Genomic DNA, 144,179 nt, shown 5'->3' with positions numbered 1-144,179 from the left:
GAGCAGTAGAGTTCTCGTCAGCATACAATCAACTGGGGGGTTTTAGGGGTGGTTGTCTGTCCTCCCGAAAAGAGGGCTGTTTAGAAAGTACAGGCATTGTCTGTGTTGAACCTGTTAGTGGAGCCAGATTTCCAGAAAGATGTAGACTCCCTCTCATAGAATAGAAAGATGAGCAATGGCTTGATAGGCATTTAGAACCAGAGTGTGTGTCTGATTTTCTGCATACTTCAACTGTCACTTTGGTTACTGAGTGTGGGAAGAAAGGATGATTGACTGCTTGGTCTCCAGAATCTATTACCAGTTGTACCTCTCAGTAATAAGGTATGATCTTGGGCTAAGCCAGATATTCTTGGTATATACTACATGTCTTTGGAATGTTAGATTTTTTTTTTTTTTTTTTTTTTTAAGATTGTGCGAACTATTGCCTGGAAGAAAATAAGATTATCAGCTTTCCCCACTTTCTTCGTAGGTTTATCTTGCATGCCCTTAGCTTCTATAATCACAGTGAAGTTCATCTAGATCAGTGGTTCTCAATTGGAGGCAATTCCCACCTCTTCCTGCCTCCCAGGGATGTTTGGCAATGTCAGGAGACATATTTAGTTATCATGATTGGGGCTGGGGAAGATATCCTATTGGCAAATAGTGGATAGAGACCAGGGATAGTACTAAACAGCCTACAGTGCACAGGACAACCCTCCACAACAGAGAATTATCTGGTCCAAAATGTCAGTCGTGCTAAAGTTGAGAAACACTGCTTTAGATTGTGTAATTAGAAAGAGAACATATGCTGTGCTTTCATCAGATGCTGCCTTAGGCTCTGTTTCTTTGTGTTTCAGTCTTTGTAACCAAGAAGTTTGGTAACCTTGAGTTTTCTACACTTCTATTTTCAGTATTTGTGTTGAGTTCATGTCATCATCTATAGTCATCTAGATGAACAGATTTTGGCATTTGGGTAAGGATTGGGACCTAGAACTTGCACATTCTTATGTATCTCTTCTAGCAGTTCTTCCAGGCCAGCATTCCATGATGTCCAAGGTGAGAGACATCTAATTTGTGAGAGAGCTTTTTTGCTCTTTTAGACATTAACCCCAAAAGGTTAAGGCAGGAATAGTCAGCAAACTTATTACTTAGAAACAGATTTAATTCCTAAGTCAGCATTAAATCAGCCAAAAGATGTGGATTTAGATTCTAGCTCCACCACTTGGGACAGGTGTCCTAACCTACCTCTCTCAACCCATGACATCTATCCCAGAGGACAATTATCCTCTCCCATCATCCTCAGGGAGTGATTTTAAAGATAATACAAAAGAGAGGGTTTTTTCTTGTGATTGATTTTATTATTTCTCTTCCTCCTAAGTTATAGCCAGCAATTAAAAGCCATCTTGCCATAAACACAAATTGTGTAATTTATCTTTATATTTGCTAGTACCCAAGCTTGTTGGCCATTTATCTACCCTCCAAGAGTCATTTCAGATCTTTCTAAAATTTCTAATGCATTAGATTCATTTATTTTACTTTCTCGCTATCTGGAATCATAGAGACTTTGATGTATTTTTCATTTAGCTCTAGTAACTATATTGAAAAAGTAGAAAAAGATATTATAAAAGTGGGAGGAAAATAAGAGTGTGAAAGATCTTTGTAAATTTTATACCATCACAAAAAGGTTAAGTGAAATTATCATTAGCACCTAAACTACTTTTTGAAGCTGTAACTTTTCACTATTTACTACCTTTGTAGGTAAGACGCTTCATGAATCCTAGACACTACTCTAAAACAACTCTTTTTTTTCTAGAGTTGTGACCAAACTCTGGTATTCTGGAGTTCTCTGAAATATTTTAGGATTATGTGAGCCAAAGCCATTACATTTTTGAAGCTGCTGCTTGCCATATTAAAATAGCGATATGTGTCTATTTCTTTAGGTAGAAGGAAGTTTTATATTAAATTTTTATAAGTATATGATCAGTGACTTAACTTGGATTTTATCTGTCTTACCAAACACTAATCCGTCCACGTGTGTCCCAGGCCCCACACTTTCCTAATTTTCAGGGACTTGCTCCATCAATGAACTCCCATTTCCCAGACTCTTTGGATTCACCCTCTTTGAAGCCTTTTCCATGTTCACAAATATTCTACTATCTCCCAAACTAAAAAAAAAAAAAAAAAAAAAAATCTCTTTTAATCAAATCTGCCTGATTGAATTGTTACAAGGAAATGAGAGGTCACTTTTTTTAAATGTTCCTTTTGCCACATCTTCCAGTTAGCTCGTTCTATAGTCCTAACTCCCCTTGCACTCCCCATAACAAAGCTTCTAGAGATATTTTCACTCCTTACCTCTATTTTGTCACCTCCTATACACTCCTCAGCATACTTCAGTCTGGTCTCTCTTCCATGTCCATGAGTAAGGCCACTCAATGATCACCATATTGCTAAGCCCACCGATTCCAGTATATATTGTTTGTGCCCATGTTTCCATTCTGAGCTCAAATGATACATTTCCATCCACCTGCTTGACATTTCTACTTAGATGTTTTACTGGCATCTCAAGTTTAACACATATAAAATTCCCCCACAATTATTTCCTCTTTTATTTTCCTTCTCTGTAAATGCCATTTCTTTTGAGTTGGTCATTCATGTCAGAAACTTAGAGCTGACTATTTTTTATACCTTCTATTCTGTCACTCCATCTGGTGACTTACAATCCAAGACTTACACCAAGTCTTTATCAATTCTCCCATCTAATATCTCAAATTCTGCCACTTCTCTCCTCCACTCTCACCTAATCCAAGCTACCTACCTACTGCTGTAACTGTCAACAATTTTCTGTCTCTTCCCTTTCCCATTCTACTCCATTCTCTAAACAGCAGCTAGAGTGATTTTTTAAAAAACAAATTAGATTATGTTACTCCTTCAGTGTACTCCAAGTACGATGTCAGTTGCCTTAATTGTAAAAGCCAAAATCTGTATAATCTGATCCTTGCCTGTACTCCCAACTACCCTGGCTTTTGCATATGCTAGTCCTCCTGCCTAGAACACTTCTCCAGACTCTTACCTAGCCTTTAGTTTTCACTTTAGCATCACTTCCTCAGAGGCACTGTCTTCAATTTAAGTATAGATCAGGTTATATGCTGTTGTTGAATATTATACTTTTATATTTATATGGTTTGTTGATATCTGATTTCTGTATTGGATAGTAAGCTCTAAGAGGACTGGGACCATGTCTCTTTTATCATTGTACCCCAATACCCAGCAGGGTGATGGCAGTTAATAGGTGCTGAACAAATATTTGTTTCTTCTGCTTTCTTTTAATTTGTGCTGGTTTTTTTTTTTTAGGTGAATGGCAACATTTTTTAAATAAACTATTTTGTAGAGCATTTTTAGGTTCATAGAAAAGTTGGGCAGAAGATACAGTGATTTTCCATATATCCTCTGCCCCAACACCCACACAGCCACCCCCACTATCAAAATCCCCAACCAGAGTGGTACATTTGTTGCAAATGAAGAACCTACATTGACACATTATTCTCACCTAAAGTCCATAATTTATATTAAGGTTTACTCTTAGTGTTGTGCATCCTGTGGATTCTGACAAATGTAAAATGACATATCTCCAATATTATGGTATTATACAGAATAGTATCACTGCCCTAAAAATCATCTGTTAATACTATTCATCCCTCCCTCCCCCACAACCCTTGGTAGCCACTGATACTTTTACTATCTTCATAGTTTTGCCTTCTCCAGATTGTATAATGGTTGAAATCATACAGTATGCAGCCTTTTCAGATTGGTGTCTGAAAGTAATAATGCATTTAAGATTCCTCCATGTCTTATCATGACTTGGTAGCTTATTTTAGTGCTGAGTAATATTCCATTGTCTAGCTATACTACAGTTTATTTATTCACATACCGAAAGAAATCTTGGTTGCTTTGAAGTTTTGGCAAGTATAAATAAAGCTGCGCTAAACACCTATATATAGGTTTTTGTGTAAACACAACTTTTTAAGTCATTTGGGTAAATACCAAAGAGCACAGTTGCTGAATTATATGATAAGAGTGTGTTTCGAGTTGTAAGAAACTGCCAGACTCTTCCAAAGTGGCTGTACCATTTTGCATTCCCACCAACAATGAGAGTTCCTGTTACTCCACATCCTTGCCAGCATTTGGTGGCGTCAGCATTTGGGATTTTAGCCTTGTTGGCTTTGTTTGTTTGTTTGTTTTTTTAATTGAAATTTTCATTGAGATCATCGTAGATTCACTTGTAGTTGTAGGAAATGATTTAGAGAGATCCCTGTACACTTTTCCCAATTTCTCCCAATGGTAACATTTTATAAAACTATATAATATACTGTCACAACCTAGATTTGACATCGATCTGATTCACTGATCTTATTTAGGTTTCCCAAGTTTTACTTCATTTGATTGAGTTTTCTTTTCTATCTACCTTACCAATTTAGAAGTTATACTTTCTGTTTCTAGTTTTTTTATTGGTTACTTTAGTTTTTTCTTTTTTTAAATTATTATTTAGGCCTACAGCACTTGGTCTTCCTAGGTGGTCTCCCATCGAAGTACTAACCAGGCCCGACCCTGCTTAGCTTCCAAGATCAGACATCGGGCTTATTCAGGGTGGCATGGCCGTAGACTATGGACCGTGGCTCCACTGGGGCGTGAACCCAGGACCTTCTGGGTGTAAAGTATATGTGCTAACTGCTACACTATGGAACCACGTCTGGTTACTTTAGATTTTTAACTTGCATTATTGACTTTTTGTACTAGTTTCATACAATGCTAGGACCTTAGAAATTCTAGTTTTAACGTCCACCTCTTCATTTCTATCTTCCAGTTTATTTGGCCAGTATTTTAGTTCCAGTTTGTTTTAATTCCTCCCCAAAATTCGTTCCCCCACAGTGCTCAATATTTATTTAGACTTCTCAAGACGTTTATCCATTTTTTACCATTACTTCTTATATTCTACTCTTTCTCTTTGGTCTCAGGTTTCTTTTCCTTTTTTACTAAAACTCTTTTAGCAGAGATTTGTATATAGTAAACTCAGTCTTGATGTGTCTAAAAAAGGTTTTTGAAATTCATATTTTTATTTTGTCTTGTCTTTATTTTGCCCTAACTCTTGTACTGTTGTTCGTTTTAGATTCTAGATTGACCATTATTTTTCTTAACACTTTGATGATTAAATTCCATTGTCTTCAGCTACTATTTTTGCTCTTGAGAAATCTATTGTCAGTCTAAATGTCGCCTTTGTGAATCTTTTTCTCTCTTGGAACTTTAAATTTTTTTCTTTTACTCTACTGTTTTGTACTGCAGTATTTTAGGTTTAGACTTAATTTTATTTATTTCACTTTGGCCTCAGTCATTTCCTTCAACCTGATAGTGTTTGTTTGTTTTTGCGGGTGGTGGAGGGATTGTTTTCTTCTTGGCTGCTATTTTTTCTTGACTGCTACTCTAATAGTTGTATTTGAACCACTTCGTTCAGTTTCTATGTATCTTTTCTTTTTTTAAAATAAATGTTAAGATACATACTTTATTATACATAAAACAGCCAATTCAGACTTCACCAAATCTTGCTTCTAATGAAGCATTTTGGTTACATTTTTAAAAACACATACTTTTAAAAATTAAATTATTAAATCAGTATGCAAATACTTCTTATTCTAACAGATCCATAGATCTTAAAAAGTGGCACTGTCAAGCCCTTTCAACTAATCCATGGACCTTTGACCTCTGTTCCCCATTTTATGCTCTAGTTCAGGGAAAAAAAGTTTAAGTCGGACATTTTCTCTTTCAAAAACAGAGGTCAAGGGTTCAATAAGTAATGTGTCTGTTCTTGCTAATGCAAAAGGTCTCTACTCCTTTTACTTAATGAACCGTTTCCCACAACAGACCTCAGAGAAAACGAAAATTTGTTTTGACCCCACTGATTTGTGCTTGATAATGAAATGAAGTGGAAAAGAATTTATATAGCTAATGTTATGAATCTGATTGGACCATCTGAAATCATGCCTAATTTTAATTCTAAAAATTGTATCATATATTATAAGGTGTTAAATGTAACTAAGGCATGTTACCATGTGTAACACAGCAATAACTAATCACAGTATGGAATTATTTTCTAAATATTGCTAATCTGTACAGGTATAACACTTCACAAAAGAATTACAGAAATGCTTTCAAATATCAGAGGCAAATAACATCACTTAAAAAACAGAAGCAGAGACAGCATTCTTTAAGAGACAAAGATTACTTTTAGGTCTTGACCTATTCCAGTGTTCTAGGGACCAAATGGCAACTTCTTAAACATAGCCCAGTATTTGGGAGGCTTAAAAAATAACATTTAATATATAGCTTAGCCTCTATTATAGATATTAAACATTATTTTCCCACTTCCATTTTTACTTATGTTTTCTTGGCAGATGTGCCAAACTTGTTTTCAAAACCTTTCAAAATGGAGTATTAAGTATGTGTGCTCAAATAATTTTAGAATCAAATTTTTTCACAACTAAATATTTTTATGGTTTAAAGTAAATTTTATTTAGTTGCAGATATCTGATATCATTATTCTGCTTATCAACATTAATAACAAACCAAAAAATAATTTAAAAATAAAATTTAAACATAATCAATCTTAAGAAAAAAGATGGATTTTTCGAGTTAAGAACTTCTTAGATACATATTTAAATTCATTTCTGCTTTAAGCACTAATATAACATATATGGATTTACTACTGTCAATATCAACTATCAACTGCAGGGATTTTTTTGTACTCAATCCATTTGTAAATGGCTCAAAAAAAAGGTGAAAAACAAAAGCATCTCCAATCTCCCTAAATTCTGTCTTTGAAGTGGTTACTGAATATAATTGAGTCACCACATTCCAGATGTACCTGTGATCACTAACATTGTAATTATGAGCTAATGCGATGTTTTGTGTTGAACAGCAGGTGACCGTGAATCATGACTGTAGTTTATGATCTTGTTTGTCAAAGAATTTCCTTTAGTTGGAGCAATTCCATTTTCCACTTATGTCTGCTGTGATGTGGATATGACTCCTGAATGCAGATGTGAAGAATCCACTGTTGAATGGTGACTAACTAACATCCACTTCAGCTAAAATTTCATAATACAGCAAATAAAATACCGACATTATTATACCTACTGTCATTATCACTACAGCTGTCCAGCACCCTATTCCCCAGTCTGTTCCATAATAAGGATCCTTACCTTGAATGTTTTTGTTATCTAGTTCAACACGTATTTGTTGTGCTGTTAAGGCAGATACCACTGTCAAGGTTCTCTCTTTTGGTTTGTGTACATTTTATTGTTTGTTCTATGTCTTTGTCTACTTCTTTTAAAAAGCTACCAGCTGACTCATTGGAATAAAGAGAATCATTTGGTGACAGAGTTTCCTGTTGTTCTGGAACATTTTGAACAGATAAAAGACATGAGGCTTGTCTTTCTTTTGGAAGATAAAGTGTTTCAGTCAATGAACCAAATCTTTAACTGGAATTTTGACAGACCAAGGGCAAAAAAGTCTTGATCGCTAATGAAATTGTTAACCCTCGTTATCTGCTACCATACAGCAGTAGTGAAGGGCTATGGCATTTAAAATATCTCTTTCCTGTATATCTTTTGTTAATACTATAATGTCATCAAGTCTGTCTCTTGATGTACTTCTTCACATTTTCTCCTTTCCTCTGGATAGAAGCTCATACGCTTCAATATCCTCCAACACATCACTATCTGTACAATTTCCAAGTGCATGTACTTGGCCACTTGAATAAACTCCTGGAAGAGGAAAACTACGAATCTGATGCCTCCCTGCCATAATGTCAAAATCTGTCCCATTAGCAACGGGAGGCAAGGAGGAAGCAGCTGCCAGGTCCTCCACTGCTGCCCTCCCGGGTAAGTTCATGGCAGAGCCTCCCTTTCTAGCTGCCCTGGTCCTCTTCCTTCCCCGCCGCAGCCTCCACAGGAGCTGCCGTGGCAGCGTCTCCATCTTCCCAGCCTTCTGCCGCTGGCCTCGTCTGCAAACCTGTCCTCTGTATCTTTTCTTTTATAACCGTATTTCTTGTCATTCTCCTGCATTCTGGAATATATTCACGTTCTGTTTTCCAATTTCTAATTTTCTCTTCAGCTCTAACACTACTTTATAAAGTTTAAAAAATATATTTAATATTGTGTTTAATTGTACATATTTTGGCTTTCAAAACTGCCTATTTTTGCCTCATGGTTTCTGTTCCTTTAGCTCTTTAGCTAGATGTTCTTTAACTTTTTAAAAACTTTATATATGGAATTGTTGAAGCTTTTTATTATGGATATCTCAAACATGTAAAAGGAAAGATGGTAATTACCCATCTGTGTCCTTTACCCAGCTTTCAGCAACTACCAACATTCTTCCCTTCTTTAACATACTTATTGTAAAGATGTCTTTTGATTATTCTGTTATTATCTCTAATTCATAGGTTGCAAATTCTCCTTATGTTACTCTCCCTTATGGTTTAGTTCCTCTTGTGGTTTATTTATTTTTCTTTTTTCTGATGTAAGCTTATTTTGAGTTGGAATTTGTTTCCATGGGAGTCCCATGTACTTTGTATGGAAGCAGTGCTAGGGGGAGTTTTGTTTTCTTCGCTAGGGCCCTATGAGTTTAGCTGGTTGATGTTGGTTGGCGGTAATGTGAATTTGGAGTCTACTTCTGTCCTTCGTGAGAGTCCATTTCTTAAAGACCCTCTTTTTCCATGAGGACTCTTGACAGCAAGGTTCCTTTCTTCTCCAGGCTGGGCCATTTTTTTTAGGCTCCAGTTTGTAGGAGATGGGAATGTAATCCTTTAGGATGTTTGGCTTTATGTTTTTATCTTAGTTTTGGTTCCCGGTGTGCAAGAAACATACAGCCTAGACTCCTCCCTCATGAAGGGTGGTTAAATCTCTAGCCCTCAGCCCTCATCTCTTAACTCTGTCTGGGTCCTAGTCTCCCTTGAGCCCTTCAGCTTTAGCGCCTGCTCATTGCTTGCTGATTCCTTCCTTTTTGTTTCTGGCTCTGGATTCTGCTTTGTTTCTTGGTTTCAAGATTAGTATATGTGTAGGAGGTGTGGAGTGTTAAATTTTATCTAGCATTTCTAAGTGAGGTGTTCTGTGGAGAGGCAGGGAGGCAGTAGAGTACCTTCACATCAGATTATCCTCAGTCATAATTTCTTTTTTTGTTTCTTTGTTTTTTATTTTTAGTAGCTTAGACTTGTGTGCTGGGTTCTTGCCATATTTTATTGAGTTGTTTGAGTTGTTGAGTTGTTTATCCCCCTTTACGTGTTTGTTTTCTTTTGCAGATGAGGAAAGTAGAGTGCAGTGGGATGCTTGTACTCACTGTCAGAAAGCTGGACTATGAATCCAGGTATCTGACTTAAGCCTCCATGCATCCCAGGCTCCCTCTCACTGCATTCCAGATAGAGCAGGGGAAGATTAATCTTTTTCTCAATGGTTTCATTACTCTAAAAGTACCGATTTATTTATTCTGATTGTTAAAGTAATTCAGACATTTTAGAAAATATGGAAAATATAAATATTTGTAAGGAAGAAAATATAATCACCATAACCACCTAACAAATACAACTGTAAACATTTTCTTATATTCCCTTTGTGTTTTTTAAAAATGCCTATTACAGGCATCTTTTTTGATTTTTGTGTCCAATTTTTATCACCTAAGAGACCATAAGTCATTTTTATCATTAAAAAATTTAAGGTATTATTTTTAAGTACCTAATTTTTTAGAAAAACATATTATAGAAGTTATATTGACTCAAATAATTTTAGAAATAAAGAAATGTATAAAGTGAAGTCAACCTGACCCTCCATGAGTCATTGTTGTTAACAGTTTGGTCTAAGCCTTTTCAGAGCTCTTTCTCTTCACACATACATTTTGTTTTTAAGAAACTCTACGTAGTTTTAAGAACTCTACGTATTGTCTACAGCTAGCTTTTTTAGGCTGTGTTACGGCTATCCTTCTATGTGGGTTCATAAAAATCTATTTATTAATGTTTTTATAATTACTTATCTCACAAGTTATATGACTAGATGTTCATGAAAAATGAAAATAATACAGTAAAGTACAGAGTAAAAAATATATAGTTTAAAAATGTCTAGTGTCCTGTTGCTGGTTCCCTCCCATCCTACCTCTCCTTCCAGAGCAGGTCACAGTTAGGTATGAATCAGCTTATAGAGCTATTTCTGTATATTTACCTATTTAAGTGTGCAGCCACAGGAAGAAAGAGAGAGAGAGAGAAGCATAAATACAGACTATCGTAGTAGATGCTATGTAATCCTACACCTTTGTGTGTCTCTGTTTCTATAATAAGGTAGATTATTCTGAGGGTTGAATTGGCTTATCACATTACTATCTTTTCATAAGTTTATTTGCCGTTTGTATTCTGTGACTTACCTGCTTATTGTCTTTGCCCATTTTTCCTTTTTTATTGTAAAAAATACCTGAGGTATATATAATCTCTTAACAGATTAAGTATGTAGTACATAAAAACTATAAGCACAATGTTATACAGCAGCTTTCTACAACTTTTTAATCTTGGGTAAGTGAAACTTATACACATTGAACAGTAACTCATTTCCCCCTTCCCCCAGCTCTGGCAACTGCCATTCTGCTTTCTGCTTCAATGAGTTTGACTATTTTAGATAACTTATAAGTGAGATCATGCAGTGTTTGTGAATGACTGCCTTATTTCACTTAATGTATACACATTTATATTTTTGTTTAAATATTTACATTATTTAGTGTAATGCCCTCTAGGTTCATTCATATTATCACATATTGCAGGATCTCCTTTTTAATGACTGAGTAATATAGTCCATTGGGTATATATACATTTTCTTTATCCATTCATTTGTCAGTGAACACTTAGGTTGATTGCATATCTTGGTTATTGTGAGTGATGCTGCAGTGAACATGGCAGTAGAAATATCTCTTCAAGATCCTAGTTTCAGTTTTTTTGGTTAAAATATCTAGAAATGGGATTGCCGGGTCATATGGTAGTTCTATTTTTTATTTTTTGAGAAACTTCCGTACTGTTCTCTGAATGGTCTGTACCACTTTACATTCGCACCAGCAATGCACAAGGATTCCAGTTTCTCTACAACCTCTCCAACACTTATTTTCTGTATTTTGTTTCTTTATTTTTGTAATGGCCATCCTCATATGTCAGGTGATATCTCATTGTGGTTTTGATTTGCATTTCCCAGATGATTAGTGATGTTGAGCATCCTTTCATATATACTTGTTGGCCGTTTGTATGTCTTCTTTGGAGAAATGTCTATTCAAGTCTTTTGCCCATTTTGTAATTGGGTTATATATATTTTTTGCTATTAAATTATAGGAGTTTTTTTAAAAATATCTTTTAGGTATTAATCCCTTATCAGATGTGTTTTGCAAATATTTTCTCCCATTCTGTTGGTTGCCTTTTCACTGTGTTGATTGTTTCCTTTGCTATTCATAAGCTTTTGAGTTCGTCCCATTTGTCTATTTTTGCTTTTGTATCCTGTGCTTTTGGTTTCAACTCAAGAAATTGCCAAGACTAATGTCATGAAGCTTTCACCTTGTTTTCTCCTAGGAGCTTTAGTTTCAGGTCTTTAATCCATTTTGAGTTGATGTTTATGTGGTATAAAATAAGGATCAAATTACATTCTTTTGCATGGGGATATTCAGTTTTACCACCACCATTTGTTGAAGAGACTATCTTTTCTCCATTGTGTATTATTGGCACTCTGCCAAAGATCAGTTGACTCTGTAGGTTTATTCCTGGGCTCTGTATTCTGTTCCATCAGTCGAGATGTCTGTCTTTATGCCAGTACCATACTTTTTAATTACTGTAGTTTTATATTGTTTTAAAATCAGAAAGTATGAGGCCTCAGCTTTGAGTCTCTTTCTCAAGATTGTTTTGGCTGTTCAGGGTCCTTTGTGATTCTTTATGAATTTTACAATGTTTCTATTTCTGTAAAAAAAAAAAATGCCATTGAGATTTTACAGGGATTGCATTGGATCTGCAGATTACTTTGGGTAGTGTGGACATTGTAACAATATTAACTCTTTCAGTCCATAAAACAAATGCCTTTTCATTATCTGTGCCTACAGTTTCTTTCAGCAATGTTTTGTAGTTTTCAGTGTTACAAGTCTTTCATCTCCTTGATTAGGTTCATTTCTAAGTATTTTATTGTTTGATGCTTTTGTAAATGGGATTTTTTTTTTTTTTTTTTAATTCTCAGACTGGACTGGTCGTTGTTAGTGTATACAAACATAGATGATTTTCATATGCTGATGTTGTATCCTACAGCTTTCCCGAATTTGTTTATTGGTTCTAAGAAGGTTTTTTGTAGACTTTTTAAAGTTTGCTACATAATATCATGTCATCTGCAAACAGATAATTTTACTTTTTCCTTTCCAATTTGATGCCTTTTATTCTTGCCTAATTGTTCTAGCTAGAACTTCCATATACTTTGTTAAATAGAAGTGGTGAGAGTAGGCATCCTTGCTTGTTCCTAATCTTAAAGAAAAGGCTTTTAATTGTTTCAGCATTGAGTATGATGGTAGCTGTGGGCTTTTCACATATTGCCTTTATAATGTTGAGGGTTTTTCCTTTCCTTCCTAGTTTGTTGAGTTTTTTAATCACGAAAGGGTAGTAAATTATGCCAAATAATTTTTCTGCATCTATTGAGATAATCATATAATTTTTATCATTTCGTCAATGTGGTATATCACATTAATCGATTTTAGTGTGTTGAACCATTATTGCATCCCAGGAATAATTCTCACTTGATCATCATGTTTGCGCCTTGTAATGTGCTGTTGAGTGTGGTTTGCTAGTAGTTTGTTAAGTATTTTGCATCTTTATTCATCGCGTAGTTTTCTTGTAGTGTCTTTTTTAGGTTCTGGTATCAAGGTAATGCTGGCCTCAGAAAATGAGTTCGGAAGTACTCAATTTTTTGGCAGAATTTGTGAGGGGTTGATATTCATTCCTCTTTAAATGTTTGGTAGAATTCACCTGTGAAAGCCTGGGCTTTTCTTTTGTTGGAAGGTTTTTGATTACTGATTCAATCTCCTTACCAGTTATAGGTATCTATTCGGATTTCCTATTTCTTCATGACTCTCAGTCTTGGTTAGGTTGTCAGATTCTAGGAATTTCTTCATGTGTTCATTTATCCAATTTGTTGACATCTAATTGTTCATAGTAGTCTCCTAAAGTCCTTTTTATTTCTGTGGCAATCATTGTAATGTCTTCTCTTCCATTTCTGATTTTATTTGAGACCTTTTTTTCTTACTTTAGCTTTGTTGAGCTTTTCAAAAAAGAACTGTTTTGTTGATGTTTTTCTATTCTGTCTTGTTTATTTCTGCTCTAGTCTTTATTATTCCCTTACTTCTACTAACTTTGGGCTTAGTTTGTTATTCTTTTTCTAGTTCCTTGAGGTGTAGAGTTAGATAGTATATTTGAGATCTTTTTTAATGTAGGCATTTATTGCTATACACTTCTCTCATGATACTCCTTTTGCTGCATTCTCATTTCAGTATGTTGTGTTTTTGTTGCCCTTCCTCATTTGTCTGTGCTGTTTTATTTATTGGTCTGTAGTAGCTCTTATGCAAAGGTCTTCATCTCCGTGTTTTAGTATTTTTCGTAGTTATTGATATTTCAGCTTGATTTGTAGTTCTTTCATCAGGTAGGAGTTGAAATTTTTAATGTAGCTAAATTTATTGATCTTTCTTTTGTGTTTCCATCATACTTTTTAAAAAGGCTCTCATCTCCAGGATTCTTTTTTTTTTTTTTTTAATTCTTATTATTTTGTAGTTGTATTTTTATATGTAGACCTTTATTCCATCTTTAATTCATGGGAAGGATGAGAGAGGGATCGAACATTTTAAAAAAGCAATGTTATTTTAGTTCTAGCAAATGGATGGCACCTTCACATATTCTCTAAAGTCAGAAATTTAAGGTATTTCTAATTTTACTATTATAAATTATACTATATTTCTAGTTATTTCCTTAGAGTAGATTTATAGATCAGAATTAGGAGATCAGGAGGAAACTAAGAATGTGAGGCAGTTACAGATAGGGACTTGAAGCTGCACTTCCTGCATTTGATTTAAAACTCCACTGTTTGGTCACTTTGCAACCTTCTGCAAGTCATTCAATTTCTTGTGCCTTGGTATTCTCACCTGAAAATTAGGATTAATAATAGTACCTACCTCAGAGCATTGTGCTAAGGTTTAAATGTTGAATAGGCATAACATATTGGAACAGGATGTAGCACCTAATAATTACTCAGTCATTATTAGTTTTTGCTGCTACTTTTTATTTTGTTACATTCTGGGAAGGTCATGTCATTTTATTATTTTTGGTATGGGAATGTGGGAGATCCCATTGCCCCAACCCTTGCTTTACTAATTTATATCTGAATAATGGACTACTTTTTTTTTTAATGCACATTCCTTTTAACCCTCTTGAACCTCAAAATTAAACTGTTGTCTTTAGGAAATGCTTTATATTTCATTCTAGATCCCTTTTATGAATTTGAATTTGAACTTGAAGGCTGCTTTCTTTTAATTATGTGCTTTCCTCCCAAATTCATCACTTAGCCTGCCACAGTGATTCCCCTGAGTTTATTGTTGTGGTTTGTCCTTCAGGTACTGACATTCATTTGAGTCCTACCATCTGCCAGGCCCTTTGCCAGGTGCACAAGCCTCACAAAAGAGTAAGTCGCCTTCCCTGTAGGAGAGAAACTCATAACCTGGAAGAGGTGGCAGGCAGCACAGGGGCAACTGGCATCAGAGCTGGAATGTATATTCTGTAGTATTACCCCCCAAAAAGGAGCATGTGCTGTTGGGAGAAGCCTTAGAATAGGCTCTCAAAGTTGTAAATGAGGCCGACTTTTAAACCCAAAGTGCAGCTGTATTCTGCCTGAGAAAACCTGTAATCTCAAACTTGAAAATGAAAGGATTTTTTTTCATTATAAAATAATTTATCATAGCATTTTTTAAAAACGTGTTCTTTCTGTACATTTAAAGTACGTGGTGGTTTGAAAAAAAAAAGATGTTTGAAGCATTGACTTTGGCCAAGTTTCCTGACCTCTTCAGGTCTTAGTTTCCCGACTTCTGTCAGATGAGGTGTTCTCCCACTCAGCTCTCCAGCTCTAACTTCCTGTGACCTGTGATGTAAATGTATGTCAGCAACCATTATGAACGTTCAGGTGGTAGGTAGCTCATGGGGTGGAATAAGCAGTGCTGCCAACTCAAATTCTGCAGGGAAGAGGAGCTGGGACTTTCCTCTGGCTCTCATATGTGTACTTGACTGGACCAGTTCACTCTGTGGCTTAGAGATATCCTCATCACCAACATTGCATTTTAGTTTTTCTTCCTCCTTTTGTAGGAACACCCCATTTCTGGGCAGTCTTCTTGATTATTGCATGGAGTGATTGTGTGCCTAGATGGAAAGGTAGGACTGCACCCTCTCTCCCCTCCCCCACTCTTCCCCCTGTCTACTGCTTAATCAGAAAAGTGTTTCTTTGCTCTTTTTCCAAGCCACCGAGTTTGAATTGATCTTTGTTGCTAGTAAGAGGTGGGGAGGTGCTTTCCGGTTCCTGCTAAAGTTACCTGACAGCGGAAGGTGTGCATCTGATAATTATAACTCTAGTGCTTCTAAGGCCTGAGCGATTTAGCTAAGAGCAGTAATCCTGATCTTATCAGGAGGGTTTTGTAGTCCAAGGGTGTTGCTTATAACAGTATCTCTTTTACTTCTTGGGACTCCCCTCTCCTTTTAGGATTCTCCTATAATCCTGCCCTTTCCTCCCTTGTGCATGTTTCCTTACCTCCCGGAATTAGTTAAAACTGGGGGGAGGATAAAGATGTTTTTCTTTTCTTCCTACCGAGATCTGGGAATTGGACTTTATTTAACATTACAACATCATAAACTCAGCCAGCAGTGGAACGGTCACAGGTGTGGTACAGGTAATATACCTGCACATCCATGGGTCTAGCCAAAGAGAAGGTAGTTTATGTTTTGCTTATTAAAAAAACAATACTAACAATAGCAATAGTTAGCCCAAATACTTCAGTTACATTTTATATTTTGAAGTAATTAATTGGTATCCTTGAGATTGGGATCAGTCCCTTTGAGATCTAGTGATTTTGCTAAAGACTACTACATTGAGGTTCAGGCCCTAGAAATTCGCCCAGATCCTTGACCTTGAGGTTTAGAAACTGTTGGATTATAGAGAGTAGACAGAATGAAAACACATTATGGTTCTGAGCCTTCAGAGAACACTCAAGAATCTCTCTAATAAAGTTATCAGCATGCATGGTGCTCGCAGAACAAAAGGACAGTTTCTTCAAGGTTTCAGAATACTGAGAGTCCAAGTGGAGAGTTGTTAGCTTTGCTTCTTCTGTACTTTAAACCTGAGGAAAGAGTTAACTCTTGCCCTGGGGAGGAGTGAGGAATGGGAACTAAAATTGCTTTGGACATCTGAGCTGTGTTTTAATAAGATATTCCAGGTGGCCAAGAGTAATCCTAAAATAGCCTAGATACTTAATTGCTTTTAAAGTCAGGCTCTCCTTCTCTTGGGAGGTAGAACTCTAAGGAATGCAGTGCTGGCTCCTAAAATCTTAGAGGCGTGGTCTGATTCCCCCCCCCCCCTAAATCTCAATAAAAAAAGAAAGAAAGAAAGTCCCAAGACAGCCTTCTTGGGTCAGGAGACACTGGTTAAATTTCTTCCTTTCTCCTTACTGGAAGGTTGTCAGTAAGCCTTCGGTTTCTGCTGCTGCCAGTTGCCATAACCTGGCTTCCTCCAGGACTGTGGGATTGGTTTTGTCACCCTCCCCCCCATACACACACCCAGAGACAGTGGTCCATTTTCATTAGTGCTCAAAGGCTTACTTCCTAACTTAATTCCCTGCCCTGTGTCTCTCCATTTCCTTCACAACATATCTTTCTCACAGTAAGATTCAGATTCATCCTTTCTTTTCTCTTGCATGCACTCAGTCCAGATCCACTTGATTCTCTGATTTGGCTGCATCTTAAGACAGTCATTTCCCCCTGGTTTTGCTACCCCCCCTACCCCACTTCAGCCCCACTCAAACGATCAGTTTGAGTCACCGACAGCCATCCCTGGTACTGGCTCTTTGTCTCAAATCTTCAATACAAAAGTAATATATTGACATTGCAAATCATTACTGAGAGGCATTAAAATATTTTTTTATATATATATTTTTTCACACCTGCCACATCTGGTATCCCTAGGTGGTCTCCCATCCAAGTACTAACCAAATTCAACCCTGCTTAGTTTCCCAGATTAGATGAGATGGGGCACGTTCAGGATGACATGGCCATAAACTAAAATATTTTAAAAATGAAGTCATGCTGGTCTGTTACTTGAAAGACTAAATATTGTGAAGATGTCAGTTTCACTAAATTATTCTATAATTTCAGTGCAATATGAATTTTCTCTCGAGGGGGTAGAGAGCAAGTGATGGGTCTTAACAAATGATTCAAAAGTAAATCTAGAAAAAATAAACAGTTGTTTTTAAATTATCTCTCTCTCGCCATTAAACTCTAAGCTCCATGAGGTCAGAGGCTCTATTTATCTGTCTTGTTCTTTTTCCCTCAGAACCTTTTATAGTATCCCAGGTGATCAAATATTTGTACATGAATGAATATAAGGAAAAAAATCGACGTGAAAATCTCCCATAATCCCAGTCTAATCAAGTGTCTACATATATTTGTACTTGTATATTATATTTTTTCCAACAAAAATGAGCTGTTAAAATAATCTAAAATGCTGATTTAATTATTTGTTTTGCTGTTCAGTAAACATCTACTATCTCCCTGCAGTTCAGAGTTCAGAGTTTAAATTTCCTTCTGGTATTCAAGGCATTTCACAGCCTCACAAAAGAGTAATGAGCCTGTTTCCACTGTAACTATTCAGACTTGGATCCTCCCTGCCAAAACATACCGTGTTTATTCTCCACTCCATGCTCATTTAAACTGTAAATCTCCCCTCAACCTATTCTTCCAGACCAGCTTCATCTCCACCTCTGATCCCCAGACCCCTTTCTCCCATCTCCTGGGCACTATGTGTTTTGACACTTGTTGTCTTGCTCTGTTAAATGATGTCTGTGTTCAGCATGTTTTTCCAACTACGTGTGAATGCCTTTTTTTCTCCCCCCTTGGCAGCTTACACAGCGCTCTACCTGGAATGAGTTCTCAGGAAATAATTGTTGAATGAATTTGTCTAGGATCTTCCCTTCTCAGGATGAAAAAAAGGCCCCTAGAGGCCCTCTTGTCCAGCGCTGTCTTATGTTGGATTCCACGCCATGACATTCCAGACAGACGGTCATCTAGGGAAAGGAAGCCGCCTACCTCCTGAGAAGGCCCACTCCATTACTGGGCAGTTCTGATTGTTAGAAAAGTCCTTCTATCTTCTTCCTGGTAACTTCTTAGCCTAGTGACTCTAGTTCTGCCCTCTGGGGCTTTAGAGAAAAAAGAAAAACAAACAAAAAACAGAACAAAAGAAACCGCCTGCTTCCTCTTCCACAAGGCAGCCTTTTAGATTTTCAAAGATAGTGAATCCATTTCCCCCTCTGTCTTTTAGATCTTCCAGGGTTGAGGTGTTGGGGAAGCACTATTTTAACTGAGTAGTAGTCAGCTTAGACTTTGATTCATTATTTTTTGAAGGCCTTTTATGTGCATGTCACAGTGCTAGGTGCCATATTCCTCTGGTCCCCTCAAGAGGTGTGATCTGCATCTTTCCCTCCCTCCCTCCCTCCTACTCTCTCTTCCTCCCTGTCTCCTAATCCTCTGTACCCTGGAGGAAGATGGGGGCTCCTCCTACCCAAGGTGTTGTGTCTTGGAGGTAGTGGTAAGAAGTTAGCAGTTCTTATTCCAGTAACTCAAGTAAGTCTCCTGGGCAGGTGTTGTGTGAGGGCTGATTTCCTAGTTGGTTGCACTTCCCAGATGAAGCCAGTGAGATAGTTAAGGAGTAAAAGAATCTCCCATTGATAGGAGCCACCCAGGGCCATGACTTGGTATTGTAGGCATTCTGTGGACAAAGGATTTTATCCTTACTCCTTTTCCTCGCTCTCTCCCTTCCTGTTGTCCCCACCCAGAACACTCTCTACTGTTCTTTCAACCCAGGAGGCAGCATGGTATAACAAAGAGAACCAGCCAGGCCTGGGTTTAAATGCCGGTGCTGTCACTTAGAAGCTCTGAGACCCTGACTGGGCAAGTTAACTTGAGCTCTTTGAACCATTGTTTTCCCATCTCTGAAATCACTTACTTCCACATTGTAAAATTAAGTAAAAAAAAAATACTTTATTAAACTCCTGGCCCAGTTCTTGCTATGCAAATGATGCACAAATACTAGCTTCCTGCTCCCCTGTCCTTTCTCTACCATTTTTGAGGGATTTAAAGGCAAAATACTCTGTGCCTTCACTGAGGAAAATGAGCTGAAGGTGAGAATAGTAGCCAAAGCCTGACTCGGTTGGGTATTTGGGAACAACCAGTCAGTTTCCTGTGAGCTCCTGGTGAGATCAAAGCTATTAAAAGGGTTCTCAAGTAGAAGAGGCTGAGAAAGTTGTAAATGGCAGTAAGTGACCACTCTGGCTACTGTTGACTCCTGTACACATTCTGGGCTATTAAAAACTGCCTGCTGCCCACAGGCTAGCAGAGCCTGCTCCTCTGACCATTAGACTTGTATGCAGTGACCCTTCACTGGAATGCTTTTTCTGGGGACCCCTCTTGATCCCTAAAGTGCTGAGCCAGCTCTTTTTGGTTATGTCTTTCCCATCCTTGCATCTGCTGCTCCCGCTTTCCCGGCTTTCAGATCTCAGTCAGCCACACCCAGCATCCAAGAAAAGTCATTTCTGGGCTGATAACTTCACAGCAGTCACACCTACACCTTGTTGATAGGCCAAGAAACCTCCTGCCCACAAACTTGAATTGTGTTTTGCATCAGTTGTTCAGAAGAACCAAGAAAATTACTGCTGAAGCCTATAATCCTCCCAATGAAAGGAGGAGGGGAGAACAGAATTGTGGGGTTGGAGGCCCCATGGGGGAGCCCGTCCCTATTTTTCAGCAGATATGTCAGCACTTTCTATTGCTGGGGGCTGGGGATCCTCTGACAGGATGCTTATAAACTGGGGACATAGGCAGAGGCAGAAGTAACCAGAACCCAAGTGACACAGCCCAGAGAAGAAAGGTGTTCATTCTGCCTGGTGGGCAGAGTTGGAGCCTTCCTAGAGGAAACAGCACTCAAACTGGACTGTGAAGGGTGAGCAGGGTTCAGGAATTACTCTTACCTTGGCCGGAAAATTCTGTGAAGCAGGGTTGAAGTTTAACAGCCCCAAGACAAAGAGAATAGTGCAGAGCGAGTGCACATTTCCCTGTTAACCCCAACCGAATTTTTTAAATTATTCAGGGGACCCTTCCTGCCTTTCAACTGGACTACAGGAAGCACCTCTACTTCAGGCCAACTGTTTTCCCCATGTTTTCTCTAAATAGTAGTGGGTCAAACAGTGGCATTGCTCAAAGATTTTAGTGATCCATTTCTATTCTTTATTAGCAGGTCTCCCTGTCCTCCTGGTCATTGAGCTAGGGGCATTTCAAGCTGAAATCCCATAACTGAGCAGATTTTTAAACTAAGCGGTTCACACTTAGTGGGCTACAGTTAATGCAGGCCTGACCATCCCACTGCTGGGACTCTGGCAGTTTGGCAGAGCCAGAGAAAGCCAAGGGGTCATGCTGACCCCCACCCCCCATCCTATAAGGCTCCTTGGGTGTTTATTTTCACACAGAGGCTGTACTGGCTTGGCCTGTTTTTATACTCCTCTCCTGCTGTGGAAAACCCTGTCCTATTCTAGGTTGTGGATTCTGTCTTCTTCACCTAACTGTGTGTTAAATAGTTTCTGAGTGAACATTCAGAGTGCTAGAAGTTACTGTAATTAGCAAAACAAAACAAAAAACACACCCTGTTTTCATCTCTCTTGGTGACAGATAAAGAATCCTGTGAACAGAACCAGCTTCAGATCTCCAGCTACAGAGAATTGGAAATTGAGCCACCACAGTAAACAGCTGACATAACAAGCAGCAATGATCCCCCATTAAATGTCTTTCAGCCGATGGGGTCTCCCAGGATAATTGACTTTCCAGCAGGAATTACTGGCTCAAATGAAATCACTGGGCATTAGGGCAGCCTCCTGCAGCCTTTGAAAGGGGGACTGTAACTGTCTGGTTTTGCTGATCTGACAGGCATAATTCACCCTGATTATTCATTGTCCTAGTTGCCACCAGATGACACCAGGTTTCTGTTGACTATAATTACAATATGGGGGTGAATTTGAGCTTTTTTTTTTTTTAAAGTGTTCTACCCATTTGGTTATTGGCCTCCCTGAGCTGAAGGTGCTGTAGGAAGAATTCTACAACTGCCTGGGGAGATGATGAGTGCACAACAGTCAGATAGCATTTACTGAGCACTTCCTTACATGTCTTTTATTAGATAAGCAGGGAAACAATTTGGTGTAGCCTGTTTCATTTCAGTTGACAGTATCACTTCTTGGTTATGCTTACCTCCTAGATTGCTGCTGTCAGAAAGTGGGTCTACATCTCAGAGCCCACTTTGAGAAAGGGGAGCAAAGGATGGCCCCCAAATGTAACTGATAAGACCTCCTGTTTTCAAGCATGCTTCAATAAAGGAAAAAGAGGGAGAGACTAGAATTAGGTTTCCATTTTATTGGCATGGTTTCATAAAGACACCTGTGCAGTCCAAAGAATGGCCTCCCAAGAAACCTCTGCTCCCCATCCCCAGATGGCCCTCCCCAACTTTTTGCACACCCCAGCCAATTGGATGGCTTGTGCCTGCATGTGTACTTGTGTGTGAGTGCATGCACATGTGGTCCTGGGGGAGAAATGAGTGTGATGAGCTCAATGTGTCTAATCCCATCCACTGGGTCTTCACTGACCAGTGAGGCAGGGGTGAACAGCAGATTGCTATTATGGCATTTCATACACCTTACTAGCAGATAATGTTTTTTATTCCTGTATGGTATATGTGTTTATATGTTTTTATTTTTGAAGAGATGCTCAGTTGGTTCAAATAGCCGGTTAATTCTTTTTAACAATGAATGTAGTTCATCAAGCATTCACTGGGGCCTAATAAGTGCCAGGCAGTGTGCTATATACTAGAGGTATAAAGATCATCTTTGCTCTCAAGGAACTTACAATACACATAATTCTAAAATGATATGTTAAACTCTAAGCGCAAAATATGCAGAGATTGCTTACAGAATACTTAGCACAGCCAGAAGTGAAGAGGAGGCTGCCTATAGAAGATGATGCCTGATTTGAGGAATAATAGTTACCCAACTGAATAAAGGTAAAAAGCAGAGTTCAGGAACATAACAAAGGCATGTTTATGTTTACCATTTCTTCCCTTCAATTGAATGGTATTGGTTTAACCTAATCAATTAAATTTGGATTGGGTTTTCATTATTTTTCCAATGAAAATAAACTTTAGCTTTAGTTGCACAGTCTTTGTACCTCGGGAATAATCTTAGGCCCTGGGGAGATAATAGGGAGTTCTAATCTCTAGACTTAGGGTTTCTAATTGTGAGGCTTGGCTCAGAGACCACAACTTTGGGATCTGTGTCCTGCTCCTTTTGAGCCTCTATCCCTGACTCAGAGTGTAATATGGAAAGCCAGGCTAGTTGGCCTCACTATATAATATACAAACATACAAACACATATACCATAAGGAACCTGCAGAATAGTGGTACATCTCAGAGTGGTGACTTCCAGAAGATCAGCTAGGGATGAGCAGGCTCTCAGAAAATTGGGCCTTTGTATCATCTTCTTCTAGGATTATCAGGTATAAGTAACACCCACCTACCTCCAACAAATGGAGATGATTGTTCCACCTGACTCCCTCTCATTTTGGAACCATAATTGAAAGCAAAAAAACCAAGCTGTCCCTGTAGGGGTGGCAGGGATAGTACCTGAGCAGTTTTATAGTGTGAGCCAGAACAGCACAATTGCTAAGGGTCTTCATCTTCCCCCTAAATGATTGCCTTGCTCTCTAGCATACTTTTCTTATTCTCTTCTGAACTCTCTACTTTGTTTCCCTTTAGAATGGTGGTTTGGCCTGGAGTGATGATGCAGATGGAGGCCGGGGAAGAGAGATCTCTCGAGATTTTGCCAAGGTCTGTAATAGTTTCTTTTGTGATAATGAAAGGGGCAGTTCTGTGGTGGGATGTTGTACCTAATACCCAAGGAGTAGGACAGTAGACACATTTATAGTCATTGAGATGGTTATGTATGTCTGGTGTAAGACTTCCTGCATAAGATGGAATTTTTCTTTTTTCTTTTTTCTTTTTTTCTGGGGGGATCGGAATTGCAGCTATATGAACTGGACGGTGATCCGGAAAGAAAAGAGTTCTTGGATGACCTCTTCATCTTTATGCAGAAGAGGGGTGAGTGTGTAGTCTACTCGTTTCAATTCTGTGAATATTTATTGAGTGCTTACTGTTTACAAGTCACACTTCGGCTTAACTCCTCCCCACAGAGTGCCAGCATCTTAGCCCATGAAGATAAGACACATTTATTGCTAATTGGTTCCGAACTTAGCTGAACAATTGACAGCCAGATTTAAGAGAGCAGAGAGGGCCTTGGCAAAAAAATAAATGGAACAATCATCCCAATTTGATTTTGCCTTATTTTTGCCACTCTTCTGATTAACTGGTCTTGGGAGTCATTTCAAATTCAAATATACTTTTTTCTTAGCCTTACAGCTTCTCTGGGCATCACTTAAACCAAGATGCGGGGCTTCCTATTGATGCATCTAGCCTTATAGAGACTAAGAAAGGCCAATGAAAAAATAGAGGCCTCTCAGGATTTGTTGGGAGGGTCTGAAATGACCCATGAAAAGGAAGGCTAACTCTTTTTTTCTTATCCATTGATTCTTTGATTTTTTGCATCCACTGGCTTAGTTGACATTCCTGCAGTTTAACTGTAGGGTACATGGACATATAATTATAAGGCACCTTTGAACTTCCCTCCTCTCCTCACTCCCCCTCACCCACCCTCAACCATCTTCACTTTGGACCATGGTGTGACAGAGTCTTGAGTCCAGTGACTCAACTTCCTGGCTTTATAGACTATCATAGCAATGGGTTCACCAGCCAGGTCAGGCCTCAGGAAGCATGGCCAGAATGCCAGCCTCCCTAGGAGAAGGTCCTCAGCATCCTCTATAGTTCCACCCTCCGGACAAAGCCATGGGAGAGAGCTGTTCCACCAGCCTCTTCCCTATGTCTAATCATGCATCCTTTGGTTTCTGTGTCAGCTCCTTCGTTGAGACCTGGCAATGAAATACTTCTCTTATCCTAGGCTGAGCTATACTGGCAGCCCTAGCAGCTAAATATTCTGAGTTAACTTCTCTCTCTCTCCTTCTCTCCCTCTCCCTTTACACCCCACCATCCTCATTCCTCTCCACCTCCTTCTCCCTCCTTTACCTTCCGAAGCCATAATGCCTTCTTAGTAGTGTGCCTATTACTGCTGGTTTACTCATAAAAACAATTGAAAGTTTTGAGGCTCAGTGTCTCCCCATCTCCAAGCATATCAAAGCAGTCTAAGCAGTCCTAAATTAGTTTACGCCTTCACCTGTTATCTAGAGCTGCATGTGTCAGTGAAAAAGAAGAACATAATCCTGAAAGATAATGTAATTGGCAGCAGTGAAACACCCTGGTCGCCCTGAGAGGGAGAAATCCACTTAATACTTTGGTCTCCCCTTCCAATTACCTTTTAATTATTTACAAGCTTCACAAGCCCAGCTGGTGCAAACCCAGGAGCTGATCTCGTCTCAGAGGGGCTGCCATAGCAATATAGATTTTAATCAGGAGTGTAGCTCCACTGCTTTGTTTTCTACTTTATTTTCTCCCTTCCCAGAAGGATTTTTAAAGGAAAATGGAAGTTATATCAGCCTAGCCAAGCATGAAGATCCGTAATGGTTTGTTTAGTACTATGTGTCCCCACTAGACTAGGAGCTCCTTAAGAAGAGCCACTTTGTCATTTCTTTGCATCCCCAGTGGCAGCACAGGCCCAGACGGGGAGGTGCTCAGGGCTGTGTCTGCTGTATGAGCAGGGAGGCCCGCGTTAGACAGTAATTGGAGGTTAGCAATAGAGAGCAATGAGTGCCAAGTCTCCTGCTACTCCACAGCATCTGAGGACTGCCAGACTGCCATCTAGTATATTTCTGGGTGAACCCAAAGCAAGAGTGACTCTCTTTGATTTTGTCAATTTATGGTCATTCGGGTCCTGAGTAAACCTTTCTCTTGTCTTCAGCACTTATGTTAGATATTTCGCTGTTTGCTGGCATCACCAATAGAACGGAAACGGTTGAGTCAGTTTTGCTACTTGTAAATTACTAATACACCGTTTTTCAGCCTTAGCATTTTGGCTTTGGGGATTGGATAATCCTTTGTTGTGGGGGGGCACCTCCCTCTACCAGTCATAATAATCAAAAATGTCTCCAGATATTGTAAATATCCCTAAAGATATTTGTCTCCCTATCGAGAACCACTGCTGTAGAAGGATGGGAAAGAGAGTGAAGATCTGAAATTTCCTCTACAGGGAAACTTTATGGAAATCACATTACCTCCACTCAGGTAGAAGTACATAAAGACAACGCAGCCTGTGTTACACAATATTGCGAGCACTCCTTCTGTGGCTGAGTGCCAAAGGCGAGGGTGCGGGGCCCCCATCCTGTGCTGGAGTGCAGGGTAGGCCTCGGAGAAGAGCTACAGCTCCGGCATATTGGGGTCATAGGAGTGGAGGAGGCCACACAGGTGGAGGTAGAAACACAAAGGTGTACATGGCCCAGGCACAGCTGGAAGAACCCTTGTCTGTGTCCTGGATGAGTCAGTTGTCACCAGACTGTGAAGAGGCATGTTTGGCCAAGAAGTTAGCACTCCTGTCTACGGACATAACAGAATTGTTAAAGTTAAAACATGAGGAGTGTTATCAGGCCACTTGTGGCGAGCAGTGTATAGTTGGGCTGGAGAGGGGAGACAGAGGTCAGAGGGACTGTAGAGGTTGCTCTCTTAAATTCACAGTGATCTCCCTGGTAAACTCATGTCTGATAGTCTCAGTTGGAGTGGGCGCGTCAAGGGGGCTGGAAGCAGCTTGCACTTTTAATCATGTGAAGCTTGCTATCTTTGCTCTGCACAGAATGATGAGACCAAGGGACTTATTCATCACTCCCAAATTGGAGTGTCTGAGGCACTCAGGAGCCAGAACTTGTTAGCTGGGTCCAAGAAAGAGCATCCACATACCTTGGCAGCAGGTCATTCTCCAGAGCTAATATGAAGGAAGGGGTAGATTTCACAGGAGCCACTAAAAACGGCCTGAGTTTCAAAGACCTGGCAACTCCCGCCCACCTGGGCTGTGGGGCTGGGCAGCTTTGACACAGCAAGATACACTGCAGAGGAAGTGAACAGGGCTTCCAGGGAGGCAGCACTCAGCAGGCTACCCCAAATGACTGCAGCTGCAGGTGATAAAACGGCTGTCCAGTGGGAGAGGGGTCCAGACTGTAACTGCTGCTTTTTGTGTTGGCCCATTTGCTTGTTAACATGTTTAGGTGAATTGACTGCAATAGCACCCTGGTTTCTAAGCCAGACCAGGGTGACTTGTGTCCCAGGGACCCCTCCCCCACCAACACAGCAACACACTCTAGAAGGATCCTGAGAAGAAACCAAGGCAATGCCCGGTCAGGCTCACTGTCTCCCTCCTGCCCTAGGAAACGGCCTCCACAGTTCTGTCTGGAGGCTTGTAGCAGAAGAAAGAGTAAAGCCAAATGTAAAGCCTAGGCTAACATCTCATCCTTCTCCATGATCTTTAGCGAATTCTTCCCTTTCTGGGGGCCACAGTTCGTTTTGAAATGAGAGGATTCAGTTAGAATCAGTTTGGAAATTTCTTCCAAGTTCTGTGTTCTGTATTATGTGTCCATGATTGAGTCTGTTGAGCTACCAACAGATGAGAGCCATCCTTCATGACCAAAAAAACAAAACCTTTTTTTTTTTCAGCAATTTTCTATCAAAATAGTTTTATAAAAACTAGACCAGGAATCCCCAAGACCAAATGCATCACCCTTTTCCTTGCTGAATAATGTGTTTCCTCTTTTACTTACTGAAGCCAAATTGAATTAAACAAGTTACCTTAATACTATTCCTCCGAATATTTCTCTAGAATGATTGGTTAGATTTCAGAACTCTGGAGCTCTTTTTTGCTCACCTTTTGCCATGTGCGCATGCATGTATATATAAAATTCACATAGTTCTTTGACAAAAATAAAGCCAAACAGTTGTAGATAAAATTCTGTGCTCTTAATTTAACTCACTGTGCGTGGTTTCAGAGATCGCTCTCTGGTTGGTAGATTTTTCTAGGAGGAAATCTGGCAGGGAGGTGGGAGGGATGCTAATTTGGAAGTCTGATAAGCCATGGCTTATACACAGTTCCATCCTTCCTTCATCAGTGAGGAAAAAAAGCTTGTTCTCTTCTTCCTAAGGCTAGTGAAACAGAAGTAAGGTCTCATCAAAGAGGAAGATGATGGTTTTGTTGTCGCTTTTATTATTATTATTATCCCATGCACTTTACAGACCCTTTCAACCATTATCTGACCTGCTGCTCCCCACAGCTCCAGCTCTGTGGGGTAGAGAGAGCAAAGGTTATCAAATGAACCATGAATAATTAGCCCCCAAGTAAAGTGACGTACCTGAGGCCGCAGAGCAGATTTAGCACTTGGTTCCTGATTCCCAGGTCAGTGCTCTTTCCCTCTCGTGCGTGACCATTGTAAAACCTGGCTTCTAGCACCAGCAGCTCCATCACTTCCCATTGGGGCAGTAGATACGCCTTGTCTCTCCTTTAGCCTTTTAAGCCCCACAGAGTGCTGGCCTATCTCCACAGGCCACTATCCGGTAGTGTCTGACAGTATCTAGCTGATGAAAGTGGGATAGAACTCTTTGTTTAAGGTCTATTTCTCAGTGAAGGACAGATGTGACCATTCATAGTGGCATAGAGATTGCCATCTGTCAAGGCAAGGATGGGGTGGGCACAGGAGAGAGAAGCCCTAACAACAGCACCTTGCACAGACCCAGAGGGCCCATTAGCAAAGCTGTCCTCTCCAGCCCCTGCCCCATCTGGGCATACCAAGCTAAGGAACTGTTTGGTCATGTGGAAAAATTTTATCAAGACCTCACCCAGAGAGCTACCCTCCCTCCCCCACAAGTTCTGTTCAAGGCTGAAAACTGACCTTGGTTTTCCCAAATGGATTGTTGGATCTGTTTTTGATGTGTACATACAAAGAATTTACTGTGGGAAAAGGGCTTGGTCTGCCTCAAAGTGCAATTTGAGTGTTTTTCCTTCTGTTGTGTGCTTATCTATCCATCTCAGGCAAGGAAATGTTCATGACATATATTGCTTTGCCTTTTGGTGGAGGCATTTTCTGTATATTCTTTGTATCTTGCAGTAAAGGTCTGTGCTGTGGACACTCTTCCTAATAGGCTAAAATATGTCTCTTTGTCAGATGAAATAGGATTTAGGGCCTCATTTTCTAACTTTATCCCCAAATGAAAGTCTAAAATGCAAATCTTTGTCTCAGGATTAGCCCTTTGTCTGAGGCCTGATCTTTTTCTCTCCCCAGGTGATCCAACTACTGTTGATATAGTGTTTTTCTTTTTTCCATATTTAATAGTCATTTAATACCCTGTAACTACTCAGTTATCCATGATTGTGGGAAGGGATCCTGGGTTTCAAAAGGCATGATTAATTTGAATAGCCCACTTTTATAATCAAATTTAGCTTCTTTCCCTTCAAAATTTTTTGATACTTCTTGCACTTTGTAAAATTGGGTCTATGGTTTTGCCTCCTTTTTTTCCAAAGTGAGCTCTAATAATCAATAAATTGTCCAAGGGTTGGTGTAGGGAAAGTTTGAAGCAAGTGTTTGGCCCTCTTATACTATGAGAAAAATCTACTGGGTCTTGAGAGGCTAGTGGCATGGATTGGCAGTGGAAGCTCAGATAGCTGCATACTGCCTGAGCTAAAGGCCCTGGAGTTGTACCTCTCCCTATCAGTCTTCCCCTCCCTCTCCTGAAGACACCAGCCAGGTCTGTTGATCAGCAGCAGACAGAGCAGAGAAGACCTGACAGTTCACCTCCTCCTAACTCCTTGGCCAGCTTCTCCGAACACAGTTTTTAAGGAAGGAGACAGCACAGCCCTAACCATAATTTTATTATCAGCCATCATAGAATGTAGCATTGCACATTGAACTTCACTTAAAGCAATTAATCAGAGCTAGAGTATTAAAAAGGGCAGTGAGTTTAAAATTAGCCTCTCGGGTTATGGTACCTCTAGAACTTCTGAGTATTGCTGGTGGGAATATAAATGGTCAGAACAGCTTTGGAAATATGGTAGTATTTACTAAAGTTAAACCTAGGTCATCACTAATACCCAGCAAGTCTGCTAAGTATGTGTCCAACAGAAATGAGTGCTTCTGTTCACTGAAAAACACATACAAGAATATTCATAGGCGCACCATTCATTATAGCCAGTCACTGGAAAGAACTCAAATGTACATCAGCAGTAGAATAAATAAGTAAATGGTAGCATCATCTTATGGTGGAATACCACACAGTGGTAAAAAGGAATGAACTACTGTATGCAGCTGGGATGACCCTCACAGATCTCCTGTGAGCGAAAGAAGCCAGACACAAAAGAATATGCACTATGTGATTTCATTTATTTAAAGTTCTAGAAAGTCCTCTGTGGTGATATGTGGTTACCTCCTGGGAGGGTTAGGGTGGGTATTGATAGGGGTGCTGGAAATGTTCTGTATTTTTATCTGAGTAATGGTTACAGGCGTGTACACAGAAGTAAAAATCCAGTGAGCTATGTAATTAAAATAAATGTACTATACTGTGTATCAGTTAGACACTCAGTGAGAAATTGGAGGTGGAGGGCTTAAGGTACCTCTCCATTTCTAGGATATTTGCACATCTTTGCCTGTGCCCTATCTGGTGGAATATTGACTTCACGATGCACTGCACACCACTAGACACTGCCGCTCAGTTTCCCAGAGGCAGGTATTTTCTCCATAAACAAGTCCCTGGGCAGCAAGATTAGAGCAGGGAAAGAATTAATATGCAGAAGAATGGACAGGAAGCCTGTCGGCCTGCCCGTGCAGATTCCCCGCTTAACATGGGTCTTGACTTTCCAGGCCGTCCAGGCCCTGGACAGGCTGTGGAAATGATTAATGATCTTTTTCAAAGCCAGGAAAAAGCAGCAAGGGTCCCTGGCAGGGCCACACCCTGGGTCCTGGGCCCTCACCCTTGACCAGTAGGTAGAAAGGTAGCCATATGACTCCGGGGTTCCTGCCCCCTGATTGCTTTTCATTGGAAAATGCCCGTTCTCTCCTGGAGAAGAAGTGGCCCTCCCTCCAGCACTCCTGTCATCCCCATCTTTGTCTACAGAACCACAGAAGATCATCTCCCTTTGCCCTCACCCCTGCTCCCGGCTCTGTCTCAGTCTCAGTGATAGGAAGGAAAACAAAGTGTTAGGGAACTGCTTTTATTTGGTTCCATCTGCTCCAGAAGTTCCTGGTCACAGCTTTGGCCTGCTGGTGCCAGTCCCCAGCAGCATTCCCACCACCAAGGGTTAAAGCCCAGGAGCCATGCAGCTTCACTGGATCCAGGCCCTCATAAAAGCCTTTTCCACATAGCCCCTGGGCTACCTCAGGCTCCCTGGCTGAAATCTGATAACGGGCCTCTTTGTTGGGACTGTCAGTCTCCTTTATTGAGGAGGGAACTGGAGACCAGTGGCATTTCTTGGGGTACAGATAAGGCCCTGCATTCCTGTCAGAGGGAGCATGATTAATTACCCTCAATTCTGTCTCCTGCTTTGATAGCAGTGACTGACAGTCCACAGGCTTCTCTGTTAGGTGCTGGGAGGCGAGATGAGATGGAGATTCAGCCTCCTGCAAGGCCAATACTAGTGCCCCACAAGGGGATGTCTTCAGTAGCTATTTGCTTCCTTTTTGGTTCTAGGCAGGTTGCTCTTCCATTTGTTGTGGTCAAGTGAAGAGCTTCCTTGTAGAAAAATGTAATCCAGCCCAGAGCCCCTCCCCCCAACACGCGCGCGCGCGCGCACACACACACACGCGCGCGCACACACACATACACACTCCACCCGCAAGGCTGGGGAAATAACCATTGCTTATGGCCTGGAATGTCACAGTCAGTCCATCCTAAGCCACCCTCAAGGTCACTTGGGAACATTATGCCGTAATTCAGGCAAGCTTCTAAAACCAGGTTACTCTCCCTTTGGTAATAATCATGACTATCAGTTGTTTTAAGTTTTTATTCATAGACCCATAGGACTTTAGAACTGAAAGTGGTCTAGTTCAAAAATCCTCATTTCACAGAGAGAGAAACTGAACCCCCCCCCCTCCCCGCCGCATCCCCAAGTATGATGTATTTTTTTTTTTATTCAGCAGGCGAACTCAGCTAAAAGGCCTCTCTTCCCCATCTCATCATAGTTGAGTCTCCTTAGGACAACGGAGATGGCTGCCAGGTCCATTAGGCACAGAGCAGACTGCACAGACAGACCAGCCTAAGGATCCTGCTTCTCTTAGTTGTCAGAAGTATAAAGCCAGGGCAGGATTTGTGTTTGGATTGTCTGGATAATGTGAGAAAACCACATTATCATCCAGAGATGATCATTACTGAGAATAGCCTCAGCTTTGTTTCTGACAGTTCCGAGGGGCCCACCAGCACTGGGAGCTACTTTTAGCTCTTTTGCAGAGGAACAGCCATGATGAAGAACGGGCCCATTCCCCTTATCCACTGATCTCTGGAACCACGGAGGGACCCATGTGAGGGAATACAAGATTCCCATATGCCCAGAGTGGGGCTGGGCCACAGGGAAGGACTTCAGGGGCCACCACCAGGGTTCCAGTATACCCCTAGCCTGTGGTTTCTCTGCAGAGGAACTGGAAAAGGTCAGTTTTTGGTTAGGTTTATATAGCCTTGAATCAGACGTCACTTTGACCCTTCCTTGCCTTCTTAGGTTCTGTCTCTACTTTTCTTTCCTTTACCCCTAAGCAGTTTTCATCCTAATGCAGTTACATTCTGTATGACCATAAAAGGGTGAATTTTTAATGAAATTTCTCCATCTATAGCATTGCTGTCTTTCAAAGAAGCCCTCGCAAATGGCTAAACATTTGATTCAGTGACCACTCAGTGAATTTGTAATTCCTCTCTGGGGAGTTGGGCTTCAGACCCACACTAGAAAATCTGTTGTAGTTTATGGCTACATCTCATCTTCAAACAAAATCAACATGTATGACCATTTCTAAAAGTAAAATACACATTTTACATTTGAAGGTTTACCACCATCGGAGAGATTCAAAATGAAAATAGTGCAAACTCTGAAGGCTTTTCACAAATGGAGTTCCAAAAATGCACGCCTGTTCTGTTTTCATCACGGACCCGGCAGGCTTCTCCTCTTTAACATCTGTTTCCCCTTCTTTTTGGTCCCACTGAGTAAAGTTATGTTTTATTTATCTTTTCAAAATCTCCCAACTCTCCGTCCATTCTTCTGTTGTTCATTCATTGCGGGACTTGGATGCAGAGAGCTTGAGCACTCTGGGCCTCACTTTCCCAGTGTTTTTAACAAGGGTTGTGATCCTAATAAACCTGCTGAGAGGAGAAGGTGACTTTCTCTTGGGATACCAGATATAACAATTGGAAAATAGTTCTTTGCTGGACTTGGAGGGTTTATAGGAGAAATTCTGAAAGAGAAGACATCCATTAGAACATTAGAATATTAAAATGTTATTCCTGGAAGGAGTGAAAATTGAAGGCCAGTTAGAGAGTTTGAGTGGAGGCAGATCATTTTAGTCTTGATGAGGAGGGAGAGCACAAAGCAAAAAGTAGAGGAGAAATGAGCTTGGATTTTTTGGGTCGTAGGGAGGAGACCCAGCTAATGCGAGAGTTGTTGGGATGTGCTGGAAATACTTTACAGGTGATCTTTTAAGGAGCATTGGAGAACTTGGTTATGAGATTGAACATGTGCGATAAGATGGTGGGCAGTAAGAGTCTTTGAGGTTTTTATAGTCTTTATAGGAGGCGAGTAATATGGCGAAAGTAGTATTTTAATAAAATTGTCTGGCAGCCATGTACAAGTTGAGTGCATTGGTAAGAGGCTGCTGCAGGCCCCTAATCCTGAGCCAGCGAGGGCCAGGTCTAGGGTAGTGGCTGCAGGCCAGAAAGGGAGACACCTCAAAGGAAGAATAAGTAACCTTCCTAACAACCTAAAGGTTGGTGATAATGGAGAGAAGAAGAGACAGTGCTGCCTCTGAGGTTCCTGCCTAAAACCTCAAAGAATGATGTGTTGTTGGAAAAAGGAAGCGATGGGAAAAAGCTAATTTAGGGGATAAAGGTGAGCTCAGAGGGAACACTCACTCTGACTTGTAGTGAACAAGTCACATGTAAAAATGTCCTGGAACCTTCTGGAAATGTGAGCTTAGGGTGCCTATGTGAAGGGACCTTGGGAGCGGTCTTCCCAGAGTCTCCAGGCGATGCCATGGAGGGCATGAACTCGCCAGCACTGTTAGTGTGCTTGGAAAGACAGGCCTCCAAAAGGAGATGGACCTTAGCTCTGTCCTGCCAGAAGACTGATTCTGCCATACCAGGCTCTCATCTTATGACAGAGAGTGAGGTACACTGTCCAGAACAGCATAGGGAGAAAAAGTTAACCAACATACAAGCTGTATGTCTTCAGAGTATACCAACAGTCCTCTGATAGTTTACCTGTGAGTCTTTGAATCTAACTCTATGACCCCTTTATCCTTGACCCTCCAAAGACCAACTGGTCAAGACAAAGGCCTTGGAGACCCCTTGCTGTCTCTCAACATGGAAAAAGAGGCTGGGTCCTGCCATAGCAGTCCCACATGTTCATGCTCATACTGCTGCTGCTTCATAAATGTGGGAGCCTTCACTCCATTCTCTCGCTTGAATTACCCTATAAAAGAGTTGGTGAGGCTGCCTTTCTAGGGCTGAGAAGAGAATGCCATTCCTTGAGAGAGAAGCAGGAAGAGCTGAAACAAACAGCCCTTCTCTAGTCAGGCAGGCCTAATGTCCACTAGCGGTCAGAGAGATTGGGGCAGCGGGAGGGGGCCAGGGCAGAGGAGGAGCAGCCTGTGTACAGTACAAGGAGTTGACCATCAAAAGGCAACAAGTCTCATACCCTGCCCTGGACGATGACCCTTCCCTTTGGAATTCTCCCCTCTGACCTCTAGATCATTAATCCCGAGGCTGCCAAATGACAGTCATCCATCACGCCTCCTGACGAGCATCCCAGCCGCCTATGAAAGGAGCCTGGCCCCGCCCTCCCTGCCTCCCCTGGTGCTCATTAGTGGGCCTTCCTGCTCGGTGCCAGGTTTCCTAATCAAGACCCTGGCCCCCTCTCACTTCCCTTAGGGGCCAGTGGGCGGAAGCTTCCCTGACCCTCCCTCTTTCAAAGGCCAGGGAGAGGGTGGAGTGATTAATGGGGAAAGAATTGTTGAGTGGCTTTTTGTCCCCCCGCCCCCAGACCTGTTTCCAGCAGCTCCTTTGACATGGTGGGGACGCAGGAGAGAAAAACTCATTTTTCTCTCCTGCAGCCAGAGAGGAGGAAGCAGACAGTTAATCCAGGTAGATGAGCCAGGCAAGAGCTCCCCTGTCAAGGAAGTCTGAAGAGGCAGAGGAGCGAGTTGCCACATGATTAGGGAACAGTCTGGACTCAGTCCTGCTAACAATAAATCTTTGAAGTCATTTAGTTTTATTTATAGACAAGAAAATGTACCCAGAGAGGCTACATGTTTTTCCCAGGGCCACCGAGCCTGTGAGTTGGACCTGTCTTTCTGTTCATCCTTGTTCATCCAGGCTTTAGGAGTTTCAGTCAAGTTACACTTCTAAGGAATTCGTGAACATTTTTCCAACTCAGCAAAAGGTGGGCATACACAGATGTCTTTTTTCTCTGCTTGAGGATGACACAACCCTTTGATTCTCTCTTTGGACAACAACAGGAACCCCCATCAACCGAATCCCCATCATGGCCAAGCAGATCCTTGACCTGTATATGCTGTATAAGCTGGTGACAGAGAAGGGGGGCCTGGTAGAGATCATCAACAAGAAGATCTGGAGGGAGATCACCAAAGGCCTGAACCTGCCTACATCCATCACCAGTGCCGCCTTCACCCTGAGGACCCAGTGAGTGGCCAGGGCCATGGGGAAAGGAAGCTGAGACTAGAGAAAGGGAATGTTTCAACCTAGAGCAGCAGTCCCCAACTTTTTTGGCACCAGAGACCGGTGCTCCTATGAGGATCTGATGCCTGATAATCTGAGGTGGAGCTGAGCCAATGATGCTAGCACTGGTTAGTGACTGCAAATACAGATGAAGCTTTGCTCACTGGACTGCTGCTCACCTCCTGCTGTGTGGCCCGGTTCCAACAGGCCACAAACCGGTACCAGTCCATGGCCCAGGGGGTTGGGGACCCCTGATCTAGGGGGAAGGAGGAAGGAAATTCTGTTGTTCAGTGAGCAAAATGAGTGGGATTCCTGGGGCAGCCAGGAGCTTTCTGAGAGAAATCTTTCACTGGATCGAAGCAGTAATGGGAGCCGGCATTTCTCGAGTATCCTGTAGGTTGCTATGTCACCACCATTCTTTTGCATTCAAACCTCACCATCAATTCTGTAAAGTAGGTGCCATCTTCATTTTCCAGGTTACCAAAACTAGATGTTAGAGGTTAGTTTGTTGACAGCCATACCAGCTAGTAAGTAGTAGAGTCGAGGTTCACACCTGGGCCTCTGTCTCAGAAATCCCAGACAGCACTTCCACCCTAAGCCAGGCCCTCCCTGCCTGACACTCAGTTTGCCCAGCAGCACAGGACCCACTGGGTTGGTGACTGATTTTTGTCATCATTGGAGTTAATTACAAGGGTGATAGAAACAGCAAGAGTAGCATTGGAGAATGAAGGCCAGAGGGGATTCTCTTTCAGAACACTCCGGAAGTTTCTCTGTGAAGAATGTGGAATGAGCAGCTGATGTATCAATTAGGTAGCATGTCATGTCCTTGTTGTAAAGTAGAAGGGTTTTATCTATTGAAACTGTTCTGGCAGAAGTGGGAAACAGCTATAACTAGTATAGCAGTTCTCTCAAGGTTCTAGGGTACAGAATTGCTTCCTGGGACATCTGACACAGAGAGGGACAGCACTTCTAGTCCACACGCAATGAGAAGAATTACCCCATCTGACCAGCCTGATTTGGGTTGCTTAGGAGATCAGGGAGCCAAACAGACAAGGGTACTAAAAAGGTGCCGAAACAACCGTGAAGCAATAGCAGAAATGGCTTTTATTTCCCTTAATGAGCAATGTCTCCACTTTGAGCAGTATTCAGAATTGAGTAGCAGTTAGAGGGGCCTGGGCCAGAGCTGCCAGTGGTCTCAGACTTTTGTCTTCTATTAAGTGTACCAGGTTGTGCTCCTCTGTCCTTGAGGCCTATCCACAAAGGCTGCTTCCACAGACCAAGCAGCTTAAACAGGATGGCCTCTGGTGCCATTTTAGATTAGTCTCCTTGCTTTCTTCCTTTCCTCCAGGTACATGAAGTACCTCTATGCCTATGAGTGTGAGAAGAAAGCCTTGAGCTCCCCAGCAGAGCTCCAGGCAGCCATCGATGGCAACCGGCGGGAGGGCCGGCGGCCTAGCTACAGCTCCTCCCTCTTTGGCTATTCACCAGCTGCTGCCGCCGCTGCTGCCACCGGGGCCCCTGCCCTTCTCTCCCCACCCAAGATCCGCTTCCCCATCCTCGGGCTGGGCTCCAGCAGTGGCAGCAGTACCAGCAGCCCTCGGATATCCTCAGCAACCACTCTCAGGAAAGGTATGCAGGGTCCTGGGGGCGGAAGGAGGAAGGGAGCCAAGTTCCCTATGTCCAGGATACAGGTGAGAGGGTGGATTGTGGGTTGGTCCAGCTCTGGTGTCTTTGTCAGGTGATGGAGTCCCAGTGACAACAGTGCCTGTGCCAAATCGGCTGGCTGTGCCCATGACCTTGGCAAGCCAGCAGGCTGGCACCCGGACGGCCACACTGGAGCAGCTGCGGGAACGGCTGGAGTCTGGGGAGCCACCTGAGAAGAAGGCATCCAGGCTGTCAGAGGAGGAGCAACGCCTGGTGCAGCAGGCCTTCCAGCGCAACTTTTTCAGCATGGCGCGGCAGCTGCCCATGAAGATTCGGGTTAATGGCAGGGGTGAGTGCTGGGCCCTGGGTGACTTTATCCAAGGACCTGTTCGTCTCATTCATATCTCCTAGGACTGGGGTAGGGCCCCTTCAACTTCTGCTTTCCAAGCCCCCAGAAGAGTCTAGAGTTTAGAAAGCCACATGGGGCCTCTGCAGCCCCTGAGATCTCAGTTCACCACGCTGAGGTCATTTTCTAGGGGACCAGAAATTGCCTCAGGCAGTGCCCTGTTCTCTAGCAAAAAATAGTCGTTCAAGGAGGAGGAGCCAGAGACCTTCAGGGGATAGCTGCTGTGTCTCTCCCCTACCAGCCTTTTGATCTGTGGAAATTAAAGGGCTCAGCCTTCACCCCTCCCCCTCGCAGGATGTGGGGATGTAGGCAAGTGCAGGGCGGGTCTGGGAGGAAGACAGCACCTCCATTCCTGAGGCTTAGTGAGGGACCGCGTTGCCTCAGGCCAGGCTGTCACTGACCCTCAGAACAAGTGGGAAGGAGGAAATTCAAGTTTGGCAGCATAATTGACATCCTTTCCTATCCCCTCTACATTTTTCAGGTGCCTCACCTTCTTGTCCCCTGAACCACACACTGCATGTTCCTTGTTTCTCTTCTCCCTCTTTCCCCTCCTCATACACATTTTCTTTGCCATTCTTCCCCTGGATGCTGTCTCAGAACAAACATGAAATAAGCTTGTATGGGGAAGAAATCAGGTGTGCAGGGAGTTGTGCCCCTCCCTCCTCACTTGCCCTGAGTGAGGAACAGGAGGGGGCTGGAAGTAACAGCCCAGACAGCAGGGCTCTGCTCCGTTATCCATTCAGGGCCTGGTGCCCCTGGTGCTGCACAAGCCAGAGGCTAACAGAAAGGCAAGTCACCTGGAAAATTCTTTGCCCTATATATGATGAATAGGCAGAATTTGGGGGTGAGCTGGGTAGGAAGTCCCTCTTCTTGAGAACCTCCCAGCCTGGTGAAGGGGAGGAAAAGGCAAAAGGGGAGTCCTCAGAGGCAGAGACTGGGTCTTCCTAATCTTTGATTCCCAGCCCGATGGTTATCAGGTGCTCACTTAGGTTTGCTGAATCATGTTGAAAGCGCCAGTGCACGGCCGTGAGCCTAGGTCAGACTTCTTGCCGATGGTGACCCCTTTTCTCTGTGAGCACAGAGACTTGGGGGGAGAAAGCAAGCTGTAGGATGCTGGTGAGCCTAGGTTTTCTTCCAGACCTTTTCACTCAGGAGAACATTGTATGGATGCTTTCTAACAGTGGTCCTTGGCCTGCTGTGGCCAGTCTGGGGACATGGGGGAGAGCCTTAGAAAGGATGACAAAAGTGCTAGAAGGCTTGACTATACCTGCTGTCTCCCTGTCCCCAGCAGAAGACAGATCAGAGGCCTCAGCTACAGCGCTGAACCTGACCACAGGCAGCATTGGGAGCATTAACATGTCTGTGGACATCGATGGCACCACCTATGCAGGTGAGTCCCTTGGAACTTGAGGGAGGCCCACAGTGTGGCAGCCAGCCTCAGTGCAACTCCCTGGCTGGCCCTGCTTGTCACCCTCCTCTCTGCACACCTTCCCAAGGATGGCTTCCTTTTCGGTAGTCTCAAGGGTCTGCAGGTAAACCGCTTCTTCTGGACTGGTAGAGGCCGAGGGTTGCTAACAGGATGATAGATCCCCTTCCACCTTTGACAGACAGTAGAAACCCTTTGTCAAACCCTTTTGGACTAATGGTTGGCTTGTTAATTGAAAAAGTTATTCAATGTGAAGAATCATTGTTCTATATCCATGCCTTAACCATTATATTATAAGTTAGATTGGTGTCCACCATCTTCTCGTGCATGGGTCTCCTTTCTTTGTGCTTCAACTGTTCTCTTCCTAAACCTGTCATTCCCTTTTAAGTAGATCAAGGACAACATAGGCAAAGTAATCTGAGTACACAGAATCAGCCTATATTTTTATGATTTTTTCCCTAGTCATTCAGTTGTCTCTCCCTAAACCTAATTTTAAGTGTAGCTTGATAAGTAGGGGCTAAACAGCCCAGGCACACTAGCCAGTGGCCACGTGCCAGGAGCCCAGACATGGGCCACTTGTTTTACAGACGGTGTGGGAGATGTGCCTTCCATCGAAACCGGGGTGTTTGCCCAGAGTGTGCTTCTGGCCTTTTAATGCTCTTGTACTAAGGGCTAGGCCCCCTCAAGGAACCACCCTGCAGGCCTAATGCTTTGGATCTCTGCTGGGCCACCTGCCACAGATCAGGGTCCGGGCGGGGACACAGGGACAGTGCCTGGAAGCAGCCTGCAGAGAAACAGCAATGCCAGGTTGCCTTACTGGTCACTGCGTAGTTGATGCTTCAGAGGCTATATTCAGAGGTCTGTGCCTGACACAGGAGCCCCTCTAGAAGACTGGGTAGCGCCCAGATGCCCTTTGCCTTCTGGCAGTGTTGCGGTGGTCTGGTCGGTTTAGAGGTTGGGAGTGGGTCCATGCAGAAAGCAGGGAAGGGAATTGGGGCCTGATCTCAACATCCTATTGCCATTACCAGGAGAAAGGAGATAACACCTCCTCCTCTCTCAGAATGAGGAGCATTTGAAGGCTCCCCTAGCCTCCCCTGTCTCAGTCTGCATCCCACCCGTGCCCCTTCTCAGTGGATATGCAGTCACACAGCCCAGGAACCTGAAAGTTGTTCTTGAGAGCTCATCATGCCCATCCTCGTCCCCCAGAGCTGAGTGGATACCGCTGTTTTGTGTTCTTGTCATCCTCGCCACTGCTGCCCTGGATCAGGCCTCTCCCCATTTCAGTAGCTTCCTTGTAGGCCTCCATCACCCATATTCCTCCCAACCTCACAGAGAGCCTTCTGAAACACACATCTCATGATGTCCCTCCCTTTTTAAAACTTAACGAGGCTTCACAATTCTTATGGGATAGGACTCAGGCTTCCTTAGAGGCATACAGACCCTCTGTTACCTTGCCCTCCCATCTCTCTGGCCTTGTCTGCCTCCACGCCTTCCCTTCAGCACTCTGTGGCCAGACCATATGACTCTGTTGGCCTCCAGCCCGTTTGCCATCTCTCTCTCTGCTCATAGATTTCCTCAGCCTGGCACACTGTCCCTAATTCTGCTTTTGACCACTTTTTCTAACAGTCCAGGCATGGTCTCCCCTAAGACTTTTCCAGACCAGTTTTCTCCTGCCCTCCAAAACCTTTTTGTTCCCACAACACCCTGGATGCACTTCCCGTCAGAGTATATTTTATATTTCAGCAAAATTACTCTGCCTACCTGTCTGCCCCCTCGCCAGCCTTTAAGCACCTGGAAACAGGACAGTGTCTGAGACTTCTGTCAGCATCCAGCACAGTGTCTAGAGTGGAGCCTTGCACAGTTAGGCAGCAGTAAATCAGTGGAAATGAACAGAACCCGCCCCTTGTCTCCTTATCTGCTTATACTTATACTCGCTTTTCTGCCTCATCCCAGGTGTGCTGTTTGCCCAGAAACCTGTGGTCCACCTCATCGCAGGATCTGCTCCCCAGAGCATTGGCAGCAGCGCCAGCAGCAGCAGCAGTTCTCACTGCTCACCAAGTCCTACCTCATCCCGGGGCACCCCCAGTGCAGAGCCCTCCACCAGCTGGTCCCTCTGAAGGGCAGGACCCAGCTTCCCATGCCCCACTCTCCTATTGAGAGAGAAGGAAGTTGATGCACAGAATTTACCTCATCTTACGGAGCCCACGTCAAACACCATTTGGCCAGATGTCGAGAGTTTGGACATGTCCGCCTGTCCAGGCTCCATTCAGGTCCTGCTGTATTCTGGGGACAGGGAGAGGCTGGAGGGGCAGGACAGGGCAGCGTTGTCCAATCAGGGATTGTCTTGGAGAACTGGGCAGGATCTGTGGGCGGCCAGCTTCCTCCAGGGTTCCCAGGCCACCTCCCATCCTGGGCACTGTCTATCGACAATCTGTAAACCGACTCAGGGCTGGAGGCCCTCCATATCCCTTCCCCTTTAATTTATTTTCTTTCCTCTGCCTTCCACCATGACCCCAGGGTCACTGGTCTCTTCCCCACCTCAGTCTCCCTAGCTAACTCTTATATGGGGCTGCTAGGAGCCAAGAGCATGCCTTGTGGCCCTTCTCTGCTGAGCATGAGATAGCGCCCTGCCAGCCCACCTTGCCTACTATGTTTGGTTTCTGTGGTGTGGGTCCCTCAAATTCAAGTCATGAAGCAGTCTTCAGGGTCCCTTATCCCCCCTGTGATGGTCCCAAGAAAGGGCACATGAGGGCAGTTAACAGGTCTTAGGGCCTACTGGGCATCTGCTGAGGGAGAGGCAGAGCCTCAGGGAGCTGCCCAGGCAGGCCCTGGCACCATTTCACACCGACCTTTTTCTGACCCTCCCATACCTCATGCTGCCCACTTGCCCTTGTTGGCCAGCTCTCCCAAGAACAGCCCACTTGTCCCTTGGGCGCCCCTTCTCATGGGGTCATCTCAGCCCCAACATCCCCAAGCCTGCCAATGTCAGGTTCATTGAAATACCTCAGATTTGTAATTGTTGATGTTTGAATCTTCAGGAAGTATTTGCATCTCTGCAATCTTTTTTATATGTGTTTTACTGCTTTTTTTTTTTATTTTAAAATTTTTATTGCTATTGTAGCACCAAAGAAAAAGCAGATCACCCCAAAGCCAAGCAAATAATTTGGTATCTTAGCCCCTCTGGCCCTTCCCTGAGACCCCAGCAAGGTGGCGAGGAGGCAGGCAGGAGAGATAACTCAGGGATCACAGTGGCGGGGAAGTGGTAGAACAGAAAGGCCCGCTCTCTGACAGGTTGGGTTCTGAAACCATACCGGTTCTGAAACCATACCAGTTCTGAAGATGGTTTTTGACTCATTTCCTACCAGAGCAGGGCTGTTCCCACCCCTTACTCCCCGCTCACCAGTCGGGGCAGGATGTCTCGTCTCCCCTTCACTCAACACTCCACCTCAGGATGGGCAGGGTGTGGGCCTTACAGAAGTCATGCTGCCCCAGGGGATGAGGAGATTCTAGAAAAGAGCATCATCTCTCCTCTTGGACTTGGGTGGAACAGGCTGCTCCTGTGTTGTAAAACAAGGCTCACCTGTCAGTCGAGTAGGCCCTGCAGTGTTCAATAGAACACTATCCACTGTGATACTGTCGGGCAATGGTGGGAGACCACGGCAGTACGAGCTCATGCCTGACTAACCTTCAGTCCTGTCTAGGAAACAGAGAAATCAAGAGCTTGAGCACAAAACAGACACCTCATCCTGGTAAGCTGAAGCTCTGTCATACTGTCTTTTCTGTCCCCTCCTCTAGCCCTCCACCCACACTCATACAGCCTCATCCACCGGGGCTGACCCTTTTCTGGCCTCAGAAGCCTGCCCACCTTACCTACCAGGCAAGCACAGGGTGTGGGCAGAGAGGGCATCTGGGATCTGGTGCCAGCGAGGAGCCCAGTTGGCTGGCACTGGGCCCACTTGAAGGTGTCACAGACATTTTGCCAGTGTGTTTTTCTCAGGGGTTTGGTCACGAAGGATGGACTCTTCCCACCCAGAGAACACAGGGACAGTATGCTGTGTCTTTCTGCTCATTGTATTCTCTCCCTTTCTCTAGGCAGCTTGCCCAACTTCCCCCTTTCAGCAAACCCTCCTTGCCCTCAGGACAATAGCAAGGTCTCAGCCTGAAACCTTGAGATTGGGGGCGCCAGCGGATCCCTCTAGGAATAGGGATGTGGGTCAAGAGGAGCTTTCCCTGAAAGTGCAGTCCTGGAGGCCACGTGGCAAGCAGTCGGCCAGGGCAACTCTGCCCCCTTGCCCTCCCCATCTATGTGTATTCTAACCAGGAAAAACATGATAGCACATGGGTAGCCTAGGCAGTGGATAAATACCTCAGATGTCCTCTTGCAGCAAGTGTCTGTATATGTCATGGTTATTTTCTATCTCACGTGTTCTCGAATGTTTATATTTCAATAAACCTCTACCTCTTCACACAAGCAGGTGAATGTTTTCAGTGACTCTTCCAGTGGATAGTACTAGGGAAGAGGTGAGAGCCTTTGGAGTGAAAACAGCCTGAGTGAATTATTCCTCTGATCCCCTGATTTTTCCTGAACCTTCTCCCCTTCACTGCTCACCCATCCGTATTTCAAAGCACTTGCTCTCCTCCTGTCTTTTGTATCAGCGGGGTACCTCTGATATTGCCTAATCACCAAAATTAAACTCTAAAAGTGTCATATCAGTGTCCTGGCAGGCACAGGGCCAGGGGATGGCCTTCATTTAGCAAACCCTTTTTGAGCTGCTGAATAAGTATGGTCCCCATGCACATGGAGCTCACAATCTTGTATGGGAGGCAAACATGATTATATAGACAAAAACTTTATAGTACGATTGGGACAATAGACTGGAAGGGCTGAGAGAGGCTGGAGCAGCTCGCTAGGGAATCTCTGGAAGGCTTCCCAGAGGTGGCATTTAAATTGAAAGAATCAGATTGGCAACTGGAGACTATGAGGAAGAGCGTTCTAAGCAGAGGAACTGATACATGTATATGGAAGCTTGGTGGCATCAAAAGACCTGACATTTGAAAACCAGCCAGTGCCTAGGGTTGGTGGGGTGGAGCAGCTGGGGCCAGAATGGATCCCAAGCCTAAGAGATTTGGGCTCCATCCTCTGAGTATCTGGGCACTGCTGTTTTAAAAATATGTTTTTCTAGGAGGGTGATCTGGAGCTAGGAAACATTCTAGGTGTGGACACCGTGGAACACTGCCCCTGGAATTTGGGCCTAGACTGAGTGTGCTCAGTCTTTCTGTTGTGGTGCAGATCTTATGGACCCAACCTGGTTTTGGCGAAACCAAAAGAAATAGAGGAAGCACTGGGGCGGGTGGGTTGTAATTGTCCTCTTCCATCCTACACCATCCATCTCACCTGTCTGCAACCCTCTGGTATCAAAGCGGGAACCCCTTTCTCTGCCATTTTGAAGTGCTAGAAAATGAGGGTGACATCGGGACAGGCTCGAGACTGATGTTTTAAAATCTTTTGCAAGAAATGACTAACCCTTTACCAATAGTTGGCATCACATCTCACAGCTTCCTGTGACATACCAGAGGTCTGTCCTGTGGAGATTCAGTGGGCCTAGTCTAGAAGGGCGCTGAAAGATGAGGAGAAGCAGTGTCCGGGAACATCTGAGACTGGAGGCAACGCTGAGAGAGAAGTGGCATCCAACACTGATGGAGACCGAGAAGCTAGGAGAATAAGGCACCAGGCCACTGCAATTTGATCCCATTTCCATTTTCAGAAGAAAACACAGGAAAATATCTCAGACTGAGAAAGAATTCATCAAACTAGACCCTCCAAAAAAGTTCATCAAAAGATACCATAAAATAAACGGGAGTGGGGTAGAGATAACTTCCAACACAACTAAAAAGGAATATTTGCCAGAATGATTTTTTTTTAATGGTTATTGTTACAAAATGAAAGAAGGGTTGGGGAGACGAGGCAAAGGCATGGACAGGTGTTCTGCAGAAAAGGAAAAAGATACAAATAATGTCTGGACCTCATTAATGATCAGGGAACTACACAAAACCATTCCACCATCGGAGTGACACAAACTTTAATCTTCAACACCAGGTCTTGGCAAGAATGGAGAGTAATGAGAACTCCCACAGACTGCTGGGAGAGTGTAAATTAGACCAGTTTAGAAAACACTTTGGCATTACTAGTCAAGTGGACCATGCACCTTCCCTAGAGCCCAGCAATTCTGCTCAATCCAAAGTGTGCTCCAGGAGACAGGACAGCACTGATGGTAATGACTTTGCTGTGAAACTACCAATTACAGAACACTGGTGCTGTGCCAGGTGCTGTTGTATTTTTAACATGAATTAACTCATTTGATCCTATACACATTTATGAGATAGGATAATTATTATCCCTATTTTACAGACAAGGAAATAGGTAGAGAGGATGAGTAACTAGCCTGAGGTCCCATAGCTGGGGAGAAGAGCAGCAGGGATTCTCATTCAGTGGTTACAGAGCCCAGAGTCTGTGCTCTAAAGCACTCTGCATAGTATCTTGTTGAACACCACCCAAAGCCCTGTGAGGTAGTGACTTTGTTCATTTTACAGATGAAGAAGCTGAAGAGCAGAAACGTTCTCAGAGGTCACATCCACTGAATTGCAAGGCCGGGAAGGGATTCTAATGCAGCTGCTATAACCTCTCCCTGCTGTGCCTCCCTTCCGGGAGGGGCACAGGCGACCCATCGTGGTGAGTAGAGGAAGTCGAGGATGCAGGGGTGTTCAGTTGTCCCATCCCTGCTCTGTTTGGCATGGCAGTGCAAATTCACAGTCACCTGCCAGCCCAGAGCAGCAGCAAGCTTTGCTCAGAGCGGTTTTCTCGGTGGCACACTGCAACATCCCACCTGATTGGCCAGGGTTGGCCACGTGCCCCAGCACAGCTACGAGGGAGGAACAGGATCGCTGATTGAGCCTCTGCCAGCCAGAGGGCGGTGCATATAGGTCTAGGTGAGACCCAAGTGCCTGTCGCCACCCAGAAGGAATGGGAAGCTGATGGCTTGGGGCTTCCAACAGAAGTTTCGGAGTCACCATCAGAAGAGAGAGGACAAGGAACCAACTAGGATAGCAGGCGGGGGCACCGCTGCACTTGGAGACAGGGAGGTGCAAACACCGAAGTAGCCGAGACACGGGACAGACCAGAAGGCCAAGGGGTGATGGGGAGGCCCCTCTGTGCCAGGGAACAGAATGGGAGCGGGGTCTGAGAGCAAGCCAGGAGTGGGGAGGCCCAACCTCAAGGGAGGGCTTTCCTGGGAGGGGTGCGTTTGGTTGGAGCCCACGGGAGGATGTTTCCCTGGAAGGGGACGCAACCACTCAGACCCAAGTCAGCAGAAAAAAAAAAAAGGGACTTACTCTAGGAACCCAGGGTATGTGGGGGAGCCCAAAGGGCAGTGGGACCTAGGGCTGACCTCTAGAAGGGTCTGGAACCTTTGGAAGCATTGCCCATAGAAGTTATTCCTCTCCCTCTGAAAACCAGCTCACCCTGCCATCTGTGACCATCCCAAAGATCAGGTTTATGTCTTCTCCATGAAGAAGACCTCCTTGGCTGAACCAAAATCTCTCCGATTCCACTTTCTGAGATTGTTGGCTCCATCTGCTTTCACTAGAATCCAGCTTTTTCCACAGTGAAAAACAGGGCAGTTGACAGTTCCTAAGATTTATGTGTCCAGTTTTCAGCCCTTGAGAGACTACTCTTTTGCCCCAAACCCAATGATCCAAGGAAGGGCCCCATTGGTTCAGTTGGGCTCAGTACCCAGTGCTGCACCATCACTTGAGAACTCAGCAGCCCCCACAGCAACTGTGTGGATGGCAGGGAAGGCAGATGATGCTGGAAAAGAATCCCAGAGGTGTCCTGTCCCTCCACCCTGCCACAGAGTTCCCCCCCACCACCACCACAAAACTCTGCTTCGGTTAAGGTAGTAGGTGAAGGGAGTGTTCAATGACAAATTTGAGGAGGGTTCTGGAGTCACTCAGCCCAGCCGGTAGAGCTCTATAGGGGAAAGAAGCGCACAGCAGAAGGGGCGGGGGTGGTTCAGAAAAAGAAAAAATGGCCAGATGACCTCTAGGGGGATATCAACCCCAAGCCAGCTGTTCTGTGGCCATGGAAGATAGTCATGCTATCAAACTCAGAATAGGCAGTGTGAAATGAAAAACCACCTTTCTGGGACAGGTTAGGGGACCGGGGGACTTATTTTGCTGTGTGACCTTGTGACCTAGGGCAGTTCCCGACCTTCTCTGGGCAGTTTCCCTCTACAGAAAGGGGGATATAGAGTGACCTGAGGCACAAATGAATGAGAAGTCTTCAACTGAAAAGTCTAAAGCCTAGTGCCCAAGGCCTTCACCAGTACACAGAGGGTCCCTGGAAATCACTCTACTGGTTCCGGGGCAATGAATGGGCTAAGCAAACCCCAAAAGGACCCCATCACCTTTACTAGCCATGTCCTGCCCAGCTCTATTGCTATCCACAAGGTTTCCCCTGAGAAAGAGCCAGGTAGCTTCATCTACTGAGAGGTGGGAATCTCGTGCTGACATGGGCATTTCAAGACAAAAAAGGGGAAAGGGAGGCCTCTGACTGCAGCCACCTGCAACAGGCCCCATGCCTCAGGCCTAACAGAGACCCCAGCCTTGGAGGCCAAAGGCATAGCTACAGGGACCTCCCCTCTCCCCCAAGGAGTCCTTATCTACCCTGTGGCCTGTCAGTTCAGGCCCTCTGTGTCAGGATTGCCCAGCTCACTGGAGGTGGGCAAGGGGCTGACCTCAATCTCTTGTGCTGCAGAGTGAGGCTGTGAATCTGTTCCCTGGTGGCTCTGGGCCTGAGTCTCCTCACCATCTTTCTTCCTTGACATTACCCCTGGCTGCCGACTTTTCTTAGATGCTCCTCTACTCTGTGGCTCCAGAGCTGTGGCTTAGATCTGGGGGCAGATAATGCAGAGATTGGCCCTATAGAGGGCAGAGAGGCAGGGCAGCCACCAAGTGTAGAGTAGCCCTGGCTCTGTCCAGGGAAGGGAGGCCAGCTGAAAAATCCATTTACACCCAGCAAAGCCCCCTTTGAGTCTGTTTCCCACCTCCAACCTGCAGATGAGGACATGAAGGCAGAGAGAGAAACTGGGCTTGGGTCCCACAGGAAGGCAGGGGTCATCTGCCTGCCCTTCTAGAGAGTCACTAAATGCTACCTTCAAGGGTTGAAAGGTGGCTGGAGGCTCCTGTCCCCCAGGCACTGGAGCTGGTCTTGTGATGCTCGGAGCTGTACCAGCTCTTGTTCCCTAGGGATACGGTGTCTGCAGGTTGGAAATTGGTGTCTCCCAGACTCCACCAAGGGATCTGACCCCCTTTTCCTGGGGATCCCCAGAGAGCAGTTGAGCCCCACCCCATCATGCTCTTCCATGCATTCATAAAGATGTGGACCTCGGTCCTAGTAAAATAGTACTCAAACATAAACCAGTAGCAGCTCCGGGTGGTGGGATTTGTTTGTCATTGGTAGCAGCACTTACATCAAGTTGTTTCCTGAACTTCATAAGTGGTGCAAATAATGTCTTGCAAATAGAACACTGGATAAATAGACTTTGTGACTAAAGCCCTACCAGCCGTTGGTCCAGGCATACACAGCTGGTGGTGTTAGAACTCTAATAGTGACTCACCCTAACTGGATCCCAGATAGAGGGAAACTCAGGGGGACCGGGAACCAGGCACTGTGCCAGGTGCGTTGTTGTCTCATGTCATCCTCGCTATGCCCTTTGAGGTAGGTACTGTTAGTATCCTCATCTTACAGATGAGGAAACTGAGTCTCGGAGAAGGCAAACTTGCTCACACTTACCAAGGTGGTCATTGGTAGACCTGATTTGAGCACAGGACTTCTAAGCTCTGAAGGCCACTCTCCCATGACTCCAGGCTCCAGAACAGATAACAAACAATTTCCAGAATTCAAAAATATTGCCAGGTCATACTCTCTCAGCGCTCCCTGTATAACTAGTACAACCCACCCTGAGGGCTCCCTGATGGCAGGCCCGGGTCTGCAACCCCCTCCATCTCCAGAGCCTCCCCTCTGGCTACCTACACAGGGGCCCTGTGCATTGGCCCAGCCCACAGGGCCTTGGCCCCCATGAGCTTGCTTTTCGTCGATTGGTGAGCCCACTCTGCCAAGGAGTGAGTGTCTGGTCCACTCCCAAGGCCTCCTAGAGACAGTGCAAGGGTAAGGAATCCTGGGGTTCAGCCTAGGATGGGTCTAGGCTTGGTTCTTGGCCCTTGGTACAGACACCCTAATCCCAACAAGCCAGGCATCCACCCTCCTAAACTCCCGGGTTCAGCCCCACCTGCACTCTCCACGTGGCCTCAGTCTCAGCATCTCTGGGCTCTGGTTACAAGGGCCCATGTAGTCTTTGGGGGCCTGGTCCACACGGCAAAGGAAGACCCCTCCTCCAGCCCCACCCCCAGCTTGACCTGAGGGGGCTGCAGCAGCTCCACACCTGAGTTCTCCCCTCTGCCTCTGCTGGCCCACCCCAGACAGTCCTCCAGCTCCTCTTCAGGTGTCGGCTTTGGCCACTCCTGGGGCTTGGTGGGTACAGCAAGACCCTATTCCATCAACCTCACCCCATTCTGAGAATCATTAGCCAATTAAGGCCAATGAGCTCTTGGCTAAAACACAGGCCCAGTTTTAAAGGGCTGGAGAAAGTGCGACCCAGGGACAATGACCCAGTGGGTAAACTGACCGGATCCATAGGATCACTGAGGGTCAGAAACCCTGAGTCCTGCTATCACCACTCCCATTGTACAGACAAGATCTGAGCCCAGAGACAGAAAGGGGCTTGACCAGAGCTACAGGCCACACCCCATCTTCATATTCTTGGAAACTGCTGCCCGAGAGGCCCAGGGAGGATTCCACAGCAGCCTTCCCCACAGGTTTTTGGGTCCTGGCAGGGCCTGGCTTGCCTCCCTCACTGGATGTGAAGGAGGTGCCTAGGGCTCAAAAAACAGCACTTACCCCTAATCACTATGGCCCCTCCGGCTACTCTGCAGCTGTGTCTGAGTCCTGGGATTAAATGAGGGGAAAACGGGGCAGAGAACAACTGGGTCTTGGAGATCCCAAGTCACACCCAACCCACCCATCAAGAAGCAAATGGGGTCTGTTAGGGGTTGAACTGTGTCCCCTGCCAAAAAAAAAAAAAAAAAAAAAAATGAAAAGAAAAAGTTTGCATTCTAAATCCCAGGACCTCAGAATGTGACCTTAGTTGGAGACAGGGTCTTTACAGAGGTGATCAAGTTAAATGAAGTCATTAGAGTGGGACCTAATCCAATATAACTGGTGCCCTTATGAAAAGGGGAAATTTAAAAACATGCACACAGGAAGAGTGCCTTGCGAACATGAAAGTAGAGAGTGGGATGATGCATCTCCAAGCCAAAGAATTCCAAAGACTGCCAGCAAACCACCAGAAACAGGAACAGATCCTCACAGTTCTCAGAAGGAACCAACCCTGCCAACATCTTGATCTCAGACCTTTAGCCTCCAGACCAAGGAGAGTTTCTGTTGTTTAAGCCACCATTTGTGGTACTTGAGTAGGGCAGCCCTAGCAAACTGATAAAGAGGGTGAATGGGATCAAACTCCATGTGGTAGCTCTCTGGCTCCAAAGGGACCCTGATTTAGAAGGGAATTTTCACCTTAAAGCAGCCCTGCCTGCAGCAGCACGAACTGCATGCCATGTGTCCAACACTGTACTGAGCCTCCTACAGCCAGCCAGTGGGGGAAGAGAACTGTTAACTATTCTCATTTGCTTACAGATGGGGCCCAGAGAGATTGAGTAACTTGCCCAGAGTCACATAGCTAGTATAACATATAACGTGGAGCCAAGATTTAAGTCCAGTATTCAGGCTCCTGAGCCGTCTTTTTTTCTTTACTAAAATTTATTTTTCAATTACAGTTGACATATTATATTAGTTTCAGGTGTACAACATAGTAATTAGGCATTTATATACCTTACAAAGTGATCCCCCCAATAAGTCCAGTACCCATCTGATGCCATATATAGTTATTACAATATTATTGCTATATTCCCTATGTTGTATTTTACATCCCTGTGACTGTTTTTATAATTGGCAATTTGTACTTCTTAATCCCTTCCCCGTGTTTGCCTATCCCCCTACCCCTTCTCCTATAAACCCACAGTCTTAACTAATAATTTGGGGATAGTGAAAATCACAGCATCCTGGGAGTGATGAGGCCAGACTGAGGTAGAGGCCCAGAGAGCGTCAGGGTGGAAGGAGCTTGAGGCTGGGGATGGGACTAGAAGTGGAGCATTCTCTAGGCCACGGGAGCCCCTTGCAAGCCCCTGCCAGCCAGATGTTGTAGCATCCAGACCCTATCCAGTTGCTGTCCCATCTCTCAGATCCTCTACCCTCCTGTGAGTTTGACCCATCAGCTATTCCCCATAGATCTCTATGACCCAGGGCCTAATTCTAGGTCACCCTCCCTGGACAGGCCCAAAGCCTGGGGGCACCCACTTGCTCACAGAAGGTGAGTCTTGGGCAGTCCTCCAGAGGATCAGAGAGGGAGGAGAAATGGCCTGGGCAGTCCCTAAGGGAGAGGGGGCTGGAAGGCCCTAGAGTTTGGGCCCAAGTTGGCACTGGTTTGGGGTGTTGTTTGCATAGGGTTCACTCAGCACCACTTCCTTCCAGGAGCTAGAGTGCCCAGAGGGCCCAGCCCTAGGTCACTTTGTGCCCTGCCTTCTCACTGACATTGTCTACTGCAGGTCCCCAACTTGACTACTGTGCACATGCATAAAGAATAGAGTCTCTCTAGACCCCAAGAAGACAGCCTCCAATCCTCAAGGGTATGGGCTGAGAAAAAGACAAAAACCAAGTTTTTTTCTGTACAAATGTGCGATTGCAGAATATCACTGCCACTTTGTTTATAGCCTTTTCAGAGCACAGCTCTGGACCCCAGTTTGAGGTACACTGATTTAGACCACCTCCAAGGCCCACTAAGCACTGCTGCTGAGACCTTGCCCACACCTTTCAGCCAAATCACTGAATTGGCTCCAGTTGGCAGTCCTGCAACAGAGCATGATCCCATCCTGGGTCCTTACGACACTGCATTCCCATGGCTGCGAGCCGTGTCCTTGGTGTCTGTTTCTCTGTGTCTCTGGGTGAGTGTCTGATATGCATCTTGGAGTGTGTATGTATCCACCCATCTGTCTTTTCTGCTTGTACACACATACATTTTCCCAAGATAAGGGAGGACACTGGCCAGGAGAGGCAGTGGCCAAGCTGGAGCTGGTCAGACAGACAGGGCCTGGGATACCTGAGCGCTTGCTCTGGCCCCTATCTCATACTTCACAGTAACTCCTCACCCACTACACTTCTCATTTGGTTCCGGGACTATTCACCACACTCCCTGCTTCTATGTCTTTCCTCTCTGGGCATTGGCATGTGCTCTTCCATCTTGCTAAAACGCCCTTCATTCCTTCGCTCTTGAAGGATGGCTGTTCATCTCTCAGTAAGGTTCAGAGGCCCAGAAACACCCTGGCGGGGAATTGTGCCTCCTATCTGCTGCCCTGCCCCCTCTCTCCCCAGCTCCCATAGTGCCTCTCCCCTCATCAAGCACATTAAATTGTAATTGCCAGCTCAATGATTGGTGGCCCAAATCATAAGCTTTGGGGATGAGAAGTGGTCTGATCTGAATTTTGTCCTCTTACGCACAGAAGAGGGTCAGACATAGAGTAAATGCTCGATGAATGCAAGCAGAATGAATGAATGGATGGTGGAGCATAATGAGGAAGAGGCAGAAGAAAGGAAGGAAATACAGAATGAAGCATGCTAAGAAGGGGAAGAGACTAACTGGCTTGCACAAAGAAAGACAGAGAAGTGGGAAGAGAATGGAGAAGACAGGGCTGTGGGAAGAGAAAGGAAAGAGGTGGGCAGACAGCATCCAGCTGGAGAAGCCAGGCCTCATTCTGTCTCCAGAGTCTCTGAGACTCCTCTTTAAATTTCTCCTCTTTAAATTTCAAGGCAACTGCCACCCGGTGCCAGCATGCCTTCTAGTACTCACCTACCTTCTCATGAAGCCTGGAAGATGATTCTTTCTCCTCTAACTATTTCCTGAGGGGCACTGGTACTTCTTGCATCTGGAGTGTGCTAGTAGAAAGGGGGCGGTCTGGACACATCATGGACCCTAGATCATCCTACTCCATTTTCAATGATTTCTTTCCAAGTTTCATGGATAGCCTTATTATGTCTTGTTGCCTGGGATGGGGACTGGGGCAGAGACACCTCTTTCATGGCTCCCCGCAAACAAAGAATCCTCTGTCCTGGGTAGTTTCACTCCTCAGCATCCTGACCTAAACCGAGCAGCTAAGGTCATCTCACTCCCCTCAGCCTGGCCCTGGGCCAGCAGGAGGGGCTTGGCCATGTTTAGGGGAGAAAGGGCTTGTTGAAGCTAAAAGATTTCCTACACGCTCCCATAAAAGAGCCAGAATGTGATGACCAGGAGTGCTGATACCTGAGGAAGGGGGGTCTGGCTCTGGCCATGTGATTCCGGGTTTGGTGTTAAAGGCTGGCCCAGCTCCTGTCCACAGGGCCATCTCACTCAGTGTGAGAGCAGGACACCCACCCCAGCCTAGGCTGGGCAATTCAAGGGGTTGCCCCAAGCAGCCACTTACCAGGCCTCTTTGGCCAGGGACCACCCCCAGTGCAGCTCTCCTTGCAGCTGCTGCAACTTCTCCAAGCAGACCCTAGTCGCTGGTGGTTCTGGCCCAGCTCTTCTGAGAGTCTTGTTCACCTGTGAAGACCCCCACTCAACCAAGAGTTATGGCTCCCTTCCACCAGGGCTGTGGGGCTCACCTGGCTGGGATCTCTCTGCTCAAGTTAGCCTACAGGCTTTTACCCATGCAGTCCTCCCAGAGCCCCTGATCTCCTCACCCTCTGGGACAGTCCCTCCAGGAGGCCTTCTCTGACCACCCCAGCCCACAGGGGCTTCTCCATACTCCAGGCTTCAGGTCTGGACCAAATAATTTAAGCCTGGACAGTACCTGGCTGCGCACCACCAGAAGGTGCTGTTTTAGTGGACAACAATGTGATGGCGCTCACTGGAGCTGTGCTTTGTAGAGGCCCTGCTCCAATCTGTCCCTGCCAGTCATTCTCTGTGCCACGGTGTCCCAAGAGCCCCTCACCCAACTTTGGAATCCCCCAAGGACAGGGCCAGGCTTCTCTGCTTCCCTGCCCCCAGTGTAGGTGGGCACAACCTGGTTCAGTCGGTGCCCCAGGTTCCCTTGAGGCTACCCTGCCAGCCGTCCTGACCTACCTGGGTGAGTGTCAGCAGCTGCTTCTGCAGGAAGGTTGTGTCCTAAGCCTGGGCAGGAATCTCAGATGTCCCCACGGAGATTCCCCCACTCCCATCACAGCTCTGCTTCTGGCACTGCAGGCCTGGCACCAGCCTCTCCTGCGAGTATACTTAGTCCAGGGTCCTGGGGTCTCCTCCCAGCCTCCGGGCCACACTGTTATGACCCTGAACAAGTTCCTCCCTACCTTCTCGGCTCCATTTTATCATCTGAACCAGAAGGGAAGTTGGCTGGGTGATGGCAGGGTCTTACCAAATGTTGGGAGGGGATCCCTCTCTGGGTTGAACAGAAGCCCCTGCACTGCCCTCCTTCCCCAGCTACTGCTCCAAGAATGAAGACCAGAGAATGAAATATGGGGCAGGGCCATGTTCAGGGCCCTGCCAGGTACCCATCTGGAAAGGGGCTACTCCAGGGGGGCTCTGGGCCAAGGGGCTGTCAGCTCATCTGGTTCGAACACTTCTGGGACTTTTCTACTTCTGTCTGCTATAGCAGGATCCCAGGGGCAGAAGAGACTGCCCATTCTCTCCCACTCTGCCCCTCCCCCATCTGCTGGCCCATCCTCTTGTCTTCCATGTCCTGGTCTGGCTCCCTCCACTCCTGAAATCCCTGCAGCTGGTGCCAGTCCTGCTACAGACAGGCCAGGGAGCATTCTGCCTGCTGGGAGAAGGGCTGAAGGCAGCATGGAGCCCCTGGAGAAGGCTGCTTCCTCCCTGTAACCCTTCCCTGAGCAATGTCTGTGGATTCTGATAAAGCAGAAGACTTTATCATGAGGTCCTGTCTGCTCCATCAGCTGTGATAAGTCTAGCCAGGGGCTCAGCTGAGGGCCCAGAATAAACCTAGGCCCTAGTCTGTTCACAAGTGACTGTGCCCCACAGTCCTGAGGGGCTACCCAGCTGTTATCACTATAGGTACCAGATGTGCAACCCTCAACTTTCAACTGGACCCAAGACACATCACCTCTTCATTCCAACTACCGATGGCTCTGGAGCTCCAGCAAGACCAAGGATGCTGTTATGGAATGCTAGAGTGGGCAGACATGAAGAGACAGGTTGTCAACTGGGTCCCCAGAGTTACCCCGGGCCTGGTGGGGAGCAGTGCCTCTAGGAGAGTCAGGTGTGGGCTGAGACATCCAGGTCACTAAAGGCTTGAATATCTAGGCTATTACAGAGTGGCACTGTCCACACTCTGATGTGGAGCATAGAAGCTAGGTATCCCCCTAGGAGCCTCAGCTTGCAGAGCCTTCCCCCTCTCCCTAGGGATTGCAGCTTTCACAAGGAGCAACTGGGATTCTAAGGAAACTCTTTCACTGAGCTAAAACCAGTCACTTCCCTCCCTCTGACTCTCCCTGGGGGCCACTCCTTTGCCTCTACCCAGTGCCACCAGCCATACTAGGCAATACACTACTCACATCCAGGGGGCACCATTCAGAGAGATGACACTGTTGGGGTCTTGATTCCTGTCTCCTTTAGATGCCCCAGACCCTGACAAGCCTTCTTCCTGAGAACATGATACCAGATGTGGGTGCCGGTCCTGAGCATTTAGGAGCTTTTGGCTTTAGAAGGGGACCTTGCTAGCTCAGGGGACCACCCTAGGGCTGTGGACAAGGGGGAGAGGGTGGAAGTCTCACTTTCTCCTTTAGAGCCAGCATCTCACATGGAGCCTGTTGAGTCTCAGTTTGCGTTCTCACCTCTGCAGCACCTGTACTTGCGCCAACAGGGCCTCCAGTGCTACCCATAGGCTGGTGGCCAATTCGGTCCACTGCCAGCCACACATGCAGGTCCTTCTTTGACTGCCTCCGGTTCTGGGCTCTGTCAGAGCACGTGCCAGGGAGAGCACCTTCCAGGCTTTGGCCCAGGTTCAAGGGGCTGCTGTGTCCACCTTCCCCATACTTACCTGCACCCTTCAGTGTGGCTTGGTGGGAAGGCACGGTCCAGTGACCAGAAGTGACAGGAGTGCCAGAGACAGCAGGTGGGGGTCCATGGGGCTCTGCTCCAGTGGGTCCTGAGAGGACAGATGCGAGACCCTGAAGCTGAGGGAGTCCTGCCCTCCCAGAGCACCAGCCTCTGAGACCCCTCCTCAGATGTGAAAACTGAGGCCCTAGACTAAGCTTGCACTTAAACCCTTCAATCCTAGCCCCTTAGCCCAGGATTTTCTCTAGTAATTCATATTTCAAATAAACACCAGCCTCAATCCCACTAAACAGTTCTCAGTTCCAACAGTTTCCATGAACTGTAGGTGCCGAACAACAAGCTTATTGGGGCCTCCCTGGTCTGAGGAGGTGGGATTGAAGCTCACAATGGTACGTCAGTTGCCCCAGGCCACTGCAAACTGGGCCCACAACAACCCATCTCTCATGCCCTCCTCCCCACTGTGTGAGTCTGGAAATGGCAGGGTCAGGGGAATGTCTGGGGTGCAGCTCTGATATGGGGGTCATTAGTCCTTGAATCAAGTCGCTGCTCTGTTACCTCTGACTTCCATAGCTCCAGCTGTGAGATGGGGGGCCCTGATCCCTATGCCCTACCAGCTTAGTAAGGGAACTCAGAGTAGATAGGAGCTGCTCAGCTGGTGCTGGTCCCCCACCCCATTCCTCCTTATCCCCACCCACTTCACCTCTGAGGTTGGGACTCAGAATCCTACTATTGTCTCCCACCCACACCCCCAGGCACCAGGTGCCCTGCCCCAGTTCTGCGTGGGCACAGGAACAGGACACCCACTGAGATATACTGGACTGAGCTCCCCCATCCCTTGACTTGCCCACTCCTCATGTTCCCAGACCTCTCAGGATGGTACCACTCTTACCTCTGTACACCTGGACTCTCTCTTTTCCCCTGATTCCAGATTCTTGCAACCCTCTCCAAGCTCTTTCCCCACATTTCACCACCAAATAAGTCCTCTCCAGAATGAACCATGAGGACTCACTCCACTGTGGCTGGGTGCTCTGTCTTCCCACTTAGAAACGGGGATTCTCTGCAGCAGCCCCTAGCCCTAACGGGGGTCCCAAGCTCTGCCTGGCTTGGTTTTGGAGGGGCTCATGGTCTGTCAGATTGTTGAGCTTGTGGAGTTGGCACAGAGGAAAGCATGGGCATTGACTGCCATGGGAGCACAGGGAAGAGAGCCAGACTCTTCCCTGGGGCTCCCAGGAGGGCTTTCCAGAGAGGTGACCCTGAGGCTGAGGCTCAAAGGTGAATTAAGTGTTTTCAGAGAAGGCAAAGATGAATGTGACAGAGCTAGAGCAACAGGACAAGGAGATCAGGGAAGCTGAAGCCTGGAAGGGGGTGGAGAGGTGGGCCAAGAGCCCAAGGGGGCAAACGGGAGATGAAGAGGGGAAAGAGTTGCTGGTGGCAGAGTGCAGGGTACTGCAGGCCTCAACCCTGGTACCCTAGGGGTGAGGCATGGGGAAAGAGCTTGGGCCTCAGTGGCAGAGGATGTGCAGCAAGCCTCCTGGAGGTGGTCCTTCCACTGAGTCAGCCCCGAGTTGCGCAGTTCTCGATTGTGCAGCACTGAAAGAGTGAGGTGGGAGCGTGGGGTCGAAGTGGGCAGAGTTATCCAGACTACTTCAGGGTAGATCTTTCCCCAAGGGCGTTATGCTCTGCCTCTCTTCTAGGCGTCAGTTCTTTTAAGAATTAAGAGACCAAAGAATAAGGCTTTAATAGTATTTCAGGCACAATAGCTGCTGGGCCGCAGATTTCGGCGAGGGAGCTGGGAGACCGCTCCTATTCCGCTTTAGAAAAAGAGAGAGCTGCTCCGTTACTGGGAAGCAGAGACTCCTGGGTTCTCGATGGTGGAAGGGCTGGTGGGAAGATGGACCCGATTTACTCTTCAGAACCTGACGCCCGAGGCAGGGCTGAGAGCAGGATCCTCTCGGAACTTCTCCGCTCTCAGCGGTCTATGCGGCCCCAGGATTCATGGAAACCGCAACAGCACGAAGCGGTGGGAGGAGGAAATGCCACAGAGTCTTCCTACCTCGTCTAAGTGGATGAAACTCAGATGAAACTCGGCTCGTGTGGCCGCGGCCATGGGCCAAGGATTGGGCCCGTCCAAGAAGGGCAACTCAGAATCTCTGGGCAGACACAGCATGCTGAGGGGGCGGATCTAGGGGCGGGGACAGCCAGGCTCTCGGTCACCCCCTACGCACTGAAGCGGCTCTAGAATCTTTATTTTGGGAGGTTGGTTGGCAGGGGACCAGGAGCCGGTCTTGAGAATGCCTTAGCGTAGTGGGCATTCCATTTTTACTTAGCTTCTGTTTACTTTGGGTAGAGGTGGCGGAGCTAACGGAGATTTGGTGGATACCAAGCATCCTCTCAAGCCATGCCATCAGACCCCAGTTTAAGGGAGAGCCAGAGACATGAGACTAGAGGGCCTACCACAACTCCCGAGTGGATGCGCCTGCCGGGGCGGGAAGACTACACCTCACGTCAGGGGTATGGCCAAGCCATCATTGGGGAGGGCGTGTGGCGTGGGAGGACGAGGAAACCCTGGCTGCCCCCGCGGTCTGGCTCCTAGGAGGGGCGGGGCCTGGCGAGATGCCCCAGTCCTCGGGTTTTAGCTACGGCGTGGCTTGGCGTCAACTAGGGCCCCCCGGCCGGCTTGGCTAAACTACGCCAAGCGGAAGCCCTGGGGCGTGCACGCTCGCAAACCGTGAGGTGTCCTAAAGGGCCCGACCTTGGTTTATTTAGAAAATGGAGTCTCGTTATCCCGTCCCGACTAAGCACGGGACAGTGGGTGGGTTTTGATCCAGGGGTGGTCGAATGGAACTCAGAGGAGGAATGGCCTGCGGGGCCTGACTGCGACAGCGCGTGGGGTCTATCAACTGAGAAACAAGGATGTCCGCTTGCTGCATTGCTCATGGCATATGAGATCCCCTTCCCCCAGCGGCTCCGCCCACAGGGCTCTCCCCACAAACAGCTCCGCGCGCCCGCGGGCGCTGGGCGTGCCGCCTTGGATTTACCCTCCCCCTCCTCAAAGAGAATGTGGTCTGGTTTGCTTCTTTCACGTAAGCGGGAGTCGTGACAGCCTCCTGAAGACGCCGACCGCGCACAGACCTCCGTCGTCTTTGGCGCCCTCTGGGGCCCCGGACCAGCGCTCGAGGTCTGCCGGGTCTTCACAGAGGCGACCGCGCAACAATGCCTTCCTCCCCACTCACAGGAATGGGGTGGCGGGCGGGGTCCGGGTGGCAGAGCGGGCCGAGCCCGCCGGCCCGGTCGCAGCTGCACCTTTCAGCTCCCAGTGCCCGCCGGCCAGGGACGTTGCCCCTGTTAAGTCTTGGGGGCCTAAGTGCGTCGCGACACGGCGGGCAGCAGGCCGGAGACGTCTCCTCGGCCCTCGCGGAACGAGTCTCCTCCACTGAGGCCGCCCGGACCCGAGCTGAGAAGGCGGGTCCTCCAGAGCCTTCGAGACGGGATCTAGAGTGGTCCGGCCACCGCGCTGGGGCTGGTGACGGCTGCGTCACGCGAGGGGCGGGGCCGCTGCGGGCGGAGGCTGGAGCCGGAAGCGGAAGAGGCGCTCGGAGCGGGGAGTGGGGCCTAGCCGCAGCCAGAGCCTGGGAGACGGTGAGTGAGGTCCCGGGTCCGCGGTGGCGGCGGCGGGGGTGAGTCGGCGGGGTCGGTGCGCTGGGTGCGGATACCCGGGCTCCAGGGTCGGCCTCAGCCTAGTCTCTTTTTTCCTCCTCGGCCATCTCAGGCCGCGACCCCGACCTCTCACCCCTGACCCGTCGCTTCTTCCTCGGAGGGCGGTCACCACAGACCCCGACCTCCCTCGGTCCCGCGTTGTAGGAGTCTGAGCCTGAGCGGTCACTGAGCCTCCTGCAGGGATCCGGTTTCTACTTTGCACCTGCCCACGGAATGGGGTTGGGTGCTACCTAGACTAGCTTGGAGGGGCTTTCAGACCCCTCCCCTGTCCCCGGCTCGAGGCTTGGTCCACAGTCTCCTCCCCGCGCGGTCTGGAGTTTGATTCTGGCCCAGGCTGGCGTTCCCTCCGTCCCCCTGGGTCTTCCCCTCGCCGCCATTGGCGGCGGTTACAGGGGACGGGGCTCTTGAGATCTCTGGGACCCGGGGCTTCAGGAAGGGCCGCCAGCGAGGGCCGCAGGCCTCCGCATGTTTTGTTATGATGGAGCCGCTCCAGCCCGGGGGAGGGGCCAGGCCAAGCTGACAGTATTAATGCCTGAACAGCTCCCGGTCTGGGAGTCTCTGTGCTTTAGTTCCGGGTGCGGGTGCCCTGGTGTGGAGCTGGGGTGGGAACCGCCTGAGCCAGGCCCCCGTCGAGGCGGAGTTGGCAGCCTTCCAGCTTCCCTCCTCCATGCCCTTGAAAAGGAGGAGCGTTTCACCCGGAGGTGGCTGCTTGCAAGGTGGCAGGTTTGAGATTGCAGTGGTGGAGCAGCGTCAGCCAAAAATAACCATGGGGCGCTCGGGTGGCTGGGATCCGAGAGGGCCATTGCTGACCTGGCTGGCTGCTTTTCTTGTCAGTCCAGTTCTCTGGCCAGGAACAGCAAATGAAAAGCCAACTAGGCCTGTGCTCAGAGGAAAGCTGGCATCCTCCTCTGGTTTCCTTCACATTACTTTTTTCTTCATTGCGTGGAGCAGAGCCTTCTGGAGCCTAATTGTGGCCCTTAGCTTCTTTAAACCGCCCATTTCCTGGGGTGTCAGAGAATCAGATAATCGGTTATAAATGGACCTTAGAGCCTTGACTGGGAAGATAATGAGGGGCATCAGATAGTCCCAGTACTTCACCTGCATAGAATGTGTTGAAGAAGAGTTTATTTCCTCTGTGATTGCTTTGTATGTGGTACTTTATAGCCTGTCATCTCCTTTGCCAAGTGGGCTGGGAGGTGTTATTTCCATTTTCTAGGTCTGGTAACTAAGGCCTGGAGTGACTTGATCATGAGGCCAGTAAGTGGCAGCACGGGATTTAAGTTCAGGGTTTTCTACCCAGGGCTCTCTCCCCGCCTGGTCCTTTGGAAAAGACTTATAATATTAAATGCCTCAAGGTCTTACACTCAGGGGTGTTACCTGGTTACTTTTTAATGTTATTAATGAAAAGTTGCCTTCAGTACTTATTGTGAACCAAGACCTGTGCTAAACATTTAACCTAAAGACATGTGCTAGGCATGTTACTTAAAGAAGTAACATAATGTAACCCTGTAAGAAATACTATCCCCTTGTTGCAAGAGGGAGCCGAAGGTCAGAATAGTTTAATAACTTGTCTAAAGGCACACAGCTAGAAGTGACAGTGCCAGAATTCAGACTGACATCTGGCTGAAGCCACATTCTTTCCACTATTGTGAACATGTGTGGACATAAGAATTTTCTAGGTCCCAGGAGGGAGTCTTTGGCCTGGTGTGGACTAGACAATGTCCCCTAGCTCTGGTGCTTTGTCTGCCCAGTGAGGATGGGCAGGGCCTCTGTCCTGGCCATTTGAGCATCTTCCATGTCACCTACTGCTTTCATTCCATAACTTGGGTGCTTTACACAGGGTAATTTCAGGAAAACAATGAAACAGTCAGCTGATCATCAAAACAAAAATAGTCTAAGTACTTGAGGAGCTGTTGGTGATTTTACGTAGTATTTATCTTCAAGGATTGCTGGGGCCTGGACTTCCAGGTAGACAGGGGAAGACACCTACTTGTGGGGAAATTGAGGGCAGCACTTTTCTCAGGATCACAGAGAAGCTCCCAGGGTTTTGTTCAGATATGCTTCACTGCCCTGCTTATCCAAGGGGAGCTGTTTGATTCTGCTCTTCTTCTGTAGATTCTTCTCATAAGATGGGGCAGTCTCAGTATTTTTGTCCAAAAATGTGCTTTTTCAGGCAAGCCTAGGACTGACCACCATTGGAAGCTGGTCAGCTGAATGGTAAGGCTAGCCATCGTCTCTGGCCAGGCTTTTCATGGAGGCATTGTCAAGGTTTTGGATGTGAGTGGAATATGGAGCTGGCCTCACATAGCTGTCTTTCTCAGCTGGTGGCTGATCCAGCCTGACAATTTTCTGTAGTGGATATAATTTCCTGCTGAACAGGATAGTGAGGTGGGGCCCTTTTGGCCTGCTTTCCCATGCATACCACCCTGAGATGAGCATAGGAGAAGAGTACTGGAGCAGAGGATCTAGAAGAGGGGAGAGTTGAATAGAGGCGAGGCAGTGCCTAGCATGGTACCCCAGGTGGTTTGAGGGTGCTAAATGGGCCTCAAGCAAGACACTTGGATGCTCTGAGGACTCTGGAATCTTTACTGGTACTGAGCCCTGGTGTAGACTAGCAAGGGTTAGCCAGACTCTCAGGTGGACTAGGGAATGTTTGTGAGACCCTGTTCACCTTTTTCTCCAAGGGCTGGTCTTCTCATTTCTGCCCAACTTGTGGTCCTTGCTCCCTTGAGTGAGGTCCAGTTCAGGGCCGCCTCAAGCCAACCGGGCTTCTCAACTTAAGTACTTTTTACCCTTTGTTTCTGTGTGTTGGCATCATTCCAACAGCTGACTCTGGCCTCTTGCTTCAGAGAGCAGGTGCTTGGTAGTACCCCACAGACAGGCAGGAGGGAATTGAGCACAGGAGACTCCCCTTTCTCCTGGGCCTTGGTCTCTTGTGATGGTGTTCACCAGCCCCGCTATGTTCCACCTCAGCACCTGTCCTGGCTCTCTTGGTTCCCCAAGTGCTCATGCCACCAGGCCAGTGATGCTGTGCTGGGGAGGCAGCTGTTTGTTTGTTCACTGGGAGAGAAGGGTGTTACCCATTGTCTGCTCTTTGAGCAGTGTGACCTCAGAGTTCTTCTTCACTTCATAAACCCCTGGGAGGGGCTGCCCCTGAACAGAACAATGGGCCTCTTCAGGAGCATCTAGGCTGCCCAGGCAGCCCCATGGCTGGAGGTTGGCTGGCTGCATGTTTAGCAGGATTTTCCTTTCTCGTGGCCTAGATGCATCACTGTAAGCGATACCGCTCCCCTGAGCCAGACCCGTACCTGAGCTACCGATGGAAGAGGAGGAGGTCTTACAGTCGGGAGCATGAAGGGAGACTGCGATACCCATCTCGAAGGGAGCCTCCACCCCGGAGATCTCGGTCCAGAAGGTGAGGGGGAACTAGATCAGAAGGAAGAGCTCCTTCCCTCAGTCAGGCTAGGGAGACAGTCCGGAGGCTTGTGGCAGCGCCGACTTCCTTCAGGTGACTGCCACCTCTGTCCGGCTGCATCTAGATCACTGCCATGTCCTCTTTGGGCTCCTCCCTGATCTCGCCTGCATTTCTTGGCCTCAGTGTTTGCTGCCATCCTTGCCACCCCTTCTTTCTCTGTCCTCGAGTCTTCCTTCTCCCACCACATTCTCCCATTTTCTAGTCCAGCACCTCCGCTGCTAACCCCTGAGACTTCCTCAGTGGGGATTAGAAAAATAACCTCAGCCCTTTCCAGAGATTGGTCCTTGGTCCTGTCTCAGCCCCCAGATGACAGAGAGCTCCACCACCATGCTCACCTTCCCCAGGGCTCTGCCTCCTGTGGCACTGGAGCGATGCTTTCAATAGCTGAGGTTCTGGAGGTTGGACTTCACACACACTTCACACACTCCCCTGACCCCTCTTCCCCAGTGTGGGTGCCTCTGTTCCAACAGGCTACCCTCGTGAGCCCGTTGCAGGAGCCCCACCACATTTTCTTACCTGGTAGCAGAAACCTGGCTGGTTGGAGGAAGGGCCTTGTCTGACCCGTGTCCCCATTCCTCTCTTGGCAGCCATGACCGCCTGCCCTACCAGAGGCGATACCGGGAACGCCGTGACAGTGACACATATCGGTGTGAAGAGCGGAGCCCATCCTTTGGAGAGGACTGCTATGGATCTTCACGTTCCCATCATCGTCGGCGTTCACGAGAGAGGGAGCCATACCGGACCCGCAAGCACGCCCACCACTGCCACAAACGCCGCACCAGGTCTTGTAGCAGCGCCTCCTCGGTGAGTGGTGGCCAGAGTGTGCTGGCTGAGGCTTCAAGGCCTCATCTCTTTCTAGCCTTCTCTCAGGCTGGCTGGTCTGGGTGAGTACTGCCAGCCCTACACACGTGCATTTGGTGTGTGTGTGTGCGTGTGTGTGTATGTGTTGTCTGGTCTAGGTATAAGGCTGAGCAGAGGGTCTGCCTCCTCTATCTTCTGGCCCATCGACAGTGGCAGCTGTAGGGGCTCTGGTTCCGGCGCTGGCTAGCCCCTGGCCTGTCTGTGTCTCCACACTGCTCTAGGCACAGGCTGCATGGGTTCAAGTGGCCAAGGACACTTCTTAGGGATCCTATTAGAGTTGCTGGTATGTGGTCTGGAGCTACATGACCTGGTTCCTCCCACCTAGAGATTGCCTCCACACGTAACTGAATGCTCTGGCGTGTGGAGCGCACCCATTTCTGCAGTGTCACCTCCACACCCCTCCCCAAAGGCCCGGAGGCTGGAGTGCCTACGGGTAGGGGAGGGTCCGCCTGTCACTCAACTCAGACTGGTAGCATCACTTACGACCTCCAGCCAGGCCCTCTTTAGCCTTGCCTTTTTGCATGGCAAGGGGGACGAGCTGCCTCTGTGATGGGACATGTAAAGAAACGACAGAAAGACTTACAGCCCCAGGCCTTGTCCAGCTGCAGGCCACATGCCATGAGCAGGGCCTGCTGGTGTTCCTAGCATGCAAGGTTCTGTAGATCTCTGCTGAGACCGAGACCCACCACACTGCATTCAGACCTTTGGGAAGGAAAACGCGCTGTGTCTCTGATGTTATTTGCTGTCTTCTCCCCATTCCTCTTCCCTTCCTTACTCCCGCCCCCCCAGCCATGAGGCCACTGAGGAGTAGGGATGGAACCAGTGGAGGTGTCAAGCATCTTCTCTGCCTGACTCTCCAGTGACTTCTGAGTGGCCATGGGTTGCGGGTTTACTGTGCCGGAGCCCAGCATGACCTGGTGGCCTCTCTGCACACTGCCACACACTGCCACAAGAGGGCAGTGCAGGTGTGTGGCTCTGCTTCTCTTTTTGGTGTCCTCTGTCATCATGAGGCTTTGGATGGGCCTGGCCTGTGAGTAGCATGGGTGCCAAGGCCAGGGTAGGAGCTGGCTTGGGGCCTTTGTGGGCCATTGTGGTAGGAGGCCTGGAGGTTGACCAGCCCAGAGGATTCTGGACTCCTTACTTGCTTGAAGCTGTTGGCGTAAGGGCTGCTGATAGAAGGCCATTTCTGGTGGTGGTGTTAAGTCTGTCCACGGATGCCATCTGTGGTAGCATCTTTGCTCTCAGTAGCAGCTGTCGAGTATGTGCAGGGCTGCGTGGGCAAACAGGCAAGCAAGGACAGGCTGGGTATTCTGCAGCTGAAGCCAGAGTGGCCTCTGACCATTCTGGATGATCGGACCTAGGCTGGGCCAGCCACCACCTTCTTGCGCCGTTTTCACTGCGTCTCCACCCTGGCTGAAGCATCATGGGAGGGCCCGGGAGGGGGAGACTCAGTGGAGGGAGTCGGCTCTGTGGCTCTCTGCACCGCCCAGCCAGTCCCCTCAGCAGCAGAGGCTGGTTGTCTTTCTGAGCATTTGCGGCACCCTTCTCTTAGATAATGTCCGAGTTTTCTTTACATACCTGTAGCTGTTTTTACTTTTCTGTTTTTGAAGTCAGTTTGTGTCTTGACGTGTCCCTTGCAATATCCCTATCGTTATATATGCTGTGTGCCTTATGAAATGCTGGGATCTGGAAAATCCAACCAACCAACCCACCGGCTCCTCACCGTCTCCACCTCTGCCTTTGACTGACACCTCAATCTGTCAAACGGAACCGCCTACCATGCGATTGGTCGGATGGCGTTTCGGGGGGCGGTGCATGCAGAGAAGCCAACAGAGCAGTAAGCGCAGCAGCCGAAGTGTGGAAGATGACAAGGAGGGCCACCTGGTGTGCCGGATCGGCGATTGGCTCCAAGAGCGATGTACAGCCACCTTTCGTAAAACTTTACCTCTCTACTTTCTACCCCCTTGTTAGACCAGACCTCTCCTGCCTGGAGGGGCCTCTAGTGCGCGTGGCGCCTTAGTGGGGCCACCAGTAATTACCTGAATGACACAAACTCTAGCAACTTCTGTTTTTAAGAGTGTAGCAGTGAGAGAGAAACCTTTTTTGTTTTTGAGAATTTGAATGCTGTGAACTTGCAGGAGCTGCCGGCCCTCTTCCCTCCAGACCCTCATGCCCCGCTTCTTTTCTCTTCTAGATGAGATTGTGGGGAACCTGGGCGAAGGCACCTTTGGCAAGGTGGTGGAGTGCTTGGACCATGCCAGGTGAGCAAGCTTCTTGGGAAGCGCTGGCCTGAGATTCTTAAAGTTGGTGGCAGTCAGAGCTTAACCTTTTTTCTTTTGAAGGGTAGCACCAAAGCAGGGTTCGGCCCTGGACATTTCAGAGTTTTGCTGATTCCCTGAAATTGGGAGAAACTGCTGAGTGGGGTTCCACAGGCACGTGGCATGCCTGCCCAAGAATTGCTAGTCAGTGAAATTGCTGGCCTGCCCAATTTCCCCACTTTCCCAGGGTGGTGGAGGTGAATATCAGAACACAGCCAAGGCCCTGGCTCTTCTGTGGCTGGATCTGCTCCCCGTCCGTAATCATTTTTAGGGCCTGGGCTTGGACAGGAGTAGAGAGTACTGCTGAGCCCAGCCCAAGCATTAGCCTCCGCCCTCTAGAGCAGCAGTCCCCAACCTTTTTGGCACTAGGGACCGGTGCTCCTATGAGGATCTAATGCCTAATGTTCTGAGATGGAGCTGAGGTGGTGATGCTAGTGCTGGGGAGCGGCTGCGAATACAGATGAGGCTTTGCTCCCTCGCCCTGCCCGCCACTCATCACCTTATATGCGGCACAGTTCCTAACAGGCCAAGGACTGGCACCAGTCTGGGGCCCCAGGGTAGGGGACCCCTGCTCTAGAGAGGTCTGCCCAAGAGGCTGTGCTGGTCTCAGTAGGCCAGTGCCTTCTCCAATGTGGCCAGGGTTGAGCGTGGTCCCCTTTGAGTGTGCTCAGGTAGAGCAGAGATATACCTGTGTTGGTTGGGGTGCTGCTGGGGGCCCCTTGCTCCCTTCTAGGCTGAACATTAGAACACTTTTGTCCCCTTGCAATTCCTTAAGACCAGAAACCTTGCATCCTCTGCCATAGGCTGGGTGGGCACCTCCTGGGAGCCACTGTCTCTCTGACTTAATGGTCCTCTCTTAGGTTTGGCACTCTAGCTACAACATGCTTAGCTGTCTTAGCTGTCTCATTGAGTCACGTGGTGCCCATATGTGACTCTTCCAAGTAGTTTAGAGATGAAGAAACATGCTCAGGGTTTGCCCATATTCCCTCGCTATTGAATGGTGGAGCGGGGTACCACTGTACTGCAGTGCTCCCTTGCTTAGAGGGGTGCTTAGAGAGGACAATTAGACCCAGTAGTCCAGCTGGCCATGGGACCCTAGGAGAAAGTAGTGACGGTGACTGAGAGGAAGGCTTCCCAGGCTCCCAGTTCCTGTTTAAATACCTCTTTGACCCAAGAGGTTAGGGTTGGGACCAGTAGGTGTAGGGACATGTAGACTATACTGTGACTGGAGAGGGATGAGGCAGATCTGAGAGCTGTGACACACGGGGGCAGCTGAGCTTTCTAGGCTGGGCCACTTATATACCTAAAGGGAAGTCACTAAGCGGCAAGCATAGGGCTCAGGGGACTTTCAGGGGGTCCAAAGGGAGTCATCTAGTGGGGTTGTTTTGAAGAGGCAGGATTCAGCCTAGCAAAAGGAGGGGACTTAACCTCAGAACCATCCAGCCCTGATAGTGGCTGTCTGTGGAAGTGATGAGCTCTTGTGTTGAAGGCTGGAATGCCATTGAGGGATCCTTTTCTAGGACAAGGCTGGTGGCCTTTCTCTGAGATCATTTCCTGCCCTAAACATATGGGAAAATGGGATAGGGAGAGAAAAGCAGGGTATGCTGTAGAAGATGCCTCTGCCCTGGAGCCTGTAAGGCTTTCTGTAGACACCAAGGCCAGCCTCCCAGAAGCCTCAGAGGCCACACCCTTGTGGGCTAGGGCTTCTTACTCCAATTCCCCAGCTGGCATTTGAACTCTGGCTTTCCCTTCTAGCCTCAATAGGTTTCTTTCTCTGCTGGCATTTTTCCATGATAGGGTGGAAGGGAAATGTAGAGCAGGAATTGTGAAAATCCTCAGTGTTCTCTGATAACGCTGTGGCTGGTAGGCTGGCAGGCAGGACTGGAGGCGGTGTGGTAAAGAGCGCAGTCCTTGGCCTCCCAGTGAGGGGTCCCTACTCCTGGCACCTCTTGCCAGGCTGAAACCCTTTAAACTGTACCCTGAAACCCCCATCCCAGGGGGAGCCATTTGCCCAGAGTCGTAGACATGCTCAGGAAGTTCAAGAGGTACTGAAAGAGGGTGCTGTGTGGACAGCCTGGCAGCGGTCAGGCTGACTGGCCTATAGGTTGGGTCACTGAGTGATCGATCACTGGGGCTGGTGTTGGCCAGCAGGACGGGCCTCTCTTCTCCTCTGCTCACTCTTCCCTAGGGGCCGACAGTAACTGAGATCATAAAAGGCTAAGGTGGCACAGATGCCAAGGGAGCTTGCTGGGGCCAGTTGGGTGTCAAGTATTTGTTCTCCTTGGAGCAGGCCCTGTTCCTGGAGTCCTGAGTGGTGTCTGCCAGGAGTTGCTGGGTTGGGGTGGAGGGCAGGGGAAGGGTTTGGGCAGCTTCTCATGAGAACCTTTGTTTCTCCGGTTGCAGAGGGAAGTCTCAGGTTGCCCTGAAGATCATCCGCAATGTGGGCAAGTACCGGGAGGCTGCCCGGCTAGAAATCAATGTTCTCAAAAAAATCAAGGAGAAGGACAAAGAAAACAAGTTGTGAGTGTCAGCAAGGAATGGGAGGAAAGCATTCACTGGGGACAGCATCCTCTCCAGCCCCAACTGCCTGGACCCCCTGGGACTGAGCAGTGTCCTCTCGCCTGGTTAGCACCCTGCCTTCTCCCTACACCCAGAGCCAGGAGAGTTGGGCAACTGAGTCTTGCTGGAAGGAGCCTTTGGAATTCAGTCTAGGCTTCACCACAACCAGCTCTGAGTTCAGAAGCAGGCCTCGCAGCCATGCATTTGTGGATTGGGGGTCTCGTTGGGTGTGGTGGGCATTAGACAAGATATGAACCAGAAGCTGTTTGGGGCTCTTGCGTAGTGAGACACCCAAAGGAGAGCTCCCTCTAGCACACAGGTGCTGAGCCCTGCAGACTTGGGAAGTTCCACTGGGGGAGTTGAAAAAGGCACTGCTAGTCCTGTGGCGTGTCCTGGCATTATTCCCTCTGTTTTAGAAGTTATCATTATAATTTACCATATCATTAAGTAAATAAGGCAGGAGACCTTAGACCAGAATGGCTCCCCACCCCACCTCCTTCACAGCAGGAAGTTCAGACCTTGCTCTGAGCTGGTCTAGGTGATGGCTGGTGGGGAGATGTGCTCTTGCTGTTAACTGATTCTCTTTCTTCATGTGAGGGAGTGGGGACTGGCTTCATCTGAGGAAAGGGGTGAGGCAGCCAGCCCCCTCCCCCCAACACAGAGCCTGATTCCCACCCATCCTTCTCTCTCAGCCTGTGCGTCTTGATGTCTGACTGGTTCAACTTCCACGGTCACATGTGCATCGCTTTTGAGCTCCTGGGCAAGAACACCTTTGAGTTCCTGAAGGAGAATAACTTCCAGCCTTACCCCTTACCACATGTCCGGCACATGGCCTACCAGCTCTGCCACGCCCTTAGATGTAAGTGTCCATCATCAAATGGGACACGAATGGTCACATACCTGGCAGGAAAGTTACCTGGTAGTCTTGCTGGCCCCTATTCACTCCAGCATATTGCTAACCATTTTGCTGCACCTGAGGCATAACAAGTCCCTTTTGACTAAAAGGCCTTCAGGTATGAATCTGTGTAGATGGAGAGGCTGCAGCGTCCATCAGGGGCTCTCTGAGCCAACCTCTGCCCTAGAATTCTCCCAGCTACCAATCCAGCTTGCACTCTTCTGCAAAGGATGAAAAGTTCCAAGTGACCTGGGTGATCCCAGCCGTAGCTCCTGCCCACATGGACACCCTCACTGCAGCTTCCCATCTATTTTCCAGCGTATTTGGTGGTGTTCATGCTCAACACTGTAGGATTTGCAGTGGTTGGAGTAGGACAGCAAAGCTCCTTGGAGGGGAGGTAGCTAGACCTAGAGCAGGGTCTGCCTAGATGGAGGGGACCGGGAAGGGTGCTCCAAGCAAGGTGTGCCAGCTCAGTGATGGCCCAGAGCCTGACACGTGCTCAGTCTGGTGAAGGAGGACCCGTGTTGGGGAGAGGTGGGCTGTACTGCTGTAAGGGTCCTGAGTGCCAGATGGGAGCTTGGAGCCTGAAAGGGATGAGGGGCAGGGCACCACTATTAGTGGGACAGTGATTGGAGGAAAAAGGATTTCTTGCCCAGGACTAGGGATGAGGAGAAATGGTAGCACTGGCTTCATGGGTGGTCCTGTGCTTGTTTTAATGGTCTCTCGCCGCCAGCTTGACATTCTTAAGCTTCAGAGTAAGGGGACCTGCATTTTCATTTTGTCTTGGATCCCACAAATGATGTAGCTGGTGCTAGGGAGAGGGAACCTCCTCAAGGCTGATGCTGCAACTTTGTGGAGAGACAGGCTGAGGAGGCCTGTGCCCTGCAGAGGTAGAGGGAGATATTTTGAATGGAGTCACCCCTGCCTCCTCATCTAAAGTATCCAAAACCTCCAAGGTCCCCAGCACAGAGAACCTTTAAGAGGGAAGCCAGTGCAGAGGCAGAGCTCGGGTTTGCTCCTTTGGCCCACTGCTGAGGTTACAGGGTAAGGGGCTCTGGCAGATTGGTCTTGGAGGACAGATCTGGCCTACAGTTGGTAGGAGCCCGAGAGGAAGCCCAGGTTCTTAGTCTGCTTCCCTCCTCTCCTGTCTCTCCAGTTCTACATGAAAACCAACTGACCCACACAGACTTGAAGCCAGAGAACATCCTGTTTGTGAATTCTGAGTTTGAAACCCTCTACAATGAACACAAGGTATGGTGAAGGGAAGACAAGGCCCCACTCCGGAGCTGGGTTTACCCACTGGGACAGAGTCCTGACCTGGCTCTCCTTCCTCACCTCTCAGAGCTGTGAGGAGAAGTCAGTGAAGAACACCAGCATCCGCGTGGCTGACTTTGGCAGTGCTACCTTTGACCATGAGCATCACACAACCATTGTGGCCACCCGTCACTACCGCCCGCCTGAGGTGATCCTTGGTGAGTGACAATATAGCCCCCAACCCAGATAAAGTGTGCATTTGTTGGGAGGGAATGAATAGAGGAAATGATGTATCTGTCTGCCACCCACGGCCATTGTCATGGGTCACTGTGGTTGTCAACTTGACCTTACTGAGAAAGGGAACTTGGGATGTGGGCAAGAGACCTGTCAGCCGTTTGTGGCAGCTGCCCTGTGACCTCTAGGCTGGAAGCACAAAACTCAGTCTTACAGCTTTTTCTCCATGTTGACTTTCAGAGCTGGGCTGGGCACAGCCCTGTGACGTCTGGAGCATTGGCTGCATTCTCTTTGAGTACTACCGAGGCTTCACACTTTTCCAGGTAAGGTCCCCTCCCACTTTGCTCTCACTACCCTTAGTACTGATACTCTGATACAGCATAGGGACCTGGTGTGGGAATCCCTTCTTAGGCCCACCAATCAGCATGTTGTGAGATTCAGACTCCTGACGGTTGTAGATGCTCAGGGGAAGGCAGAGGTCAGAGTGGCTGAAGCACTCAGTGAGTCTTAAGCTTACCCGCCATGGAAGGAGGACTGGGGCCAGAGGAGAGCATTCGAGGAAAGAGGCACATGAGTGAGGGTGTGGAGATGAGGTGGGGTAGGTAAGTTCTGGGTAGAGTGTGAGGAATGTAGCAGGCTACCACAAGGGCAAAGCTGGGAAGGTACTTGCCCATCTTTGTCCCTTATTCTTGAGGGACGGAGGCTGGTAGTGACCCCCGCTTGCTCTATCCCTAACTTTCTATAGACCCATGAAAACCGAGAGCATTTGGTGATGATGGAGAAAATCCTAGGGCCCATCCCATCACATATGATTCACCGTACCAGGTAAGGAGCCTGGCCTAGAGGCCTTTCCCATCTTGGCTGTGGGTCAGCAAGCTATTAGATAAGTCTTTGCAGAATATTCCATGGCTCCTCTAGGCCTTCACTATATGCTTGAGTGGCCTCGCAAACCTGCTGCCCAGAGCTTCCTGCCATGCCTTAGGCTGCTGCTGTCTGCCCCACCCCCCACTCAAGACTTGACCCCCTCCCTTCATTTTCAGGAAGCAGAAATATTTCTACAAAGGGGGCTTGGTTTGGGATGAGAACAGCTCTGATGGCCGTTATGTGAAGGAGAACTGCAAACCTCTGAAGGTCAGTTTCTGGCTTCCCACAGCTCAAGTCATGCCAAGGAGACCCCAGGCACTGGGCACACATACAGCAGAGAGATGGGCCAGGCAGCTAAAGGCTGCCCCCCTCGCTCCAGCTCTATGGGAGGCTGCACTCAAGGCTGCTGGGTGCTGGCAGTGGGTGCTTCTTGCAAACTGCCCCAGAGGGGTCCTTAGCCCTACTCCTTCCCCACAAGGTGGCTATGATTATAACTAGAAGAGCCAAGTATCAGAGACCCTGCTGCTTCCTGTCCCCTCTTCTTTCAATTTTGGGAAAAACTAGGCAGGACTGAGGTGAGGGGGAGGGAAGACCTAGACATGGCCAGAAAGCCTCTATCAACTGCATTTGGTGCTTGGACAGTGAATTTCACAGAGGTGATTTCTGCTCACCTGTCAGGACTTTTGCATGTGGGGCAGAGGCACCAAACCAGCAAGACACCCAATAGCCTGGCAAGTTCAGAGCAAAATGCTATAATAGGCATGAAAAGGAAGGCGCTGCTCATTGTCCAAGAGGGCAGAAGTAGTTCTCCAGGAGGCATCACTGCCTCCTCAACCCATGTAGCAAGTCTTCCCAGAGGCCGGGGGACCTGCTGTGGCTTCCCATGACCCTGCCATCACACTGAGGCACCTTGTGTCCCTGAGCAGAGTTATATGCTCCAAGACTCCCTGGAGCACGTGCAGCTGTTTGACCTGATGAGGAGGATGTTAGAATTTGATCCTGCCCAGCGCATCACACTGGCGGAGGCCCTGCTGCACCCCTTCTTTGCTGGCCTGACCCCTGAGGAGCGGTCCTTCCACACCAGCCGCAACCCCAGCAGATGACAGGCGCAGGCCACAACACGAGGAGATGGAGAATGGGACTGGGCTGCCCAGCCCCTTTTCTCCAACCTCTAACCACCGGGCCCCAGGGCCAGAGCCACCCAACGAACAGTGCAATGTGAAGGAAGGCAGGAGCCTACAGGGGAGGAGACTTGATGCCCGGCTGCCAGAAAGCACAGATTTGACCCAAGCTATTTATATGTTGTAAAGTTATAATAAAGTGTTTCTTACTGTTTGTAACCCCTGGTACCAGTGTGTCCGTCTCCAGGCTCCTTGCCTTCTCCCTTCTCTATTAATAAAAGTCTTTCTTAGCAGTTCAGCTTGTGGAGAGCTAAGTGACCTGGGCCAGGCACATAAGGCCTAGCTAGTGAAAAGATCAGAAACAGGGGTGTTCCTCTGGGGCCAGGATAAGAGCAGTTCCAGCCCTGAGGTGGCAGGCTTTCTGAACCGCCCTAGAAGGCACGTGGGCCTTGCCCTGCACCTGTTCCCCTGCTGTACCTCTGGGCACTATGGAATCTTAAGGGAAATGGCCCGCTGCAGTTCTCCAGGCAGCATCTGGTTTTACCTATCTATCTGTCCAGCCCTGTTACAGGCTGAGATTTTAGGCAGTATGTGCCCAACAACTACGGCTTTCTAAAGGCTGTCAGGCATAGGGCAGCTTCTAGGGCTGGGGTGGCAGTACCTTACTGCAGCCTGTAGAGCAAAATTTACCACAGAGCACAAGACTCCCATCATTCAGCTTTATTTTACTGCTGGTTTTTGGTTCCCCAAGAACTGCATGAGTGATAGATAGTCTTGACTACCTGACTGGGGCCCCTTGGAGACTAAGCACTGTGGGCAGGACATCTCTGAATAGAACCAAAGATAATGGAATCATGCTTTAATACCACCCGGGAAGGCCCAGACTGAGGACAGGAAGAAGCTCCAGAGCCACTAGGGGAGGAAAAAACAGTTTGGGCACAAACTCCTAGTGGCCTCGCATCAAGGCCATCATCCCCAGGGCCACTGCTACTTAATGGAGTGAGCAATCTTTTGGGCCAGGGTTCTTCAAGCTTATTTGCCACCATACCCAATCAGGGATCCTCATAGCATCAGCAGACAACTAAAGCCTATTTAATGGTTGCTTACTGCAATGCCTGTAATCCAGCACTGCTCCTCAGATTATGCCCTGCTTCTAAAGAGAGGGCCCCATCTTAAGAGCTGCTTGGCCCTGAGAGTGAGCAGAGGCTCAGGAAGGGATACACAGCACAGAGCTCACAGAATCTGGCCCTCCCACTGCTGGAGACAATTTAACATTTGAGGGAGGATGGGAGGAAAGGGACCAGCCCTCTCTGTTCTGCCTCATCTGCTCCTGGCTGTGCTCTTATACAGAAAATGACAAGTAGCCTGAAACCCATGGTACCATGGCCTAACCCTGTGTCCATAATCCTTGGCAAGCCTTCACACTCACTCCCTTAATCATAATGGGTGGGCACAGAACAGAAGGAAGCCTGAGTCCTGAAAAAGGCTTTAAAGCCTTTTGCAAGGGCTGCTGCCAGGGACTCCAGGGCTTAGGCCTGCCATGGTCCAAAAGCTCAGTGCTTTTGGATCTGAACTGCAGTGTGTTCCTATGACTGAACCTCCCCAGCTAGCTCATCCAGAACTGGCCTCATTTTGGCATCTCTGAGACAGGGTGCTGGCCCTAAGCCTGCTCACCTAGAGAGGACAATCAAAAAGGGTTCAAATCCAGACACTAAGAACTGGGTTGGAGCCCAGACAGGGGAGGGACATGCACCCTACTCTGGGATGACAGCTATAGAAGACCACTTTAGGGGAAGGACAGGGGTACGTATGTGTAAGAAAGGAAGTAGGGAGAGTGGTGGCCTAGGACAAAAGCACCAAGGAGCCTCTTCTGGCTCAGCACCAGGCCCCCATTGGGGGCCTCCCCAATACTGAACATTAAAGCTGTACCCTGAGGGGCTCTGGCCCCAGACTAAGCAAATGCCAGTCCCCGGCGAGAGAGGGTATGGGGTTAGGGGACACTACTGGCAAGAATGGGCACTGTGGTCCTACAGTAACAATCTTATACTGTGCTGAAAGCAACAGAAAAACAGTATACAATTCCAGTACAGTAAAACCATCCCGATGCCACCCCCTTCCCCACCTTTCTGAGTGATGGAGTGGGAAGGAGGAAGGGCCTTTGGAAAAAATCCCAGCATAAAACTTGGATCAGCTCAGGAAAGGGTCAAAAGCCCCAAATCAACTCTGGTGGGGCTCAAAGCCTCCTTACAGCCCTCGAAATGAATGGAGAGTGCAAGTGTGTCCTCTAGGGAACAGCTGCAGTACAGCCAGGTGTACATGATGCAGAGGAAGGGCTGCCCAGCTAGGGAAATGAGGCAGTGGGGAAGGGAGGAAGACAAAGCCACAAGCTCTGACAGAGCAAGTACAGGCCCCCAAATAGGACCTACCCCACCCCGCAAGGCTCTTGCCCAGGCCCAGTGGCTGTAAACCTGAAACACAGTCTGTGAACTGCCTAAGTCTGTAAACAAAGCCCCACTGGCCAGTGTGGCCGAGTGTAGAGATGCCTGGAGGTACTGTACACTCAGCCTGCTACCTGCCCCACATGCCTGGTGGGAAAGCCTTTCCTGGCTAAGGGCAAGTGACAGGTCAGTTTTAAATATGATTTGTTCTCTCACAGAAGAAACAAACCCAAAAGAGAAAAAATTTAACAAGGTCCATGAAGCTTCACATCCTTAAGGCGTTTGTTGTCAAGTTCAGTATCAGGAGCAGCAGGGGATTACAGGGTCCAGCCTGCCCAGAGCCCCTCTAGGCAGAATGCAGTGGGATGACAAACTTGCAGCCAAAGGGTGAGTGGTAGTTGATGCCCACCTCCTGGAATACCTGCTGGGGAATGCCGATGTCACACAAATAGACGCGGCCGGCATGTTCTCCCAGTGGCAGAGGCAGGCCCAGAGCCAGTGACCACTTGGCATCGATGCCCTGTTCAACTTCATGCACAGGAGGATCTATGCTGAGTACTGGTGCCCGGTTCTGGTTGGCCCAGGCTACAGCTGCCTTGTACCAGGGCTGATCCCGCAGGAAGGCATTCTCAGGACAATCCAGGCAGTTGATCACCAGGTCCACGGGGCTAGTGGGCAGATCTGCAGGTGGAAAGAAGGCCATCTGAAAATCCCTATAAGCAAAGTGCAGCCATGGCTGGGACTAGAACCCAAGTGGCCCCTCAAATGTCTTGTTCAGACACCACTCCAATGCCTTTCCACAGGCTAGCCTTCTAAGGTTGGGCCAGGACTCAGGCCTCAGGAGTTCCAAGGCTTAGATTGGCTGCGTGCTAGAGACCAAGGTTATATCATCCCAATGGATCATTGTCCTCATGGAGCTCCCAGGCTAAAGCACTGTCCTGCTGGGTATGCAGAGCTTCTCAGAGCACAAGGCCCTCACTTCCTTTGCACATCTACTTCACTCCCAGGGTACATTATAAGCTATGGGAAGGCGGGGTCTACTGCCCAGTCATTCCTCACAGGGAGATGCTGAGCTGACTGCTATTTGCCAACTAGCCCTAAAAGTGTGAGCAGGCTCAATTATTCTACTCTGGGCTGGCCTCTCTTGCTATTCTCATGGAAATGGGTCCTCCTTATAGCCCAACCTTAAAAATGGGGAGGGAACCTATCACTTTTCCCAGACATTTAAAAAGGCTTTTCTGCTTTAAGTAGGCCTCTGGGACAGTATAAGAACAGTAACAATATAAGACTCGACTAGCCTAAGAAGTTAAAACTCAGAATAGCAGTATTGGATTAAAGTCAGGGTCAGCCTCCTGGCATAGCTGGGATAGGAAGGCTTTGGGGCAGCCAGAGAAAAATTTGCGTGGAGTGGGCAACATGTTATAGACATCAAGAGGGGGAACTCACACCAGGTACCCTTCCCAGCTCTCAGCCTAAAGTAGTATTTCTCAGACCCACAGCTCCTTTACTTAGGACAGGCCACCATGGGTCTGTGTGCCCATAGGCACCTGGCCTGAGAATTAGGAGACTGAGGTTCTGGCTCAGGCTCTAGCCCCAACTTGCCATCGGTCACCAAGCAAGGCCCTTTCTTTGGACCATATTTGTTCACCCCACTTCTCCCCTATTCTTACTTAAACCACTCCAATCAGATTACCCCCACCACTCCATGTGAAACTGCTACTGTCAAGAGCATCAGGGGATTGTTTCCACACTGCTAAATCCAGTAGCCGATTCTCAATCTTCATCTGAACTTAACCCAGAATTGCTTACTGACACAGCTCATCACACTCTCCTATCCTCATTTGCCTTTCAGGCACCAGACCCTCCTGGTTTTCCTCCTCCTTCACTGACCAACCACTCCTTCCCTTTCTCCTTAGCTGATATCCCTGACTTCAAAACAAAGACTCAGTCTAACAACTTCTTTATCTACCCTCTCTTCCTAGGAGATATCTTGTCCAGGCTGATTATGGCTTTGAATACCAACTACACACTTTTAACTCCAGAATGGAGCCCTTCACTTAAGTCCAGACTCACCTACGTTATCAATCAACATTTCCACCTGCATATCCAACGGCATCTGAGCTGTTCTTCCTCCCCCAAATCATCCCATTTCAGTGATGGCACCTATAGCCTTCTTCCAGTTACTCAGGCCAAAGACCTTAAAGTCACTCTTAACCCTTCTCTTTCTCTCATTCCCTACATCCAATCCGGAAACCCCATCTTCATGATTCAGAAACTTTCACCCCCGTTCACTACTTCTACCAATACCACTGTCTTAGCCACCATCATCTCACTCTCCAATTTGTCACAGCCTCTTAAACACCTCCCTTTGTAAGCCTATAGTTTACTCTCAGGCCAGAATGATTGTTTGGAACCTGAGTTGGATTATTATCTTCTACTTCATCTTCTAGAGACTCTCCATCTAGCCCCAGTAAAAGTTTAAACCTTTACATTGATCCAGAGGCCCTTTATGACCTGACCCTGAAATGTCTAAGTCTGCTATTCTTCACCTAACCCTCCAACATTCTCTATCTCCCTTCCCTGCTTTATTTGTCTCCATAAAACTCACTACCATCTTACCTAATAGAGATGTTACTTATCATCTCTTCATCTGTTCTAACCAGAATGTTAAGCTCCAGGGAAGCATGGATTTAATAAAAAAAAAAAATCTATTGCCCTATCCCCCGTGTCAGGATCAGTGCCTGTTCCATAAATGTTTGTGAAATGAATAAATGGGTCCCCCATTTTCCATCTGAGTAGTGGGAGAAGGAGGGTGAAGGGATGGGAAGTAGGCAGATAGACACCAGATAATTCCAGCATGTATGAAGACTCTTTACACTCATGGTGCTTTTCCCACTGTTGCCACTGGGTGGTACCATCAGACCATCAAATTACCAAGGAAAGAGGTGGCCTCAGCCCAGCCCTGCGCAGGTGCTCACCTTTGAGGCTAGACACTTGTTGGCCTTGGGTCTTGCAGAAGAGAGACAGCTCGTTGGTGATGGATTCTAGCATCTTGACAAAGTTGGGCAGGAAGAGGATGACCTGGACATCATGGTTGGCTAGGTGCCTTCCACAGCTGATACCCTGAGCCCCCTTTACATGGGGCCCACACAGCAGGGCCACTGTAGGCCTCTGATGAATATTTTTGGGATTCAACCTGGAAAAGGGGTAGAGATGCGTTATCGGCTGAAAATCTGGCAATTCCCTGCACCCTAAACCAAATGAGTGTTTAGCACCTGCTGTTCTCAGAATTCTGAATGGCCCAAAGTTCCAGAGGGGGCCAAAATCCATTTCAGGACAGGTCTACAGGGTGGCGTTCTCACCGTCCCAGACCCCAGTGTCATCTGCTGGGTTCTCTCACTAGGTAGCTCACCTAGAGCTTGTTCTATATAGCACTGTTGCCAGGACACTGCTTTCTGACCAAGAACACTTGCTATTCTCACGGTATGAACCTATTAGCTCCAAACTCTACTTAACAGATGCTTTTCTACCTTTGCAGTCTTGTTTGTTTGTTTTCCCAATATGCCTGCTTCACAACACCAAGGCTGGTCCTCATTATTCTCTCCTGCACTTGTAAAGCTTTCTTGCTTCTGCTCACTGTCTCCTGTCCAGAAAGCCCTTTGCATGTCAGACTCTGACCTACGTTTTCTTTGAGATCCAGCTCAAGGCTCATCTCTTCTAGGATTACTCTGGTTCAACTCCTAAGAAACTCCCAGCAAGTACTAACCAGGATAGTTCTAAACTATCCACAGTTTCTAGTCCAAGTTCTCTTACTGAGCTGCCAAGTAAGCTTCAATAAAGGTAACGTTGTAGATATTAACAGTACCTATTTCATAGGATACTGTGCAGATTAATGGATGTACAGCACTGAGAACAGAGCCCAACACAAAGTGCTCAACTGGCATTAGCACCATTATAGCACTGGTCACAGAGGAGGCAGTAGGCTTGGGGAGCCCCAGCCTCCTAGGCTGGCAGCTGCCTTGGACACCCACTTCCTGATGAAGTCACTTTCAGTTTCCTGCCATTCGAAGCTGAGACCTCTCTGGTCTCAGAGAAGCCACAAATAAGGAGATTTGCAGGATTAGCCCTGGAGCTGTGCCCAACTCACAGGCTATGCGGTCTGCCTGAAGGGCAGAAAGGTAGAGGGAGATAGCCAGCCAGAAACAGGTCCCTGAAGAGGCAGTAACAGTAAGGGAGAAAGAGGACAGCTACTGTCAAGCAAAGAGGAAATTCCTGCCCTCCAAATAAATTTGGGGAATTTAGCAACACACTCTACATATACACCAAATTATTCATTTCTCAGACTATGTTTGCATCTTAAAGAAACATGATGAGTACTCCTCCCTTCAGACAGGCACTGTAGAGTTCTGGCATCTGATTCATCCATGTCTGTTTCCTAAATAGACTTTCCCTCTCACAAAGGCATCCCCCATCAGAGGACTCAAAGCAGACCACGGCACCCACATACCCAACAGCCAGGGGTAGAGTACAGACATTGGAGACCTGGCTCCACCACTCACTAGCAAGGTGACATGGGCAAGTCTTTCAGCTCATTCATCTTACAACGCTGAAGTTATATAGATCAAATTCAATGCTGCTGTGAAAACACAGTGAAAAACTGCATGGTACTTGACACACGAAAACGATTACTAGCTGTTGGTTATCCTTCTCAAAGGAAAACCAGCAACTGCTGCAAAAGACAGGAGGTGGCCCTTCTAAGTTCAGACAGGCACTAAAACAGCCTGCACCAAGAAGCTGGCTAGAGAGGAATGGGATGTTTAGGGATATTCGGATCCTCTCCCCAAAACTACTGTTTCTGGGAAGCCACTTAGGCAGTCACAGAACCAAGGGCCAGCTTACACTACACCTTCCTCCTTTGGGGGTTCTCCACTGGCTCTTCTCTGGCACAGGACAGGCCAGGGATCCAGCATGGCTGAGAAGCAGGCCTAAAGCAAAGGGAAAGGTGGAACAAACACCCCCACAAATCTACAGGGCAAAGGGTGTGGAGCAGCAAGAAGAGGAAATCTCACATCCAGCTTGGATCACTTTAGACCCCACTCTCCCACAAGGTTGCCAATGTCCTCCTCTTTATTGACAAATCCAGCAGACACTTGACAACTCTAACTGTGCTTGATCTCTCAGCTATACCACTGACCATTCCTTTATTCTTCGAACACCATTTCTTTGGTTCTGAAGCACTATCTTTCAGTTTCCTTACCTCTGTGGCTTTCTTTTTCAGCCATTTTGGAAGGCTTCTCCGTCTCTTAATGCTGATGTTCCCCAGAATTCTACCCTAGGCCTGTTCCTCCCTGTACATCCTCTCCATAGAGGATCTCATCTGCTCTTCTACCATCTATGAGCTGATGACTTCCAGATCTTTCTTCTGTTCAGATTTTTTTCTAAACTTCAGATCCAGATTGCTAATGGTCTATCTAGCTATCTCACAGGCCTCCCAAACTTAACAAAACGAGATCTACTATCTCCCACAAACATGTTCCGCCTCTTCCCACGTTCCCTATCACAGTGAATGTTATCACTTCCCAAACCAGGCATATATGCTGGAAAGCTTCAAGTTCAGTGGCCATGGAAATTCCACTTTGTATCACCCCCACATTCATTCCATGACCCTCCTGCTGTTGATTTTATCTTTATCCCCCCCACCCCCAACACACACACTTATCTCCACTTCTCTGATCCCTAATTCCCTGGTTGGGGTCACCATCATTTGGTTCCTGGCTCAGTTTTCTGTTAGTTTTCCTAACTGGTCTCACTGCCTCCAGTCTTGCCTCCATTCAATCTACTCAGCCAAAGTAATTTTTGTTTAAAACCCAAGACTAATCATGTCACAGCCCTACTGAAATCCCTTTAGCAGCTCCTTACTGCTCAGCTGCAACAAAGCCCTACTTTCCAGCCACACTGAATGACCCATGGATCCCTACCACTTCCATGGTCTCTTAATTCTTTCTGTTCTTGGCACATGTTACACCCTAGATCCAGACTACTTTCCCCGTTCCTGCTTGCCCATTAATTCCTACTTGCTCTGCAGGACTCAGCTTAGACGCCCTGCTCTAAGAAGGGTGACTGGCTTCTCCAGCCTGGAGTAGCAATGTGGCTTGCTGGAGAATCTTCAGTTTCCTCTACAAGGGCATAGTACTTTCTGAAGAGCTCACTACCCTAGGGAGTGGGAGCATATTTTCTTCTTCTTTGTATCCCTAGTCCTAGCACAAGATCTGGTACATGGAATCAGTAAATGTCTACAGCTAAAGTTAAGCACTGCTCCTGATATGTGAACCCGAAGGGCAGGTGAAAAGTTACAAAACTCCAGCTCTCCCACCCAGTTGTCAGGGTGGTTCTAGAAGTTCTCAGGTATGGAACTCGAGAGATTTGTATCCCGGCCCCTTTGAGTGAATGACAAGTGCCGAAGGCCAGGACCCTGAAGGTTCTTAGAAGGCAGGCCTGTGACAGTAGCAGTCTTACAGCCAGCTGTTATCAGGAAAGAAAGGGTTAAAGGGTGGCTTGCTGAGAGAAGAATGAGGACTTCGAGGGCTAAGGGGGGCAAACAAAAACCTTCCAGCATCCAGGAAAGTGGCTTCATTGAGGTGTTCCCATTAGTTGAGCAGCAGCTATCTGATGAACTCCCCTTGGATGAGGCACGGCAGAGTAGCACCACCCTACACTTGGCACCCAATAGTCTAGAGGCATTTATTTACCTGTTGGGTCCTCCAAGCAGGGTCAGTGCCATCTGACTGGCACACACGCCTGTCATCTCCAGTCTCCGCTCCAGAGTCAAACCATGCTTTTCAGCCACAGACAACAGCTTTTTATGTAGCTCATAGGAAACACTTGGGACAACCAGGCCAGAGTCTGCAATCCAACAGGAGGTGAGGAGAGAAAAGGACAGTGATTATAGGAAACCAGGTCCACAAATGGGTGTATTCCTAGGCCTAGCACAAGATCTGGTATGTGGTATCAGTAAATGTACCATGTACACATCCAGGATTTTGTGAAAGCCAAAATGTTAAGACTGACTCTGCCCTCACGCATCTGCCTCATCTGCGACTGAGGCATACTATGTAGACCCCCAGAGCCTCAAGCAGTGGATGCAGAACTGAGCACAACTTGTTCAAGTTACCATATGGAGTGGGGGTGAACTTAAGCTCTCTTAGCAGCTTACCTTTGATCAAGGCCAGATTCACCAAGATATATTTGGCACTACCAAGAAAAGGCCAGCACAGAGCATGTATCAACCACCTATTAACGACTTTAGGAGATAGTATGCTTGTCCCAAAGTGGGAGAAAGTTTGTAGTGGGGGATTCTCCTCACAAGCAGACCCCTTATCCTTCCCTAGAAGTGGAATAGACTCTACCTAACCCTCCCAACCCTCTAGTCCTGCTATTCAATTTCAAGGCAGGATGATTCATTCATCCCATCTGTTCCTTACTTCCTCTTCTCTTCTACTTAGCTCTTTCTCTTTGCTTAAGAAATTCAAGTAGCAACTTGTTTTCTCATATAATTTGTCATTTTCTCCCCATTTGGGGTGAACGTGACCCATTACTCATACCACAGGGAAATAGTATACAGAAAGTAACCTATGGCTTGCTTTAAGCTATCCAGACCAATCTTGCACATTTTATTCACCATAAATAGAACTCTATAAAGGTTAGAGAGAATCAGTCGTCAAAAGTACATCAATGGAAAGTACTTGGTTTTATAAGATCAAAGTTTGCAATAGTTGCTACACTTGAAAAAGTCTACAGTACTATATGTATCAGTATCAACACATCAGGTGCCATTTCAGGGCCCAGAAAACCAGGACAGGAAACAACAAAATTGAAAATTATGATCTGTAATGAGCAGCTTTTGCCTTGACAAACATTGCTATCCCACAAATGCTAAAAGTCAGTGGGAAAAGACCTTGTGCAAAGAGCCCCATCTGGTCTCACTGGCTGACAGACTAACAAACAAGATTCCCATTAGCAAGTCATCATGGACTGCATGTAACTAGCTGCCTGGACAGATTAGATGCTTTTTTAGATCCTTTGTCCTCATCTATACTGGAATGTAAACTCCTCAAAGTAGGGAAAGAAGCCTTTTACTTCTTGGGCCCCCACCTCCTCAACTTTTCTTAGCTATATTTATCAATAGAGGTGAGTTCATTCACATCAGATACTCAAACATATAAGTGATGGAAACCTAGTGCTATTTCTGGTCTGGCCAAACTCTAAGGTGGAAGTTCATCAACATCCTATTGGTTCCAGAGCCTTGTATATAAAAACTTGTCTTTTTCACTGATCGTTTCAAGAGAAATTTCTTGAGGTTCTCTCAGGTGTCCAATCTTGCCTACAGATTCTTAAAATCACAAAATGAGGTTATGGCTGTACATTTTAACAACAGGAATCTAAGCACAAAGTCGAACCTAAAGTCCCCAGGTCAGTATCCTCTCAAGGGAAGGTCAAAGAATAATAATTTCATGTGATGATGATAATAAAATAAAAATACCTACACATTAAAATTAACACTATCCTGTTGGTTAACGGAACTTCTCTATCTGCCTGAGTCCTATCCTGCCTTGGGCAGAGACAACAGTGTCATCGGGAACACTTGCTGCTCCGCTCCTCTCACCCTTTCAGAAATGTCAGTCATTGATATACCAGGTGCCAGTGCTGGAGGCTGCAGCTTGACCTTGCATGTCAACAGCTGATTAAAACAGCCATTTTTATGACCTGCTCCAGACATGCACATATTATCAGAACTATTCAGGAGTCATTGATAGCAGTGTAAAAAAGCTGAATAAATTCTCAGGAGGCCTAAGCCACTTACAACCCTAAACCCGTCAGGCAAGTCATGCACATGCCTACTTCAAACATCCTCTTCACCTGCACAGTCACGCAAGGGAGAGCTTTCCCTCAAGTCCGTGCATTTCTTCACCTACTTGTTCCCTTTCTGCTGAACTGAAAACGGGTCAGAGCAACGAGACTTGGGCCTGCCACCCTACAATCAAGCTGGCTTTCTGGGACTAGGTCTTGTGCTGTGTGTACAGGTGCCCTCTCTCCCATTCTGAGGGCTCTCTGGAAGGCTGAGCACTTCCTGCTGCCTCTCTCCTTAGTATTTAAAGGTATAAAACTCACAGTACAGGGAGAGGAGAGCTTACCCCACCCAGGCTGGCTAGATGCTGCAGCTGGACACTGTGTGGCTATTGGAGAGGAAAGGGCACTGGTGGTGAACTGGCACATTTTGTAGCTCAGGGAAAGATGACGCCAGGAATTCCTTTTGCCGTTGCAGAGTCTAAGACTCCACTGTACTGATTCTCTGAAAGGAATGTGCAAGCACCACAAAATGTTTCTTTTCAACATTTACACACAAAGTCTAACCAGTCAGACTGGCTTATCAGAAACAGGCAGAGGAATAAACTCCAAAGGAAGGGAACCAAGAACACAGCATGTAAACTCCAACAATAACACTGCCAAAGCCTGAACAAGGGCCACACCTAATTACATTTGGGTTGGAAGGTGGATCTTTATTGTTCAGGTACCAAGGTGGTAAAATCAGTTGGTAGGGTTTCTCTTCATATTAATATGTATTTTATAGCTGTTAGTGAAACAAGAAATGGAGATATAATTATAGCCAGCTCTTGACAAGCAGAGAACTTAGGATCTGACTAACTTTAGAGTATCGAAAAAAATGGCTTAAGTACACTCAGTACAAGCCAGGAGAGAAGGCTCTTCCTGACTATACAACTAATTCCACAGTACAAGGCTCGCACCATGGAACCTAGTGGCCCGGCCACTGCACGGGCTTGCTGCAGTCTGTCCTTTTTTCATGTCTTCGTTACTTCTGCACTGCTCATTCTAATACATACTTTTCAGGCCTTTCCCTCCCTGTAAACACGCACATCTCACAACCTCCATCGCACTTCCCTACCCTCAGACACCCTCTAGCACCATGTCCAAGCCTTCCCCAGAAGCTTCTGAATGTACATCCCTCGCTGTACTTCAAACCTCCTTAGTCTTTCTATTATGTAACAACAGTGTCATCTCACACCTAAATTCAACCCTCACACTGCTGTGGCCCTTTCGTTGAAAGGGCTGTCTGTATCCTATGTCTTATCAATGAGCAGCACAGCTAATTCATGGGTAAAGGGATTTATACAGGACTTTGAATTCTGATTCCATTCTGTGGTGGTCACCCAATTGGGTGGTGATATCACATTGGTCCTTTTTTGGAGTATAAAACCACTTAATTAATACCCTCGGACCTACAATGTACAGACAGTTCCTGCAGATTTATATTAAAGCAACCACTAAATACAGTTTGGTATCAACTTATCTCTGAAAGGAGAATTCATTACAAGAAGCCTAAATACTCTTAATACTCTTTATTAGGGTCCACATGGCCTCCCATGATCTGGCCCCTGTAGACTTCACCCCTTTACTTTGGACCCCAACCACCATTATGCTCCAGGCACCTTGGTTGCTTTCTAGTTCGTAAATACTCCAAGTTCCTTTTGGCCTCTGGAAGCATGCCCCTCTCCTGGCACTGTCTTCCCTCTTCCAGTGCTACCCCTAAACACATGGCTAGTTTCTCATTCTTCATGTCTCAGCTTAAATATCCCTTGGTCTCAGCATGCTGATTATTTTCTTTATTGTACTTAATACAATTTGTACATGTTTTCTTTCTGGACTATCTATCTCACTATACTGTAAGTTCCACGAGGGCAGTAACTGTGTCTATCTTGTTTGGTGCTATATCCCCTTCTTTTCCACTGTGCCTTCAGTGCTAGCACAGTGCCTGGTGGAGGGGCTACACAGATGTGGAGAACTAATAAACAAACAGGACGGAAACCTGTACAATAGCCTCAGGGCATTCCATTGGGCAGCTGGCTAAGAGCTCAGCTGTAACCAAAGGCAAAAGTGGGTAACATGTTTTTGACTCCTTCCTCACCTCTTCCTTTCCTATTTACAACTAGAGACCAACCCTCCTGTCCATATTGCACCTCATTCCTTCATGTTAAAGCTCTGCTAGAACAAGCTATGGACTCAAAAGGTAAAGAACTACCCAACAAGATTACTTATTAATTACAAAGAGGAAAAGTACTTTTACAAAGAAATCTGATGGACACCTTACTAAGTGATCAAACTTAGCCCTAGTGATAGGACAAACTGATATCATGTACTCTATGACATGATGCTCTGGGAGAGACAGAATCTCACTAAAATCCTACAGAAAATGTTTAATATAAATCATACCAAAAGGAAACAATAAATCAAAACTAAGGGGTATTCTGCAAATCACCTGGCTTAGACTCTTCACAAATGAACAAAGAAATAAACAACAATATCACAAAACAACAAAAGTCATGGAAACTGTCCTGGTTAAATGAAATGAAAGAGATTTGACAACTAAATTTAATACGCAATGGTTGATTAAAAATACAGCTATGAAGGACATGACTGGACAACTGGACAGTTTTGCCTATGGAGTATATATAATATTTTGTATTAATTTTAATTTCCTGAGAACAATCTTACAGTGTGGTTGTGCAAAGCGATAACCTACTAAGTACATATGGAAGTATTTAAGGGTGAAATACAATGAGTGTGACTAAATCTCAAATAGTTCAGATGTGAGTGTGTGTTTAGTTTATTTATTTATATAAAGTAAATGTGGCAAAACGTTAACTGAATCTAAATGAAGGGCGTACAGTTGTTCATTATACTAATCTAGCAACTCTTTGAAATTTTTTCAATTAAGATGTTGGGAAGAAAAAAAGAGAGTTAAGTGCCTCCACATATGATCAACAAATGTTTACAGAGCAATAATACATCAAAACAGTGGTAGGGTGGGGTGGGGAATGGCAGGAGACAGAGGAAATAAAAAAATATGAAAACAGATCCTGTTCACACAGTCTTCTAATCTAGCTGGAAAACAAAAAATATATATGTGTAAGTATCAGAGAATACAAAAACTAAACCGTGTTATCCTGAGCACAAGTGATTTTAAATCAGAAGCTGTGCGCAGTAGGTGTCAAATTCTCAAACTAAATTGTGCCTTGACAGGCAGGACTGTAGTCACAATGATAAAAGAAAGAGCACTCCAGGTTGGGTGGGGAAGAACTCTGAACAAAGTTCCAGAGGCTGGAATGCATGTGACATGTGCAGATGGAAACTTCCCTGCCTGGAGCCCAGAGGCGGATGTCAAATCTACCTTAGAGTAGGGGCAGAGCCGGATATCAGAAGGCTTTAAAAGCAAAATTGTTTTATGGAGGATGAAGCTGACAGGGCTAGAAAATGAGGGCAGAATCATCTTGTAGAACTGATTTCCAGGTACACAAGGGAAGCTGTGGGGTAGTACAAAAAACTAAATGGTCAACACAATTTCAAGGGTGATTCTGAAGGAAGAAGAGAATCTAGGGCCAGAATGAATATTGAGGATAAAGGAAAACTCTTTGCCAGGGCTGTTATCAAAAGAATCACCGTGTCTGCTATTATATTAGAAAAAATGGCCTCAAAGATCCTTTCTAGTCATAAACTTTTATGAGAAGGAAGAGGCAAAGATGGTCATAAAGTTTCATGCTGGATACTTAAACAATGGTGATTCCAGTGAAAGAAAATGGAAGGCCAAGGAGTTAAAGATGTGGGTGGGGGTGAATTACTGACTTAGCTATGATATGTTGAATTTAAGGAGGATGGTGAATACACTGAAATCAAACTCCTTCCTTACTCTGGCTAGACATCTTTGGCTCCGAAATGGCAAGATGGCATATACTGGCAAGGTATCACATTTGTAGAGACAAACTCAGTTTCTAGAATGACCAATTAGCAGCTCCATCAAAAACTCAAATGTGGAGCTATAATGTGTGAGGCTCCTAATCCTCCAGCCCTTAGTTTGAGCTTAAATTCTTAAACTCTGGCAACAAGATGCCATGAGACTTTTTCCAGTGAAAGACTGTAGGAAGCACAAATGTTCATTCCTGGAGGAAGAGTCTAGCAAAGATAGTTGTCACAACAGTATTACTCTAAAACCTCGTGAGATTGCCAGTGACTTACAACCAAGCCCTTCAGGCCTATGACAAGTGCCCACCTGATTATTCAGGCCCAGAAACTCTGAGGGATTCCATGTTAAAGGGACTGACCACTCCCTCCACTCCCAGCACTGAAGAATCTGCTAGAATCTAAGATTCCCCAAATCGACCAAGTCATTGTCAAGGAAGTCCACCTGCAGAGATACGATTTCAGAAACTAGACTCATTAGCCCTGCTCAATGAAAAGTTGTGCTGGCACTTGGTGCAGGAGCAAAGGTGTATTAATGCAGGTGTTCTGATTCAGAATATCTTCCTAGAGTTCACCTCCTGATGTCTCTGCCTGTGGCTCTCTTAAGATAAGCAATGTTGAACAGGTACATCCCTGTAGCACATGGTCTAACCTGTAAACACAGGATGGAGAATGGGGGGGTCACGAAGAGATCAAGGCAGGCACCTATGTGGATTGGGTCAATGGTTTGAGAAGGCAATAAAATCGTGACCAATTCCACTACAGGAAACACTTGATTCTGTGAATAAGAAGGATTCTCATCAGGACCATAACAGCTGCTAAAGGAAGTCTCACTACTTCAGGGTAAAATTCTCCAATGGCCACGTTTAAACTTGAACATTTATTTATTTTTTCCTGAATTCCATCTGAACACATACACAAACCCAAAACAGATTTCCTGATCACCTTTTCCTCAGGAGATAATATCACTGCTAGTCTTGAAAGCATTACAACATTTCTTGAGGGATTCTTCGCAACAAGAAGCAAAGGCAGCCAGGGCTCAGAGGTAGAAACAGAATGCCAGCAATGGAAGACACCTGCCAGCCTGTAATGGTGAAAGCTGAGCTTGCCCTGAGAGCAAGATACATCCCCTTTGAAGTTCAAAGACATAGCTAGCAGAGGTGGGAAGAGTAAAAAGGCAAGCCATAAAACAGAAAGAACTAACTGTGGCTTCATCAGCTACTTCCCTGCAGAGTGGGGAGGAGAATTGCTTTCACCAAGAGAAATGGGTATGGCTGAGTGGTCCTAGACTCAAAGGGAGCTCAGACCAAGTATCTCACTCAAACGTTGACTTGATCCTTTTGGAAGACAATAAACAGAAACTCTACTTCAGGTCATCTTCATGCACTTACTGCTCCCCAAATATCAACACACACATAGTGTGCAGGCAGAGAAATATTCTTCAGGCAAAGCAGATGAGACAACTGCAGAGATTTCAGTGCCTGCGTCAACAGCACCCCACCACCTCCCATTTGGCTTCTATGTATTTGAGGAAGAAGGCTACAAGGTGGAAAACAAACAGTGGAAGTTAAATGAAAATTTTACCCAAAAGGAAGGGCTCTTGAATAAGATATATCTGAGAGGAATTCACTAGAACCCAGGGAATGAAGAATTCAAGTTATGTTAAAGTCATTCCTCATGAAAGATTTACTGGAACATTTAACTCCAGCAAAATGAGAGTAACAAAAAAAAATGGGGGTAATGGTGAAACCTCATAGAGATGTCAGGAATTTAACTGAGATAGCACACGAACAGAATAAATACCCAATAAATATATTCAATACTATGATGTTGATTATGATGCTGCTTCTCCTGAATCAGGCCTCCACCTTCCCCTTTCTGCCACCTCTAAACCTGTACACACTTGTATTATTACTTGTTTATACATTTGGTAATCCTATACCCTAAGGCCCTTGAATCCTATACTCTACAGCCCTTGAGGTTTGGACAATGACTTAGCTGGAGTATCCAGAACTGTGCCTAGCACATAGGAGAAATTTTGTAAATGTTGATCTTTTGAAATAACCTTACTGAAATTCATATTTGAAGCCAAATACTGAAAAATAACAATTACAAAATGGGTACTGCACTAGCTGCTTTTCCATATGATCTCATTTGACAAATATTACTTCGTTTTACAGATAAGGAAACAGGCTCTGTAGTCCCTTTTTGGCTATGTAACTCAATTCTCTGACTCTACAGAAACCTCACTGAAGCCTTTAGTAATTAATAATTTTCTCACCTCTCTAACTCTTAGTGCGGCAACTCTACTATCTGCTTTCCCTGGGCTCAGCCACAAAAACAATGCATGAGGAAAATCAAAATTATGTGGACTTGGCCCAGTACAAATTAATGTAATCTAATTGAAATTAGACTCTCACTGCCATTCTTCCTGCCCCACAAGTTTAATGCTCTTGATTACTCCATCCTTTTTCACTTGTTTTCAATCATTAAATCCTATCCAATTCCTTTCTCATTTCTCTCACATCTTTGTCTTCTTTTCCATTCAGAGGTCCAAACCCATGGTACATTGGTTATGTAATGAGCCTAATTGGTTTTTCCTATTCTGGTCTTTCCTCTCATTCTACTTTGAATTTCTATCATAAGACCAATCTTCCTAAAGACTAGAAGTCTTAGGAACATGTCGTTTTCAGAATCCTTCAGTTATTCCCTGTGGCCACAGGATGATATCACTGGCACACAAGGCTCTATGAGCTTGGCCCTTTTCTCACCAGCACCGGCTCAGTCTACCCACAAATATTCTCTCCTTCTTCTCTGCCTGATGAAACACTGCCCATGCTTCAGGGCTTCTGTCTTGCCCCCTTTGTGAAGCCCTGCCTGAACAGCCCAGCCTTCACACCCTCTCCTGCCTCTTAACACCCAATGTACTCTCACTGGACTCCAGGCATACACGGCATATTTCTATTTCTTAGTACATTTTAATAAGTTGAACACAGAGACTGTCTTCAAGGGACTTGCAAATAATAAGCACAGTGTTTTGACTGATCTAAAGTGTCTTACACATTTCTTTTAGATTATTATGAATATTCATCAAAGATTCTTCTCTGAAGCCTTACCATTCTCCTAACCAGTGTTCTCTGGGGACCTCTCACCGCTGAATAGAGTGCTCACACTTTATAGCCAAATTTAACACTCAGTTATATAGCCACTAATACCATTATTTAGCAGGGGAGGGCTAAGCTGGAGAAATGTCTGACAATCTGCAACTATTGGAGACAGCAACACTATCAAAGGACCCAAAAGGGCTTTCCAGGAAAAAAAGACTTGGATTAAACAAAGAGCTAAGTTTAATTGCTTCCTGAATGTATTTTCCCAATCAACAGACCTTTTATAATATTGCCGTGCCCTCCCTCCAAACACAGCTGTCAAAGGATATTGCCAAGAGTATGAACAGTTAGACAGTAATGGCTTAGAAACTGCTGACACTACTTAGCATGCAGTCAGTATGTGGAATACACAGCAAGCTGTCAGAATCCTAAAACCCAAGTTATCACCAAATAAGCGGTAAACATCTTGTTCTTTTGGTACTCCGGGGATTAGTAGAAAAAAAGGTATTTGAGGTTCTAGGACATGAATGCCACAAGGCTAGACTGAGGAGCTATCCAAGTCACTTTCCACAACTGCTGATCTAAGTTGGTCCATTTCTGAGGGAATACTAAAAAGAAAAGACTATAGTCTATTTTACCATTAAACTGTTGTTCTCATACTACAGTCTTCCTCTTTAACTTAACTACATTCGGAAAAGGAAAGAAAATATGATAAGGTTTTTAAGAGCTTTTACCTCTCTGGGCCTTGATGTCCTCATCTGTAAAATAAGAAAATCATATGAGGTGATCAAGTAACCTAACACTACCATTTTATGAACCTAGGTTGTTTCTCCACATATTCTAGATAGTTTGCCTTATTCTGATCCTAACATATGGATAGCAGATCCAATTAGAAGTGTCCTCGGCTGTGCACTATCTGAATTAACACTCAGGAAAACCTGCTTTGAGGCCTTGGAGCTGGAGCCGAGATAAAAACCGCCTATAGGAGAAACTGCTCAACAAGATAACGGCTTGCATACTCTAATTCCAGCCAAGGGCTTCATTTCCACTCTTATCACTGTTGAGAAACAAAGAGAAAACCAGATGGCATGAGGCTGCAGGGCCTCTCGTCCCTTCATTACCGTGCACCAGTGAAGTGGAACTGGACACTGCACACCACAAGCTGCCACACCTGAGTTCTCGGCCAAGGACAAGTACGTGTGGTTAGAAATGTATTTAATGGCAATTCTGGAAAAAGAGTTTCATATGAGAGAAGGGAACTTTTTACGTCTGTCACTAAATTAATAAAGTGTGTGAAAATCAAGTTGGGGAGGTGAAGAGTATAGTAGGAAGAAATTCTCACCTTTTCCTCTGTACACTTTAACAAATGTTTTCTTGGGCTCTTTTAGATCTGTAGCTCTTTCCTGATTCTCACCGATTTTCTCTCCCTTTTAGCCACTTCACTCCAAGGCAGGCTATAATCTTCCCAATCTCAGGAATTTCGGGGAAATCACATACTGTGTGACTCAACCACCTCTGCCCAAAGAATTACCAGTAGAGGCAGCTTATTTTGCAACCAAGGGCAGTAAAAGTGGAGCAGTCAGAGGTGGATGGATGGCAGGCTCTGAGTGTAGTACCAGACCTGCTGGATACTGGATGATAGCTGCCTTTTGTATTTGGATGGGAGACCACCTAGAAAGATCAGGTACTGTAGGCGTTTAAAAAAAAAAAGTCTAAAATCTGGCAACTTAAATTAAGTGTGATTCTGAGCTACGCTATTTGCTTTCCCAGGTGGTAGAAATCAAAGTTCAACAAGATAGTCAATGCCACTTAAGGAAACTACCTTCTTAGTAAAGAGGCATGTGTGCCAGAGTCTGCTAGTGAAAGATGGAAACAATTTAGTATTCTTTCTTGGCCTGAGAGTCTGCTTATTTTTTTCACGTGGAAAGCACATGCAAACTTCTATACTCAGCAAAACCCTCAATGAACATGGCTAGCAGGAGATGAGGACAGTGTAGTCAACAAATATAATTTATTGAAAATCTAATTTTAGCCATCTCCAACAAACCCCAGCAAACAACTAGTAAAACAGAGCTGAACTTCTGATAAAATTATGTGAATCTAGATAGGTAGCCCCTATGCCTTTAGTTGTTAATCATATCATATCAAATAAACAGCAGACCAGAGCCTACCAGATGCAGGATATAAATGGACATGTAGAGAAATAGACTCACTCACAGTGGTAGGTAGGATGCTATATTAGCCACGATCCTCAACAGACAATAATAATGGGCCAACCACCAAGCCACTTCAGTTAATTCCTATATAAGACTGACTCAAATCTGGTCATTCTGTTTTAAGCATACTATAAAGGAAAGAGCAGCCAGTGGGATGTGGGACCTGGTGTAACTCACCTGTGCAGAACTCCTTGCTCACACTGTGGGGCACTGTGATCCGTCGGTAGACAATGGGCTCTGACTCTAGGATGTTCTCATCATGGCGGTACCGGGTAGGCCTTTCATTTGGGATGCCCCGGGAACGGGTGCCACTTCTCCTCTCATAGGTGTCAATCTCCTCAAACACAGCTGCCTTGTCGAAAAGAGCCAAGTTCCCTTCAAAATCAAAATCTGTGTCTGGGATCTCCTCAATATCATCCCCAAAGCACTCGTCATCTTTATTCTTCATTTGGCCATTCTTTAAACCACTTTTCTTTGGAGTTGCCTGATTTGGATGTCTGCTACTAGATGACCCTGGAGAAACAACAGGGACTAAGGTTAGTGAGGCCACAGAAAGGGCTCAGTAGAAGTAGAGAATACATTAGTGCTTTATGGAAAGTAGTATAGGAATCAAAGTGAAGATGGTAACTTATTCCTCAATTATAATAAGTAGCATAAACTACTACAAATATGGAATAACAGATTTCATATATTGCCCAAGTAACCATGAATATGATAATAAGCAGTACTCCTAGAAATCTCAACCAGTTCTGCCCTTCATAAGGAAATTGGTAATGACAGAGGCTCTGTTTTTTTGACAACTGAATATCAAAAAACTGGAAGGTCAAAAATACAGCAGTTTCTTCCCACAGGTTTGGGTGGTTTGATTCTGAATGTCTGGCAGTTGTTGGAGAGAAATACTCTAGTATAAAAGAATGCCAAGTCCTCATAACCTTAAACCCATAGGAAGATACTATTCAACTGGTTCTTAATCCTCTGCTTACCAAGCAAGCAACCTTGTGATTTTCAATTTGGTGCCAGGCCAGACCCCAGCAGGAGGAAATCTCTAATTTAGACAGATTCCAGATTCTAAGCCAGATATACATCTCCCATTATAAGCTAGTATCTGACTTACAAACCTGTTTTTCTATCTTTTGGTTAATGTGATCTCTTTTCTCAGAATTTCATCACTTCTGGGTAAGAAATTTCTGAACCATCAAATAATGTTAAGGACCATACTGACCTGACTCTGCAGAGGCCACGCCAAGATATACACCAGCACCAGAATAGCCACTCACCCTCAGTCTCTGAAACTCTATTTGGCTGTCACACATCAGTCAACTGCTCCTCTAGCAGCCAAGGCATAAGACCCTATAGAATTCTTCAAACCATCCGTTCCCAGAGAATCTTGAATTGAATTTGTACTCTGATCCCCATCTGACCACCTGAAAGGGTGGACCAGGTGACTCGTATGCCAAATTACACCTCCATGATGGTCTAAATAAATGTAATGTACTTCCTTTGAGAGACTGGGCTCAATTACCGAAAATGCTCAAGTAGGGGTTAAAATGATCATGAGCGAACACCCTCACACATACCATCTGAACTATCCTGCTCTAATTCTTCACAGCAATCCCTTCTACTCAATGGACCATGAATCAGGAGACCTAGGAACTAGCTGCATCCTGCCATTAATATGATATGTAATCTTTTATACCTGTCACCCAACTTGTTTTCCCTGTATATAAAATGCTCACTATGGTATCCCTCAGCAGGGTTTCTAGTATGTAGTACAGTCAATAATTTAATGAATTAATCAACATGAGAAAGATTAATTATAATACCTATTCTGAAAGATGTGTAGTATGCAAGTGTAAATTGTGTCCTGGTCTTCCTAATGCCAAATATTGGCATGGAAAAAGGCTGTGGCTAGCAGTGAAGATGAGATTTAGGACTCAAAAAAAAACTACGGCTAACCAAAATTACAAAGGGGAGGAAGAGCTGGCTGAGCCACCATAAGCAGCTCAGGTTATGAACCACTGAAAAGCTCATCAATGTCTGGGTTAAGCTCTAATTCCAATAATTTGATAAAAGTATTTAGTGACAGCATGTAGCGTGCCACATCAAGGTGCTGGGAATATAGTATACAGCCAAGGCATGCTATTCAAAAAGGAAGGAAGAGAGAAATATGAGCAAATAACTAAAATACAATGTGATGAGAATTATAATAGAAGTTTATTAAAGTGCTATAGAAAGATGAATGAAAAAGCTAAGCTGAATTAGGAATGGGAGAGCAGGCATGAAAATACAAGGTCAGGATAACACCATTAGCAATATATGTTGGCAGGAGAAGAACTAGAGAAAAAGTCCAGTTTGCGAAATTATCAATGTACTGCCTCAAAATTAATAAAACAATTCTTTCAGGAAACAAGTCTCTAGCCCAGTGGTCTCCCTCCAGAGGGTATATGCATAACTAAGGAGTGGCAAAGGAGGATCCACTGTAATTAGGGAGAAGACACTAAATTGGCACCCTTATGAAGGTTAATGCCAGCCAATCACTTCCAGTATTTGAGATATCTGAGAAAAGTGATTTTCCATAAAAAGTGTATATATACGAGTATCATTTTTTTGTGTGTGTGGTAATATATATGCATCATTTTTTTTGTTTGTGTGGTAATATATATGTAACAAAATTTACCATTTTAATCATTTTAAGTGTACATTCAGTAGCAGTAAACACACTGTTGGGCAAGTACATAAATTTTTAACTAAAACATATGAAAATGAGTAAAGTGGCTTAAAAACATTCCTGTAAAGAAACTATTAAAGATAATATTAATAATGTATCATAAGTGAAAAAGAGAATGGCAGAGCTAATACTTCCCCTAGTATTTTTATAGACCTCCTTTAGTCAGAATGAGTTTGTTTGTTTTTTTAAGTTTATTGGGTAACATTAGTTAATACAATTATACAATTTTCAGGTGTACATTATAATTTGACATCTGTATATTCTATTATTTGTTTACCACCCAAAGTCCAGTTTCCATCAGCTACTATGTATTTGATCCCCTTTACCCACTTCACCCTCCCCCTGTATTTGATCTCCTTTACCCCAACTACTTCCTTCACTTCCCCATCCCACTAGTAACCACTAGTCTATAGTCCATGTCCATGAGTCTCTGTTTGTCTTGCTCATCTGTTGCTTTTAGGTTTATATCCCACATAGAGATGATATTATGTGATTTTCAACTTTTTCTGTCTGGCTTATTTCACTTAGCATGATTATCTCGAGGTCTATCCATGTTGTCGCAAATGGCAGTATTTCATCTCTTATAGCTGAGTAATATTCCATTATATATATGACCACAGCTTCTTTAGCCAATCATCTATCGTAGGACACTTCAGTTGCTTCCATGTCCTGGCCACTGGGAATAATACTGCTATGAACCTTGGGGTTTTCAAGTTTTGGGGGTAAATACCCAGGAGAGGGATTGTTGGATCATATGGTAGATCAATTCTTAGTTTTCTGAGGACTCTCCATACTGTTTTCCATAGTGGCTGTCCCAATTTGCAGTCTCACCAGCAGTGTATTAGGGTTCCTTTTTCTCCACATCTTCTCCAACACTTGTTATTACTTGTCCTGTTGATAACAGCTATTCTAATGGGTGTTGGATGGTATCTCATTGTGGTTTTGATTTATATTTCCCTAATAGCTAGCGATGTTGAGCATCATTTCATATATTTGTCAGTCATTTGTATGTCCTCTAGGGAGAAGTGTCTGTTCAGGTCCTCTGCCCATTTTTTGATTGGATCGTTTGTTTTTTTTTGTTGTTACTGAGTTGTGTAAGTTCTCTGTATATTTTGGATATTAGGCCCTTATCAGAGATGTTGCTTGCAAATATATTTTCCCATTCGGATGGTTGCTTCTTTATCTTGTTGATGGTTTCTTTTGCTGAGCAGAAGCTTTTTAGTTTGATGTAGTCCCATTCATTTATTTTAGCTTTTACTTCCCTTGCTTTTGAGGTCAAATTCATAAAATCTTCTTTAAGTCCAAGGTCCTTGAGTTCAGTTCCTATGTTTTCTTTTATGCATTTTATTGTTGGAGGTCTTAAATTCAGGTCTTTAATTCATTTTGAGTTAATTTTGGTGTGTGGTGATAGACAACAGTATAGTTTCATTCTTTTGCAGGTGGCTTTCCGGTTTTCCCAGCACCACTTATTGAAGAGGCTTTCCTTTTTCCACTGTATGTTTTTGGCTTTTTTGTTGAAAATTATTTGCCCATATAAATATGGGTTTATTTCTGGACTCTCGATTCTGTTCCACTGATCCATGTATCTGTTTTGCTGCAATACCATGCCGTTTTGATTACTGTCGCTTTGTATGTAGTATAATTTGAAGTCAGGCAGAGTGATGCCTCCAGCCAGAATGAGGTTTTTAAAAATTAATCTAACCAGATCTAAAAAGATAAACTTCCAAATTAAAAAGTATCGAAGTTATTCCAACACATGGACTACCACTAATTAACTTTACCCTAAATAGAAATACACTACATCAGAAGTCTGCAAAAGACAGTCCTCGGGTCAAATCCAGCCCACTGCCTGTTTCTGTAAATAAAGTTTTACTGTTTGTTTCCATATTTTCTAAGGCAGCTTTTGTGCTACAAGGGTAAAGTTAAGTACTGGAGATGTAAATCATTTGGCCTACAAAGCCTCAAATATTCAACATCTGACCCTTTAGAAAAAGTTTGCTCACCCTGCTCTATATCATGCTTCTCAGAGGTATTTTTTCCAGCTATGACTGCCATTAAAATATTTAAAAAAAAAAATTTTTTTTAATTTAACTGAACTTGAGACCAGTTCCTTGAATATCCATTTCATTCAAAGTGTTAAGTGTGTCACTTATTAAACTATTGTCTTTGAACTCTACACTCTCCCTTTGATATGCAGGACTAGAACTCTACAAACTACATTTTTTCCTTCCTTAGTCGGCTTCCTGTTAGTTTTTGCCATGAGTAGTAGGTACTTGAAGAGACTGGAAGGAAGGAAGAAGAAAGAGGAAGAAGGGACTTTTTCCTTGTTTGCTTGCTACTCGTACCAACACTGCGCTGGTAGCTGCTACCAGTCTACAGCTTTTCTTTCTGCAATGTGTAAACATGAACAGTTTAATTGTACCCCCACTTCAGAAGTACTGGCACCAGCTCTCTGAAGCCCCTTCTCTGAACTTTGAGGTTCTGATAACCTCAACCTCTTCTATTTGTTTACCCTCCCTCAATGTCTTTTTACTTTTTAAAATCTTCCAACACTTACTTAACCAATTCTCTACATTAATTTTTTTCCTGAAAGAACTGGTGCATTACTATTATTCTTACTGGTATACAAGGACTTTAAAAATTAATGACTCAGTTAATCACTCTGTTCTAACTAAGTATTGCTTAATAAAAAAATTTTGAAATACTTGCATAAAATATTACTGTAAAAATAGTTCATTTCATGTTTATGTAATCCTTTTTAATTTTAAAGGTAAAGACCTTTCTTAAATTACAGACATAGACATACAGAGAAATAAAGCTGATAGCTTCAATTCCAAAATCTCAGACATGCGTCAGGAGTAAACAGTGAAATACACTCACCAGGTTCAGATGTCAAAGAGCTGATCTTCTCCCAGTGGGCAGAAAAATCCTAATTGATTTGAGCTCAAAGTAGACAATCAGAAAAGACTTTAGAAAGACTCTGTTGTCTCCCATCCAATAAAGATTTGACATCTAGAAACATTAATCCCTTTACAGAAATCAACGAGTGTTCAAACCATAAAAACCAAACTCCTAATCATTGCTACCACTGGGAAATAGCTTAGCTCTAAACAAACAAAATACAAAGCAAAAACACAAAATTAGTACAAAGGAAAAATACTAAAGAAACAATGTCAGCCAAGTTCTATTGCTGCTTTGGGTTCATCTCTGGGAGCCAAGAAAAAGGTAGGGTTCATCTGCTCATAGGTGCAACACTGGTTATTTTTTAAACAGCTTTACTGAGGTATAACTGGTATATGAAAACTGCACATACTTAATATGTACAATTTGATGAGTTTTGGACAAATCCATACATACACGTCTGATACTATGGCCACAATCAAGGTAATAAACATATCCATCACTTCCCCACTTAAAAAAAGTCAATGACTCACAGATAATCACTCTGTTTTAACCAATTTTTTAATAAACAAAAGATATTTTGAACAACGACCCATATTTGAACCAGTTAAAATATTACTGTAATATAGTTCACATTTACCTAATCCTTTTTAATTTGTACTCTAATGTCTCATATCTAATGTATATAATATGTAGAAACAGAAGTCAATAAACTGATGAGCCAAATCAAGAGGTCTTATCAATGCCATAGAACTGGTTAGTTCTGAAGGAGGAAGTACAACAAACCTAATAAAATAATATATTACAAGTCAAATACTTTATGCTTATTTTAAGGCACTACTTAGGCCAAAGTATGATTCTTTTCAAGCAGAATACGTTTATTTGGAATAAAAGAAAGGGGGTGGTCTACAGGAGTCTCTTCGTTTCAGCCAACTGCATTTATAATCACACCACTGCTCACTGAATCCAAAACACCACTTCAGTCACAAGGTATTGTGACTGGCTATCTTCTATATGCATTCGTTCAAAAATTTTTCATTAAGTATCTGCTATCTACTGGGATCTGTGCTAGGTGCTGGTGAATCAACAGTGAACACAGTATCAACATAGTCCCAGTTATGTTATACTCACCCCCTTACTATCATTTCAAATCACTCCTGCAAACCCAACAGTCAAACCGCCTGCATTTTCTAACATAGCACTTTCATAGCCCCTTGCCACAGGCAAACAATTTTAGAGAGAGTGAATGTTTTTTGCCCTGTTAGCAGACAACTGTTGCTGCCCATCTAACATCTAGACCCCTCTACCCTCACAACAAAACCTACTTTTGTTCACAAAGATACCCTCCTCTCTGCTGAAGAAGATGACTAATTTCTAACTCAACCATAGTGGTACTCATTCCAATACCTGATTTAAGTATGGGCATGTGAAGCAGTATTGGCCAAGAAGATATGATGGGGCAGGGGCTAAGGGGAGGGAGACCTGCAGCAGTTTCTAATAAAGGTTTCCTCACTCCCAAGAAACTCCTGGTTCTCAATCAGGGACAATTTTGCCTCCTAAGGAACATCTGATAATGTCTGGAGGCATTTTTGTTTGTTACAACTGGTGGTGGTTGTGGGGGCTACTGGCATCTAGCAGGTAGAAGTCAGGGATGCTGCTAACCATCTTACAATGCACAGGACAGTCCACCATCAAAAAAAAAAAATTATCTGGCCCAAAATATTAAGAGTAATGAAGTTGAGAAACTACGTCAAAGATGATACACTGGAAGAGATGGTGTCTTTTCTCCTTTTGAAGAATGTTAAATCTTGATTAGACACAGGGAACTGATGGAGCCACCAAGTAATCAATTTGAGGACAAAGCCAATACACAAAGGAGAGCTTCAGAGAAACAAAGCTGAAGCCCTGATGTCTTATACCAGGAAATGTCCAACCTCTGACTTACTGTGACACCTTCTTGATTATCTAAGCCACTGGGTAGGGTTTTCTATTATAATCAGAGTGCTAGCTGATATAATCTGTTTAGTACTTTAACATTTGCCATGAGCTTTTTCACAAAGATTACTTCATTAACTCTTATAATACGGTAAAGCATTAAAAAGGTATTAGAGAAAAGTGAAAATACTTTAGGATGGTTATTATTGTCTACGTTAATTACTAGTTGAGAGTAAATGAAGAAAGACACTAGGGACCCCCCACTTGTTTTCTTGCAGAACCTATGTGCCTGACACCATCCAAGGCTTTAATATATATACATTATCTCAGTTTGCCTTCAAAACAACCTGATTAAACCTAACCACTCTACATATGAGGAAACTAAGAGTGCTCCAAATTTACATAGCTAATAAATACTGAGTTAGGATATGAACTTTGATCTATGAGATTCCCAATTCCACACTATTTCCACATATAAAAAGTGAAAACAAGAGTAGGGAAACCATGTAACTGATAGACCCAGGCCAAGTTAAAAGAACTAGTGGAGAGGATCATGTCTAGAAATGAGCATACCAAGCAAAAGCAAAAAACTCATTCAACAAAGCAGAATGGTAAACAAACAAACAAACAAAAACCCAGAATTTGAAAGCATCAGGAAATAAGTATTCTTTCTTTAAAACTATCTTTTTGTTAATAAATGTCCATAGGATATAATGCGAAAATATATAGAAAATTACAGATATTCACTTAACATTCTAATGTATTTCCTTTTAGTCAAAAATATGCATCCCTCATTTATGAAGTTTTGTATCCTGCTTTCTTGCTTAGGAGCTTCTTCCTGTTTCATAAAAGACTTCTCCAAATATTTTTTATGACTGTATAAATTAGAGACACCATATTGATATATATATACCATACCTACTGATAAACTTTTAAGTTACTTCTCATTTTTATTGTTATAGACTCAGCCTAAAGACACCATTTTTGATTACTTCAGCTGAAAAATCACTACCACTGGACAACTTGTAGCAGTGTGGGCACCATTCATCTAGCACTTACTTTATACTATCTAATTTCTTCTATAGTTACCAGTGTTCTCACGTTAACTTTCCAAGGAGCATGTAAGCTGACAATGGGAAAAACTATGTAATTCAGACTTGTCACCCAACACTATGGCTAGTCTACCATAAGTATACAAATTTGTGTAAGTGAAGAAAAACCATACAACAAAAGTTAAAAAAAAAAACCCAAACAACAAAAGTTAAAAGTCTAAAAGGTCATGAAGAAAAGGCAACTTGAGATTAACTATAAGAAAGAAAACCATCAAAAACTATGCCAAGTACGTTACGTGACTGAAAGGACGGGAAGATGAAGTTGTCAACAACAATACAAGGAGTATGAGACAAGGGCCTCAGAGGAAAGACGTTTAATCAATGACAGACAAAGACAAGCAATTAATGGGAGAGAAGGCAGGGTAAAAAAGCAAAATGGGAAGCCATTTCTGGCTTGGCCATAGGACTCCTCAAACATAACTTGCAACCAAACCGAGGGGTGTGTCTTTAAAAGGTATCGGGTATTTTCTTGTGCTCCATCTGAATACAGATCTTCCATTGATTCATTTGATAAATATACACTGAGGATCAGCTATGTTTCAAATACTTGTCATGAAAGCAGAGAGTGAAAAAATATTTCCGAGAGAAAATATTGACATCAAAGGTCATCAAGAGAAAGATAAGAGAAAATAAAATAAACGAAAGGCAGGGTAACATGTTCAGTTGTCTCTTATTCTTCCCTTTCCTCATACTTTAACACAAATATTGGGAAATCCTAGATGAAAAAGCGGTCCCAATATCTGGCTTACCCAGCACAAAGGGTTTGATTCTGTATTAAAGTGGCTTTTGGCCACTGGGAGAGAAAAGCACTTCCCTTGGAAAAGGTAAACAGTGCTTCCCAGATGTTTTTACCTTTCAATTACAAGGGCCCACTGTTGTGTAACCCTCATGCCACTCATTGATTTTTGTCACATATATATTATAAAGGGAAATTGTGTCCTAAACTTAGCACGCTAAAGGGCACCTGGAGGCCAAATTGCAAATGTTTTAGTGCCAGATTCAACAGGATTCATGAGGAGGTGCCTGAAAACATCTGGGACCTTCTTTTCAACTTCCCAATTCTAGGCCCTGGTAATGTCAACTCCTGGGCTCCAGCAGCAGCACCAAGATTTTCAAGTGTGTTGGAAAAAATGAAGCACATTCAAAGAGGTTAAGAAGTCCCAGCAGGACCTCAGTAGGACCAGGAAAACTTGGCAAAAAACAACTTTCTGACCTCAGATGGTGGGCTCACTGTCACACTGAACAGACCATACACAAACCTGTACCCTTAGCAGACCTCAAGTGGTTCTCCTCTGCTCCCTGGGACTGATGTTCCAACCATCTACTTGAAAATATTCTGAGTGGTCAGTTCAATGACCAAGGACATAGAAGCTATTCTTTATAACTGCCCCCTCACACCTAAAGGAAGAGATTAAAATCTGCTTGTGCTAACTCATTAATATTGGATTAGGTAACTAGAACCAACAAATCACTCAACAATTCATTACAAACCTTGAAAGAACACTTAAAAATCAGAACTGAAGAGATTACATTCCTATAGCTTTATCAATCTATTAGTCTCAACATCAATGTACATATACCAGAAGAAATTCTATTTACAGATTTTTAATGAAAAAAAATATACTTAATCTCCATTTTTTTCATCAGTGAGGAAAACATTGATAACCTACATTACAATTGTGGTGGGGAAAAAAATCTATTTCCTTGGAATCCTTAAAATTTACAGAAATACTAAGTAAGTCAAACTCTGGCAGACTTTTCTGCTCATTTTACAGGGCTCACTGAACATATAAATAGATGTAACTCTACCTTCTTTCACAAATCAATTCTGAGCCACATTTCATGATCAAATTCCCAGGCCAGAGATGTTTTCCACTCTGGATTCAAAAGAAGTTCTCTGAAAGAGAATAACATTTTTCTGCCCATGATCTCTTTATTTTATTTATGTGCAGTTAATAATCTAGGAGAAGGGAATGGACCAAATGGCAAAAGCTAGAAGCAGAATCAACCAAGATATACTTTTGAGCGTGACTATGCTTTATAACATACCAGAGGTGACTTGTTTAAGATCAAATAATTTGTTTTGAAGTTAACTACACTCTTTCAAGAGCTGCTGTTAATTGTTAGTAACAACAACAACAACAACAAAACTAGAAAAAAAACCTGATAGTTTTACCATAACATCGAGCAATCCTACACTTAGGTATTTACACAACTGATTTGAAAACTTATGTTCACACAAAACCATGGATGAATCTTAAACACATATTGTTAAGTGAAAGGAGACAATCTAAAAAGGCTACCATACTGTATGATTTTATGTGATATTCTATGAAAAAAGGCAAAACAATGGAGATGGTAAAAAGATCAGTTGTTGCTGGGGCAAGAAAGAGAGGTCGTGGAAGGAAAAAAGAATGGACTGAACAGGTGAAACAGTTCTGTATACTGTAATGATGAATAGAAGATACTATGTCTTTGTTCAAACCAAAAGAACTTTAAAAGCACCATGAATGAGATTTAATATATGCATATTTAAAAAAAAAACATCACTGTGGAGGCTGGAGGACCACAGGATGGAATGCAGAAATGCGACAATTTGTTATAAATGTATGAAACAAAGTCAAAGAAGGAGTCAGGGGGTTAGTTAATTCTGATACTGCTATATAGGAATATTGGAATTGAGTAATTTAAGTCAATGGATGGCAGATGGTTAAGAGACAGGTTTCTCACTGTTGGAGAGGTTACAGATGAGGAAGCTAGAATGATTCGCGTGGTACTGGATTTAAATTGGAAACATGACTATAAACTCATATTTAGCTTCATATAGTACAGAAGATTACATACAGAAATATTTATAGGTATGTGTATATAATCTGGTTAAGCATACATATATATTTCCTTGCTCTGTCAGCTGAAAGGGCAACACCCAGTAGCAATGAGCACACCTAGCACCCAGATCATGGTTTGTAACACTATTCTCCAATAAAAGGAATCAGAACTCCTTGGAGACATGGCTGATTCTAGGACTGGGGCAGGAAACACAGAAGATAAACCTGAAGCATCTTGCAATACCAGAAAATAAAGAAGTACTGGTGGCGGGGGCGGGGGGGGGGGCGGGGGGGGTGGATGGAATCCACAAGCAGTACATGTCAAAGTGCATGCAATGGGGGCATATTTGAAGGGATACAGTAGTCAACTGAAAGAGCTAACAGTAGCCAAAGCTGAAATAATGAGCACTAAAATAAAGCAGTATTGAATTTAACCCTAAGTATAAAATAAGTACTTATGAGTCCATACTGATAAAAATAAATGATTGCATAAATAAATACATGGGGGAGAAATCTCTGGTGCAGAAGAATTCCAAATGATTTATATAAATACTCTGTATAACTCCCCATTCCTTAGGTGTGGGCTGCTCATAATGACTTCCTTCCAAAGACCACAGTATGGAAAGGGGAGAAGAGGAGTAACTTTACAGACGAAATCTAATACAAACTACCACAGCCAGACAACCAAGGTCAACATCAAAAGTCATTCATAAACCATGTCGAAAGCAAATATCCTTGATATGATGTAATGAAAACGGCACTTTATACCCCAAAACACGTAACCCTACTCTAGTCACAAGAAAAATATCAAATATCAATTGAGGAGTATTCTACAAAATACATGACAGTACTCATCAAAATTGTCTAGGTTATCAAAAACAATGAAACTGCGAAACCATCAGAGCCAAGAGGAGACATGACTACTAAACATAATGTGGTATGCTGGATGGGAGCCTGCAACAAAGACATTAGGTAAAAACCAAGGCAATCTGAATAAAAAATAGGCTTTAATTAATAATAATGTATCAATACCAGTTGATTAATTGTAACAAATGTTCATTAACGTAAGATGTTAATGATACGGAGAAAAATATGTAGAAAAAATAATACCTAAATTGTTTAAAGATTATCTCCAAGTGCATGAGATTTTAAGCTGCTTGACTATTTGAACTTTTAACAAATAAGTGAATACTTTCAGTGGAGATGAAAGTTTTGTTTTTGTTTTTTTAAAGAGAGAATAAAGCAAGTCTAAATGGAAAGGATCATTTTCTAGCCAAGCATTCTACAGTTTTTTGAAGGATACAGAAGTAACAATTCGACTTCAGTCTCAGGATTTCAATCATTGTCAATTTATAAAGTTACTTAAGAAGCACTGAAGGAAAGTGCCTTGAAATACATTGTTTTAATTATCAAAATTCCAATAGCTGATTCACAGAATCAGGTATTTTCAAAATTTAAAAATGTTTGCCCCTGACAAAGATGCTGCACAGATTCTAGTGAATCTGTTATAACTCACTATTATAAAATTATTTTAGTGAATATGTTAAAGAGCATATCAGATTCCAGTGAATTAATTATGGTTCCATAATGAGCAAATGGCATTCAGTAATTTGCTAGTACCAAACAAAACTGGACATCAACACACACACTCCAGTGCATGCTCTCCTGGATGTGCCAGTAGGGACAGTGAGTACAGCAAACTGACAATTGTCAGTCTGTGAGAAACTGTGAGATCCCAGAGACATCTTGGCCAGTCCCTTCCTCTTAGCTAATTGAGGATAGGAGCCAAATTATCAAGAATCTTTTGGAACAGCCCAAATGCAGGTTCAACTCAGACATCACTATGACAATCAGTTACCAGATTAACACATCATTTTTGTGTATGTGAACTCTAGGCAGGTTACTGACTTTTCTTGAAGAAATGGAAGTAAATGGTAGGAGAGGGCAGGGAACCAATGTGAGTCTCTAACAGCTTATTTCCTTTCCCTTAATATCTTGAAGAAATAGCCCAGGAACAAGAGAATCAGGCTGTATTTTTGTGAAGCTCTGCCAGCGTCCCTTTTTCTTAGGATAACAAAGGACTTGTTTACAAAATAGCAATGGGTAAGAACTTACAGCCCTCAAACATTAGATTAAAAAGAAAGACCAATTTGCTCCAACTTACAAGAGTTGTGCCGACGACGGAAACTTTTGGACTGACTCAAGGGCTCCACGTGCCTGTCCACATAGCTCTTGGAGCACTGCTGCTGCTGGGGGGAAACGGCAGCATCTTGGTGCTTTGCATCTGTCCTTTTAGGGATGTTCTGAGGGGCACTGCTGGAAGAGGATGGCTTCTTGACCAACCTGCCCGTGCCATTCTGATTGATACCCACTTGGTATCCAACACCAGAGGAGCCTAATTCTGTCTGATGAAGATCTCCAAGATGCTGGTTTTCTCCAGGACCTGGTATCTCCAGAATTTTTAATTCTGTAATGTCACCTGCCCTGAAATACACAAAAGAATCCAAGTCTCAAAACTACAATAATGATAACAACAATGAAACTGAAATCAACAGCAACCAGCTACACTTTGCAGGGCTGTATTTCAAAGAGTTATCAACGGCAAAAACTAGGCAAGGTGGTAGAGCACTTAAAGACACGGCACAGCCACCAACATTCAACTGACACAGCCCTGCCCTTTAAAGAGCCCTATTGTTAATCACAAAACTGTCATTAGCATCTTAGATTTCCGAATGTTGAATAGCTTCTTTTCATTCATTCACTCACTTGCTCATTCAGTAGGCATATATAGGGTACTCACTATGTGTAGTAAGCCTTGTGCTAAGAATGGGGTATATAGAGATAAAAAGCAATACATGCCACAAAGAACTCACAATCTAATCAGTGGAAAAGACAAGAACACAATCAAAAGTGGTAAATACTGTAAGAAGGTATGCACAGGAGACTAGAGACCCCAAAAGAAAAATACAAAAGTTAATTTGGCAGAGATGGATGAAACATATACACCAGTCTGGGTGGGTAGAGAAAATAAGAGTTGGCCAAGCAGGAGAGGCATCTCAGGCCAAGGCGCAGAGACAAAAATGTGGCCCTCTTAAAGAACTGCAAATGTTATGTGACTAAAGGGAAGGATGTTTGTTAGAGGGTCATCAGGAGGTAAAGCTGTGGAGGTAATCAGGGACCAGGTTACAACAACACTGGATTTTTCTAGTGGCCATAGGGAAGGTGGAGAAACTAGAGGCAAAAGCACAAGTTAGGAGACCAGGCAAGAAATGAGGTGATGAACAGGGCAAATGTCAAAGCAAAGGGAAGAGGGAGGGTAAAACAAAGAAACATTTGGAATCCACAAGATCTGGTGACTAAGTGAACATGAGGATCAAAGAGAAAGAAGAATTTATTATGATTAAGTTTTAACTTGAGTGAAAGGTATCATTAATCACCTACTAACAGTAGACCTCTGGAAGAAGAAACCTGCAGATAACATAATGAGTTCACCTTTGGAAATCTTTCTTTTTTTTAACAGTAAGACATACATATATATTTACACTGTGAGTTCATCTCCCATAGTTAGATTTCTTTCTGTCACCAATACTTTTGAAATCTTAAATTTAAGATATCTTGTAGGATATCAACCTGGAAATGACCAGTGTGTGGAGCTCGGAAAGTGGTTCTAAATTAAAGATCTGGTATAGACAAACAGAAGTTATCAGTAATAACAATAACAGTTTATAAATATTTTTATGGGGATAAATATGATATATGGAAATCATTAAGTCTAAAATTTAGTAAGAATTCAATAAATGTTTATTATTACTACTAAAAAAAGATTTAGGGTCTTACTGATGTATAAGAGGGTACACATGAGATTGCCTAGAGTACATAATGAGAAAAGAATCAAAGATAGAAATTTGAGTACACCAAACTTAACACATGAATATATGTGAAAACACAAAAACCAAAAAAACAAAAACCAAAAAACAAAACAACAACAACAACAACAACCCAACAGGGTGACTAGAGAAACTAGAAAAACTAAAAGAGGGTATTTCAACAGTTAGGGAACATTTGAATAAGATTATAATTGAGACACTGCCACTAAATTTGTCAACTGGGTCATTTGTAACCTTGGCAAGAGCTAGTTGACCAAGATGGTAAAGTTAGAAAAAAGATAATGGTGGAGTAAGGAGGAACTAGAGAATGAGGTCACAAAGGAGATGAAGGCAGACTATTTTGCTCTGAAAAAAATTATCCATATAAAGAGAAGGAAATGACAGTTACAAATGCAAGTGTGTGTGTGTTGGGTGGGGGGAGTGTTTGAACTACAGGGGAGGCCTGGGACCTGGGAATGTCAGATTGTGGAGAGGAGAGAGACAGTATCAAGGATGAAACCGCAGACAAAAAAAGATGGAGCAGGGTCTCAAAGGAAATAGAAAAGGATGGTACATAAAGCATACATGATAAAATGAGCCCAGAACACAGAGTATTTCTTCTACTGAGACTTCAGAGGGCGTAAGAAATAAGAATGGATGTATCTACAGAAAAGGTTATGTGTGAGTATTGTTCATAAAGTCAAGGAAGCTCCTGACAATGTTTTTTTTTTTTTTTTTTTTTTAACATAAGTCTGCCAAACTGGTGCAGACAACAGCTGAACTTGAGATATGTTGGCAAACACTAAGAAAAATACATTCCTATAACTAAAGACTTTAGCTACTGGCTTCTACTGGCACACACTACAGTGTGCTTCTGTAGATAAATTATAATACAAACCTTCAAAGAGAAATATATTTGTGAGGGGGAAAATCAATAAAAACCTTAGATTAAGAAAGCACAAACGATACAAAACTAAGAAAATTTGAAACCATAAAACAGAAAGGTTATTCTGAATTTGACACATTTAAATAACATAATACTGCACACTTGGTAAGAAATAAGAAAAATGTTTCACAAACCCTAAATCATTAGCTCAAAGATATTACATAAAGTCTCTGCTGAAATAGCAGCAGGGCTGTAAAATCTAATACCGTAAAACCTCACCTCTGACAGGACTCTACTCAAAAGCAGCCCTATGCAAGAGAATATTAGCAGTCAGGCCTAGCTTCAAGCTCCACAAACTACCAAATTAGATTTGGAAGAATCAGTCAGGATACTCACCTGAAGGTGACTTCTGGCACAAGGCACTTCACTCCATTGTGGAAAGGCCGGGTGAGAGAAATGGTCTGGCTGACCTGATCCACTGCTGACACTCTTCCTTGATATACACCCAAGCTATCCCCACAGTTGATGGACACAATACTGCCCAGCCAATCTGTGGCCATGTTTCAGATGTGAGACCACCGTGGAAAGAAACTAAGCAGTGTACCTTGAGAAACAGACAAATCTTTAATTAAATTCAGTAAAGAATTATGTCAGGCTCTGTATCAGGTGTTGCTTAATAACACACATTCTGCCACATCCTTAACTGATCATTTAATATACATAAAGATCATTCAATTGGCTTTAAAATAAATGTACTGGATAAAGATAATATTTTCCCAGGTATCAAATCATGCAAACTATAACCTGTTTATAACCTATTATATCTTAATATCTTACTTCAGAATGCTTTCAGAGATTATATATGTTTATATTATATACAAATACTATGTAAAAAATAATATTGGTAATGTCAGAGTACCTCATATCAGACTAATCCTCTTGCTGATGGTTATGATAAATTCTGGACAAAATTTTTTTTAAACAACTGCCATTTTAAAGAGTAGGCATTATAGAGCTGACATTTTAAAGAGTAGGCATTATAGAACACTCTACTTAACAACTACAGAATATATATTCTCTTCAAGTCCACATGGAGGGCTAACCAACATATGCTGGGCCTTAAACTAGTATCAATTCATTCCAAAGGACTGAAATCAGAGTATATTCTTTGTCCACAAAAGAATTCAACTTGACATTGATAATAAGGTATCTCAAATATTTGGAAATTAAGCTAGAAATTTCTAAATAACCTATGGGTCAAGGAAGAACTCAAAAGGGAAGTTAGAAAATAGTTCAAACTCAGTGATAATGAAAATACATTTATGGAATGCACTTAAAAAGGTGCTTAAAAGGAAAATTATAGCTTTAAATGATTATACTAGTAAAGGAGAAAGGTTTGAAACCAATGATTGAAGAGTCCACTTTATAAAGCTATGGAAAAAAGCAAATTAGCCTAAAGTTGTTAGAAAGGAAATAAAAAGTAGAAATCGATGAACTAAACAAAAATAAATAAAACTCAAATTTAGTTCTTTAAAAATAGTAAAGTTAATAAATCCTTAACTAACCAAGAAAAAAAGGATAAAACATATTGTCTATATCAGGAATAAATAAAGACACATCACAGGCTTTAAAAAGATTACTTCGTCCCGGTAAATCTGACAACTTAGATGAAACAGAGAAATTCTTGGAAACACAAGTTACCAAAACTGATACAAAAAGAAACAGAAAATCTGAATAGCTTTATATCTATCTTAAATACTGAATTTTTCAAGACAATGAGAAGACAAGCCATATACTGAGAGAAAGTATTTGCAAAAGACATATCGGATGAAGGTCTGTTACCCAGAGTATATAAAGAACTCTTAAACAGCTGACCATCTTTATAACCAGTGTTTTGAACTTTGCATCTGTTGATTGCTTGACTCCATTATTCCTGGATCTCTGTTCTGTTCTCTCATATGCTTTCTTTTGCTGCCTTTCCACGTCTGTTTCTAGGTACTAAGCAAAGCTCTTAAGTCTCCTTTTCTTATTAATGTGACTTTGAATAGTAGGTGTCCAGCAGCACAGTCCTGAGAGGGGTTCAGCTGAAGGCCAAGTTTAGCCCCAGCATATGCCCCTTCGGGCCACCTGTTAAGATTCAGCAAGCAATCCACAAATGCTGCGCTTATAATTGCCTCAATGGTTTTTCTTCTTAAAGAAGTCTCTCCAGCAATTCCTGCAATACTAGTTTGGTGTTGATGAATTCCTTTAGCTTATTTTTGTCTGGGAAGCTCTTTATCTATCCTTCGACTCTAAATGATAGCTTTGCTGGATAAAGTACTCTTGGTTGTAGATTCTGGGTTTTCAACACTTATAAAAGAACTCTTAAACTCTCAACAGAAAATGAACAACTTAATTTAAAAAATGGGCAAAATATCTGGACAGACACCTCACCAAAGAAGATACACAGATGGCAAATAAGCATATGAAAACTTGCTCCACATCTTATGTCGTGATTAAAATGCAAATTAAAATGAAATACTACCACTACACATCTACTAGAGTGGATAAAATCTAAAACACTGACATCTAAACATCAAATGTTGGTGAGGATAATAGATCAACAGCAACTCTCACTCATTGCTAGAGAGAATGCAAAACAGTACAGTCACTTTGGAAGACAGTTTGGCAGTGCCTTACAACACTAAATATACCCTTACCATACGGTCCAGTAATCACACTCCTTGGTATTTACCCACAAGAGTCAAAAAGTTATGTCCAGGGTGGCTCCATCATGTAGTGGTTACCACGTCTGCTTTGCATGCAGAAGGTCCTAGGTTTGCGCCCCAGGTGGAGCCATAGACCATACCCCGGGTGCACCAGACCCCGGGTGCGTCAGGCCCCCTGAGTGCACCGGGGGTGCCAGGCCTTAGGTGCACCAGGCCCTGGGTGCGCCAGGTCCCAGGTGCACGCTGCAAGCGTGTAGGAGCAGACGCCCCACCTTCAGAGATCCAGTTCTTAAGGGGAAATGGCAACATCCATGGGTCAGGGGTGGAAGTATGGGGGCGGGGGGATTAAAGAGGGGAGAAATAAAAACTTAATCCACACAAAAACATGAGAATGGATGTTTATAAAAGCCTTATCCGTAACTGCCAAAACTTGGAATCAACAAAGATGTCCTCCAGTAAATCAACTATGGCGTATCTAGACAATGGAATATTATTCAGCCCTAAAAAGAAATGAGCTATCAAACCATGAGAAGACGTGGAGGAAATTTAAATGGGTATTACTAAGTGAAAGAAGCCAATCTGAAAAGGTTGCATAATGTATGATTCCAAGTATATGACATTCTGGAGAAGGCAAAACTATGAAGACAGTAAAAAGACCAGGGGCTTTGGGGGACAGGGAGGGATAAACAGGTAGAGCAGAGAAGATTTTTAGAACAGTGAAACTATTCTGTATGATACTATAATGGTAGATGCATGTCATTACACATTTGTCAAAACCCACAGAAGTGCAACATGAAGAGTGAACTTTATTAATATAAACTATAGACTTTGGGTGATAACGATGTGTCAGTGTAGGTTCATGAACTGTAACAAATGTACCACTGTGGTGGGGTCTGCTGATAACTGGGGACACTATGCCTGTGTGGGGGCAGGGAGCATATGGAAATCTGTTTCCTGTTCACGGATTGAAAGACTCAATATGTAAGTATGTCGATTCTTCTCAAAGTAGTACACAGGATTAATGCAATTCCTGTCAAAATCCCAGCAAGACTTTTTGTTTAAGATTATTCTAAAATTTGTATGGCAAGGCAAAGTAACTAAAATAGCTAAATTAATTTTTACAAGAAAATGGGAGGAATTATTCTACCCAATTTCAAGACTTATAGGTATAATAATCAAGACTCATATTGGTGGGAAGATAGATACATAAATCAATGGAACAAAACTGAAAGCCCAGAAATAGACCACACAAATATACTGAACTCATTTTCTGACAACGTGCAAAAGTAATTCAACAGCAGCAGCAGCAACACAGCTTTTACAACAAATGGGACTGGAACAAATAGATAACTATCAGTAAAAAAATGAACCTTGATCTAAATCTCATAAGTTATACAAATATTTACTCATAATGAATCCTGAACTTAAATGTAAAATGTCAAACTATAGAACTTTTAGGAAAAACATAAGAGAAATCTTTGGGATCCAGGGTGAGGCAAAGAGTTCTAAGACTTGACACCAAAAGCACAATATATAAAAAGAGAAATTGATCAACTGGACTTCTTGAAAATTAAAAACCTTTATTCTGCAAAGACTTTTAGGAGGATTAAAAAAATAAAGTTACAGACTGGGAAAAAATGACAGAGGGCTAGCAACTAAAATATGTAAAAACAAAAACAAAAAACCCTCTCAAGACTCGATAGTAAAAAAAAAAAAAGAAAAAAATCCAATCAAAAAATGAGAAAAAAGTATTTCAACAAAGATACACGGATGGCACATGAAAAGATGTTCATCATTAACCATTAAGGAAATGCAAATTAGAACCACAATGAAATATAACTACATACCTACCAGAATGGCTAAAATAAAAGAGCTGACAACACCAAGTGCTAACAAGCATATGAAAAACTGGATCACTCATACACTGCTGATGGAATATTAAATAGTGCAGCCATTCTGGAAAACAATTTAGCAATTCATAAAAAAAATCTAAACATGCAACTACTACAAGACCCAGAAAATGTGCTACTGGCCACCTATCCCAGAGAAAGGATGACTTGTTTATGCAAAAACCCGTACATGAGTACATGAATGTTTATATCAGGTTTACTCCTAATAACCCCAAACTAGAAACAACCAGGTGACTTTCAAAGGGTGAATGGTTAAACAAACTGTGGTACATTCGAACCATGAAGAAAAAGTGAAAAAAGCCAATCTCAAAAGGTTACATCCTGTATGATTCCATCTGTGCAGCACTCTTGGAATGACAAACTATAGAAATGGAGAAGATATTACAGTTCCTAGGTGTTAGGGAAAGGGTGGAGGCAGGAGAGAAATAGGTATGGCTATAAAAGGCAACACGAGGGATTCCTGGGGTAATGAAAATGTTCTGTATCTTGATCATACCAATGTCAACATCCTGGTAGTGATTGTGCACTAATATTTTTGAAAGATGTTACAATGGGGAAAACCAGGTAAGGTATATAGAATTTCTTATGAGTACATGAAATCTACAGTTATCGCTAATAAAAAGTTTAATTTAAAAAAATCAGTGTCTTCTACCATGTTAACAAAATAAATGAGAAAATCATGTATGACGATATATCAATAAATGCAGAAAGATAATTGGACAAAATTTAATATCCATTCATGACATCAAAAAGAGTGGCTTTTACAAAAACAATTACAGCTAACATCATATTAATAATAATATAATGAATCCTTTCCCCCTAAGATTGGGACAAGGCAAGAATGCCCACTCCCACTTCTACTTCTAGTCAATGCTATATTGTAGGTCCCAGCCAGTGCAATAAAACAAGAACTAAAAAGCATAAATATTGCAAAGGAAAAAGTAAAACTGTGTTTGTAAATTATACGAGAGACTGTGTATACAGAAAATCCAAAGGAATATACCAAAAAAAATAAAATCATCCAACTAGAATTAACAAGTGAATTTAGCAAAGTCACAGGACACACACACAGCGTAAAATAGATATTCCACATAATAGCAACAAACAACTAAAAATGAAATTTAAAACTACTACTTATAATGGTATTAAAAAACAAACTACTTAGAAATCAGTCTAATGAAAAATGTGCAGAATTTCTACAATGAAAACTAGAAAAACATCTGAGAAAAAAAAATTTTTTAACATCTAAATAAATGAAGAGATGTACCACATTCACAGACTAAAGAGCTTAATGTCAATTCTCCCCAAAATAACCTATGGATCAAATATAGATATCAATAAAATTCCCAGCTAGCCTTTTTGGAGAAATTAAAATATTGGTTCTAAAATGTATATGGGAGAGATTGGATTAAACACAGAGCGGTAAGAGACGTTCCCAGACGTCTCCCCTTGAAACAACAATAAGCTAAACACCTAAAACTCAACAAAAAACACCCAAACTGCACACCAGCATGTGTGAGTGTGGCATCTGCCCAAAAGAGCTACCACAGGTCAGGACCCAGGTGCTGGGTGTTGGACTGGGAGAAACAAAGAAGCTGCCTCTCGCAGCCGGAGCTCCCTGTAGGAGGAGAAAGAGGGGAGAAGGAGCGGTGAGTTCCCTGAAAGCCCTGCCTGAGAGTGCTTTGAGCTCCATGTGGCCAGCGACAGTACCCAATCATCAGGGCAGAAGACAGAGAAACAGGGATGGCAGAAAAGCGGGAATGGCAGACAAACAACAGTTGATTTTTACCAGCTGTGGTTATAATACTGAGGCTGAGCCACAGCCCTCAACCTATATGGCCCCTCCCCCCATGCCATCCGAGACAGAACACCGTCCCAGAGGAATCTGAGCAAACGCTACCGAAACTGTCGCTAACACTGACAGGAACTGAGACTGGGAGTAGCGAGCATGATTAAACATTTAAAAGGAAAAAAAAGACATTATTAGCACTTTATATAAAGCAGAGATCCAAGAGTCTTAGCACCTCGTGGAAACCAAAAGAAAAACACCTTATTTGCAACAGGCAAGGGGCCATTATATAATAAATCTTTCTGGGGAAAAAAATAAAAATCAGGACACATGTCCATTAATGCCCAGGTGGAAAAATAGTCCATTAGATACCATAACAACCAAGGTGGCAAGGCATCTCAGAACAAAAGAGAAAAATCTCCAAAAAATAAGCTTACATAGAAATATGTGACTTAAATGATAGAATTCACAATGGTACTTCTGAAAAAACTCACTGAGATCCAAAATGAATCATATCAACAATGTCAGGAACTGAAAAAACAACTGGATAAGCAGAATAAGTTCTTTAGCAAGGAGATTAAAACCCTCAAAAAGGACCAAACAGACCTTCTAGAGAAAAAGAACACACAGCAAATGTTGAAAAATGAAATAGCCACCTGCAAAACAATCAAACTAGACTGTTGTCTATCATCACACACCAAACTTAACTCAAAATGGGTTAAGGACCTGCATATAAGACCTTAAACAATAAAATGCACAGAAGAAAACACAGGAACTAAACTCAAGGACCGTGGACTTAAAGAGGATTTTATGACTTTGACCTCAAAGGCAAGGGAAATAAAAGTAAAAATAAACGAATAGGACTACATCAAACTAAAAAGCTTTTGCTCAGCAAAAGAAACTGTCAACAAGGTAAAGAGACAACCATCCAAATGGAAAAATATATTTGCAAGCAATGCCTCAAATAAGGGCCTAATATCCAAAATATATAAAGAACTCATATGACTCAATAATAACAAAAAAAGCAAATAATCCAATCAAACTCCTAGATACAACCAGGGCATAAAGTCAGCTTCTTAGTGCAAAGGCGTATTTTCCATGTTCTACATACTATTACACTGCATTCACATATCACAGTTTTCTAATTTCTTCTCACTAGACTTTCAGATAATTCCATTTTTCACAATTATAGTTAATGCAGCAATAATCAATTTCATTTAGTGCTTATCTTAAATTATTTTCTTAGGATAGAACCTCAATCAGTCAAGAGGTAAAATCACCTTTTTAACAGATTACAATGTACCAGAGCAGAAAACTATTTCTTTCAAACCAACTCATTCTCTGGATGGGTTTAGATAGTCATACATCTAAAATAATGGTACTGTAATGTAATAGTTAGGAAGGTATTCCACATAATCTTGCCCCATCCCAAAATCAGTCAATTGGAGGCTACCTCCCAGGTAACGAAGCACTTCAAGAAAACTTTCATATTTAGGATGGCAAAAAGGTGGTCTTGCCTTCTATTACAATCACCCCAAAACAGTGAGAGAGCGAGAGAGAAGCCACAGTCGAGGAGAAAGTATTCACAATAGAAATAATCTGATAAAGGACTTTCTTCATATCCAGATATATAAAGAAAGCTTACAAGTCAGCAATAAGGAAGAAAAAATACTTTTAAAGCAGGCAAAAGAAGTTATTTGAATGGCTAATTACATATGAAAAGCTGTTCGAGGTAATTATCAAGTAAATGCAAATTAAAATACCAGACAAAGCAAATGTCCATGATGGATGAATGAATAAAATAGGATATATATACACAATGAAATAGCATTCATCTGAAAAAGGAAGTACTGATGTTACAACATAGAAAAACCTTGACATTATGCTAAGTGAAATAACCCAGACACAAAAAAGACAAATTTAGTATGATTCCACTTCCATGAGGTTTCTAGAGCAGTCAAACTCCTAGAAACAAAAAGTATGTGGTGGCTGTCAGGGCCTGGGGGAGCAGGGAATTATTGTTTAACGGGTACAGAATTTCAGTTTGGGACAATGAAAAAGTTCTAAAGAGGAATGGCAGTGATGGTTGCACAATGTGAGTGTACTCAATACCCTGAACTGTACAGTTTAAAATGCTTAAAATGGTAAATTTTAAGTATACTTTACCACAATAAAAAAAATCACTAAACCGGGAAAAAGTACTGTAATAACCAGTTACATCCACTACAATGGCTTAAAATTAAAAGGACTAGAAGGCAATACAAAAACGTGTGTGATGATGTGGAGCAACTGGACCTTCCTTACATTGCTGATAATATAAAATGATACAACCACTTTGGAAAAGTTTGGCAGTTTCTTATGACATTAAACATACACCTAGGACCCAAAATTTCATTCCCAAGATTTACGGAAGAGAAATGAAAACATATTCACAAAAAACTTGTACACAAATGTACATAGTAGTTCTACTGACAATAGCCAAAAACTGAAAACTAGCAGATAAATTATGGTATAATTTTGCAACAAAACACTATGCAACAATGAAAAGGAACAAACTGCCCATGTTACAACAAAAAGTATTCTCAAAAACTGAGTGAAAGAAATCACACAGACAAGTACAGACAAGTATATGAGACTATTCGTAAAATTTCTACAAGAGGCAAAACTACTTCAGAGTGAAAAAATCAGAAATGATTGCCTCCAGGGTGGAAAATGGCTTGGATGGGGGCACAGGGCCTTCTGGTGCAATGGGAATGTTCTATGTTTTACTGATGCAGTACTTAGGAGGATGTACACTCCACCCACAGTCACTGAATTGGGTGCTTACCGTCTGTGCATTTTACTGTAAACTATATCTCAATAAAAAAGGCAGAAAAGAATATGTAGCCCACAAAAGCACTATATAACACCACAGAATATTTAGCCATTCCTCCAACATAAGATTAATTTCCTAGAAAGGTTTTCCACAAAATATAAGATGAAAACTCACACAAAGAACAGTTCTTACCAAAATGTCTATTAGGCATTTCACAAATGTCCACATAGGATTCTTGATTTCTCCAACCCCATGTTCAACCAGTCTCCAACTTGTTCCTTCCCAAGCCATTCCCTTCTCAATAAATGAAACCAACATCCACCAAGTTACTCAGGCAAAAAAAAAAAAAAAAGGTCATCCCTGATTCCTTCCTCTCTTTCATCCCATGTATTCAAATCCATGAGTAAATCCTATTGTCACCGCCTCAAAAAATGTCCATTTCTCTCCACCTCCAATACCAACTTCCTAATCTGAACCACCATCATCTCATGATTGCAGGAATCCACTAACTGGTCTTTCTGCTTCCAGTCCTGCCCCTCCAATTCTTCCTCTACATGGCAACCAGAACAAATTTTAAAATGTAAAGCAGTTGTCATGACCCTCGTTATCAACTGTACTTATAATCAAGCCCAACTTCCTTTACATGGACTATTGGCCTTACATAATCTGATTTCTGCTAACCTCAAAGCTTCATCTCTCACCACTCTCTTCCCACTATTCTCCAGACACAATGGCCTTCTTATTGTTCCTCAAACATATCAAGCTTGTTCCTTCCCTCCAGAACTTTGCACCAGGTATTCTCAGAATACTCTTTCTCCAGCTCTGTGAATGGTCTAGTTCTACCTTGTCTTTCTGGTATCTACTAAAATGTCACCACTCCATGAGACTGTCTCTGGCTACCGAATCTAATGTAGCTACTCCCCATTACTTTCCAATACCTCATCTTCTGATACAATCTCAAAATAAATCACCATATGAATTATTTTTTATGCTGTGTCACTCTACTAAAGCTCCACGAGGGCAAGGGCCCATCTCTATCCTGTCAATAAGAGTGCCTAGAATGGAAGAGAAACTCAATAAATATTTATTCAAAGGTTAAGTTAGATACAATAAATCTGACAAAAGTTAAGTACTTAAAATCTAGAGTATTTAAATATTTATATCTAAATATCTTGGCTCTTCTTGGAAATGGTTCTAAAATAACAATATTTTTTAAGCTTACTTTATGCAAAATCCTATATAAGGTATGAAATCTAACACGGCCCTATGCACAGAAGGAAATCAGAAAATAGCAAATGAGTATATATGTAACATATAATATTAACGAAATGAAACACTGGCTTAGTGTTTTCCATGAAAAATAGAAAATGAACAGAATAGCATTTTGAGCTGTTTCAAATATTAATTGCAGAAATATGCCTATGTAAAATATCACCTAAAAAAGGAAAAATAATTTTTAAAAAAGCATATAAAGGAGCCAAAAAGCACTTCTATGGTAAAAAAGAGTATGCCCATCAGAAACACAAAAACCTAAAGACAAACTCAGGTAGTTCTCCAGTGATCTGAGTATCATAAAAGTATCCTGACAGAAGTAAAAGAAACAATGCATTAGCAGGCTCATCTGTAAGATTTTTTTTTACATTTTATTATAGAGAATTTTGAACACACATAAATGTAGGCAGAACAGCATAACAGACCCTCACATACTGAGTTGCAACAAGTATCAGTATATCTCGAAGAATTTAAGAAATCAGGTAAATTTCCAATGCAACACAATTACCAAAACACTGATGATAGTAAACAGAACAAAATATACATACTTTAGGCTTATTTTCTCTTTCCAGATAAGCCTTTGTCTACTTAATATCAAAAAGTACGGATTTCTTTTCATATTATTTATACCCATCATAATCCTACTCTGACGCTTTAGATGAAGAATGAAAAGCTATAATAAGAATAACTGAGTAGAATTTTTAATAGTTTTAAACTGTGGATTACTCGAAGATAAGTGTATATTTTTCTATATTAATAGAAAATTAGTTCCATATTAATAGAAAAAAATTTTAAACTACTCAATATGTAACAAACTGTCCTTTTACTGTCAGAAACTTCCCTCTATGCAAAATATAACGTTAAGGCATTATTCGAAACTCATCAAATAGGCATACCTCATTTTATGGAGCTTCACTTTATTGTGCTTCACAGATATTGCAAATTGAAGGCAAGACCCTCCGCCAGGAAAAATGTTACAATTTGCTTTACTGCAATACCTGTTTTATTGCATTTGTCTGGAACCAAACCCCTAATATCTCCAAGGTATGCCTGTATTCTATAAAAAAATTCCTTTATTAACTGAAAACAGTAAATCTAAAACAAGTGGAGTGCCAGCATCTGGGTTCCTGATCAGATGAACACTCTAAGAAAGGGAGCTTCATCGATTACAGGACTAACCTCTTCAAGTCAAAAGAGCTACAGCTGAAGCAGAAGAAAATATAGGAATTACAAGGAACCAATCTTTGATGCCTTTTATTTTCTACTTTTCTATCGAGGTATAACTTATTATAATAAGTCTACATATTTTAAAAATACAGCTCAATAAATTTTTACATATTAATTTGCCCACATAACTGCCACTCAAATCAAGACACAGAATATTTTAAACATCCCAGAAGGTTCCACTGTGTATCCACAAAGGTAGCCATTATTCTGGTACCTACAATGAAAGATTAGGATACCTTGTTTTTGAATTTCATAAAAATGAAATTAGAAAGGTTCTCTTTTAAAGTGCCTGGATTCTACTGCTCAATATTACACCTGAGATTGATCCTAGCTGTTGCATATAGCAATAGTTCATTCTTTCTCATACTACAAAACTATGCCTCAATGGATTTATCTATTCTACTGTTGATAGACAGTTGGCTTATTTATGGTTTAGAGGCTATTATGAATAAAGAATTAAACATTTCTGTATATGCCTTTGTGAACAAATATACCCATTTATGCTGAACATAGTACATAGGAAGTCAGAGATACGGAACGATTTTGTTCAAATGCTGAACTATCAAGATTTCCAGACTATCAAAAGCCACACTAAATATGAAACTTTACTATATTATTTCTCTTCTGAAAGCCTTTAGATAACCACGTCAGATAGCCCTAAACAGTTTTCCACGTGTTATACAACTGTGCAGTTGCCGAAATGATCTGTGAACTACAAATAAACAACTTGCCAACTTTAGACCTGCTAACTTCCATCTCAACAGACAACTTAACAGCATTCAGATCCAAGGAGCAACTCCTTGGTCTGCTAAGGACAATTATAATCAATAGCTGTGAATGAGTAAGTGGTTAGTTATGAATTTTTGAAAAACTAGGTATTTTTCTTTGCATCCATCTGGAAAGGTATTTATAGAATCAAATATCTTGGAAATGAGAGATCTTAAAAGAAAACATCTAGTACAACCCTACTACTAAGTCCCTATCTTCCATAAAGGGCAGCGTAATGAAAGAGCATGGACTTCTGAAGTCAGGACCCACAGGGCCAGGTCAGCTTCTGGACAACTTACCAGCACTATGACCTGGGCAAATTACCCAACTCTGAGTCTCAACTGTCTCTGCTACAAAATGGGACTTATACTAATTATACCCACTGCCTCACAGAACCATTGGTAAAGATTAAATGAGATAGTCTATAGAGTTTCTACCATACGGCAAATTTTATTTCAAATGTCTCTTTTTAGTGGAAAGAATACTGGTCATACAGGGGACTTGAGTTATGGCCCTAGAAAATCCTACTATGAGGGCCACCTCCCTTCTCATCCAAACAGAACTACAAAAATGCCTGAATTACTTCTACAACATCTTGGAAGTGAAGTCCCAATCATATCCCGAGGGGTACGCAAAGTTATGCAAGCAAGGGAATCACTTCTCTTTCATGAACCTGATCTGCCTAGATAATTAGATTATCAACGAAAGATTTTCGGCCAGAAAATTTATTACTTCAGGACAGGGGTCAGAAAACTACAGCCCATGGGCCAAATCTGGCTCACTACCAATAAAGTTTTATGGGTACCCTACCACACTCAGTTTGTTGTTTGTGGCTGTTTTCACAGTACAATGAAAGAGTTGAGTAGTCATGACAGAAACCACAGGCTCACAAAGCCTACCTTCTAGCCCTTTACAGAAAAAGTTTGCTGACTTCTGCTTTAAGATAAATTTCCTGTGGGAAAAGTAGAATGGCTACAAGTCCAAAAATGAAATATATGACATGGACAAAATCCCAGAATGATAAAAATTACCAAAACTAACTTAAGAAGTAATAAAAAATGTGGATAGCTCTATATCAAGTAAAGAAATTGAATAAGTAATTTAAAATCTTTACACAAAGAAAAGCTCAAGCCCAGGGGATCTCATTGGTAAATTCTATCAAACATATAGAAAAAAATAATTAATAACCCTACACAAGAAAATATAAAAGGAACATTTCCCATTAAATTTTACGAGGGTAGTACAGTTGACCCTTGAACAATGCAGAACTTAAGGGTACCAACCCCACTGAACTGGAGTCAAAAATTCATGTGTAACTTTTGATTCCCAAAAAGCTTAACGCTGTCCCTTGGTATCCACAGGAGATTGATTCTAGGACACCCCCATACTCAAGCAAAATCCGAAGGTACTTGAATCTCATATAAAATGGCATGAAACAATACATACAGTAGACCCTACACAACACGGTTGGTTGAAATCTGTGGATGTGAAACCCAGGGATAAGAAAGGCCAACTGTGCATTTATTGAGACAAAAAAATCTGGAAACCTTTTATTGTAATTCGTGGGAGTGTCTTTGTTTGTTCACCATGGCTGGCCATAGTGAAAAAATAAAATAATTGAAAGAAAAAAAAATCTGTGTATAAGTGTATCCACACAGTTCAAATCCATATTCTTCAAGGGTCAACTATATTACTCTGATACTAAGGCCAAAGAGATTATAAGAAACCCTCAGATCAATATTCATCATGAACAGACACAAAAATTCTTAACAAAACATTAGCAAACTGAATTCAGCAACATATAAAAATTATTTTACACCGTGACTAAATGGATTTCACTAAAGGAACACAAGATTGGCTTAAAATCTTAAAATAAAGTAATGTAATAAGCATTTATACATAACTTAGTAAGTTTTTGTATATATAAAGGTTATCTGTATATTTTTTAAAAAATTACTATTGTATTTAGATAACTTTCTATTTATTTTTAAAAAGTCAATATTTATAATGTCAGAAATGACATCCTAACCTTTAAAATTAAATGTTTAAACTACTTAAATTTATGTTGAAAAATTTCAGATGTTAACTTAAGAGTATGTAAGAGACACAGATTTCCCAGTGTTTTGGACACTCTCAAGCAAAAATGTTTTAAGACCACATTGAATATGTCTGAAATGACAAGGGGAAAAAGAATCACTCATGCCAAAGCAACGCCATCATATCTTCAGACAGCCAATAAAAAATTACTTTTTAAAATGCGATGAATTCAGACTTTTAACTTCTACCCTCAAATTAATTTACTCTTGTAGAGTACCCAGACTTAAACCTAATATTCCAGGTGTGAGCCAACCTTCCTTTCTCATTCTCACATTTTCCTAATGTAATTTACTGTTGCAGATCCTATCAGTTCTTTTCACAGCCTAACAATACTACTGATGCAGAGGACTGAGACTCCATATCTTTTTACTACATGCCCCCCTAAGTCATTAACTGTTATAACTGAATATTTTGGACCCAAGTAAAATTCCTCACATGTATATGACCCATTTCACTACATTGCACTAGGCAAATCTTGAGATTATCCAGATGGTACTTTCTCTCTTCACTTCATAAAGGCAACAAATTTGATAAGTACATCTTCCAGGTAAGGCTTCAAAGACATACAGTGTATAAACAAAGAAACAGAGCCTCAACTCAGATCACCTGAATCCAAGCTGTAAATTGTGTCCATAAACCAAACCGCTCCAGACACAGATACTCAAAGTTATGACTCCATCTAATTTTATAACAATCTAGCATTTTCTTCCATCTCATCCACCAGGCCATCATAAAAGACTTAACAAATGTCTTGCTAAAAATGACAAATTGTATTACTATGGATACAATACTCCTTTGAGTTATCATTTGAATGTCCTGTCCTGTTTGTTGTTCTGGCTGAATTTAGAAGAACTCTAGTAACCCTGCTACTCTGGCTGAGAAGAACAGGAAAATGATACATTTTCCACTGTGTATTAATTACAGAATCTCAGGATTCACAAGGATCTTAAACATTTTCTAGTCCAATATTTTTCAAATTACAGATCTTTAGCCATCAGATCCACTGACAGTCAGAGTCAATTTAGTAAGTTACAATCAAACTCTTTTTTTTCTTAATGAACATCACAGGGCATCATATGTAGCAAGGGAAAACTTCTGTGTCCCCTGTGTCTGTGTATACACATATCTTGTGCACACCGAGTCAAGATGTAATATGTATCTAACTGTGGGTCACTCCTCAAAAAAGTTTGAGAGAAACTTTGCTAATCTCACAGCTTAAAGCACACAAGGAAGCTCCACCAAAAAAATACTGAGAAATCAAAAAGTTGTATTATTTGTAATCATCTTCACTTCATAAAGAGAAACCAACAAATAGGAGTTTTTGTGCTCAGTACACCTAATTTGTTGTTTATAAAAAAAGACTGGAGTGCATCTGGAGTTTCCAGTTGAAATACGGACTTGCTCAAAGACAGTCACTTTGATAGGACTGAGGCCAATAAGGACAGACAGCAGAATGAAATAAATGTCTGTGTCTAGGGAAGAGAACAAAAACCATTCTAGGTCTCGAGTTCCTCATTTGTTACCAAAGGAGAGGATTATTAGAATTCCTAATTCTGAAAGTGGGAGATTTACCGAAAACGAGTTGACCAAGCAAGAGAGGACTGTCTTCCACACACCAATATACTTTAACCACTTCGACAATCGATTATTGATAAATTCAATCAATATCACGCATAGAGTACTTAAAATAAGCTCAGACTTACACGAACATCAAGAAAGAATCTAGGGGACGTCCCCAGGATTCAGCAGACACTAGGCCCCGACAAATACCATTAATTTTTCAGCCACCCTTCCCTTTCAGACCCCAGTTCACCTCTGTCCTCAAGATATTACTGGCACACAGATGTGGCACTCGTGCTCTTCCCTGACATCCTACTCTACTGTAGAAAAGGAAACTGAGACACCGAGCAATGAGTGGGCGAGCTGCAGCAGACATCGACAAGGCCAAACCAAGAGCTTAGGCCGCTAATGCCGCACACCTCATTCAATTCCCATACTGTTTAGAATCCCACCGTCCTCCGCCTCCCTCCTCAAACCATATCCCCGAGGCAACCCCTAGTGCCTGGCCCCTGCGTGCCCGAAGCGGCCCCCAGCTCGTGCCCGCCTTTATGAAGGTCTACGAGGCCTGGACCCCAGAAGCCTAAAAGCAAACTCGCCTGGCAACCCCGGAAGCCCCCTCCCACGAGCGCCCAGCCACCGCCCCTTGTACCCACCGTCACGGTGCCGGGCCCGCGCCTCCTCGACACACTACGCCAGACCAGCCGGCCACGCAACGTGACCCAGAAACCGAGAGGTTGCTCCACGCCCACCCCCACCGCCCCAGCCGCCGAGGCTGCCGCCGCCGCCGCCGCCGCCACCGGAAGAGCACCGCGTTTCTACGCCACCGTCATGAGGTCACTTCCGGCGCGACCTCTTGGAATCCGGAGAGCAAGCAGTTGCGGGAAGGGGCGCCCGGGAAATTTGAGTTTGAGAGCTTGGCGGTACAGCGCGTAGGCCTGGCTTGTGGTCTTCCAGAACCGCACCTGGGCGGCCTGATTAGAATTGGTGTCCTACCACTCCCCAGATTAGATGCCTGGGGGACACCGCTCTTTCTTTCGTTCTCGACGACAAGCTCCGGCTTTCCCTCCAGTCCCCGTTGCGCTAGTCTCGAAGCAAGAGTAGGGGACTTTGAGCGGTGGGGGTGGGGGGCTGGTAACGTGGACCCCATCCTTGATGAGTCGCAGCTGTGGGACGCAATAAGTAGGCCCCCGGGACAGATTAAAGGAAACAAATTCCCTTCGTGGTTGATCTTCAGAGTTATCAGCTTCAGCTCATTTTGGGGTTAGTGTCAGCCAGTCTATGCTTCACTGCCGCCGCCCTCCCCTTTCCCCGCCCCCAAGTACTCAGTACAGAGGAAAGTTCCTCACTCTTCCCGTGGCATTTTAGTTTTGGTAGTCTTGGTTTTTTAAAAAATGTATTTAGGGCCAAGAGTGAGTGTAATGAGGAATCTCAGAGCTTAAGTTTACAAGGTTTTGAAGCCTGACACCTGGTTTGGGGAACCACTGCTTGGGCAGGCAGCATAGAGTAGGACAATGGTTCCAAATTTGGCTCTTCAAAATCAGTTGAAGAATGTTATAAAATTTTTATTTTTCAGGGACTCTTCTCCCCTTCTTCACCACCAGAGATTTAGTTTTAGTAGGTCTGGAGGGGCCCTAGCACCTATTAGGAGCATACCCAGGTTTTGGAGCCATTGGTATATCAGACTCAGGGTTGAATCCTAAGTTGAACTTATCTATTATTTGTTTGTTTGTTTGTTTATATTTATAACAAGCTGTGCAACTTAGTTAAACCGGAGATAAGAGCTAACAAAATTGCTGTGAAATTAAAAGATGATGTTCATCTGAACTGGTTGATACTCCTAAAATTAACCCATGATTGGCCATGGTGGTTGTTGGGAATGGGTGATAGTATATAGGGATTTATTATACTATTATCTTGTTTACATTTGTGTATGTTCAAAAGCCACTATAATAAAAAAGGATTTTTTTTAAGTAGCAAATACTTAAACACAAGTAACTGGCCAGTGTCCAGCTTTACCAAGGCCAGCCTCACTTGGTCTATTAACACAGCTTAAACAATATCATGTTTGAAATGGTTAAAATAGAAACACCTTGAGCTATGTAGCAGCCAGAGAGAAATTTAAGATCACACTGAAAGCCTTCCTAGCATCATAAAATTAGCTCACTTTGGAAGCCTTAAGCACTTTAACAATAGAATGGGATGCAGTTGCTAAAAGTTGATGAATAGCTACTGACCTGGAAAGAGCTCCAAGAAAAGGTTACAATCTTATTTTTATGAAAATAAGCTGCATATATGGTATTCTGGGGGGGAAAAAAGGGTAAATGCCTAGAGAAAAGTCTGGAAGCATACCCTCTAAACTGTGCTATTGCTACCTGGGGGTGGGAGGGAGATATGGAGTACAGGAATAGGTGAAGATCTTAATTTTTTACTATAAGTCGTGCCTCATCACAACATTTCGGCCAGAGGACAGCATATATGATGGTGGTATATACCGTATAGCCTAGGTGTGTTGTAGGCTGTCCAGTCTAGGTTTGTGTAAGTGTACTCTGTGATGTTCGCTTAATGAAATGGCGTAACGATACATTTTTCAGAACATGTCCTTATCGTTAAGTAGTACATGACTTATATACTTCTGAATTGTTATGAAAATCAAGTGTAATTTATAATGTTTAAAAACTTCTTGTCTCAAATTGTCCTGAAATGGAGCTCCTTAAGGGCATTCCATCCACCCCCTCCACCCACCTATCCTAGAAAAAGTTCGCTTCCACTTCACCAAAAACAGAGGCAGATATTTAGAATGGGGCATTGGTTGTTTATGCAGAAAAAATTATAATTTCATGTGCACTGGAAATCAGTGGGGAAATTCATTTTTACAACTTGGAACCAAATCAGAGTTACATCTTGCTTACACCCACCAAAAAGGAAGTTTGTAGCAGTCCTCCCTTTGCCTCAGCATGGTGAAGAATACAAAAGGGCAGAATTCAGGACTTAGAAACACAGAACTCAGATGTCATTAGTGTCCCACAAAGTGAGAAAATTCCCAGCTTAAAAAGTGGAGCAGGATACCAACATTTTACAGGGAGTATTAAATGAAAATAAAGCCATCTAACAGCAATACTTATTTTAATATTAAAGTGAAAGCTGTGGAAGGTGGTAAGTAACCCAAGACTGGCAATAAGGTCCTGCCATTAGGGCATAACAATCCCAGGACACAACATCTTGGCATCCAGAAAAGGTTCTACAGAGCTTGGAAAAGGAGAAAACCAGGCTCATCACAACAGAGGCACTTTTCATAGTCATTCCTACTAAAGGATTGTCATTAGGAAAAACTAGAAACTGATTTCAGATCCCTCTCTACCTTGTAGTAATCGTAGCATATAAATTGCTTATTAATTACATTAAAAAACATTTTTAAAAAAAGTATATAAATAGAATCTTCATTCCATAGTTCTTTGATTCATTCAGTAAACATTTATAGAGGGCTGCCTACTGTCTTTTACTATGCTGGGTACTACGACAGGGATAAAGACAGAGTTCCTGCCTTCAAGCTGCTCACATTCCACAGGGGAAAACAGAATTACAGACTAGCGTGATACAAAAGCACAGAGTACTATGAGAGCACATAAGAAGGTCCCCTAAAAAAAAAAAGTGGGGGAAGGAGGTACTAACAGAGGAGCACAGGAATTTCTAAATGTGACACATAAGTTGAGGTATAAAGGAAGGAAAGGGATTAATTAGGTGAAATAGTAAAGTCATTCCAATAAACAGAGAGGTACGTAATTAGCCAAGTAAGTGTGGATATGTGTGGCCTATCCAGGGAAATACAAATAGTTCAACTGGATATATGTAAAAAGGAGAAGTGATGATAGATCTAGAATGATAAGCAGGAGCCAAATCCCAAAGGGCTTTCTGTGTCCTAAGCCAGGGGTCCCCAATCCCCAGGCCACAGACCAGTACCATGGCCTGTTAGGGACCAGGCTATACAGCAGGAGGTGAGCAGCGGACCAGCAAGCAAGCTTCTTCTGTATTTGCAGCCGCTTCCCAGTGCTAGCATCACCGCCTCAGATCCACCTCAAATCATCAAGCATTAGATTCTCATAAGAGCACATGTCCTTGGTGCCAAAAAGGTTGGGGACTGCTGTCCTAAGGAACTGGGATTATTCTCAGGGCAATGGAAAACAAATGAAGACTTTTAAGCAGGAAACTGCTTATGGTGGGAATTAGACCAGCTGATAAATGATGTTAATTCAAACTAAGACATTACAAGTGGAGTTATAAGGTGAAGACAGACATCACAAGACAATTAGGAGATAGGATCAACTTTTAGGTTTATGGCTAAGGGAAAAGATTGCTTGGTGGTACTATTTGCTGAGATATGGCATAGAAGAGTATGAAGAGGTTGTGGGTAGGCAGTTCTAGAGGAGAAAAAGGAGGTAGATGATAAATTCAGGTCTGCATGTTGGTTTTAAGGTACCTATGGGAGCAGTTAAAATCCTTAGGCTTGGAAAATTGGGGGCCTTGCCTTAGACTCCACACTTTAGATGGTCCCCACTCTGGTTCTCCTCAAGCCAAGCCTTTCTCTGTGGGGCTAAAGGGACATGATTATCCAGAGCTCATATCTCCATTTTCAGACCTGCTCCATTTCTTATTCCTAGGATTCCAAAATTTCCTCGAATGGCCTGAGTCTACTTTCAGCCCATAGACAAGCCTCTTCCCCAGATCTGCCCTCCTGAGAATGAACCTCTCTGTCATCATGCAATACTCCTAAGCCCAAGGAGTGGCCAAAAAAGGTGGCTTTTGGGGAGGAGAATGGATGGAGCTTAGAAATTCAGGCCAAGATGTTTATTTATACATGTGGATCTGAGAAGCCCCTGACAACATGGGGTAGAATAGAGGTGGGAAGAAAAAGAGAACAGGTCATGGATCTCTGTGTGTACTTTTGCCCTGGCCTTGCACATGTTAGGAGTGGGCCTGCTGTAAGGCACCTGGTGGGAAACTGGATATGTGGATCTGGGGCTCAAGAGAGAGAGAGAGAGAGAGAGATGAGATTTAGAAGTCAATAATCAGACAGTAATTAAAGTCCCAATAATGAGTGATATGGTCCAGAGACAGCATATAGCATGAGATGAGTCAAAGGCCAAGGACAGAACTCTAAGGTACACCAACATTTGAGGGATACACACAGGAAGAGAATGATTCAAAAGCAATTAAGAAGCAGTGGCTAGGAAAATGGAAGAAACCACAGCAGTTGATGATACCAAAGAGACTCAGGAAAAAAAGAATTTTAGGAGAGTAGTCAACGATGCTAACTACTATAAAGAACTCAAATCTGGGGAAGACTGAAAATGTCCATTAGACTTAGCAACAAGGAGGTCCCTGGTGATTTTGACAGGGGTTAATAGCAGAGTGAAGAGGTCAGAAATCAAACGTCTGTGGGTTGAGGAAAGAATGAGAGGGGAACAAATGGAAAGCGTTGAGTATAGACAACTTAAAAAAATTTGACAATGAAGGTAAGAAGTGAGATACAGCAATAGCTACAGAGGCAAGTGGAATACAGTAGTAGTTCAGGGACAGAATTTACTACTAACCAAGTTCTCTTAAAGTCTTCCTAAACTCCCAAGTTAGAGAACTCCACCAAGAATCGCTGGTTATAGACAGTTTTCTTAACTGGATGGACCCTACCTGACCTCATTGGCAAGTTTCTGGGAACCACTCTAGAGAAGTGGGAACCCACTTGCCTTCCCTGACATATGGAAGGGGGTGTTTTTTTTTTTTTTAACAAGACTTATTTCTGCTTTCATATACTGCAGGCCACACTAATAGTCTCTAACAAAGACATTAAATTCTCAGGTCAAAAACAGCACAGCACTAATCTACAATTCTTGACTGTACATGTCATGAAGTTCTAGTATGGCAGAGCTGAAGGCAACCTCAGAAATTATCTACTTTACCCACCCACATTAGTATAGGTGAGGGTTTAGCAATTTGATGGTGGACCAACATTGGGATTTGGGACTCCATTACTTATATGTAAGAAGAACATATGTCCCAGTTTGCCTGGAACAGTTCCAGTTATGCCCACTACCCTATCGTAATGTTTAATATCACCCCCTTTTACTTTCAAATATGTTCTGGTTTAGACAATAAATTCTAAGTCATCCTACTTATATAGTATAGGTTTGGGAGCTAGGCATATTACTAATTACTTAACATAAGATTATTTTTCTTTTATGTGGTCTCAAAAGTTTAAGTGTCTTAAACTTTTACATGTCATTTAATAAATGAGGTAATGTACATGAAAGCAGGTCCTAGACTATAAAATGCAAGACAAATTTTAGGATTAAAAATAAAAACCTTGGGTTAGGCAAGCATTTCTTAAATATGATACCAAAAGTAACAAAAGAAAAAATAGATAAATTGGACTTTATCAAAATTAAAAACTTTTGTACGTCTAAGACCATATCAAGAGAATGAAAAGACAACTCACAGAGTGGAAGAAAATATTTGAAAGTCATATATTTGATAAGGTCTAGTATCCAGAATATAGAAAGCTCACAACTCAACAAAAAGATAAACAATTTAAAATGAGCAAAGGACTTGATAGGCAATTTTCCAAAGAAGATATGCAAATGACCAAGAAGCACATGAAAAGGTGTTCAGCATCACTAATCATAAGGGAAATGCAAGTCAAAACAACATGAGATACCACTTCATACCCACTAGGATGGCTATAATTTTAAAGAAACTGAAAATGCGTGTCAGTGAAGATGTAGAGATATTGAAACCTCGTCCATTGCTGGTGAGAATGTAAAGTGGTCTAGCTATTGTAAAAAACAATTTGGCAGTTTCTCAAAAAGTTAAACACAGAATTCTCACATGACCCAACAATTTCCCTTCTAGGTCTATAACCAAGAAAATTCAAAACATGTTGAAACAAAATTTTGTACAAGAATGTCTTAGTAGCACTATTCACAATAGCCAAAGGTGGAAACGACCTAACTATCCAACAAAAGAATGGATAAACTTGGGGGCAGAAAGTAAGTTAAAGGTTACTAGGAGGGGAGGGAAGAAAAGTGACTGCTTAATGGGCATGGAATCACTATAGATTTGCTTATTCTAGACATTTCATATAAATGAGATCAAACAATATTTTCTCTTTTGTGACTGGTTTCTTTCACTTAGCATGTTTTCAAGATTCATCCACGTTGTAGCATGTACAGGTACTTCATTCTTTTTTATGGCTCAGTAATATCCCATTGTATGCATACATGACGTTCTGTATATACATTCATGTACAAGTTTTTATTTGAACAACTGTATTCAGTTCTCTTAGGCATATATGTAGAAGTAGAATCGTTGGATCACTTGGTAACTCTATGCTTAACTTTTTGTGGTACCACCAAATTGTCTTCCACGGTGGAAGTATCATTTTACTTTACCACCAGCAATAAATGAGGGTTCCAATTTTTCCATATCCTTGCCAACACTTATCTCCCATTCTTTTATTATAATCATCCAAATGGTTGTGAAGTAGTAGTATGTCTTTCTAGTTTTGACCTATATTTCCCTAATGACTAATGATGCTGAACATCTTTTTGTGTGCTTATTAGCCATTTGTACATCTTCTTTGGGAAAATGTCTGTTTAAATCCTTGGCCCATTTTTGGACTAAGTGTCTTTTTGTTGTTGATTTGGGCTTTCTTTTTGGGGTGAAATGTTCTAGAATTAGATAGTGGTGATAATTGCACAACATTGTGAATATACTAAAAATTATTGAATTGTACACTTTAAAATGGTTGAAAGAGTAAATCTGATGTTATGTGAATTTTATCTCAAAAATTTTTAAAGAATAATATACATAATGCACAGTAAACATCCAATTTTTAATAAAAATAAGTGTCACCACAGGACTCTGATCCACCCAACCACAGCAATAAAACTCTCTCCTCCAGTGCAATGTCCTCTCTCCCACTACACCCTTCCAACAACATCCCGTATTCCTTATCTCTTCCTTTGTTTTCTCTCTGAAACTCCTTTTTCTACATCTAAACTAAAGAGAATTGTCTTAATTTTTTTAATGGGGCAGGAATAGATAATAAGCATACAAAACAAGGAGAAGCTAGAACTGAGCCAGATAATTGGGGAGGGTGTGTTGTCTGTCCAAAAGAACGGCCAAGGGAATAGGCAAGGACTGTCACTGCTGTGGCAGAAGCCTCGCCTCTGGCATAAAGCCCCTCCCAGCTGCAGCCACTGAGCCTGTGTCCTCCCTCCCCTTTCCTTACTGAAATACTCTGAGCAGAAACCTGCTCAGCAACAATTGGCCTTTTCAGGTGCTGCTGCTGAGTTGCCACTTCTTACACTGGTCCTGAGACTTGAAACAGGAATGCCAGCTTCACATCTGCTCTCAGGTTCCCAAGCAAGCTTAAGGGTTTGCGTGCAGACACAGAAGCTCTAGATTTTCCTCACCCAGACCTGCAAGGCAGCCATTAAAATATTCAGAAGAGGCAATCTCACTGTGTGCAAGCACAGAGTTGGAGTAAACAGAAGCCCAGCTGTTTGGTGGGGAGGGGCTTGGTTGGGGATACCCTCTAGGTCAAGATGACAAACAGCCCAGAGGGTGGGCTCTTTCCCAAGTTCAGTGTGCTCCTGGGGACCTGGATGCCAGGTGTCCTCCCCAAGCATATCTCAAGGATAAAAGTACTGTGCAGAATGTTTAGGAATTCAGGATACTTCTGCATGTTCCCCACACACGAACAGGTGAAGAGTACAAGTTGTATATCTCTTTGCTCCCCTAGTTTCTTCTCCATTACCACTCACCTCAGTGCCACATCCTGAGATAACCGATGTTGCCCCTGAAAGAGAAGTGCTGGGGAAAGCGGGAAGTAAATAATTTCACATGCAGGGTAAAATCATTTAAACAAATTTTATGATAAACCCATGAATGTTTGGGCTGTTTCACAAGTATGCATTTTTTTGTGGAGGACCCATCAATAGATACTTGGGAAAAGTCCCAACAGAGAAACTTGCATCTTTATTTACTTACTTATGATTCAATCCTTTGGAAGGAGCAAACAGAAGTGCGAACCAGAGAGAAGTCAGCCCAAGTCACCCAACAAACCAATATCTTTCCAGTGAAGAATCGATTAATCCACAAGGACTTTTGATTTGCCAACCATGTGCTCAGCCCCAGTGCTAGAAGCTGGGGTGGAGGCAACAAAGAAATAGGCCTGTGCTGAAGAAGCTTATTGTTTAATCAGGGAAATCAAATGAACACAGTGTATCGATTATTTATTGCTATGTAACAAACTACCCCCAAATTTAGTGGCTTCGAATAACAACCATTTATTTAGCTCATTACTCTGTGGATTAGTTGAATAATTCTGCTGATTAGACGGGGCCTGGCTGATACTGACTAGACTCACTCAAAGAAGGTTAGCTAGGGTCTGGTTAGTTTAAGGTGGCCTCAACCAGGGCAACTTCTCTCTCTTTCATTATGACCTTTTACCCTCTAACAGGTTAGCCTGGGTTTGTTTTTGTATTGATGGGAGAATTCCAAGAGAGAAGGGAAGTCTGCAAGGTCTCTTGAGGCCTTACTCCAGCACATTCTATTGACCAAAGCAAATCACAAGTTTCAGTCTATATTCAAGGAGTAGGGAAAGACTATACTTCTTTACAGGAGGAGATGTAAAGTCACTTTGTAAGAGATAGATGTGGAAAGGAAAGAAAAATAGAGCCACTAACTGACAACACATAGGAAGTAACAAGCAAAACAAAACAGTAAATGGATAAGGGCTATTCTGTGTTTGGGGCTATTGACCAGGTCCCAGGCCTAGGACCTGGAACAGGCTCCTTGTCAGAAGTCAAACTAGCAAATCACTCAAGTACAATTGCACACCATTCTGGTGACAGTGGTCTTATTGCTATTGGTCTGGGTGCTTTCATTGATTTACAATCCAGAAGCCCAAATCCGCCTAATAAGCCATTGTTTCAACCAAACATGGCCCACCTTTCAAGTGAGTACTCACTTGAAAAGGGTAACCCTAGTCCCACATCCCAGACAAGATTACCTTGGCCCAGCAGCTCACTGCTAGAAGTGACATCACCTCAGATGACATCATCCTAACTCAAGACCTTGAAGTTGAGGATATCTTCACCCATTTCTCTAGAAGCAACTTCACCCCAGGCACCAAAACCTTCACCTCAGTGATGCTTATGGACTGCATCTCTGTGCCATTCTAAAAATTAATGGAGCTTTTTACTTTCAGCAGGAGGCACTTGCCTCACATCAATCAACCCCATGGCTCCCAGGGAAAGAAGATCTTCATTCCCCAGTGTCCTCTCTTACTACTGTCCTTCAACTTTCCACCACAACCTTCTGCCTTGTGTCTCTAAGCAAGACCATCACGGAAAATATGGCAGAGTGAGAGATGTCCTCAGATCTCTCCCCTTGAAGCAACAATAAGCTAAACATCTAAAACTTAACAACAAAAAACACCCAAACTGCACTCCAGCATGTCTGAGCATGGGATCTGCACATAAGATCTACCACAGGTCAGAACCCTGGGTGTCAGGCAGTGGACTGGGACAAATAAAGAAACTTCCTCTTACAGCTGCTGGGGCTCCTTACAGGAGGAGGAGGAGTGGTGAAGGTGTGGTGACTTCCTGCCTGGAAGTGCTATGACTTTTCTACAAAGCCAGCAGCAGGGCTTAGCCATCAGGGCAGAAAGCAAAGAAGCAGGACGGGACTGCAGAGAAGCAACAGTTGATTTCTACTGGCCTCAGTTGCAAAACCGAGGCTGAGCCACAGCCCTCAACCCCCAACCCAGAGGGACCCTCCCCCCATACCCTCTGAGACCATTCACTGCAAAGCCCCAGGGGAATCTGAGCAAATGCGACCGAAAATGTTGCTATCACTGATAGGGACTGAAACTGAGAGTAGCGAGTGTGATTAAAATCTACAAGGAAATAAAAGGCATTAGGCTTTATATAAAGCAGGGATCCAAGAGGCTTAGACACCACCTACTTGAAACCAAAGAAAAGCGCCTTCTTTGCAGCAGGCTAAAGAGAGACCTTTATATGATAAATCTTCTTTCTGGAAAAACAACAGAATACACTTCCATTAATGCCCAGGTGGATAAATAGTCCATTAAACACCATGAACAACCAAGGTGACAAGACATCTCAGAAAGAAAGAGAAAAATTTTCATAAAATAAGCTTACAGACATAGAAATATTTGACCTTAAGTGACAGAGAATTCAGTATGGTACTTACGAAAAAATTCAGTGAGTTCTGAAATGAGTCATATTAACAATTTCAAGAATTGAAAAAACAACAACATGAGCAGAGCAAGGAAATTGAAACCCTCAAAAAGAACCAAATAGAACTTCTGGAGATAAAAAACATACTGCAAGAGTGGAAAAATGAAATAGCAGGCTTGGGAAATAGAGTATACCAAATGGAGGAAAGGATCAGTGATATCCAAGACAGAAATCTAGAAATAAATCAGAAGGAAGAAGAGAGAAACCAAAAAATGAAAAATAATGAAAGAGAAATACAAGAACTAGCTGATACCAACAGGAGAGGAAACATAAGGATAATGGGCATTACTGAAGCCAAGGAAAAGGAGCAGGGAATAGAAAGCATTTTCAAACAAATAGTTGACAAGAATTTCTCAAATTTAAGGAATGAGCTGGAGCTTCAAGAAGTCAACAGAACATTCAATTATCTCAACCCAAAAAGGCCTTCACCAAGACACATTGTACTAAAATGATCAAAAATCAATGACGAAGAATTCTCAGGGAAACCAGGGAAAAGAAAATGGTAATGTATAAAGGAAAACCCTTTAGATGATTGTCAGACTTCTCAGCACAAACCTTACAAGCCAGAAGTGGTGGAATCAAATATTCAAACTATTAAGTGAAAGGAACTACCAGCCTAGAATAATGTACCAGCTAAGCTCTCCTTTAGATATGAAGAAAAAATTAAGAACTTTTCAGACATACAATGTCGAGAGAATTCTCCACTACGAGGCCTGCTCTACAGGAAATTTTGAAAGGGGCCAGCTCACCTAAAACAAAATAACAACAATAAAAAAAGACCATCACAACCATTCCTTCCCCTGTTTGCACACAATACTACTAATCTTTACCTATACTTTTCTAACTTATCAGTTCATATCCTCCAACAACATAACCTTCAGATCTGCCACCTTGAACAACATATTTCTAACATGTTTAATAATTCCACCAAGATATTGTTAGAGACTCCAAAAATGTCAGATCTATTTTCTTGGCTAATGCCATATTAATAGGAAACTTAGTTATGGCCGGCCTATAAAAAATCCTTACTCTCATAATAAAATGTTTTCTAGGTTACTTAGGGCAATGCATGCCCTATTCTCTAAACGTCTCCATGATCGTCACTCCAAAATGTCCTTAAAATGCTGCCCTTAGCCACAGAGATAATTGCTCTGTGTTTTCTTACATTCTGTATTTATTTGACATCTATTGGCCAATTACATTAACTATATTTTCTTATTTTCTGTATTCTTTTTTAAATTAAAATTATTGGGGTGACATTGGTTAACAAAATCAAATAAATTTCAAGCGTACAATTCAGCAATACATCATATGTATATTGTATTGTATGTTTACCACCCAAAGTTAAATTTCCTCCCGTTGCCAAATATTTAACCCCTTTTACCACTTCCTCCCTCCTCCCTTCCTCCTACCCTCTTGTAACCACTAATTCACTGTCCATGTTCACAACTCTGTTGTTTTCAGGTTTATCTATACTCCTTCCCTAAAGCACCTCAGGATCAAGAACAAAGCACCTAGAGACACCCTGTGCCCAGAGCCTGTGGGAATTATTCAAACTAGCCAGTCCTTCCTTGCCTTCCCCCAAATCAAAATAAAGGCTCTGGCCTAGGCTTTTCTCTTGCTCCTGTCTTCTGCCACCTAACCAAAACTTGGCACATCCCCTGTGGGCCTGCATACCATGCAGTGACCCCCACTCTGGGAACTGTAAATACAACAAACTTCTTCCAAGTTTCATTCTTATTTCCTTCTGTGGTATCACCAATTTTACCGTACCATATTCAGCATACATTCTTAGGATAGATAGGAAGTATTACTTCATCTTATAGTTGAGAAAGCATGTACTCATGGAACTTAAATCACTTATTGAAGATCATACAGTAAGAGGAGGAGCTTAAGTTTGAACTGTTAATAAGATAACAAGACCAATGAAAAGACAAAACTAAATGTATTAAACTTCCTAATCAATAATCCATTTACTCACAGAAGATGGAGAGAATAAAATAGGTATCATATAGTTAAAAAAAAAAATGAATGTATTAAATTTGCCAAGCAAGAGAGCCCTGTGTTCATTCAGCAACAGTTTCTCCCAGCAATATTTGACCAGGTCTGATAGACTTTACACTGAATAAATGCAGGAAATTTTGATGGGCTCTAACAGAAGCAGGGAAAGATTCTGAATGGCCCTACAGATATGGGAGAAAATTCTGATTTACTCTTAGATCAGAGCTGAGCACCTACAGCATTCTACAAGGTTGGTTCATTCTGGCCTCCTACCATATGACATGAGATTTTTCTTTAAATTAAAAAAAAATTGTATTGTGGTAAAACACACGTAACATATAATTTACTACTAGTGACATTTAGTGCATTCACAATGTTGTGCAACCATCACCACAATCTAATTTCAGAACATTTCATTATCCCAAAAGGAAACTCCATCCCCATCCCCATTCCTCCCTCTCCACCAGCCCCTGTCAATCATTAATCTGCTTTTTGTCTCAATGGATTTGCTGACTCTGAATATTTCATATAAATGGGCTCATACAATAAGTGGCCTTTGTGTCTAGCTTCTCTTACTTAGAATAATGTTTTAAATGTTCATACATGTTGTAGCATGTATCAGTACTTCATTTTTTTCTATGGCCAAATAATACTCCACTGTATGGATATACTACATTTTGTTTATCCATTCAGCAGATGATGACTATTTTGGCGTTTCCACCTTTTGGCTATTACAAATAATGCTTCTGTGGACATCCATATGCAGATCTAGGAGTGCAATTACTAAGTCGTATAGTAATTTTACATTTAACTTGAAGAACCAACAAGCTGTTTTCCACAGTGATTACACCATTTTATATTACCATTAGCAATATATGAGGGCTCCAATTTCTCTTCATCCTTCCAACACTTGTTATTTTCCTATTTAAAATTATTATTATTCAATGAGTATGAAGTGATATTTCATTGTCATTTTGATTTACATTTCTTGAATGGCTAATGATGTTGAGCATCTTTTTATGTTCTTTTTGGTCATTTGCATATTGTCTTTGGAGAAACATCCATTCAAGTCTTTTGCTCATTTATTAATAGAGCTGTTTGTCTTTTTTGTTGTTAAGTATGAGAGTTGTTTATATAGTCCAGATACTTGTCTCTTATCAGATATGTGGTTTTCAAGTCTTTTTTTTTTCATTCCATGTGTTGTCTTTTCATTCTCTTGATAGTGTTCTTTGATCAACAGTGTTTTAAATTTTGATGAAATCAAAATTTTTTTTATTGTTGCTGCATTTCTGGTGTCGTATCTAAGAAAATGTTGCCAAAAATTTGTTTCTGTGTTTTCTTCTAAAAGTTTTATGGTTTTAGTACTGATATTTAAGTGTTTGATCTAGTTTGAGTTAATTTTTGTATATGATGTGAGGTAAGGGTCCAACTTCTTTTATGTCTGGATACCAAATACTATTTATTGAAGAGACTATTCTTTCCCCATTGAATGGTCTTGGCACCCTTGTTGAAAATCAATTGACAGTTATGCGAATTTATTTCTGAACTCTAGGTTATATTCAATTAACCTAAATGTCTGTCCTTATTCCAGTGCCACACTGTTTTGATTATTGTAGCTGTAGCTGCAGTGAGTGTTGAAATCCGGTGGTGTGATTCTTCCAACTTTATTCTTCTTTTTCCCTGACGTGATTTTAAACAGCAAAGTTTCTCAGGGTCTTGTGATTCAAAGGAACAACACTTTTCAGCACTGTCCTTGAGGCTGATATAATTTCAATGAACATGATTCCTACCTAATATAATACCTTTGATTCTCATTATCAGGAGCAACACCTTGTTTGTCCTTTTAAAAATCTCCCTGTTGAACCCTTTTAATCTAAATAAGAAAAGACCATGAAATTCTGTTTCATGTCCCTACATCTTCACCGCTGTGTGTATTCCTTCTCTGTGTCCAGCTGATCATCAAGAGTTTAAATCGAGTTGATAACATAATCGATCCATTTTCCTTCTCTTCAATGTCGTATGATGAACCAGTTTTCATAATAGTGGCTGCACAGTAGCTTTTAAGACTCTTGAGGTCTAGCATCTGATGTAAAGATGCCAATTAATACTATAAAGAGGGTTTGAAAAGCACCTCTAAACCATAAGGTTTCCCAAGACCTAGCCATAAGAATTGATTCCAAAAGGGCAATTTCTAAAGCCAAGTAGGACGTTTTCATATTTTGTGTGAAGACCTTTCTAATTGAGAAGAATTTATCTAAATATACAAGAAGAGGTATTTGCTAATGAACAGACATCGCCTTATTCAGCCAACAAGTAGCTCAGTCTAATTTTATAATTTAATGTCATAACTTCCATAGGAAGAAAAAAAAATTGTATCTAATGTCCAAACCACGGACCAAATACTCAAGAAGTGTTCGGAAGTAATTTTCTGAACTCCCCCTAGATAATCTGCACTTGAACAGGTGTATCAATGAGAGCAGATTAAGTCATTTGAGATACTATCAGAGAGTGGAAAAGTATTAAAATCCAAGAATGGCATAAAAACCATTACTATGTATCAGGCTGCTCACTCCCTTTAAGGTCCCCAGTGTGTAGAAATATTCCTTAGGCATAAACATACAATGCACAATTTGCGATTTTGTTAAATTTCTCTTCCTTAGGTGTCTGGGAACCATTATAACAAATATGTCTAAAGTGACATAACTATATATAGTAACAAAAGAGTGTAGTTAGTCCTGCCAGCGCAAATAAATTTTCTTTGATCAATTAGTTGAGTGTAAAGTGTTATTCGTTATGTCATGTGATGTGGCACAATTGGCAAGATTTTACATTACATGGCTTTACAAAAACCCTAGCATTTTGTGTTCGCTGTGCCACCATCGCTCTCTAACGCCAGCGCCGCCTCTAACTCACCGAGCTCCAGCTGAAGGAGAACGCCGTTAATTAACGAGGTCTCTGTTCCTGGCTGGTACAGAGCAGATAGCCCGCAAATGAACCGGTGGTAAAACCCAGGAAGCAACTGGCTACAAAGGCGGCTCACCAGAGTGCGCCTTCTATTGGAGGAGTGAAGAGACATCATCGTTACAGGCCTGGTACTGTGTGTGGCCTTTCGTGAAATGAGACGTTATCAATTCCGATTCTTAAACTTTCCTTCCAGCGTCTGGTGCGAGAAATTGCTCAGGACTTCAAAACAGATCTGCGCTTCCAGAATGCAGCTGTTGGTGCTTTGCAGGAGTCAAGTGAGGCCTATCTGGCTAGCCATTTTGAAGACACCAACCTGTGTACTAACCATGCCAAACGTGTAACACAATTATGCCAAAAGACATCCAGCTAGCATGCCACATACATGGAGAATGTGCTTAAGAATCCACTATGATGCGAAATATTTCATTCCTTAAAAAAAAGTCTCCTCTTCCTGTTATTGGTAGTCCTGAACATTAGATATTTTTTCCCATGGGGTCAAAAGATACCTAAGTACGCGATTGCAAGTAGTGTTGGCAGTTTTTCCATTTTCATTTGTGTGTCAATTTTTAACATAAATGAGGGACATAAAGCATTAATGAAAGTCAAAATGTTTCAATGAACAAGTTTCAGCAGTTCAACTTTATAACAATTATAAATAAACTCGTAAAGTATTCTAGACAATGCCAACATTTGGATTTTTTAAAAACAGGTAAATTTCTTCTTGATGGCAAATAAATAATAATAATTTTTTTTTAAACCCCATCGACCTTTGTAGCAGGTATTTGTGTCATATTTACATGAGTTATCTTAACACAGCCATGTATTTAACCTACTTTTTGAACTATTATAACTAACTAGTTTTGTTTTCTCAATACAATCAACCCATGATGTACTTTTTTTTCTACATTAAAGTTATTAATCTGAAACAGAAATTAACTTTCATGAAGGAGCCTTATCATAATTGCAGCTGGTGGCAACTTTAGTAAAATAACTTAATAGAAGAGATTTCACCAGTATTCTTGGAGACAAAAAATAAATTCAACAGCAAGTTAAATTTTCTGAGATAGCTACTGAATTTAAAAAATGAAGGACCTCTATACAGAGTCAGTCCGAGAATTAGGAAGGTCAGAAAAAAATTTTTTAAATTTTTTTTCTTAAAAATAGATAAAACAATTAGAAGGTAAATTAGTAGCCTTATTTATTGGCATGCTCTTGATTAAAAGGTCTTGAATCTGAGCTGTCTACTTCTGTGAAGTCCCTGCCTCTGGATTAACAAGGTCCTAGAGATCCTGACTTTGTCACTGAGTATAGTCTGGCAACTGTCTACAATGGTTATTGAGACTTTCTGATGTTCCTTCTAAGAGATTCAGTTTCTAATCTATCGTAGCAGGGATCTTTAGTAAAGTGTAAGGAAACAAAACAGTAACTACCTAAGCCTGATAAAACCAAATGGCTCTGGTTAATTTTTTTTGATAATAATACTAAACTTAGGAAAGTGGAATCCTCTGT

General features: G+C 43.5%; 3 protein-coding genes and 3 pseudogenes across 8 annotated transcripts in view; 3 read left to right on the top strand and 3 right to left on the bottom strand.

Annotated features, from left to right (window-relative positions):
* Positions 1-43,314, top strand: part of ARID3B (AT-rich interaction domain 3B) — a 49,588-nt gene extending 6,274 nt beyond the window's left edge. For 3 of the 4 annotated variants that reach the window (XM_016144164.2, XM_016144166.2, XM_016144168.2), the window contains 7 exons: positions 23,164-23,235; positions 23,433-23,505; positions 35,148-35,331; positions 36,716-36,996; positions 37,106-37,360; positions 38,706-38,807; positions 40,797-43,314. In XM_016144164.2, coding sequence (XP_015999650.2) covers positions 23,164-23,235; positions 23,433-23,505; positions 35,148-35,331; positions 36,716-36,996; positions 37,106-37,360; positions 38,706-38,807; positions 40,797-40,960 — 1,131 coding nt within the window. In that variant the 3' untranslated portion in view covers positions 40,961-43,314. The remainder of the gene's footprint in view (positions 1-23,163; positions 23,236-23,432; positions 23,506-35,147; positions 35,332-36,715; positions 36,997-37,105; positions 37,361-38,705; positions 38,808-40,796) is intronic. The other variant, XM_016144169.2, reaches the window with a different exon arrangement.
* On the bottom strand, positions 4,525-4,640 carry LOC118601458 (annotated as a pseudogene).
* On the bottom strand, positions 6,921-7,833 carry LOC107510488 (annotated as a pseudogene).
* Positions 43,315-59,302: 15,988 nt separating the features above from the next.
* On the top strand, positions 59,303-73,642 carry CLK3 (CDC like kinase 3). Of its 3 annotated transcripts, XM_016144161.2 has the most exons (13): positions 59,303-59,755; positions 63,097-63,248; positions 63,896-64,112; positions 65,991-66,087; positions 66,364-66,430; positions 68,891-69,007; positions 69,739-69,905; positions 71,098-71,192; positions 71,284-71,413; positions 71,670-71,752; positions 72,175-72,254; positions 72,470-72,560; positions 73,220-73,642. In XM_016144161.2, the coding sequence occupies exons 1-13, from the start codon at positions 59,330-59,332 to the stop codon at positions 73,394-73,396; spliced, it is 1,899 nt and encodes a 632-aa protein (XP_015999647.1). In that variant the 5' UTR covers positions 59,303-59,329; the 3' UTR covers positions 73,397-73,642. The 3 variants fall into 3 exon arrangements, with proteins under 3 accessions (XP_015999647.1, XP_015999645.2, XP_015999648.2); XM_016144159.2 differs by lacking the exon at positions 73,220-73,642 and having other exon boundaries at positions 72,470-73,213; XM_016144162.2 differs by lacking the exons at positions 59,303-59,755; positions 73,220-73,642 and adding an exon at positions 59,773-59,793 and having other exon boundaries at positions 72,470-73,213.
* A 477-nt stretch (positions 73,643-74,119) lies between these two features.
* EDC3 (enhancer of mRNA decapping 3) lies at positions 74,120-127,171 on the bottom strand. The gene is made up of 7 exons (XM_016144163.2): positions 127,041-127,171; positions 110,638-110,845; positions 107,654-107,973; positions 94,163-94,498; positions 82,602-82,755; positions 78,831-79,048; positions 74,120-76,533 (listed from the first exon to the last, which is right to left on the bottom strand). Exons 2-7 carry the CDS (start codon positions 110,799-110,801, stop codon positions 76,199-76,201), a joined length of 1,527 nt encoding a protein of 508 aa, XP_015999649.2. The 5' UTR covers positions 110,802-110,845; positions 127,041-127,171; the 3' UTR covers positions 74,120-76,198.
* LOC107510490 lies at positions 115,410-143,069 on the top strand (annotated as a pseudogene).
* Positions 143,070-144,179: the final 1,110 nt, after the last annotated feature.

Source organism: Rousettus aegyptiacus, unplaced genomic scaffold (assembly GCF_014176215.1).
Source record: "Rousettus aegyptiacus isolate mRouAeg1 unplaced genomic scaffold, mRouAeg1.p scaffold_m13_p_3, whole genome shotgun sequence".
Lineage (NCBI taxonomy): Eukaryota > Metazoa > Chordata > Mammalia > Chiroptera > Pteropodidae > Rousettus > Rousettus aegyptiacus.
Note: the sequence above shows the minus strand (reverse complement) of the source record. Positions and strands in the feature narration are given on the sequence as shown.

Bases quoted from the DNA above. Each gene is read 5' to 3' on its own strand.
- CLK3 (XM_016144159.2), top strand. From the start codon at position 59,330: ATGCCTTCCTCCCCACTCACAGGAATGGGGTGGCGGGCGGGGTCCGGG. The intron at 59,756-63,096 runs GTGAGTGAGGTC...CTCGTGGCCTAG, and splicing joins CAGCCAGAGCCTGGGAGACG to ATGCATCACTGTAAGCGATA. The intron at 66,088-66,363 runs GTACAGCCACCT...TTTCTCTTCTAG, and splicing joins CGATTGGCTCCAAGAGCGAT to ATGAGATTGTGGGGAACCTG.
- EDC3 (XM_016144163.2), bottom strand. From the start codon at position 110,801: ATGGCCACAGATTGGCTGGGCAGTATTGTGTCCATCAACTGTGGGGAT. The intron at 82,756-94,162 runs GTGAGTTACACC...GTTGGATTGCAG, and splicing joins GAGCAAGGAGTTCTGCACAG to ACTCTGGCCTGGTTGTCCCA. The intron at 76,534-78,830 runs GTGAGCACCTGC...TTCCACCTGCAG, and splicing joins ACAAGTGTCTAGCCTCAAAG to ATCTGCCCACTAGCCCCGTG.